The sequence below is a fragment of the Spermophilus citellus genome (assembly GCF_964194105.1).
Source record: "Spermophilus citellus genome assembly, chromosome: 2".
In the NCBI taxonomy this organism is placed as follows: Eukaryota; Metazoa; Chordata; class Mammalia; order Rodentia; family Sciuridae; genus Spermophilus; species Spermophilus citellus.
Genome location: NC_138183.1, coordinates 95,336,058 through 95,480,236, shown reverse-complemented (window position 1 = coordinate 95,480,236; position 144,179 = coordinate 95,336,058). Strand labels below are relative to the sequence as shown.

Genomic DNA, 144,179 nt, shown 5'->3' with positions numbered 1-144,179 from the left:
AGAGGATTTGTGATTTCTATACTGAGGTAGAGAAGGACAGTACCAAGAACAAGAGAATGCTCCCAGCATCACATACTGGTTTGTCCTGCCCTTCTTTAATTAGCAACTATACAGGCTATCAGCTAGAGACTCCAGGGCTGACTTGCTGGGTAACTGTATGTGACACAATCTGGAAAGGAAAAACCATTATTGAATAAAATCTCAAGATCAATTTAAAAAACAATTAGCAGAGAAAAAAGGAAGAAAGGGAAAGTACTATTGTGATGAAGATTTTATATGCATTTGTAGGAATATAGTTCATTTTTGCTTTGCCTAATTTGTCCATAGTAAATATTATTCACTTTTATAATGAGAAAAAATATTAATGAATAAACTACAAGCTACACATAGATATGCCTACAAAGAATTATGCTAATGTAAAATTGTGGTTGCTTTCAAGAGTGAACCTCATATTCTTGTCTAACTCCATCCTGAATGTTGACCTCAGTCTCTCCTACTTCAAGGAGCCTTCTCACATCACAGGGGCATAACAGAAGACAGAAAACCAGAGGCAAAGCCTCCTATAACATCAGTGTGCAACATTCCAGGCTGATTGGATCAGATTGGGTCACATAGCCATCCCTGTGAGAATCACAGTGGTTGGACACATACTGCCTATGCAAGCCCTGATCCCCTGCCCTGAGCCAAAGATGTGGAGAGGCAGATCTCCACAATAAGGTGCACAGTTAACATAAGTAGGGGGAGGGGAGGATGCTGGGCAGACAAATGAAAGGGATTGCTAGATTATTTATATGTTTCTGTACAAGTCCCAGGACAGGCACTTACTTATCTGGTTCTGAGTCTTCCAGTCTCCTGAAATGTTGAAACCGCACTCATTCATTTTTATAATATAGAGCTTAAGGCTGAGTTCACTGCACAAACTTAGGACCTAACACAAGAGACATTCCAGGTGTTGGAATAACTACAGCCATTTTCCTTTCCCCATCCCCACTTTATGAATACGGTCCTTATTCTTTTTTAAATATTTTTGTAGTTGTTGATAGACCTTTATTTTATTTATTCTTATGTGGTGCTGAGAATCAAACCTAGTGCCTCACACATGCCTGGCAAGTGTGCTACTGCTGAACCCCAGCCTCAGCCCCACAGTCCTTATTCTTAATAAATAATTTGCCCATCCCTGAGTAGTAAAACCTTGCCTGTCTCTATACTTAAGAAATAAAAACTTGTATTTCAGAAAATCAGGTGATGGTTGCTATGCCAACTGCAAGGGTTAACCCCTCCCCTAACCTATAGCCATAATTTTGCATATAAAAAGTAACTTTTGAGAGAAAGGCAAGAGTCTCTCTCTCTCTCTCTCTCTCTCTCTCTCTCTCTCTCTCATCTTTGTCCTTGATGTATTTGTGTGATCAGTTCTGGACCAATTTCCTTTCAATACCAGGAATTCTGGTCTTCTTGAAACTGTCTGTCAAACTCTCACAATGTAGTGCCAGCTAGACCCTCTCCAGAGGATGAAAGCAGACTATGACCATGCCTCCTAAGGGCATAGTCAGTGCAAATGCTTAAGGACAAGAAAGAAAAGCCAACAGCCTGCCAATCCCATGGAGATCAGGCAGGCCCAGGATAGCCCCACTTACCCCCACGGAGTCCAGGCCCAGGACCACACTGCCAACCTGCAAGTAGCCCAGGCCCAGGCCAAGCACAAGACTGCCCACCATGCTGAGGACCACGCCTGCACACCACAGTGTGGCATCTCCATATAGGCTACTCAAGCCATTGTTGGGCCTGCTCTTTCAACCCCATCTCAAAAAATAGTTGCTGCCTTCTTGGGACACCTCCAACACCACCTCAGGCTACCTCAACTGCTGCCACCACAATTTGTAGCTGTGACAGCTTAGATCTTGGGACACTGGTGGGGACTGGAGGTCCATCACCAAGGCACTTACAGGTTTGACACTACTTCACCACCAACTAGAAACATGGGCACTTCCATCTAGAGACAACAGCCAGGACCTGGAAGGCCATCACCAAGGTCCCTGCAGGCTTGGTTAGAGCAGAGGTATCCCTGCTAGGTGTGCTAATAGCCAACATCTTGTTACAGAGGCAGGAAAGAGCCTTGCAAGGGGTCGCTCTTTTTTCTCTTGTTAGCAGGCAACAGCTTTCAATTCATCTTTCACTCTTCCTGTGATCTAACACCTCCATATTCTTACCTCCTACCTAATAAACATCACAACACCCCCCCATTTCTCTATTTGTGCAGCATTAAAATTTGTAGACCCTTTTGCAAACCTACTGTTTTTATTGCAGATTATAATTGAACACATCATTTCTGTTTATTGTGACAAAACTGCAATCATCTCAACAGGAACATTTTATTTTAAGGCTGTATATCATTAGCATTAGGTGCTGTTACTATTGATCTTCCCCTTAAAGTTAAGATATCAGTAACCTGCAGGGACACTCTAAGATGTGAAGAAACTGTAATACCATGGATCTGCACTGCTAGAGGGGAAGACACATGGAAAACATGAAAAGACAAGGGAAGAAAATGCCCCAAACAAACCAATAAGATACAATAACAGAATCTATTGACAGCACAGTAGATGAAATGTCAAAGAAGGAGTTCTTAATGTATATAATAAAAATGATTTACAAATCCAACAATGACATAAGAGAGCAAAATTAGGCAATAATTGCTCACTCCAACAAGGAGATAAGAGAACAAATATAGCCAACAACTGATAACTCCAACAAAGAGACAAAAGAGAAAATACGGGCATAAAGAGATAGAGATACTTAGAAATAAAAACAGAAACCCTTGAAATGAAGGAAACAATAAACCAAATAAACAAATGGAATAGAAAGCATCACCAACAGACTAGATCACTTGGAACAAAAACTCAAACAATGAAGACAAATATACAATCTTAAAAATAAAGTTGACCACACAGTGAACATGGTAAGAAACCATGAACAGAACATCCAAGAATTATGTGATAACATCAAAATATCAAATCTAAGATTTGTTGGGCTAGAGGAAACCAGAGAGATACAAACCAAAGGAATGCACAATTTCTTCAATAAAACAATATCAGAAAATTTCCCAAACATGAATAATGAACTGGAAAAACAAATACAAGAGGTTTACAGGGCACAAAATATACAAAATTACAACAGATCTACACCAAGTCACATTATAAAGACAATGCCTAGCACACAGAAAAAGGATAGAATTTTCAAAGCTACAAGAGAAAAGTTTCAGATGACATATGGGGAAAACCAATTCAGATCTCAGCAGATTTCTCTACCAAGACCCTCAAAGATCCTCCTAGAACATCACATACTTAACTCTGAAAGAAAATGGATGACAACCAAGAATCTTATATCCAGAAAAATTAAGCTAGAGATTTGATGACAAAATAAAAACCTTCCATGATAAACAAAAGTTAAAGAATTTATAGTAAGAAAGCCTGCACTACATAACATTCTCAGCAAAATATTCCATGAGGAGGGCATAAAAAGCAATAATAAAAATCAGTAAAAGGGGGAATTACACTAAAGGAAAAAACCAATCAAAGGAGAAACTAAGCCAAGTAACAAAAACAGAAACCAAGCAAAATGACTGGGAATACAAACCATTTTTCAATAATAACCCTTAATGTTAATGGCTTAAACACATCAATTAAAAGACATAGACTGATAAATTGAATTTTTTAAAAAGACCCCACAATATGCTGCTTTAAGGAGAATCATAGTATTGAAAAGACATCCACAGACTGAAGGTGAAAAGATGGGAATAAACATACCACTCACTTGGACCACATAAACAAGTAGGGATTTCCATCTTCATATTAGATAAAGTAGACTTCAAAGCAAAGTCAGTCAGAAGGAATAAAGAAGGACATTTTACACTGTTAAGGGAATCATACATCAACAATAAATAAAAATCATGAACATTTATGCCACAAACAATGGAGCATCAATGTATATCAAACAAATCCTTCTCAATTTCAAGAATCAAATAGATCACAACACAATAATACTAGATGACTTTAACACATCTCTCTCACCACTGGATAGATCTTCCAAACAAAAACTAAATGAAGAAACTATAGAACTCAATAATACAATCAGAAATTTAGACTTAATAGACATATATAGACTATTTCAGCCATCAATGAGTGAATACACTTTTTTTTCTCAACAGCACATCTAAAATAGACTATATCTTATGCCATAAAGCAATTCTTAACAAATACCAAAAAGGGAGATACTACCCTACGTTCTGTCAGATCATAATGGAGTGAAATTAGAAATAAATGATAAAGTAAAAAAGAGAAGCTACTCATATACTTGGAGACTACATAATATACTATTGAATGATGCATGGATAGCCAAAGAAATCAGGGAGGAGATAAAAAAAATCTTAGAGGTAAAAGATAATTCCGATACAACATAAAAAATCTCTGAGATGTTATGAATGCAGTGCTAAGCGGAAAGTTCATTGCATTAAGCTTCTTCATTGAAATGATGAAAAGTCAATAAATAAACAACTGACATTACATCTCAAAGCTATAAAAAAAGAAGAAGAAATCAACACCAAAAGCAATCAAAGACAGGATATAATTAAAATTAAGTGTGAAATCAATGAAATTGAAACAAAAGAAACAATTGAAAAAAAATGACCAAACAGCTAGTTCTTTGAAAAAACAAAAATGTTGATAATCCCTTTGCCACCCTAACCAAAAAAAAGGAGACAGAAAATTTAAATTACTAAAATTTGTGATGAAAAAGAAAATATCACAACAGATACTACTGAAATACAGAAGATAATTAGAAACTATTTTGAAAATTTATACTCCAATAAAATAGAAAATCTTAATGTCACCAACAAATTTCTAAAGAAATATGATCTGCTCAAACTAAATCAGGAGGACATACACAATTTAAACACATAAATTTTGAGCAAAGAAATAGAAGACACCATCAAAAGCCTACTAACCAAGAAAAGCCCAGGACCAGACAAATTCTCAGCCAAGTTCTACAAGACCCTCAATAAAGAATAAGTGCCAATACTACTCAAATTTGTCCATTAAATAAAAGAAGGGAACCCTATGAAACTCATTCTATGAGGCTAATATCACCCTTATATCAAATCCAGACAAAGACACATCAAGGAAAATAAACTTCAGACCAATATCCCTGATGAATATAGGTGCAGAAATACTCAATAAAATTCTGGAAAATTGCATACAAAAACATATCAAAAGATATTGCATTGAATTAATATTGTCAAAATGCCAAAACTACCAAAAGCACTATACAGATTCAATGCAATTCCAATCAAAATCCCAATGACATTCCTCATAGAAATAGAAAAAGCAATCATGAAATTCATCTGAAAAAAAAAAAAAGAGAGCCAGAATAGCCAAAGAAATCCTTAGTGAGACGAGAGAACCTGGTGGCATTACTATCCCAGGCCTAAAACTATACTACAGAGTAATAGTAACAAAAACAGCATGGTATTGGCACCAAAATAGACCTGTAGACAAATGATACATAATAGAGGACACAGAGTCTAACCCACATAACTTCAGTCATCTTATATTACATAAAGCTGCCAAAAATGTACTTTGGAGAAAAGATAGCCTCTTCAACAAATGGTGCTGGAAAAACTGGAAATTCACATGTAACAAAATGAAATTAAACCTCTATCTCTCACCATGCACAAAACTCAACTCAAAGTGGATCAAGGACCTAGCAGTTAAACCAGAGACCATGCACTTAATGGAAGAAAAAGTAGGCAAAATCTCCATAATGTCAGATTAGGCCCCAACTTTCTTAATAAAACTCCTGTAGCACAAGAATTAAAACCAAGAGTCAATAATTGGAATGTGCCACAGTCTGGCTGGGCACAAATCACGAGCCACTGAAGCAGGAACACACTTTATTTCTGAACTCCACCAGCACATTCCACACACGCTCCCTGGGAACTCTCCCCAACGCCACACACGCAGCTCCTCCAGGAACCACGAACTGGAAATCCCTCCCCCAGCACTTCCCCAACCAATGCAAACTCTCCAGGAATCCCCGCAGGAACTCCAAAGTAGCAGGCCGAGGCAGACAGTAAAGGTGTAATATACAATTGAATCAATCTAGCATCATCTTAATGGCTCACCTCTCAACCAATACTATTGGCAAAATGCCAGGGGCCATTAAGACTCGGCTGTGGCTCTCAGCAGGAATGGATTCAAACTAAAAAGCTGCTTCTCAGCAAAAGAAACAATCAATGAGGTAAACAGAGAGCCTACAGAATGGGAGCAAATATTTACCACAAGAACATCAGATAGAGCATTAATCTCTAGGATATATAAAACACTCAAAAACTTAAACACCAAATAAATACATAAATAAATAAATAAATAAATAACCCAATCAATAAATGAGCCAAGAAACTCAACAAACTCTTCTTGGAAGAGGATATCTAATCAATCAAAAACATATAAAAATATTCAACATCTCTAGCAATTAGATAAATTCAAATCAAAACTACTCTAAGATTTCATCTCACCCCAGTCAGAATAGCAGGTATTATGAAGATATTTCATACTGCTTAAGGGAATCATACATCAACAGTAAGTGTTGGCAAGAATGTGGGGGGAAAGGCACACTCATACATTGCTGGTGGGACTGTAAATTGGTGCAGCCAATCTGGAAAGCAGTATGGAGATTCCTTGGAACAGTTGGAATGGAACCACCATTTGACCCAGCTATCCCTTCCTCAGCTTATACCCAAAGGACTTAAAAACAGCATACTACGAGGACATGGCCATATCAATGTTTATAGTAGCACAATTCACAATAGCTAAATTATGGAAGCAACCTAGATGTCATTCAGTAGATGAATGGAAAGGGAAACTTTGGTATATATACACAATGGAACATTACTCAGCTTTAAAAGAGAATAAAATCATGGCATTTGCAGGTAAATGAATGAAGTTGGATAATATAATGCTAAGTGAAGCAAGCCAATCCCCAAAACCAAAGGCCAAATACTTTCTTTGATATGAGGATTCTAACACATAATGGCAATTGGGAGAGGGGGAGCATGAGAGGAATAAAGGAACTTTAGATAGGGCAAAGGGGAGGGAGGGGAAAGGAGGGGGCAAAGAGGTAGGAATGATGGTGGAATGAGTTAGACATCATTACCCTAAGTATAAGTGTTAGACACGAATGGTGTAAAAATACTTTGTGTACAATCAATGTCTTAAAAAATTGTGCTCTATATGTATAATATGAATTAAATCACACTCTGCCATCATGTATAACAAATTAGAATAAATTAAAAAATTAAAAAGTGAACATGTATAATAAAGTTTATATATGTATAAAGTGAATAAACTTTTGTAATTTCAAGAAAGAAAGAAAGAAAGAGAGAGAGAGAGAGAGAGAGAGAGAGAGAGAGAGAGAGAGAGAAAGAGAGAAAGAAAGAAAAGATAGTGCATCATGATCAAGTGGGGTTCATCCCAGTGATGAAAGTTTGGTTCAACACACGGAAATCAATAAACATAATTCATCACATCAATGGCATTAAAGATAAAAATTATATAATTATTTTAATATACAGAGAAAAAGCATTTGACAAAATACAGCACTTTCATTTTCAGACTCGAGAAAAACTAGGGACAGTAACAACATACTTCAACATTGTAAAAGCTATCTATGCTAAGCCTAAGGCCAACATCATTCTAAATGGAGAATAATTGGAAGCATTCCCTCTAAAAACTGGAACAAGTCAGGGACGCCCTCTGTCACACTTCTATTCAACATAATCCTAGAAAATATAGACAGTATTAATTCTGCCTATCCAAGATTTTTTTAAAATTTCTTTCAAAAAAATTAAATTAAAAGAAATTAAAGAGATATGAATACAAAAAGAAGAGCTCAAACTATCACTATTTGCAGATGACATGATTCTATACTTACAGGACTCAAAAAATTCCACCAGAAAATTTCGAGAATTAAATGAATTCATCAAAATAGCAGGATATAAAATTAACACCCATGAATCAAATGCATTTCTATACATCAGTGTGAACCCTCAGAAAGAGAAATTAGAAAAACTCTCTCATTCACAATAACTTCAAAAGAAATAAAATATTTGGGAATCAATCTAACAAAAGAGATGAAAGACTATACAATGAAAACTATAGAACACTAAAGAAAGATATTGAAGAAGACCTTAGAAGGTAGAAAAACCTCCCATTTTCTTGGATAGGCAGAATCAATACTGTCAAAATGGCCATACTACAGTTTTGAGTTCAGTTTTGTGTATGGTGAGAGATAGTGGTTTAATTTCATTTTGCTACATATTGATTTCCTGTTGTTCCAGCACCATTTGTTAAAGAGGTTATCTTTTTGTCAATGTATGGTTTTGGCGCCTTTGTCTATTATGAGATTACTGTATTTACATGGTACCAAAAGAAACAAGAGAGAAATAAAACATGTAATATTATGTACCCAGATTTAGTTATTCCACAATGTAGATATATTTCAAAACATCATGTTGTTCATGGTAAATGCATACAATTTTATCTTTCAATTTAATATAAAGAAAAAGATGTTAAGCCACAAACTAAAAATAAAAATACTATCTGCAAAAGAAATTGTATCTAAAACAGATTTTAAAATTTAAAATAAGATCAGCAAGTTGAGGAGACATCTGTACCCACATGTTTTTTGCAATACTCTTCACAATAGCCAAGGTATAGTTCAACCTGCCCATCAATAAATGAATAGGTATATCTGCATACTTAACCTGTAAAAAGAATATGATCATTCATGTCAAAGTAAATAAAACTGGAGGACATTATCCTAATTAAAATAATCCAGGAATATAAAGATAAATACCACAGATTATCACCTACATGTAGAATCGAAGAAAATTGAATTTATGTAAGCAGACAGTACAATCATGGTTACCAGAAAGTGTTGGGGGTGGGGTAGGATACTCAGCATGTTGGTCATATCATATAAAACCTCAGATGGACAGAAAGAATAATGCATGTACCAAATATTATTGAAATATGATATGAAAATTATAAAATATAAAAGAAACACTCATGACAATTATAATCCTCATTTCTGTAAGTGGATACATGACTATATTTGGAATTTGTAAGTACCTTCTTTTACTACCCATTCTGTATTCTCTCTGTTGTTAGGAAGCACTATTGCAGGTCTTAGTTCTTTACCTAGAGGGATGACCCACACATTTGTCTTGAAGGGTCTGAGACATTTGTCTTCCTGCCTGAATCGAGTCATTGTACTTTTCCATTTACCTTATAAACAGAACACAGTAATACCAAGAGACACCCTAAGGGTCTCCAGCACTCCAGGCATACTCTTCCTTACCCACATTATGGACTAATAATCCAATTTCCTCTTGGTAATCTGGATCAGCCACTCCCATAATATCATTACTCTCTGCTTAGCCTGAGGACTCAAAGGCATGAGGGGCCCAAAGTAGCCAGGGAGATGTCCTAACTTCTAGTTTAATAATATCATTGTTGTATCTTCTAGGAGAAGCAGTTTCCTCTCTGTAACTAAGACTTCTAGGCCAGAAGAACATAAGGTTACAGGAACAGGGTACTAGTAGTTCACCAGGGGAAATGATGAGAGATATGTACCATTCTTATTCTCACCCCTTGATTCTTGGACCCATGAATCCTCACTATAGGAGAGGCAGTACCATCTACTGGACACTGATTTAGAACATATATATCCTTCTGGAGAACCTTGCTCCAACCCTACAAAGTAATGTCAACTAAATGGTGGTGTAACTGCATCTTCAGAAGACCATTCCATTGTTTTTTCAAACAAGCTTCTACAGAATGGCTGGGAACATGGTAAGATCAGCAAATCCTATGAGCATGAGCCCAGTGCTACATTTTTTAACTGTAAAATGAGTTCCTTGGCCAGAAGCAAAGCTGGGTGAAATAACATGACAGTGGGTTGGCCATTCAGTAAGTCCAAGGATAGTGATTTTGGCTAAAGCATTACATGCAGAGAAGGCAAATCCATATATAGAATGAGTATCTATGCCAATAAGAACAAACCAGTTGCCCCTTCCATCATGGAAGTGATTCGGTATAATCAACCTGCCACCAGGTTGCTGGGGAATGGTTCCACCTTGGGAAATGAGTTCATATCAGGGACTTAGTATTGGTCTCAGCTGCTGGAAAATTGAACCCTCAGCAGTGGCTATAGGTAGATCAAATTTGGTGAGTAGGAGTTCATGTTGCTGAGCCCATGCAAAACCACCATCCTAGCCAACATGACTACTTTGTTCATGAACCCATTGGCAATGACAGGGTTTGGGGGGAAAGAAGTTGACTGTTATCCACAGACAGGGTCACCCTATCCACTGGTTATTAAAGTCCTCCTCTGCTAAGGTCACCTTTGTGAACTTTTATGTGGGGCACAAATATCTTCATGTCCAAGAAACAGTATACAGTTGTAAATCTGGCCATTTCTTCTTTCAAGAAAAATGTACAAAAAGGTATACTGCCCAAATTTCTACCCACCAGAAAGACATCCCTTCAACATTGTACTTTGTGAATGCCCAAGAAAAGGGCTGTAGTGCTGCAGCTCTCCACTTGGTGTGGTACCCACATACTGTGCAGAAACATCCTTAAACAAAGCCCTGATCTTTTCTTCTGTCAATTGGTCATAAGATACACCCCATGAGGCTACAGGTTAACACTTGGGGACAGAAAGTATTGTAAAATTAGTAATCATGTGGATTTGGGTCATATGTTCATTCAACTTACTTATGCCTTCAGGACCTGCCTGATCTTTTTTTTTTAATTTTTTTATTAGTTGTTCAAAACATTACAAAGCTCTTGACATATCATATTTCATACATTTGATTCAAACGGATTATGAACTCCCATTTTTACCCCACATACATATTGCAGATTCACATCGGTTACACATCCACTTTTTTACATGTTGCCATACTAGTGTATGTTGTATTCTGCTGCCTTTCCTATCTTCTACTATCCCCCCCCTCCCCTCCCTTCCTCTTCACTCCCATCTTCTCTCTCTACCCCATCTACTGTAATTCATTTCTCTCCATTGTTTTTTCCCCTTTCCCCTCACTTCCTCTTATATGTAATTTTTGTATAACAATGAGGGTCTCCTTCTTTTACCATGCAATTTCCCTTCTCTCTCTCTTTCCCTCCCCCCTCTCGTTCCTGTTTAATGGTGATCTTCTTCTCATGCTTTTCCTCCCTACTCTGTTCTTAGTTGCTCTCCTTATATAAAAGATGACATTTGGCATTTGTTTTTTAGGGATTGGCTAGCTTCACTTAGCATAATCTGTTCTAGTGCCATCCATTTCCCTACAAATTCCATGATTTTGTCATTTTTTATTGCAGATTAATACTCCATTGTGTATAAATGCCACATTTTTTATCCATTCATCTATTGAAGGGCATCTGGGTTGGTTCCACAGTCTAGCTATTGTGAATTGTGCTGCTATGAACATCATTGTAGCAGTATCCCTATAATATGCTCTTTTAAGGTTTTTAGGGAATAGTCCAAGAAGGGGAATAGCTGGGTCAAATGGTGGTTCCATTCCCAGCTTTCCAAGGAATCTCCATACTGCTTTCCAAATTGGCAGCACCAATTTGCAGCCCCACCAGCAATGTACAAGTGTACCCTTTTCCCCACATCCTCGCCAGCACTTGTTGTTGTTTGACTTCATAATGGCTGCCAATCTTACTGGAGTGAGATGGTATCTTAGGGTGGTTTTGATTTGCATTTCTCTGACTGCTAGAGATGGTGAGCATTTTTTCATGTACTTGTTGATTGATTGTATGTCCTCCTCTGAGAAGTGTCTGTTCAGGTCCTTGGCCCATTTGTTGATTGGGTTATTTGTTATATTATTGTTTAACTTTTTGAGTTCTTTGTATACTCTGGATATTAGGGCTCTATCTGAAGTGTAAGGAGTAAAAATTTGTTCCCATGATGTAGGCTCCCTATTTACCTCTCTTATTGTTTCTCTTTCTGAGAAAAAAACTTTTTAGTTTAAGTAAGTCCCATTTGTTGATTCTTGTTGTTATCTCTTGTACTATGGGTGTCCTATTAAGGAATTTGGAGCCCGACCCCACAATATGTAGATCGGAGCCAACTTTTTCATCTATCAGATGCAGTGTCTCTGATTTGATATCAAGCTCCTTGATCCATTTTTAGTTAACTTTTGTGCATGGTGAGAGAAGGGGATTCAGTTTCATTTTGTTGCATATGGATTTCCAGTTTTCCCAGCACCATTTGTTGAAGATGCTATCCTTCCTCCATTGCATGCTTTTAGCCCCTTTATCAAATATAAGATAGTTGCAACTTTGTGGATTAGTCTCTGTGTTCTCTATTCTGTACCATTGGTCCACCCACCTGTTTTGGTACCAGTACCATGCTGTTTTTGTTACTATTGCTCTGTAGTATAGTTTGAAATCTGGTATCGCTATACCGCCTGATTCACACTTCCTGCTTAGAGTTTCTTTTGCTTTTCTGGGTCTTTTATTTTTCCATATGAATTTCATGATTGCTTTATCTATTTCTACAAGAAATGCCATAGGGATTTTGATTGGCATTGCATTAAACCTACAGAGAACTTTTGGTAATATCACCATTTTAATGATGTTAGTTCTGCCTATCCATGAACAGGGTATATTTTTCCATCTTCTAAGATCTTCTTCTATTTCTCTCTTTAGGGTTCTGTAGTTTTCATTGTATAAATCTTTCACCTCTTTTGTTAGGTTGATTTCCAAGTATTTTAATTTTTTTTGAGGACATTGTGAATAGAGTGTTTTTCCTCATTTCCATTTCAGAAGTTTTGTCGCTGATATACAGGAATGCCTTTGATTTATGCGTGTTGATTTTATATCCTGCCACTTTGCTGAATTCATTTATTAGTTCTAGTAGTTTCTTTGTAGACCCTTTTGGGTCTTCTAGCTATAGAATCATGTCTTCCACAAATAGTGATAATTTAAGTTCTTCTTTTCCTATCGTTATGCCTTTAATTTCTTTCATCTGTCTAATTGCTCTGGCCAGTGTTTTGAGAACTATATTGAATAGAAGTGGTGATAGAGGGCATCCCTGTCTTGATCCAGATGTTAGAGGGAATGCCTTCAATTTTTCTCCATTCAGAATGATGCTAGCCTGAGGCTTAGCATAGATAGCTTTTACAATGTTAAGGTAAGTTCCTGTTATCCCTAGTTTTTCTAGTGTTTTGAACATAAAAGGATGATGTACTTTGTTGAATGCTTTTTCTGCGTCTATCAAGATGATCATATAGTTCTTATCTTTAAGTCTATTGATGTGGTGAATAACATTTATTGATTTCCGTATATTGAACCATCCTTGCATCCCAGGAATGAATCCTACTTTATCATGGTGCACAATTTTTTTGATGTGTTTTTGTATCCGATTCGCCAGAATTTTTTGAGGATTTTTGCATCTAGGTTCATTAAATATATTGGTCTGTAGTTTTCTTTCTTTGAAGTGTCTTTGTCTTGTTTCAGAATCAGGGTGATGTTGGCCTCATAGAATGAATTTGGAAGAGCTCCCTCTTTTTCTATTTCCTGAAATAACTTGAAAAGTATTGGTATTAATTCTTTTTTAAAGGTTTTGTAAAACTCCGCTGTATATCCATCCAGTCCTGGGCTTTTCTTGGTTGGTAATCTTTTGATTGCTTCTTCTATATCATCCATTGATATTGGTCTGTTCAAATTGTGTGTATCCTCCTGACTCCGTCTGGGCAAATCATATGACTTAAGAAATTTATCGATGTCTTTACTATCTTCTATTTTATTGGAATATAGGGTTTCAAAATAATTTCTAATTGTCTTCTGTATTTCTGTAGCATCTGTTGTGCTATGGCCTTTTTCATCCTGTATGTTAGTAATTTGACTTCTCTCTCTTCTTCTCTTCATTAGCATGGCTAAGGGTCTGTCGATCTTATTTATTTTTTCAAAGAACCAACTTTTAGTTTTGTCAATTTTTTTAAATAGTTTGTTTCAATTTCGTTAATTTCTGCTCTGATTTTAATTATTTCTTGCCTTCTGCTACATTTGCTGTTGTTTTGCTCATCCTTTTCTAGGGCTTTGAGATGAAGTATGAGCTCATTTATTTGTTGTTTTTTTTTTTTTTTTTTTTTTGAGCAATGACCTCCAGCTAATGAATTTCCCTCTTAAAACTGCTTTCATTGTGTCCCATAGATTCTGATATGTTGTGTCTGTATTTTCATTTATCTCTAAGAATTTTTTGATTTCCTCCTTTATGTCTTCTGTAACCCATTGATCATTCAGTAACATATTGTTTATTTTCCATGAGATGTAGGATTTTTCCTTCCTTCTTTTATCATTGATTTCCAGTTTCATTCCATTATGATCTGATAAAGTGCATGGTATTATCTCTACCCCTTTATATTTACTGAGGGTTGCCCTATGGCATAATATATGGTCTATTTTTGAGAAGGATCCATGTGCTGCTGAGAAAAAAATATATCCACTTGATGATGGTTGATATATTCTATATATGTCAGTTAAGTCTAGGTTATTGATTGTGTTATTGAGTTCTATAGTTTCTTTATTCAACTTTTGTTTGGAGGATCTGTCCAATGGTGAGAGAGGTGTGTTGAAGTCACCCATAATTATTGTGTTGTGGTCTATTTGATTCTTGAACTTGAGGATAATTTGTTTTATGAAAGTCGCAGCACCATTATTTGGTGCATAAATATTGATAATTGTTATGTCTTGTTGGTTAATGGTTCCTTTTAACAGTAAATAATGTCCTTCCTTATCCCTTTTGATTAACTTAGTCTTGAAGTCGATTTTATTCAATATGAGGATGGCCACCCCTGCTTGCTTACGAGGACCGTGTACGTGGTATGTTTTTTCCCAACCTTTCACCTTCAGCCTGTGTATGTCTTTTCCAATCAGATGTGTCTCCTGGAGGCAGCATATTGTTGGATTTGTTTTTTTAATCCATGTTACCAGCCTATGTCGCTTTATTGAGTTTAAGCCATTAATGTTTAGAGTTACTATTGATATATGGTTTGTACTTCCAGCCATGTTTGATTATTTATCTTTTTTATTTTAATTTGGTTTGTTTCTCCATGATTAGCTTTCCCCCCACACTCTCGCTTTACTGAGGTACTTCCCACTGTTGGTTTTGGTTGTTGTTTTTCATTTCTTCCTTGTGTAGTGTTTTGCTCAAGATTCTTTGCAATGCTGGTTTTCTGGCTGCAAATTCTTTTAACTTTTGTTTATCCTGAGAGATTTTTATTTCATTGTTGTATCTGAAGCTTAATTTTGCTGGATACAAAATTCTTGGTTGGCATCCATTGTCTTTCAGTGTTTGAAATACGTTGTTCCAGGATCTTCTTGCTTTCAGCATCTGTGATGAAAAATCCATTGTTAACCTTATTGGTTTACCCCTGAAAGTAATCTGTCTCCTTTCTCTTGTAGCTTTTAATATTTTCTCTTTGTTCTGTATATTGGATATCTTCATAACAATGTGTCTTGGTGTTGTTCTACTATGATTTTGTATTCTCGGTGTCCTGTATGCATCTACAATTTGTACATCCATTTCCTTTTTTATATCTGGAAAGTTTTCTATACTTATTTCATTCAACAGGTTGCTTATTCCCTTGGTTTGAACCTCTATAACTTCCTCTATCCCGATGACTCTTAAGTTTGGTTTTTTTATGTTATCCCATATCTCTCGTATGTTTTTCTCGTGATTTTTTTACCAGCCTTTCTGAGTTGGCTAGACTCTTTTCAAGATGATATATTTTGTCTTCATTATCTGACGTTCTGGCTTCTACTTGCTCCACTCTGTTAGTAATACTCTCATTTGAGTTTTTAATTTGGTTTATATTTTCCTTCATTTCTAGAATTATTGATTGATTTTTAAATAATCTCTATCTCCTGATAAAGATGCTTATTTGCTTCTTTCATCTGTTTATGTAATTCATTTTCAATGTGTTCTTTCATTGTTTGAATTTGCTATCTCATGTCCTCTTTAAGATTCCATTCCATCTGTCTAAGGTATTCCTTGAGTTCTTTATTTGACCATTTTTCTGATGCCTCTAGGTCCTCCTGTATATTCAGGCTGTCCTGCATTGTTTGTACTCCTTTTCTTCCTTGCTTTTTCATGCTGCTCATGTTACTTCTTGTTCTGTTTGACTGCTGAGTTACTATTTACTCTTATAAATTTATTTGGTTTTGTGTGTCTCTGGAGTCTCTCTTTTGTGAGGGGAGACTATGACTAGAGATGATGAGTTTTTTTGCACTATAATGCAGATTCATTCGTTTCCTAAACTGTGTACGGATTCTGATGACATATAGTGGTCTGCGATTTGGTCTTGGGACTTATATTTAGGTTGAATTATGTGATGGTATTGTGGTTGGTATCTCTTGGCAACCTTGGAAGGTTGCTCTACTGATGAGGGATATTAACAGGAGAATGGTCTGGAGTATTTGGGGGTAGCTAGGGACTTGGTAGCACTATATAATGCCTCAGAACATTTACCTATATATTTTTAGTAAATTACACATAAACAGCGTCGTGATGCTTGGGAGGAAAGATATTAGAAGGGAAGGGAAGAAGTCACTAAAGAGAATGAGAGTAAACAGGTAGAATTCAAGGAAAGGGGAATACAGAAATTGAAAAGAAATGAAAAGACAAAATAAAAATAGAAAATAAAAAAGAAAAAAATTTTATAAATAATCAGAAAAATAAAAATAAAAAATAAAAAATAATTTAAAAAAATAAAAAAATAAAAAACAATTAAAAAAACAAATAATTTAAAAAAATTAAAAAGTGCAGTCTTAGAGTTCAATTAATTTTTCTTCCAGTAGGTGGCGCTGTGCCCACTGAGCCAAGCTTCTCCTCTCAATATGTGGGAACCAATCACTGTGCAGCAGCTCCTCCTCCCCCCCACCCCGACTGGGCGGGTCTCCAATCCTGAGTGCCTAGGGCCTTATCTTATGTCTAGTCACTTCCCCACTTTTCCTCCAGCCAGGCCCCGCTCACTGGTGACGCTCACCACAATACTGGCTACACGCCAGGTCTGCTGCTCCCGGGAGCCCTATTTTCTTGAATGACTGGGCACACTCTCCCTGTTTGCCATTCCCTCAGACCCTAAGGTTGTGGAGCTTGGGGCTGAGAACCCTCAGTGTATTTTGCTTTCCCTCTGGTTACCACGCCCCTGGTAGCTGGTGCAAGAGACCTCAGTTGTCAGCGCTGGTGGGAGCAGTAGCTGGGGATCCTGCGCTGTGAGTCCAGCGCCACTGTTCCCTGGGTCTGACTATTGAGCTCATGGGAGAACTGGGAGGGGCCCTTGAGGTTTTCCTGATGTGTGGAGGGGGGGCTAGGTGGTTACACCTGCTGCCGCTGGTTTCAATGAAGTTATCTCCTCTGCCGCATTCTGGTGATGTCAGTTCTCTGCCATGGTGATATCCCATGGGAATGGAGACAGTTCGTTCTCTTTGTCGGGTGACCAATGCAATGGATGGGTCCTGACTGGCTCTCCCAAGCCCTGTCTCAATCCTGTGGCCACTACCTATGGAGGCTCAGTTGATATTACCCTCCGCAGGATCAGGAAAAACCCACAAGTTGTTTCAGCAGGATTGGGATCGTTTAGTGCTGAGTCACAGCGGTTTGTCTGCAAGACAAAGGTGAACTGGAGCCTGAATTCAGCCGCTCCAGGCTCAGTTTGTGTTCTGAGAGGCGTAGATTTTTCGCCCCCGATCCATGTCAGCTCAGCATTGCCTAGTGCTCCTGAACAAACAGCATTTTGATGGTTTAAGACTCCCTATGCCTGTGCAGCTGAAGAGGTCAGAGACTTGATCTCTCCGTGCCCGCCGCCATATTGGATCTTCCTGATCTTGATTATATACATACCACTTCCTCTTGATGATGGAGTACAGCTGTGTATGTACAACTTTATGACTTGGTGGGTCAGATAAAACCCAATTCATGTGGGCATCTCAGGTTACATAGTAATTTAGTGGCCCATGGTTAAGGATTCAATTTCCACTAAGGCCTGGTTACAGGCAGAAGCTATTTCTCAAAGGGAGAGTACCTGTCTGCAGATGATGGGAGGATCTTGCTCCAAAGTTCCAATGGCCTCCTCTGTGATTCACCTATGCGGACCAAAGACTTAAAATAGCACCTGCTACTTACACCTTAAGTACTATCTGGATCATATGGCCCAAGGGGCAGAGCAGCCTGTCCCTGTTGCAGAGCCGTCTCCAGTTCTTGGGCCTGCTCAAAATGAGCAGCTTTTCAAGTCACTCAGTAGATGGGCCAGAGTAACACACCCAAGTGAAAAATGTGCTGTCTCCAGAATCCAAATAGTTCCACCAGGCATTGTTCTCCTTCCTTGTTTATTACAAGGACTAGATGCAACAACTTATTCATCACCTTAGAAGAACTATCTCAGAGAGCCCCCATACCACTGGACTCCTTCACTTTTACCCTTGATGATAGGCCTTAGGTCCTTTTGATGAGGGATGGAGAAAGATTAATGGTAAAACTTTCTGATACTATTTCAGGGTCCTTCCTCAAGGAGAACTTCCCCTCCCCATTTAAGGGGTTCTGGTTCCATAAACTGACTCAAATTGAGAATTGGTTGAAAGACCATGATTCTTTGCTGTTATGATCTAAGGCAAACTTTTGTACATTTGTCCTGGAATTTTTCTGCTTATATAAATCGAGTAAGAATTTTGTGGATTTCCCATTCTTTTGGCTTCTGGAAATACCATGATTGATTAACTAATTCCACAAATATTCTAAAGAATACATCTCTGGACCCTTCCAGTGTGGAGAGAAGGTCATATATGGCAGATAAATTCCAGCATTCCAAAGCCAAGGGATGTCAGGCATTTTCAACTTATTCACAGTTGGCCATCTTTTGATTCATATGTCAACCATCCAAACTATTAGTATTTTTTAGCACTTCAAGCTGCTATATTAAATTCAGAACCTCTGCTTAATGGCCTCATATCAATAAATTCATTATCGTCTAATTCTATACTCCTTGTACCATTCTCAAAACCTTTCAAATCCATTCCCATACATATTCCCCAGACCTCTACTTGTAAGAATTAGAAAACTCAAGATGTTCCCATGGAGTTTAATGCAACTTTTTGTGGGTCACACTGTGTGCCTTACCTTTCAAGACCTACTTAAACTCAGATCTATTTATATGCCTAGAGACAAAAGTGGGTGGTGAGATTCCATCCCAAATAGTATCAGCATTTTCAGGCTCATCAAATGCATCACCAAAGGTCATTATTGTTTTCAAAAGCAATGAGGATAAATTACTTCTGGAGGAGGTGATTATGAAGGGTGGGGATGGGGATGCTGCCTCAACCACTAAGGGTGGGGAAGCAACTACTTCTGTCAAATATATTCATCAAAATGGAAGAGTTTGATGTCTCTATCCTCTTTGGGGTCCTCCCATACATCTCCATCCCAATTTACTAGACCTCATTCTTTTCCAAGTCATACCTTTGCATTAACTGCAGACTCGCTTTGAGACTGAGAATTAAACTTGCATCTCAATTCAGCCAATTACAAGATGAGAATATGTGTCTGGTTTTATTCAACCTGAGCCCTATGATTACAAAGAGATGATTCTCCAGAATACTGAGCAGTTTTAAATTGGTTATGCTCATCTGCAGCTCTTCATTCTCTTTTGTCACTTTGTCCGGTGAAGCCAGAGGCAACAGCAACATCATTATATCCCTTAGTTTTCCAGAAGTGTGCAAGGTAAAAGTCACTAAGCTACTTGCTTCTTACAAGTGGTAAATTACGGAATTTTTTAGATTGGCTTATAGGACCAGAAGCTGGATAGTTCCACAATGGTTATCTATGGCTGGAGAAATGAAGGAACCAGTAGCTGGTCAGTCCAAGAAACCATAGCCTCAGAATAATCAGGACCAATGATGCAGCCCAGTTCAGGACTCAAGACCTGGAAACTCCTTGGAGAATCATGGTCACAGTCCTCTTTGGAAGAGTGAAAGAGCTGGATTCTGATGTCCTCAGGCAATTCAGCAGCAATCTAAGCCCCCAGTCACAAAGAATACAGCTTGCACAATAGCTAAACTATGGAAGCAACCTAGGTGTTCTTCAACAGATGAATGAATAAAGAATAGTGGTATATGTACACAATGGAATATTACTCAGCCTTAAAGAAGAATGAAATTATGGCATATGCCAGTAAATGAATCATGTTAAGCAAAATAAGCCAATCCTAAAGAACCAAAGGCCAAATGTTTTCTCTCATATGCAGATGCTAATTCACATTAAGGGAGGTGTTGGCTAGGGAAGAACAGAAGTACTTTGGATTAGACAGAGGGGAGTGAAGGGAGGGGAGCAGGTATAGGGGTGGGAAGGTAGTAGAATGAATAAGTCATTATTAACCTATGTGCATATATTATTACACAACTGATGTGATTCTTCATCATGTACAACCTGAAGAATGAGAAGTTATACTCCATCTATGTATGATATGTCAAGATGCATTCTTCTGTCCTGTATAAATAATTATGATGACAACGATGACAACAACAACGAAGAAGAAAAAGAAGAGGAGGAGGAGCAAGAGGAGGAGGAGGAGGAGGAGGAGGAGGAGGAGGAGGAGGAGGAGAGAGCTTGCTTCTGCTTTCTTATTTGTTCCATCCAGGTGCCCAACCTATTGTTCTGTGCAGCCCATATTTAAGATGGGCCTCCCCCTGAGTTTGCTGTAGGCTGATTGACACACTCTGATTGCTCTTAATATTAGGCATATTTGACTTTGATTAAGTTGATGATTCAGATTAACTGTCACATCATGTAAAATTTGTTTAAGCAATGAAAATGTAATTAAGTATATTTTTTAATGGGAGAAAGTAAAGTAGTAAGCAGGATATAATGTGCTACTATTTGTGGATAATCAGAGAATAAGAATATATTTGTTCTTAAATGCATGAACAGTTCTAGAAGGATACATGAGAAACTGACAATAGACATTAAATGGGATAAAATGAGGAGGAAAGATTTTGCTGTGCAACTTTCTGTTCTGGGGGCAGTGGTGTGACTTTGTTTCTTATTATAAAATTTTCCATTAAACTATTTTAAATTAAACAATACTGAAAAGCAAAATGTAGCATAAAATAAAATATTAGTGCCTTTGATGCATCCTTCACTCATACCAATGCCAAATATAACTGCTAACACTTTGATACATATTCTTGTAGGCTTTCTTTTTAAATAAAACTTTGTTTATAAAAACACACAGATGTGCTAGCATCTACATATCAGAGAGAACATTCACACTTTGGTTTTTTGGTGGGATTGGCTTATTTTCTTTAGTATAATAGTCTCCAGATCCATCCACTTTTTGGAAAATGTCATAAAGTCATTCTTTTTTATGGCTGAGTAATATTCCATTATGTATATGTAGATGTTAACACAAAACAAAAGGGGAGGGGAAGAGTAGACGTTCAGTAGATTAGACAAAGGGGAATGAAAGGAAGGGAGGGGGACAGAAATAGGAAAGACAGTGGAATGATTCTGATATAACTTTCCTATGTACATATATGAACACAACACAGTGAATTTTTACATGATGTACAATCACAAGACTGAGATCCTAATTAGAATAAGATGTACTCCATGTTTGTATAAATACATCATATTATACTATACTGTCATATATAATTAAAAAGAACAATAAAAGAAAACATAATAAAAATAATAAAGTAAAAAAAAAACACAGATGTAACTTCTAAATTTATTTTTGACCTTTAATGAGATCATACTATGACACTGTTCTGGAATTTACTTTTTGCACTCACTGGAATGTTCTGGACCCATAGACACGTTTATACACATGAAATCATATTTAAATGTTCCCCTATTGAGAAACATTTAGACTTAAAGTTTTTTTAATATAGTGGGCATATAATATTCATGTTTATGAGACTATTTTTATAGAATAAAAGTGAATTTACTTGGACCAAGAATATGAACATTCAAAAAGTGTTGAACATTTCCCAGTTACTGGACCAAAAAAATTGCATTAATTTCAAGAGCAGTCATGAGGCCTCATATCACCCTCTCATCAGGCATAAATATTATCAGACTTTTTTAACTTGACCATCTTAGACTATGGGAGGGGCTGCGTATCTTCTGGGTTTTGTCTCCTGCTCACAGTCTGAGAACAGAAAAAATCATGAGAGAAAATGTAAAGAGGGAGTAGGCTTCCTCTCTCACCCCTTGACCAGAATGTTGTCTCCACTTGGAAGAGGAGCCATGAAGTACTGAGATCCAAGACAGAGTTTGGGAACTGAAATTCTTTGGAGGGTCCTGCAGGAAAGTGCAAATAAATGCTGAATGGAAGCTATATAGAGTGGCAAGGAATCTGAACTGGTGATTGAACATTATACAAAGGCATTCACGTTTTATAAAGTATTCAACATTATGCAGATTGTCACTGGATTAAAGTTGACCAAAAGTTGCCATTACTAATCTACAAGAGTCTTCTTTTTTCAATTTCCTTTTTAACATATATATTATTTTACTTGATACATAATGCTTGTATATATTTGTGGGATAATATACTGACATTTCTATATATGAGTACAATATGAAATTATTAAATCCCAAACATATAGCTCCAATAACAGTCTTATTGTCCAGAAAAATACATTGAAATATTAAATCTAGACTTCTGTTGGGGAAAAAATACCTTATGTTCAATATTCTAATTTTGAACAAAATTTTAAAGTTTCTTAATTTAAAAATTTTTAAAGGTAAAAATCTAATTTTTTAGAAAACATTTAAAGTGGGTTGTTTTTCTCTTCACCAAAACCTAAAACAGAAGATCAAGTAAAAGTATTCATGAATTTGCCAGGGAGCAAGCATTAGGAATTTCCCTCTTTACCATATCATTTGTTGTCATTATAATTATTTTTAATTTTTTATTCAGTTCAACACCCAAAAATTGTCATTTTGAAGGCCAAAAAAAAAAAAATCAAGTGTAAATAGTCTCATATGTGTCTATTCCACAGCCAATGTATTTTAACATGTCTGGACCTTTTCACAGGGAAAGGAACTTGGAAACAATACCACTAACATGTTAAGTCTCTTATCAGTGAGTTTGTCTGATTTTATTTGAATGTCAGTTGCAATGGTAAATCGATAGTGATGTTCATGGCATGAACCAAAGATATACCTGTGTCTCACATGGAGGATCTGTCTACAGGATCAGTGGTTTGCAGATCTCTCATTGAAGAAGACTTTTTTGTTCTGACCAGAAATAGTAACAAAGCACTGACAAGCAGAATGTTCTACATCACTCTAAGGTATGAAATGTTACTGGTTTGGTGAAGCAACATCCATAACTGCTATATCTGGGCCTCTTCAATTGAATGATTCATCACTATCCTGGTCACTACCAATTACAGGTTTCAAGAGAATATGCAGGAGAGGACACTATAGTCCATGGTTGACATAATACAATAAAAATAAAGAGAACAACTGTTGGAAATAAATATTTTAAAATAAAACATATAATACATATGCCTGTAAACCCATGCCTACCCAAGTCACGTGTGGTACTGAAACTCAACATGGGCCTTCACAATGGTCATTTATGTTGAAATAAATATAGGATGAAGCAGATGGTTTTTCCACATAACAGATGTGGAGAAAGGTTCACAGTTTCACTAGGGACCTTAGAGCCAGACTAAGGATTTGGAAGGGCCACTGAGTAAATTCTCCAGAACTGTTTATAATGTTTCTGACCAGTATAAAGTCTAGAACAATTTGGGGGATTTTTAGATTCCAAAGAGAAGAATTTTGGAGAGTTCTATAAAGAAATTCTGGGACAATTTAACAAATTTAAAATTATCAAAGGAAGACTATTATGCAATCGTTTTCCAGTTGATAACTCTTGATGAAGAAGACTTTATGCAGGCTTTAGAGATGAACAAAGACCATTTTCTTCCATTGTTATCATCCTAACTTCAAATTGTTCATTGCTGCTTTATATATTTTCAATTTCATCCTCACAGAAAGAGGGAAAATAGAACTAAACAAGAGAACCCATTTGTGCACACTTGAAAGACCAAAACTTGTCTTAAATAATTTAATTTAATTTACTCCTCTACCAACCATATGAACTAGGAGTTCCTGATTCATTGCATAATAGAAAAAAAAAACAAAATGCTTGAATCTCCTTGGCAAGTAATTTGGGTACTCTGTGCTTCCAGTCTTCTAGTATAAAACTTTAAATAATAATATTTTCTTTATGTGCTAGCTAAGTAGATGATCCCAATTCTAAGAGTTCATCTGTATATTATTTGGAATGGCACATGAGGGGGTAGTTTATCTTTGTGTTATATTATTGCTAGAGCTATGAATTTCTGAATATGATAGCTCATTGAGATAATAAAATTTCATTACTTAAAAGTCAAAATAATATAGCACAGGAGAAACTACCCCTTTATATCTCATCCCAGAGAATATACACATGAATTCTTGAAATTGAGATCAGATGTCACTTGCTCAGGATTTACTTGAACCCTAGAGGGCAGCTTGTTGCAGACACATGTTCTGATTGTGCTCTGTCCCAAGAGCCCAGGCTACATGCACTTGCACATAGATTCCTGCCATGGTATGGTATACTGGTTCTCCTGTAGAATGTAGACTTCAGAGAGAGAAACAGGGATTATTTGCTTCACTTTTGTGTCCCCTAGTCCAACACACCAATACCTTCTAAAAGGTGGCCAGTAAATAATTGTCAAAAGCATAAATATTTTAAAAAATAGCACTGAAATACATAAATTATGAAACTTTTAAATGTAGTACTAAAGAGACCATGTCTTTTTTGTTGTTGTTTTAATTAGTTATACATGACAGTAGAATGCATCTTGACATATCATGCATAGATGGAGTATAACTTCTCATTCTTCTGGTTGTACATGATGTAGAATCACACCAGTTGTGTAATCATAGGCTATTAATGTCTGATTCCTTCTACTATCCTTCCTACCCCTACACCCCCTCCCCTCCCTTCATTCCCCTCTAATCTAAAGTTCCTCTATTTTTCCCTAGCACCTACTTATTGTGAATTATCATCCACATATCAGAGAAAATATTCAGCCTTTGTTTTTTTTTTGTTTTGTTTTGTTTTTTGTTTTTGTAATTGGCTCATTTTGCTTAGCTCCATCTATATGGAAAATGCCATAATTTCGTTCTTCCTTAAGGCTGAGTAATATTCTATTGTGTGTGTGTGTGTGTGTGTGTGTGTGTGTGAGTGTATATATATATATATATATATATATATATATATATATATATATATATATATATATATATCACATTTTCTTTATCCATTCATCTGTTGAGGGGCACCTAGGTTGGTTCCATAGTTTAGCTCTTGTGAGTTGAGCTGCTATAAACATTGATGTGTCTGCATCACTGTGGTATGCTGATTTTAAGTCCTTTGGAAATCAAAACTACTCTTAAGATTTCATCTCACTCCAGTCTCAATGGCAATTATCAAGAATAAAAGTGACAATAAATGCTGATGAGGATGTGGGTTTTGAAAAAAAGTATACTCAAACATTGCTGATGGAACTGTAAATTGGTTAAAACATTAAGGAGAGCAGTATAGAGATTCCTCAGAAAACTTGGAATGGAGCCACCATTTGACCCAGCTATTCCAATCCTCAGTTTATGCCCCCAAAGCCATGTCTTTTAATAGTACTTTATTAACTTACTTTGGAGTGATTGTGAATGTTTGTAAAATTTACTGGTCAAAGTTTAACTATGTATATATGGTTCCCAAAATTTCTTGCTTTGGGAGCCCCAAGCCATGGAGAAACCCTGTATATGCGCTCTGGTCCTCAGTCCAAGGTAACTGTCTAGCCAGAATCAGCATCTCTAACCAGTCACTGAGAGAGCCCTGTGGATGTCCAGCCCAGACAAACCTATACATATTCACAGCCGGGAAACAATTTCAAATGACAAGCTGAGTCCAGCCAGGAAGTGTGAAAGTTTTGTCTCAAGCTTCTGGGTTTCCTGATGTTTTATTTTTACAATAAGAGATGACCAGGACAGTTTTTTTCCCTCTGTATTCTTTTAATTTTTCATTTCTTTTCTTTCTTTTTTCATGGAGTTGTTATGTTACCCAGGATAACCTGAATTGAATTCCTTGGTGCTCAAGTGATCCTTATGTCACAGGACTATAGATACATGCCACCAACCCTGATTCAGAATACCCTTTTCACTTCCCTTATCAGTTATTTCCTAGAATCCTAAAAACCAATTCTGTAGCAGCCTTGTCTCTCAACACCTCAACACAATCACTTCATAGAGTCTCTAACCACAGTCTGTGTTCTCAGGAGTGTTGACCATTAGTCTACTCAGATGCTTACGCTTTCGTCTTTTCTCATTTTCTGGGTGCTCTGGCTAATGTCTATAGTCCCTTCCTCATCAAAGTCCTTCCTGAACACCTCACTTTCCGTAACAGCACCTGCTCCTTGAGGTCAGGAAAGACTCTTCCACAGTGGTGATGACTGCCACAGAGTGAGTGCTACATAAAGTCTAGTGGGTGCTACATAAAGTCTTGGGTCCCAACCTGCAGAAGGGATTTGGCTTCAGAATCTCACAAATATTTCCCTCTCTCTCTTTCTGCATTTACATAAAACCAGAGGAATTTTACTCTGATGTAACACCTACCAATTTAAATCAAAAAGTTAGAAATTTTGTCAAATATTAAGGAAGACCAGAGGAGACATCATGACACCTGGTTCAATCCAGATGGACTTGGGCACAGATTACTAGAGGCTCTGTGGACTAAGACCCTGGCTAAGCATCCCATTCCCTTCTCAAGGATGATAGATACTATCACTAAATACTTCCATCACCATCCCTCCTTTCTATTTTCTTGAAGGGGAACATGAGACATTTGAAAACCACAGTTGATGGAACTCTGTGTTCTCTATTAACACAATATTGTAAGAAATTTATTTCTATTTTTTTTTTATTTTTAATAGTTCATATATCATGTAGCTTTGTCTATATGACACCTTAGGCCCTCACTTCTGATCCTTTTACCTGTCTTTTGTCTTCCAAGACCATGTTACCATTCTTAAAGACCAGTTTCAAACCTGGGAATTTATCCCTTATCCCTTGTGAACCCAGAGATTAAATGATATGGGCAATCCCCTGGGGTCCTATCCTTCCTCAACTGCAACATGATCATATAAATCTTCAAGGAATCATGCTCAGCATTTCTAAAATGACAAATTTCATCACCAGCAGTTCTGAAAGATGCTGACTCTGAGACATTTGTTCCATAATTCAACTGGATTGCAATAATCTTGGGTGACATGAATATCACCTCTCAGGCCCTTTCCTAGCAGTGAAATCATATATATGTCAGCTCACTTTTCAAAACAGTTATTTTTTTATCAAGCAATTATTTTTGTCCTTTTAGATCATACCTCAAATTTTGTTCCAATCAAGGACTGGGAAAGACACAGTCACTGGCATAGGATCTGCATATGTGTAACTGGAAAATCCATCAGGCTACTTATCTTAGTGTATCATTGGCAAATTCAGTTATATATTTAGGCCCTAATCACAGGTTTTGACTACAGACACACACAAAAAAGAAAATCAGAAAAATCAGTGTAATAAAACCAGAAAGATGGTCAACCTTTGCAAAAAAAATAAAATTTATTAATCAAATAAATTGATAAATTATTTAGATGACTCAATAATACAAATCTATCTATGGCAGTAGAGTAGTGATAAAATTTTATCAATATAAAGTGTCACAGAATTCATAGCAATACTGAGTTTTGAATGACTCAAATGTTGGATCCAAGATAATAGTGGCTGATCAGTTTGAAATGGAAATCCCTCTTGTATACATGTTGCCACCACTATAGGCATTTGTTATCACTGCCCATGACTTCACACCAGGGGGTAGCTGGCATCTGAGGCAATTCCACAGTGGTTGTTCTTGTTTCTGGCAATCTTCATATAACCATTCATGCCCCATTTTTCACCCCAGCTGAAAGAAGAGCAAGTTTTCCATCTTAGAGAATAAAGCTCATTGGATTTGTTAACAGTGACACTAGATTTAAGCACTGTGCCAGAGGCCACAGACTTCACAGAAGGAATCAGAAGAGACAAATGTTCTTGTTCACACAGTATAAACTTTTGAGTCTAAATCTGCACATAACCTCTATTCTTGACTCAAAAATAATTGCAATACCAATGACACAAGACTGAGAAATCAAGAGTAAAATATTTTTTCCAGTAAGATGTATTATAGATATATAAAAAATTCAGAATTTAGAAATACAGTGTTACATACCATGTTAATAATACCCCAATACCCCCAGGAAGCTTGTGATCACATCTTAATGTTATAATCACACATTAGTAGTTCTATGTCCAACCAGATTAAATAAAGATTTCTGGGACCTGTATCTAAATGCTGAGTGGAAACCAGAATACCCTTTTGAATTTCAAATATAAATATGTTTGCATATTTGTATCTCACTGGCAACTTATACCTGTTCTTGATGAGCCAGTATTTTTTGTTGTCCGATTCTGCTCCTTCAAAGCCATAGCCAACCACCAGAACAGCATGAGACAGCGAAGTGTTGCTGCAGTGTGGATTATAATAAATTCCTGGAGAATAAAATCAATGCTGGGGTGAGAGACACCAGCAATCTGACACAGACCCACCCTGTCACCCATCTCAATCCTCTGAAATGACAAATTCCAGATCAGACTTAAAAATAGGATCTATTGTTTTTAAGTCTAAGAATCTCAGATAAAACTGACAGAAATACAAATTGACTTCTATCCCTTAGTAAAACGTGTATCTAGAGACATGAAAAGTCACTCTTGAAAATAATTCTACTGCTAGGATGTCAATCTTAGGGAATAGCATAGAATGCAAAAACACTTGAATTGAGATACTCTTTTCAGATTTAATAACAGAAATAAAAATGTTGGAAAATTTTTTATTACCCAATAATTAAAAAAATCAATTTAAGTAAACTAAACATTTAATGACATAGCTATTTAAAAATGTTGTGAGGCACTAATATTCATGGGGATATACTTCAAGTAATGTCAAAGGGGAACATCAGACACAAATTTGTCACATATAAAATGAACATGAATATGTAAAATTCATGCACCAAAAATTTTACATTAACTTTTGCATGCCAAAGGGTCAATCATATTTGTGTGTTATGGTGCTTTTATAATTTTTATGCATCAATTTCTATAAAAAATACTTACCTCCTTTATAAAACTTGAAGGAATCATGCTCTGCATCAATAGCAACTGAAATAGGCCCCACAGTTGCCACAGCCTTCATAAGGGCCTCCTCATCCTCTGGGATGTCAATAAAGCCTTTGTCATTAGCAACGGAGTTCTGAGGACTGTACCTGCAGGGGCTGTTCTTTTAATGATAACAGGGAAGAGAGTTGATTATTGCCATCACCTCCTGGGGAACATGAGTTAGAACCACAACCCTTAACAGTTTGCAGCAGGATTTCTAAGTCAACACTTATAAATCATCTGAAGAAGTAAAATCCTATCAGTTGATGTAAAACTGAAAATTAGCTCATATATTTTTAATGGGACCCCCTAGGTCTACCTGTTCATAAAAAGTTTTTCACATTAGAACTCTATTCACATGCTCCATGTTACATGCAAGTAAGATATGTTAACCATCTCATCAGAGAATTATGCAAAGGCTAACAATGTATTGTGATAACACTAAGAGTTTGCAGAGATTGATTCTAACATATGGCAAGTAAATTCTGAAAAGGCATCTTATCTCTGAAAGTGTTTCATTTTCCAAAACCCAAGCTGAAATGACAACACAAGATGATCCATTTACTTGTGCTTCATATGGATAGGATGCCTCTGAGTCCAGGCCTCCATTGTCCTTAATATACTGGAAGGCATGATCCATTCGGCCACCATAACATCCATAATTGCCTTGAGGCAGAGAACAGTCGATAAGGTTCTGCACGCTCAATGGGACCAGTTTTTTAGTTTTCTGGAACATCTGTCCTTCAAGGGCACCAGTTGCACTAAAAGCCCAACATGAATTACAATTACCCTGAAAGGAGAATACAAAAAGCAAATAGCAAGACTTTGACAACAGCTTATCTATTTGAATATTCTCTTCTTAAGGAAAAAAATGTTAACTGTATGTCCCTCCAAAATCTACCAAAGTAAAGATGTCAATTACTCTTTGTTTTCCAGTAGGAAGAAGGTCTGAATTAAACAGTATCATACCTGATGTTTCACAGCAGTCACATAGCCTTTCTTTCTCCAATCCACAGATTTGGGTACATCACCAAAGAGAGGTTTCTGAAACACTTTCCCTTTCTTGTGCTTCTGGTTTTGAAAGCCATTCACCATATTACTGAATTCTGCTCTGGTCTTCAAGGAAAAGTAAATAAAATGTTGGAAAGGAAGATATGTTTTTTTAAAGAACTGAGTAGAGGAAGCACAGAGTTAACCAATCCCCCTGCTCCACTCACCATGTCACCAAAGACATTCATTGCCATGATGAAGCTGTGTTTCCCTTGGTTATATTCTCCATTGTGCAGTTCAATCATTTTCATATTCTTCTCCCACTCTGCTTTCCTTTGTCCTTCTTCATTCTAGAAGTACATATCATTAATGATCTTTCTTTATACTTACAACCCAATCTATGCTCACCCAGTGGATTTGTTGCCAGATATGAAAAGAAACCATGACCAAGCATGACTCTACATTTCTGGAAGTATTTCTCCAAGCTCAGACACAATAAGGGAGTGTTTTCTCTCACTGGGCTCACAATAAGTGCCATTAGGTGAATGCCTCATAAGAGGTATTTTCTAGAAGCTACTGTGGCTATACTCCTACAACAGACACCATTCTCTCCCAGGTCCCTCTGGACAGTTTTAGTGCTACCAACCATGTCATATGTTTTCCTGTGCTTTGCCTTCCACTCTTGCCACTGTGCTTCTAAACTGTGATCAAGTTTTGGAGCAGGTGAAGCCATTCCAAAACAAAGGATGGCCAGGAAGAGAGAGGGATTCATGTTTCAACAACCTAGAAAGGGAAAAGAAATGAGGGTCTGATTATATTTATCCTTCTGAAAAGTCATCTTAATTTCACCTGAAAAATAAAGGCTGCCATGGTAGAATAAAGATATTTCAATTATTATCCCCAAAATTTATCCAAAGACTGTGAAAGAAGCTCACAGTATTGTTTGTCAATTAACTTTTGTCACTGTGACAAATACCTGAGTAAATTTCACTAAGGAGAAAAAATTTATTTGGGCTTACATTGAAACCCTATTGCTCTGGGCCTGAGTTGAGGCATAACTTCATAGCAGAAGGGTATGGTGAAGGAAAACTGTTCAGCTCATGGTAGCCATGGAGAGAGGAGGTTGTGGGAAGAGACAAGTTAAACACTTCTAGAGCATGCGCCTAGTGACCCACTTCCTCCAACAAAGTCCTCTCTCTCCTTCAGTTTTCACAACCTCCCCTTAGTTCATTCAGCCATGGTGGGTTAATCCTTTGATAAAGTCAGAACCCTCATGATCTAATCACCTCTTAAAAACCCCACTTATGAGCACTGCTGTACTGGGGACCAAGCCCTTAACACATGAATCTTTAGGAGACACTTCATATCCAAACCATGACAGTTTTGGTTGGATTAAAGCAACCACGCCAAATTCCATCAAACTACCAAAATTAAAATCAGCATTCCCAGAGCTTGAGGAATTGTGTCAGTGTATGAAATGGTAATTAAGCATATAAGGGTGTGAAGATTGCTATTCAGTCAAAAGTTTAAGTCAACAACTAGAAAGCCATTGGTCCAGGTCTTGTATCAATTAATGAGATCACCTGGGAAAAATTGTATTAATGAGGCAGCTGAGGCCAAGTAGAGGTAAAGGTCCCCAAAATTTTCCAGGCTATCTCACGTTTTATTCTTGACTAATATAGAGAGGAGACGATACACATCTTAGAACCTCCCCTTCCTGAATGAAAGCTTTATGTAATGCCCTTCCTCGGGAAACTGAGAAGGACAGCACCCAACACTCCAGCAGTTCCACACTTGAGAGTGTGCCTTCCACACCCATACTCACTACCCAACTAAGGACTGGAAAAGTGGCCAAGTAACCACAAGCCAGAACTACAGGTGAATACCTGGGCAGGGGCGGGTAATTCCTAGGGCTGTGGGGTATGGTATCGGGTCAGGCCTCCCAGGCTCACTTCTGTAATTCCTGGCCAAGGGCTGTCATCTGCTTCAGCCCTTGCACATGCTCACTGAGGCCAGAGGATATTACATCACTGCAGGCTGTGACAAGATGGAACTGCACTGTCCTACCTGACCAGACCTGCATGACTTGCACTACTTGGGGCCACCTGAGTGGTCTCAGTGCCTCCTTGCATTCCGCAAACACCTTATTCTGCTTCCCCACCTCAAGCCTGACTGTGCAGATGCTCTTGTTCCTGGGGGTTGCACTTGTCTTCTAGACCTTGTCCTTACAGAGTTCCCCTCTTCTTAGTCCTTGTTCCTGCCATACCTCAGTGAGGCTGGTGGCACTCACCTGGTGTGGCCAAACCTTCTGAAGGTGCTCTCTGAAGACTTCTTGGGTCCTCAAAGGTCACTAAGCTTCAAGCATCTGGTTTTGCAACACCTGGACTCAAGCTTTAAAGCCATCAGTCTGCTAGAGGCCGCCCCCACCTCCACTATCTCCCACACTGCAATTGGCTGCCCCAGCTGCTGGGAGGACCTTGTGTGAGCTCTGTCTCCCATGGAAGTGATGAAAATCTGTTCAACCTGTAACAGATAGTGGATTTCTTATCAGAGGAGTAGTTCTTAATGAGGGCAATTTTGGCCGTCTTTCTGCCTCTGGTGACTGCCCTTTTTGCCCTCCCATCATGTGATACTCTCTACCATGTTATGAGTCAGCAGGAAGGCCATTTCCACATGTGATAGATTGATATTAGACTTTTCAGCCTCCATAACTGTGGTCTCTGGTTTTAAGGTGCTGTTACAGCAGTACAAAACAGACCATGATACCTTCTCTAGGTACTTCATATGAGTGGAATCACACACAATATTTGTGCTTTGTCTAGACATTTTATTTAGTTTCATTCATCATGTAGCATGTGTCATAATTTCCTTCCTTTTTAAGTTTAGATAATATTTCATTGTATTGTAGATTTTGTAGTACTGACTTTTATTTTTCTAATTGCTATGTAGAACATTTTTGCATGCTTATTTGCCACTGGTATATATTTTTTGGAAGAATATCTAGTCAAGTCCTTACCCATTATTTAATTGGTATTTATTGTTGTTGTTTTAGTAGTTCTTTACATTTTCTTATACTAATTTCTCAATAGATATATGATTTGTAGACATTTTCTCCCATTCTGTGGACTGTGTTTTCATTATGATTATAGAGCTGTTTTATGATGAAAAGTTTTTACTTTTGAAAAAATCCTATTAATTCATTTTCTTTTACTGCCTGTTTTTCCATGTTATTTTGAAAATTCTTACCAAATCCCATGTCACAAAAGGTTTTCTCCTGTTGCCTTCTAAGTGTTTTTATAGTTTCAGCACTTATATTCAGGTACTTTATCTACTTAAGCTAATTTTTGTATACAATGTAAGGGAGAGGTCCAACTTCTTTCTTTTGCATATGGATTTCCAGTTTAACTACAACCATTTGTTGAAAATGTTCTTTCCCTCTTGAATAATCTTGGCATTCCACATGAATTTTTAAATATTTTTAGATGTTGATGAACCTTTATTTTATTCATGTATCTATATGCAGTCATGAGAATTGAATCCAGTGCCTCACATATGCTAAGCAAGTGTTCTACCACTGAGCCACAACCCCAGCCTTCCACACGAAATTTTTAAAAGCAATTTATTAAAAATTTTATTTTAAGGCCTTTAAGGAATAGAATAAATATACCAATGAATTTGACACAATAAATGAGTCAGTGGTACCAACTAGTTTGGGGGAGGTATTGGGGATTGAACCCAGGGGCCCTTAAACACTGACCCACATCCCCACTTCTTTCTGTTTTGAGACAGAGTCTCACTAAGTTACTTAGGGACATTCTAGGTTACTGAGACTGACTTTGAACTTGTGATTCTCCTGTCTCAGCCTCCCAAGATGCTGGGATTACAGGCATGTGACACTGTGCCCAGCCCAACTAATTTTAATGAATAGGTTTTACAGTCACATTTAGGCCACAACACCATAAGATGCATAGGGTGGAAATATCTACAACTGCACTAGGACCTGCCCTTAGAATCTGTCAGAGGCTATGAGTCAGGTTCTTCTGTGAACAACAGCTTCCTTTTTTGTATCTTGGGGTGTGATATAAATGCCTGGAAAAAAACATGCATTTTTAATACCAAACATGGCTGAATCTACAATTAATCAAAAAATATTTAACTACAAGATAAATAGGGGAGAAGTCTATTTAAACAACAACAACAAAAAGATATAATTATTTCAAGTCATTGAAGTGCCTATTTTTAAAAAATCTCTAAAATAATTCATAATAGAAAGGTGCTAATGCTAACCATTTGCTTCTTCTTTCTACTTCTCTAAACTTGTCATAACAAAAAAAACTTCAATGACTTCTAATTACTGAAATAGTCACATTTTGGACCAAGCTTTAGTTGGACTTTAATAAAATGCAATTGGCAGAACTTCCTGAGTCTTATTTAAAATGCAGTACTATGAAACATATTCTCTTCTGTATAGATTTCTTTTTCTCATAAAACCAGATATAGTTCTTTACATAGAATCACCAAGTTTTAAGCTGCTGGGAAACCAAAATTAGAGTGGTGGTATGCAGGACACTGACATCACCTCTCCCCACCGTATCAACATCTCCAATTTGTTTAAGTTGCCTAAATTACTTTTAAAAGGCACTATCCAGCAGACTGCAACTGAAAAAAATAGTTTATTTTTTATATACCGTATAGAAAACAGTTTGCTGATGAACACATGTTTATATAAAACCATTTGTGAAATAAATCTCTGGGGTCTTTGTTTTTCCTGAAGAGGTAAACCATCAGCCACTTCATTGAGAAGGTAAATGAATCAATCACCAAAATTTTATGAGCATAAAAGCTTTCACTTTATGCTCATTGTCCTTTGCATGGTACACTTGCACTCTGCTTAGAACTCACCTACATGTCCCTTCTATAATGGCTTCTCTAAGGCTCAGCCTTTCCACTAGAAATCTGAGATTAACCACAGTAATCTTGCTTTGACAGAAAACTGGCAAAGAATGTGATAGATATGTTTCAGTGAAATAATGGTCAAGACTTCTGGTGCAGGACGTAACAGGGAGCTGACCTTGGAGAGCTCATCTCCTTATCCTCATCCCCAGATCTATAGTCTGTAACTCTCTGGAGGCCAGAGATTCTCTTCCATAGATATGACTGTGCCTCTGCCATCACCTGATTCTTCCTCCTACAGTAGAAAAACACCATCCCAGCAGATGGGACCCCATGCATAGAAAAATGCACTTAAAGAATCAATTCTTGCTTCCTCATGTTAGAACAAATGTACTCCATACTTAACTGTAAAGTGTTATTTTGACAACCTCACAATGACCTTGTGAGGACAAGCTTCCTTACTCAAGAGTGTGGGTTAATTCTCCAGAGTAGAAGCTGAGTTTCTCAGTGGATGGACCATTTGGCTTTGAGGATAATGCTTGGGATCACAGCTAGAGGTCCAGTTGGAGGATAATTTCACCAAGATATGGAGGCAGCAACCATGGAGAAGAGGAGGGTGAAGTGGAGACAAGACCCAAGAAAACAAACTTCAACCATAGAGTGGAGTCAGTGATTTAGCAGAATGTTCAAAGTATATTTTGAGATTTCTTTTTTTTTTTTGAGGGCTTGGAGGAATTGTTAAGTCTTGATTATCTGCTCCTGTTTCCTTTCTGTGTTTTGTTTTGTTATGTTTTTTAAGATTGTTTTCTGTGTATTTTTAGAATTGTTGAATAAATGAATCTCATTATTTTAATACCTGAGATTGTCCCTGTAGCATTTTCACTGATTTAAGCTTCAAAGTCTGACAATGAATTGATTCATGGGGAATACAAAGGGCTTTTGTCTACTAGAAATGATCAAGGAGGACAGGCTCATGAGGCATAGGGAAAATTACCTTCCTGGATGCTGATGGGGCAGGAAGATGAGGAGCCCCAGTCAGGTGCAGGCAGCACATATTCTTCATGGTCAAAAAGATTCCCTGCTTGACCAAACTTGGGTCAGGTTCTGAAACTTCTGCAAACCATATATGTACACTTTTTAAAATAAAATCTAATTTTAGTAAAGAATAATGCTAAGTTTATCAAGAACACCAATGTTTGATATCTGATCATTCTCCATATCTTAGTTTTCTCTTTATCTTTCTTCTCCCAGATGCCGTCTGATCTCCCTGTCCTGTGTTCATCAAGGATCCTGTTAGGTCCATTCAGGTGGATCCCCCTTATCCTTGATGTTTCTTGTTAATTGTCTGTCCATTGGCCCTAATCCTGCTCCTTGGCCATCAATTTCCATTTCATATTTGAATTTGAACCCAATATCTCTCCTTCACATAATGCCCATTGCTGTGGTTTCTATACCTATCTTAATGACCCTGAATAAAGTCTTCATAACTGTGCTTAAACTAGTGTCATATAATAATTTTTCTTTTACAGTGGCTCCCCTGTCTTCCTCCTACCAGCATAACACAAAGTGAGTCAGCACATATATCCTATACAGACAATAGCCTCAGGAATCACATTCCACTTCTCTTGATGCCCTCTGGCTCCAGAGTTGAGTGTGCTAAGCAAATGATAAGGAACAAGCCTCAAAGCTCAGCTTCCTTTTCTAAGCCCTGCTGGCCTGACTTGCAATGAAGTTATTTCTTTTCTTTAGAAAAAGACCCTTTACTTGTCACTTACGATTCTGCATTCCCCACCACTGTGATGACCCTCACTTATAAAATGGGGTATAAAGGAGTAGTCTGGAGAGCAGGCTGTGCTCTATACTCCATGATGTATAGAACAAGAGTTTTCAGGGTATTCCTAACCCGGAGTTACTCCATTTTATAAAGCAATAGTTTGCCATAAGCTATTTTATTTTGAGTATAAGTGCAAAAGTAGAATGTCTCTAAACCTTGTTTACACAGGCAAACAACCACCATCTGCCTGGTACCATAAGGTAGAAATTGATCAATAACTCATACATGCCAACATATCAAATTAAATTGGATTTTCTGGACATGTGGCCATCCCAAATCATATCATGAACACCAGACACAGGCATTTATCAACCTCACCAGACATAATGCCCTTACCTAAGACCCATAAAGGAAGAGCCCCACCGATATCAGGCATGATAGCACTGCACCCTGATCTTGTCACCTATTCATTTGATGAACCTTGCCCAAGAAAATCACCAGAGCAATGAAACTGATTTCCTGTTCCATCAGACTTCATTATAGCACAGTTTCTCCTGCCCATGACAATGACACACAGCCCACTCCAAGCTGGTACCTCCAGCTGACACTTCAAGCTGACACTCTGAAACTGATGGAAAGGAAGATAATTGGAGATTTTCCTGGATCTTCATTTCTATTGTATCTTTTTTGATTTTCCTTCTGTGTTGTAGAAGTAGTGAAAATTATCTGTATGTTGTCTCCTTTCTGTTTATTATTTTGATTGAGTGAAGAAAATTCCATAAATAAGAATATTTTTCTAAAAATAGTAAACTTTGATAACTAAGGAGGTGAAAGTCTCTTCAGTGGAATTTACAAAACATTGAAGAAAAATGAAGAAGCCAGAAGATTGAAAGACCTCCCATGTTCTTGGACTGGGAGAATCAATATTGTTAAACTGGCCATACCAGTGTAAGTGTCAATGCAATCCCCATCAAAACACAGAAAATATACTTAACAGAACCAGAAAAAAAATCCTAAAATTCATATAGAAACATGAAAGATCCTGAAGAGCCAAAGCAGTTTTGAGCAAAAAGAACAATTCTGAAACATCACAATATTTGATTTCAAAACACATTACATTATACTATGCATTGAACCTATAGATTGCTTTCAGTGGTACAGTCATTTAGTCTCTCAATCCAAGAACATGGGAGTTCTTTCCATCTTCTAGTGTCTGATTTCTTTCTTCATAACAAAACAGTATGGTATTAGCATAAAAATAATCACACAGATTAATGAGATCAAATAGAGTGCCAAAAATAAACTCATGCATCTACGGCCATCTGATTCTTGACAAATCACCAAAAGCATATGTTAAAGAAAAAAGAGGCTCTTCAACAAGTAGAGCTGGGAAAACTGGATATCTACTAATAGAAAATTAAAACTAGATGCCTATCTCTCCCCCTATACAAAATGAATTCAAAATAGATCAAAAACCTTAATGTAAAATCTGAAATTTTGAAAATAGAGGGGAAAACATAAAGAAACACTCCAAGACATAAATATAGACAACAACTCCTGACTAGGACTTTAGTAGCTCAGGAAATAATAGCAAGAATTACAAATTATCAAATTAAAAATCTTCTGCACAGCAAAGGAAATGATCAACAGAGTGAAGAGACAGTCTACAGAGTGGAAAAAAAAACTTTACCAACTATTTATCTGACAGATTATTAACATTCAAAATATATAAATAACTAAAATAATTTTAACACCAAAAGAACAAATAATTCAATCAATAAATGAACAAATGAGCTAATTAGACACCACTCAAATGAATAAGTAGAGAAGACAAATAGTTATATGAAAAATGCTCCATGTCTTTAACCATCAGGGGAATGCAAATCAAAACTATATTGAGATTCCATCTCACCTCAGTCAGAATGATTATTATCAAGAAAACAAAAAATAACAAATAAAGGCAATGATGGGTTGGGGGAGGAACATTTATACACTGTTGGTGGGAATGTATACTACTACAGCCATTATGGAAAACATCATAGAGGTTCCTCAAATAAATGAAAAATAGCTCTATTATATGATATAATTAAACAACTCCTGGGTATATACCCAAGGAAATCAAATCATACAATAGAGATACCTGCATACTCTTATTTTATGGTGGCATTACTCATGATAGCCAAGTTATGGAATCATTCTAGATGCTCATCAATGGATTAATAAAGAAAGAAATTGTAATACACACACACACACAAAATGGGGTATTATTATTCACTCATAAAGAAAAATGAAACTGTCATTTGCAAGAAAATGAATGGAATTAAATATCATCATGTTAAATGAAATAAGCTAGACTCAGAAAGACAATTATTATGTGTTTTCTTTCATATGTGGAATCTAGGGGTGGGGACAGATAACATGAAGTAGAAGGGGGCTATTAGGAAAGGCAAAGTGTGCCAAGGGGACAGGAGATAAGATAGGGTAATAGAGAGGGTGGATGTGATCCATCAGTATATTATGAAAATGTTACCAGATACCTGTTGAGAGCCACAGCCAAGTTGGAATGGCCCCTGGCATTTTGCCAGAAGTAATGGTTGAGAGGTGAGCCATTAAGATGACTATAATTAAGGTAAACTGTGTATAATTGCTGTGACTGGGTGATCCTGGATTGAAACAGGCTGTGTATTCAATTGTATATAGACCCCTGCTGTCCGCTTTGGGCGCCTGCTACTTTGGAGTTCTCCCGGGATTCCTGGGGAGTTTGGGATTCCTGGGGAGTTCGCGTTGGTTGGTGAAGTTCCAGTGGAGGGAGTTCCAGTTGGTGTGTGGTGTTCCTGGAAGGGCCGCGTGGGTGCATTCAGGGGAGTTCGGAAATAAAGTTTGTTCCTGCTTGAGTGGCTCATGATTTGTGCCCAGCCAGACTGCGGCAGATACCCACAGTTTTTATACAATGTGGGCTACTAAATATAATAAATATTTTTTTTAAAAAATCAATGATTGTACTCAGAATATGTCTAAATGCTAAAGTAAAGATAAACAAATTCCTAATATTTGCTTCCTGGAAGATTTATGATTGCTCTTACTTGAACTTTCTTTTTAGGTCTAGTTAAGAACAAAAGCACTTTACATGTTTTCTAAATTTTGTATTAAATCTTAAAAGTAAAGGAAAAGACAAAACAAAAGTTGAAAATTAGAAATTTGAACATAAGGCTTTTTTCCCTAAATCAGCAAAAATGTGATACCTTGATGTATATTTTGGTCAATAAGTCTCTATTATTTTAGATCAGGGGTAGCAACTTTGTGCCACCTCTCATGTACCAAAAAGTCCTTTTCAGTCTGCATAGGTTAAATACTTTATAGAATGTGAATTTCTTTACATACTTTACTATTCTCTACAAATCTCCTTGTGCATGCATTTATACTTCCCTGCAAAGCATTTCAGCTCTCAACCTCTATCTCAGTGGTTACTGATGTCTCTTGTATCTCCTTCTCCTTCAACCTGTAAACACTTGTGAATCAAACAGCCAACAAGGAAGCTAACCTCTCTCCATAGATCCCCCCTCATGAATTTGTTCCCCTCATGACTTTGTTCTAAGAATGTGAGCAGAAGGAGAGGATACTCAGCTCATCCATAATCCAGTAGAGGCAAGTTAAATAAGATACATTTTTTTTTTCATTTTAACTATGTCATTTGTCAAAGTGTGAAGAATTGATGATATTTATGGCTGGTGAGAATTGAGAAATGGACCTTTTGTTTGCCTTGAATTTTATACAATTTTTTGGTCTAGTATTTGGGAAATGTTCATTGTTTTTTAGAATTATGATATTCTTGAACCCAGCAAATCTACTTTCGTGCTACAAAAGTAGTAACATAAGCCTAAATAGTATATGCTACACATATTTAAAAGTTTTTAAATAATCCTAAATATTTATTAGTAGGGAAAGATTTAAACAGGTTACCTATGTAAAAATTGAGAGGGGCCCAGCGTATACCATTCTTATTACAAAAAGTAAATTCTAGATCAAGGAGCATAGCATGATCCTATTAAAAATCAAGTATGGGCTGAGGCTTCAGATCAGCAGTAGAGTACTTGCCTAGCATGCATGTGACCCTGGGTTCACTCCACAGTACTGAAAAAAAAAAAAGAGGGACAGAATAAATTAGCTATGTCCATGTATTTTGACAAATAAACATATGTTTTATATAGAGAAAGATTAGGAGAACTTGTAGCCAACTCTTAATAGCTTCATTTGACAATGGAAAGGAGTGACAGTTTTGTTGGAGGAAGTCACTTTTTACTTTTACTTTATGTTATTTTTGTTATTCAGTATTTTTTATTTAAACAAATTTTTATAATAGTGAATGAATTTCATCCACAAATACAGGAAGATCCACACAACTAAACACTTTTTTTATCCTAGTCCTCAGTCTATTCATACATCTATTGTTAGTTTCTTACTCATCCTAGAATTTATGCATGCATCTAAGAGCAAATTTATAGAAAGATTCTTATTTTTTACTTTTCCATAAAGGCACTACATTATATCCTTATTTGCACCTTATTTTCCTACCTTTCGGCAATATACTCCACACTTTTTTTATTATTTGAAAAAAGCATTTTACAATGATATAGACTCCTTATGAATTTCATTCAGTGAGTAATGTTGGATCTCAGGTGGGTTGTTGCAACTGCAGAAGGATTATTCAACTGTCACAAAATTGGTGGCACTTAATGTTTGGCAGGTAGGGAGCTAAGCAATAGTTACAACTTAAGGCAAAAATAGCTACTTAAGCAACAAATTTTATCTCAATAGATAATGAATTTTTCCTTTGCTTCCTGATTTTGTTCCACTTAGAAACATTATTCAGCATCTCTAGACAGTTACTTATCTCCTTGTCCTGAAATATCTTTGTTGAAATATGCCAGCATTCTTTCCTCAGGTGTGCCCCTAAGCACTTGTTCCACACTTAGAAAGCAGTGAACAGGGAAGTTTAGAAAGTGCTGGGAGAGTGAAGCCCTTCTGTGACTTTCCAGCAGTGGAACTTGGGAGGGTAGTAGGACCTCCTGGGTTTCAGTTTCATCATTTCAGAATTGGGAATAAAATCATCCTTTCCTTATAGATTGTTGAGAGTAATTAAATTAAATAGATAAAACATAAGTTTATCATAAAGCTAATTTAAAATTGCTTTATTGTGGGGTCAAAGGTAAAATCCTTCCAGAAGTCTTGATTAATTAAGAAAATATTTATTAAAGGATTTGATGCACATGTAACCCTTACTTCTTTCCTTACTCTCTGAGCCAGGTTATAAAATTAATCATGAAATCATTATGGTTAGTAAGCAGACATGTAGAAAACAAAGATAGAGTTAACATGAGTAAATTATGTTCCCAAATTGATCAAATTAGCTATATGTATGCCAGGAATATACTCATACAACTTCAAATAAATTCAGATAAATCTTCTTGCCTTGTTAGGATTTAGGAGGCCCTGGGTTCACTTCTCATCGTTTGAAGGATGTTCAAGTTTTCTTAAAAACTGTTCAAGATTGCAATGAGACAACATTCTATTTCCAACAGAGTAGATAAAATTTAAAACCAAAGGTTGAATGTTTTCACTGATATGTGGAAGTTTAACCCACAATAAGTGGGGCAAGGGGAAGAATACAAGTTCAATCAATTCAACATAGGGGAATGGAGGGAAGAGAAAGAGGATAAGAAAAGGGAAGACAGTAAAATAAATTTGACATAATTTTCCTATGTATATATATGAAAACACCACAGTGAATTCCACCATCATGTGCAACCACAAGAATGGATTTTAATTAGAATAAGACATAAGATTTTAATTAGAATAAGATATAATTGTATAATTATATCAAAATGGATTTTACTGTCATATATAACTAAAAAGAACAAAAAACAAAACAAACAAAAAAAAAGAAAACCTGTGGCAAAACTAAGCATTGACCAGGTTGCTGAGAACAACTAAAACTCACACACTACTGGTCAAAGTGTTAAATATAAGGCAACCCTGGAGAGACATTTGCCAATTTCTTATAAACTAAATCAGATGTCTACCCAGTGCCTCACAATACTAATCTTAGATATATACCCAATGGTGGAGGTTCATTGCAGTCTTATTCACAACAATTTCAATGAAAATAGATGGACAGGTGTCCATCCACAGGAGAATGGATGAGCACACTGCAGTGTATTCCTATTCAGCAAATTTTTAAAAACCAACTATTTCTATTGACAATAATATTAATGAATCTCAAAAACTTTGTGAAACAAAAGCAGTCAGGTAAATTATGATAATTATTAGATTTGAATATAATTATCAGATAATTATATCCAAGAATAGACAAATCCTATAATACACATTAATTAGCTTGATTTGGTCATTTTACAATGTAGATATAATACAGAACATTCCCGTTCAAGCCAGGTTTGGTGGTGCACGACTGCAATCCCAACAGCTCAGGAGGCTGAGATAAGAGGATCACAAGTTTGAGGGCAAGCTCAACAACTTAGGAAGGCCCTAAGCAACTTAGTGTATCAAACAAAATAATAATAATAAGAAGAATTTGGGTAAAGCACACTTGGGTTCAATTCCTAGTACCCACCTCCCCAAAACAAACATGTATGCAATAGATACATAAAATTTTATCTGTAAATTTAAAATAAATAAAAGAAAATAGAAAAATATCCATCCATTAACAAGCAGAGAAATGCCTATTTGATAAAGGAATTTTATCCAGAATATGTAATGGCTATGTCAAAGAAATATCTGCACCACAATTTCAAAATTGCATTATTATAATAGGCAAAATGTTGACTGATTCTAAATGCCCATCAGTGGATAAATGGACAAAGAAAATGTGGCATATCTACATACTGGAATATGTAACCTTTTTAAGTGTATGTGTGGTACTGGGGATTGAACCCAGGTGCACTCTCCACTGAGCTGTATCCCAGTCTCTCTATTTTCAATTTAAAGACAAGATTTTACTAAGTTGCCAGGCTAGCCTTGTACTTGCCATTCTCCTGTCTAGGCCTCACAAGTCAGTGGTATTATAGACATGCACCATTGCACTTAGCTGAATACTGTCTTAATAAAGAAGTAAATCTGGTCATCTGACACAGCATAGATGAACATGGAGAACATTATGCTAAGTGAAATAAGCTGCACCCACAAAGATAAACACTAGAAGATCTCAATTATGAGTGGATTCCAAGAAAGTTGAATTCATAGAAGTAGAAAGTAGAATGGTGTAACCAAGCACTGATAGAGGGTGGGGTAGATTCCAGAGATGTTGGTCAAAGAGTACAAAATCTCAGACAGAGAGAATGAGGAAGAAGGAGGTAGAGAATTTGTTTACAGACCGTTTCTTCAATGAATGGCATATGGAGATCATTTTGTTAAAAGGTCCTTGGAATTAGAGATATGTAATTTTATCTCTAGAAGAAGCAATCTTTCCAGGAACAATAAAGTACATTTCTGTTGAAGTTGCTCTTAGCAGTTTTGTTTTTGGAGCTGCAGTATCTGCTCGGACTCCTGGTGGTAGTGGGTTCCATTTAGGATCCTCAAAAAATTATTTCCTCCAAGAGAAATTATACTTTCCAGAGTCCAAATCATTTCTTGAACACTGGGATATGTACTAGTAACTAAGTGAGAAAATGTCTTTCTGGAAACCACTGACTCACTGGGTACCATGTAGTGGTCAGAGTGTCCTGTAGGTCAGCACAGAATCCACCTGTACTGCACACATTTATTCCCAAGAAGGTGAGAGAGTCTGACCTTCTTGGGAATAAGGTTCTAGGGAACCTTATTCTAAATGCCTGATTCTAAATGTCCATTAGTGGATAAATAGACAAAGAAAATGTGGCATATCTACATACTGGAATAGTAACCTTTTAACAGGTTCTAGGGAAGACAGCCTCCTTGTCAGTGTGTGGAGCTAGGGCATGCCTTTGACCTCTCTAAGTTCCAGTTTTCTTATTCTGTAAAGCAAGAGTGAGAAGAAATCAAAGCATCAGTTCTGGCATTGGTGAGGTCTCAACAAATTCACACTAACATGAAAAGGGGTAGTGACTGATACTGCTTTGTGTTGGATGAAGAGCAGGAAATCACCTGGGACCCATGTCTGGTTAACCACTGACTATAATATCCCTCATTGATGCAAAGTTCTGCAAGATGCAGGACAAAGAACACATCTCTCATAGTTTCATTTTTTAGCCCAGAGAGGATTAGAGGATTATTTTGTGAAGGAGTGAGGATAACTGCTATCCTCCATCTAACAAGGATAGAAGCTGAGGGTGGTTGAAATGATTCCAAAATGTGAAAACTTCATTTGGAGTAACAGAGAAATCATTAAATCCAAAAATGAATGGACTTCACAATGTTACCCAGATTTCTTATAGTATACCTAGTTGTCTAAAGAAAGAATAAGTTCATCTGTGTGATTTTTGTCTTTTTTTCATTTATGTTAGATAGAATTTTCTGTGGCACCTATTTTCACTGAATCATAGATCGCATTAATCCTTTTATAATAGATCACATAGATCTATGCTTTTTTATTAAAATTTTATATGTCTATTTATCTAACACAAAAAATTATACATATTTATGATGCACAACATGATGCTTCCAGATACACACACACACACACACACACACACACACACACACATACATACATATCTATTTGGAATGGCCAAATCAAGCTATTTAATACATGCATTACCTCATATGCTTATAATTTTGTTGTGATAACACTTAAAATCAATTATCTTAACAAATTTCAAATATATAATATATGATTTTTAATGACTATAATCACCATGATTTACAGTAAACCTCTTGAACTTCTTTCTCCCCTCTGTAATGACTACATAGATTTCCACCATGTGGATACACCTATTGGTAAAAAACACTTGGCTGTCTCCATATTGTTTTATTTTTTTGTTTTTGTTTTTTACTTTTGTTTTTTGAAGGGGTGCTGATACTGACAACCTAGCATAGGAACCCTTCCTGGATCCTGGCTGACTGGAATTCAATTACTCACCTTATAAGAAATAGACAAAAGATGGGAAAAGTACTATTGAACTTGATGCAGTTTGACCCAACTGGGGAGAAATATATTGCTTCTTACCACCAGCCCAACATAAACATTTATAATTTATAGAAACAAAATCAGGAGATGTGTGTGTGTGTGTGTGTGTGTGTGTGTGTGTATGTGTGTGTGTGTGTGTGTGTGTGTGTGTTGTTAGTTAGCCAGCCTGTGTTAGACCTGAGTGATCAATTTTCACTCCCATCTTCTTCAACACTTATCCAGGTCAGGGGTCTCAGGCCCTCCAGCTTCTTTTTCTCAGTAGAAATGAGTTCTCAATTCAGAGAAGGGGTAGCCTCCAAATTCAGTCTGTTTGGGAGAGTTGTTTTTGTAGTTTTGTTATTATAAATGTAGACAATGTTGTACGTATATTCTTCCACATCACCCTTATTCATGGAAGATTAGCCTGTCTGTACAGATATTACTTCAGATTCTTGGGAGACTTGCTACATAAATTTGTATTCCTGTCAAGACTTTTGTAGATATTTCCAAATTGCACCCCCCCAAAAAAAAAGGCTGAACTCATTTACACTCTCATGGACTCTACCCATCAGGACCACCCTGGATGAACATGTTGAATATCTGTAGATTCACATTCTAGTGGGAAATTATATAAAGTAGGAGTTCAATTCATGAGAAGAGTTGTTGTTTTTGTCTTTAATGTGAAAAATAGTTTAGCATCTTGGGCTGTGTGTCCAATTTATAAAAATAAAACCATGTGGCACTATTTTTTTTTCTTGTGGGTAGTCACATACACATCAAATATTATGAATTAAAGCAAATTTTTTCCCCATCCCTTTTTTCTCTTTTATTCTATATGCAAATTCAATGAGAACATTCTCGAACTATGTCAAGAAAATATTTAATTGTTCTCCTGCACATCCCAATGACATTATTTTTTAAACACCAATTTAATAAGTTAGTTATTTCTTTTTATATTTCAAGATTTCAAATTTTTTTGTTTTTTGTTTTATTTGGCAGTTCTTGGAATTGAACCTAGGGCCTTGTCTATGCTAGGCAGCTGCTAACTCAAGTTTGGGAAAAGACTGTAGTTTACTGAAAAGAATTGGTGGGGGTGCGGTGGGGGGTGAGTTGGGTCAGTAGGGAGGTTGCCATGGCTGCAGCATAAGGTAAAGTGGTCACCAACGCCAGTCTTTTGCAGGTTTATAGCATTGTAAGAATATATTCGCTCAGCATGAGACCCTATGAGGCCATGTAACCCTGAGTCAAAACTATGCACTGGGACAAGAGGAGGATAATGCAAGAGGGTTAAAAATGCAAAGACTATAAGTATTATACAGCTAAACAAAGTAAAGCAAAATAAAATTGAATCCCTGAAGACTTGAGACCAGATTTGTCCCATATATTCCCTGTTTTGTGGGTGAATCTTGAGCACTAAAATATTTCTAGGGCTGATTCTTCTGATGCCTCCAGATCTCATGGGTCTATGGATTGATTACAAGGAGCTTGTATTAAGCAAGTTTTCTAAAGAAAGAGAACCAATAAGATGTAGATAAAGAGATGGTAGATGGTAGGTAGAATCAAAAGACTTGTTAAAAGGAATTGGCTTATGTGATGATGGAAGTGGAGACATCCAAGATCTACGGTTGGCCAGCTGGTGACAAGGAGAGCTGATGTATAGCTGTAGTCGTGAGTCTAAAATTATAAGAATCAGAATAGCAATAGTGTTAACTTCCATTCTGATAACTTTGTGGCTCAAGATGCAAGAACAGATGATGTTTCAGTTTAGTTTGAAGAGAGGGGAAAAAAAAAAAACAATGACCCAGCTTATTCACTAAGAAAATGAGGAGCTCACCCTTATTCATGGAAGATTAGCCTGTCTTGTCTATTGAGGCCTTCAAATACAGATTGAATGACTGCTTTTCTCAGCCTACAGATCCAATGTTAATCTCATCCCAAAACATACACCCCAGAGTGAAGTTCAACCAAATATCTTGAAATGGTCCAGTCAAATTAGTGTATAAAATACACCATCACAAGCCACCCCTTCTTGTCCCCCTGGCTCCAATATGCTTTTTCTTAAACCATCCTTAATTTCTAAATAAGAGATCATAATTCTGCCTAACTTTATACAACTATTTATCTTCCCTGAAAGAGAAAATGAATCCCTGAGTAATATTTACTTTTATAAAAAATTTTTATTTTATAAAAGCTTTATGTTAAAATAATAATACTTAAATGCCTTGAAATACTCAGTAATCTTATGCTTCATGATAAGGAAATGAAACAGGAGAAAAATGAAAATATTACATATACACATGCACATACAAACAAATCATCATTCAGTGCCTGTGAGGGATTGATTCCAGGACTCACATTCCCCATGGATACAAAGTTTGTCACTGCTCAATTTCTTATATAAAATTGTAGAGTACTTGTCTGCAATCAAAACACCTCTCCCCACATACTTTAAAGCATCTCTAGATTACTTACAATATCTAATACAGTCATGCCTTATTGCATTGTACTTTGCTTTATTGTGCTTTACAGATATTATAGATTTTACAAATGGGATGCATGTGGCAACCCATTATGCAGCAAGTATATTGGCACCGTTTTTCCAAAAGTGTGTGCTCACTCCAAATCTTTGTGTCACATTTTGGTAATTCTTAAAATATATCATATTTTCATCACCAGTGTCAGATCTGTAATCAGTGAAATTTGATGTTAATATTGTAATTGTTTTGGGGTCTCATGAACAGGATCTCCAGCATAGCAATACAACAAACCTACAAAAGTGTTTGTTTGGCTGTTGAACCACTCTGTCATTCCCCCATCAGTCTCTCCATCCTGGGGCCTCCCTATTCCCTGAGACACAACAATATTGAAGTTAGGATAATTAATGACCCTACAGTATCCTCGAAATATTCAAATTAAAGGGAGAGTTGCAACAGCTAGAAATGATTAGCTTACTGAGGAAAGCATGTTGAAAATTAAAGTAGGCTGAAAGTTAGCACTCAATACCAAACAGTTCATGAGGCTATGAATGAACAGAAAAACAATTTAAGGAAATTGAAAGGTAAGTGGTGAGTGCAATGATTGACAGGCAAAGATACAATAAGAAATCAACAAATAAATCATGATGAAGGCCATTGTTTTGGGAATCAGATAGTACTGGGTATACTTAAACTGGTAGAGCCCCCAATTCCTCACTCTTACCAGGGATATTAAAAATATGTAGCTCAGTGGCTACTGAAAGCATTAGATGGGATGGTTCATCGTGTGCAGCATGCAGCCTCCAACATAGAGCTGCCATTGTTCTCCTTAGACCTGTTTTGGATGAAGAGTGCCTTTGTATCATTGAAATGCCTTTGCTGGCACCACACTTTAAGATAGATCACTGTAGCTTTTAGATAGAGTTTTCAAGAAACACAGGAAAATTAAAGGACACATGACAAGAGCTTAAAAAATGTTGGGTATTTGAGGTTTTAGGACCCAGCAGAGATGGCCAGTTAGAGACACCAGGCTATCAGTAATGTCCTGGAGCCATTTCAACATGTCACCTTTAGTGTACTTTTAAAGACCTCAGGTGCTCTTGGAGTTTCTCAACCAAGCAAGATTTAATCATCAGTGCCTTCCTCAAGTTTTCCTTGACAGTTGAGCCCCTACCTACATGTGATGTGTCAAAATGCTTTACAGTGGGCAGAACCTATGACTAAATGAAGTGATTAGCCAATGATCCAATGGAAAGCTTGCTTCCTTCCTTTTATCTTTTGCATATTCTCAGATAAATAGTAAGCAAATAAAAAAAGGTGTACTTTTATAGCAAGAAAAAATGACTCTCTTAACTTTCAGTGGACCCACTGTCTGTTCTATTTGTTTTGACTGAAATTGAAGAAGACCTGAGTGAACACTTGCCTTACAATTTCTATCTTTAGGGCTTGACCTGTGCATGATCTAATGAAAAAGGCATTGGTTTTTTATAAACAAGTGGAGTATATAAAAGTTTAATTATCAAGTACAGAAATTAATCACCTAGTTAGCTGGCTCAGGAGCAACACTGTCACACATTCGCTACAACTTTTTTCTGGAGATGGGACAGTAGGCACAAACAGATCTGGCTTGGTTTTCTTCCCTTGGTGCTTCCAGTGAATGACTTGGTGGTAACAGTTTTCAAGGATTCTCAGAACTATCTTAGCAATGTTTTTCTATCAGTTTATTCCACTGTTCAGATTTTTTAGTTAAAAAACAAAACAAGTAATTATTATGAAAAACTTAGAAAACAGAGTAAAGCTAAAACAACAAAATAAGAGCAACAAAAACTCACCCATGATCTCAAAATTCTTCTATTAGACTCATGAAATTCCTAATCAAATTGGAATGTGTTGTTCACTTACACGTCAAACATGGCATGCACTGTCTCTTGTACTACTGCATTCATCATACAAATTCTTCATCATTTTCAAACCACACTTAACTTCTTAAGACTTGTACTCTTTTAAGAAGAGTATAATAAACCTGGTTTGTATCATATCCATGACAAAAATCTAATATTTTTCCCTTCAAGAAGCTTTCCTTCCCCCATCAGTTATGAAATAAATATGGGATCAGTAAAACCCTGTATTCCTCATGGAATTTTACTATTCTATTAAATTTCTAAGCTGGGGGATCACTGGCACACACAGGGTCTAAAAATCAGTAAAATGGGAAGCTGCTCTTTATTGGAAATCAGCTTTCAGGGATAGAGAAAAATAAAATTCATTTTTATTTTTATTTTTAAGGACAGCACTCTTGTCAAAATAATTATCAAGTTAGCAATCAAGCCTATAGTCTACCTCTGTTCCCAGAGGACAAGTAAAGATAATGGGAGAAAAAAAATCTGATAAATCCACAACTTGGAACATTCTATATAGTAACTGGTTCTGCATTTTTGCTCTATGGCAGGGTGTTCTCTATGTGAAGGCCTGTAGTGGGGTTTTCACCATTTGCAACTTGTGCTGACTCAAGTTCTCTGGTAGTATGTATCCATATCCAAAACAGAAGCAAAGTTTGAAGTCCTTGGTGCCCTGGGTGGGATGGAGCTGCTCAAAGAGAATGGACCAGAACCCGGATGAAGCTCTTCCCAGTGGAAGAAGTCTGCCCAGAAACTCAGGCCATGAAAGCATACAGAAGGAAATCCATGACAAATTGAGTATAAGTAGAAAGTTCAATATACATTTAAAGTAAGTCACTAGACAAGAAAATTTGAAATGTCAGTAACTTCTACAGCTTGTACATGAAAAAACAAAACAAAGCAAGCAAACAAAACACTCAAAGCTTTGCAGTGGTGCCCCAGATTTGACAGCAATGCAACATTAATATAGCATGAGCAGTAGTGGGTTTTGAAACTGAAAGTTTTTGAAACTAATAATAATGATAATTGTTGAAGATAACCTTATTCTGTCACTGTGGTAGAAAGATTGATTTATCTTTCCATTGTTACTAAAAGAGTAATATTACAAAACCTGTTATATGTAGCAAAAATGTGATAAGAAACACCGTACATGTTATCAGTTAATTAATAAAGCAATGTTTGTCTGGGAGGGGGAACAGATGGAGCAAACAGAAATGGAATTTTTTGCTTAGCACTATATGCTTTCTCTTCTTGTATATTAATTATCAGGTGTCAAAAGTAAAATGGTAAATATATTATGTCCAGTTCAAAATACAGAAGAAATGTGCATGGAGACATTTACCTAGCACTCTTTATAATAGGGAAATTCACCCGTGTGCTTCATAATTAGGAAAATTAGGATGTGACACATTATTATAGCATGCTATAGCAATTAAAGCTAACTTTTTAAAAAGTTTCTAAAAATAGCTCTGTTGTAATGATAGGTTAAAAAAAGCAGAGCACAAGATACTATGTGATTTCAGCAAAGTGTGAATATGTACAGGAAAAAAATCATCTGACTGGGAAAACAAACTTTATTGCATGAAATTACACAAAAGCCTAAGGTCACTGCCTCTGGCTGAAGCAGGGCATGACCAGAGTGATTTGTCCGTGCATGGACCCAAAATCAATAACTGTTTTTCTCTTTCCACAGACATGTAGATCACAGAATATCATGATTTGGAAGCAGCAGCCCTCACTAGCTTGGGATAACTGACCTTACATTTTGGAAGACAGAATGATTGTCATTGATGCTGGCTGTGATGAAAACTGAGGGCTTTTCAGGGCTCCAGCGGGGCTCATTCGAGTACAGAAGCCTCAGAATCAATCAAGGCTCTTGCCCAGAAGACCAAGTCTTTATAGTCAGAGAATCCCTTTCCACACACATAAACAAGATGCACATGTCCATATATGTATATATACACAACACACCTACATTTACACTTACAAATTTATGCATGCTTTGATCATACTTGAGACCTCAGGTACTATAGGGCACCACAAAATGCACAGTACACTCATAAACACACATGCACACACTTTAACACACTCATACACCTAAATACATATACACAATGTGGGAACATATACAATAACTCAGTTACACATATGCACAAATATGCACATAACATGTGTGTGTACACATATATACATATAAATGAAGACTCACATGCATACACTTGTCCAATATGCATGTACACTCATGAGAAACACATATTCATACATATGTCATACATACACAGATATATATATATGAGATTATAAATATATATATAAATATAAACACATATTTGTACATATGTCATACATACACAGATATATATATATATATATATATATATATATATATATACACACACAAGATTATAAAATAAGCATGTTAGCATAGCAGTATAAATCGCCCTCAGATGGCCCAACACATAGTCTGAATTGGGAATAATTAACTGTGCAACTTGATCTTAATCTTTCATCTTTTTTCTTCTAGTCCCTAAAGATAGTATTGTCAAATCAAATAATTTCTAAGATTTCTTGTACTTGTAAATTTATGTGATTTCAATGGGACAAGATGAGCAGTCATCCATCACAGACTGGTTCAAGTACATCCTTGTTCTTGACAAGGATCCAAATGGGTTAGAGTCATAGCCTTGGACACCTGGTGAAACTATCAGTTTAGTCCTCAAGGTGACACAATGTGAACAGCTCAAGGTCCAAGAGACTCTACTGCAGGCATTTGTGTGAGTCCTCTTCTGTCCTCCCTCACCTGCCATACACAAGCAACTCCTTTCTGAAGAAAAATTGGCCTAGGGAACATGTGGTTACCAGCCAGCAATCATTGGGGTGGGTGGTTCCAAGGAAATATGAGCATCTCTCAGTCCTGGTGGTAAACACCTGTACCAGACAAACCCCAGGGTATCTTTTCTGTCAGGGAAGGAGAAAGTGGGCTAACTACTCTTTAATGTCCACTTGTGGAGGCTTCTCCTTGGCCAACTCTCTGGCCAGGGCATTCACCTGAGATAGAGGAGTCTATCCCTCTCCTGGTTCCATATGTGGAAGCTGCTGATTTCTGGGACTGAAGGCTTTGGAGGCACAAGTGTCTCATTAGTACTTGACTTCTGGCAACAATGATGGAGTCAGACTTCAATCTCAGTTGCTGCCCAGAGCCCAGCTACCATCTCTGAAACCAGGCCCTGAGAACAAATTCCTGATGCAACTGTGGAATTGAGGCCTGATGCTCTCTCAGTGAACTGCACTCCCATGGGAAGCATGGAGCTGGGACCACAACAGGTGCTCCACATTTGTCTTGGAATGATGAATTGGAGAATACTGCTCCTCATAAAGAGTCTGGCCTGGTAAATCTCCAAGAATTCAGTATTGCAAACAGAATGGTGCCAACTCAGTAAGTAAAAAAAATTCATTGCAAACCAACAGGAAAGAAGCCAAAGAAAACTCTGACTTCTCACTTCTGGTTAAAAAAAAACATATATATATCACTTTTCCTATATTCTGCTTTACTGGGCTGCTCTAAATGCAATGGGTAATTTTGTGCATTACTCTTTATTGCTACTGGGGCACTTTTTGGTTCTAGTTAATCTATTTTTTAAAGTAGTAAAATATTTATGAGTAAAATTTACCACTTTAATCATGTGTAACTGCAAAGATCATAGGCAATACATTCAAATTGTTCTCCAACCAAAACCTCCAGCCAACCCCAGAACTTTTTCATCTTACAAAATTAAAACTGTCCTCTTGCTCTTAATGAGGGCCTTTCATTTATAAATTCCCATCTCTCTCGTGCCCTCAAGGTTTTACAACTGGATGGCTCTGGTAGCTCTTTATCCAGGAAAATCTAGTCACACCCTCACATTGGCATGGCTTTTCTGAGGTCACACCATCAGGGGTAAGACCTAAATGGACTCTGATGGGACTCAATTTAGATTTAGAATTCTGTGAATTCTGAAGTTGTAATTGTAAACTCTTTTCTATAAACCCATCATCAGAATTCCCACCCAGAGTTCTGATTGCTTTCAGGCATATGGAGATCCAGATTTTGGAACCAATTTGAATTCACAGGAATGCCCAAAAACCCACATTACATCTAGTCCCTGGGATGCTTTTGTCCATACTTAAGACCTCAGGTACCATAGGGCACCACAACTGAGAGATAACAAGGAACATGCTTCCCCAGTGAATTTCCTAGCTATGTTAAAGAAAAGGCCCCATGAATGGCTTTTCTTTCTGGATCATAACAACTTGCATATCATAGTTTTTACTATATCCACAGGAGATGAATTATAGTCTGGTTTCTTCCTCGTCCAAAGGCTTTCCCAATTGATCACAGTTCCTGGTACTCAAGTCCCCACCCTGCCTCCTGTAATTCCTCCATGACAGGTCACAGAATTGTGCAGTGAGCTCAGTAAGCCTTAAGCTCTTGATTATAAAGATTCTGGAGTGTGACTTCAATATTTCAGGAGCCTGGAGATCCAAGAACCAGATGAGCAGGTACCTGTCCCGAGACCTGCACACAACAAAAGTTAAATAGTAAATAATCTAGCAATCCCTTTATTTGTTTGCCCAGCATCCTCCCCTTCTGCAATCTGTATTTGGGGTAAAAATGGGAGTTCATAACCCACTTGATTCTAATGTATGAAATATGATTTGTCAAGAGCTTTGTAATGTTGTGAACAACCAATAAAAAAAACTATTAAAAGTAAAATGACAGCTGGGAAAAAAAAAACAACTGAACACCTTTTTGTGGCAATTTGCTCCTCCCCATCATCAGTCCAGGGAAGAGGAACAGGGGCACTATCATATAGGCACTGTCTCTCTAAACATTGTGATTCTCACAGGGATGGCCACATGACCCAGTATGATCTAGTCAAAGGCCTTCTCTGGAATGTTGCACACAGATGCTGCAGGAGGTCATCCCTGGCCTCTGGTTTTCTGTCTGCTGTTATGCCCCAGTGATGTAAGGTTCCTTGAGGTAGGAGAGACTGAGGCTAACATTCAGGATGGGGCTGGTAAGAATGTGAGGTTCACTCTTGAAAGCAACCATAATTTTGATACTAGTGTATTCCTTAATATATCTTTTATTTAGTTTATTCCTTAATATATCTTTTATTCCTTAATATATCAGTTTATTTCTTAATATATCTTTATATTTATATATATTCCTTAATATATCTTTTCTCATTATAAAAGAGAACTGTATTCCTATAAGCACAATCATCATTACCATTTTAGTATTTTTCCTTCTTTCCTTTTTACTTCTCTGCACATTGTTCTTTAACTCAATCTTGAGATTTTTATTCAATTATGGTTTTGTCACCTCTAGCATTTGTCACATCTAGGTACTAGAGGTTGATCAGTTGTAAAATTCCTAGCCGATGCCCTGGACAAATGTAATATTTAGTTAAAGAACAGCAGGAAAACAGGTATTTCCTGCTAGAAGCCTTCTCTTGTTCCTGGTGCTACCCACTGTTTCTCGGTATAAATGCCACAAACTTTCTTCTGTTCCTGTTGTCAGGATTAAAAGATGTCACTTGGTTCCATAGTTTAGCTATTGTGAATTGAGCTGCTATAAATATTGCATGGCTGCATTATAGGAGATGGCTGCTTTTAATTCCTTTAGGTATAAACCAAGGAGTGGAATAGCTGGGTCAAATGGTGGTTCCATTCCAAGTTTTCTGGGAATCTCCATACTGATTTCCATAGTGGTTTTACCAATTTTCAATGTATGAGTGGATCTTTATTCCCCACATCCTTGCCAACATTTATTGTTGCCTGTATTCTTGATGATTGCCATTCTGACAGAAGTGGGATGGACTCTTAGTGTAGTTTTGATTTGCATTTCTCTAATTGCTAGAGATGTTGAACATTTTTTCATATATTTGTTGATTGATTGTATTTCTCCTATGAAATGTCTGTTGAGTTCCTTAGCCCATTTATTGATTGAGTTATTTGGTTTTTTGAGTTCTAAAGATTAATGCTTTATTGGAGGTGAATGTGGTAAAGATTTTCTCCCAATCTGTAGGCTCTTTCCTCACAAGATTGTTTCCTTAGCTGAGAAGAAGTTTTTAATTTGAATCTATTGCATTAGTTGATTCTTGATTTTACTTCTTGCACTTTAAGCATCTTATTAAGGGAGTCAGATCCTAGGCTGACATGCTGAAGATTTGGACCTACTTTTTCTTCTATTAGGCACAGGGTCTCTCTGTTCTTGTGCTTACGTCTTTGATCTACTTTGAGTTGATTTTTGTGCAGGGTAAGAAATAGAGGCTTAATTTCATTTTTCTAAAGAGGGATTTTCAGTTTTCCCAGCACCATTTGTTGAATAGGCTATTTTTTTCTCCAGTGAATGTTTTTGGCACCTTTGTCTAGTATGATGGTTTAACCATATTTATGTGGGTTTGTCTCTGTGTCTCCTATTGTGTACCATTGGTCTACAAGTCTATTTTGGTGCCAGTACCATGCCATTTTTGGTACTATAGCTCTGCAGTATTGTTTAAGGTCTGGTATTGTGATGCCTCCTGCTTCACATCTCTTGCTAAGGATTGCTCTGGATATTCTGGGTCTTTTATTTTTCTAAATAAATTTTATGATTACTTCTTCTATTTCTATGAAGAATGTCATTGGGATTTTAATAGAAATTGCATTAAATCTGTATAGCGCTTTTGGTGTCCTCCAATAGATGAATGGATAAAGAAAATGTGGTATAGATATTCAGTTGAATATTACTCAGTTTTTAAAAATGAAATTATTGCATTCACCAGTAAATGTATGGAGTTGGAGAATATCATACTAAGTAAATAAGCCAATCCCCCAAAACCAAAGGCCAAATGTTTTCTCTAATATGCAGATGCTAATTCACAATAAGGTGTGGGGCACTAGAGAAGAACAGCATTAACTTAGATTAGACAAAGAGAAGTGAAGGGAAGGGAGGAGAGGAGATATGAGGATAGGAAGAATAGTAAAACACAACAGAAATTATTACTTTCTGTATATATGTGACTGCATGACCAATGTGATTCTACAACATGTACAACTCAGAAAAATGAGAAATTATATCGGATCTATTTATTATACATCAAAGTGCATTAATGCATTCTACTGTCATGTATAACTAAAACAAATTAAAAAAAGATAAATAGGAACACAAAAAGTGAGAAAAAATGTTAAAATTATCTGGGCTGTTTTTACTTTCCCATGCTACAGTAAGCATCAATAATAAGTAAGCACCTAAGAAAATTTGATTGTTTTCCAACCTCTGGGGCTTTAGGTTTAATGGCTTTCTGGGTTTACGATTGGTTTGTAAGGTGTTGGTAGGGAAAACCCAACAAAGAGAGAGAACTGTTTTTGAATTAATGAACAACAAATCCAATGCAATAAGCAAGTTTATTTATTTAAAAAAAAGAGAAAAAAGAAAAGCAAACGTTTCTTTTATGACATATTATAGATTAAGTAAAAATACCAGTATTAATATATAGGTATATACATAGTGTGTGTGTGTGTGTGTATGTGTAAAAATACACACAGATGATATTACATTAACACTACATGCTTCTCAGGACAGAAGAATTAGGACATGTTTCCCTCATCAACTTAAAATTCTATCACAATGTCAAATCACTGCAAGAAAGCCTGTTCCTGTATTTTCTTTTTGACTTCAAATACAAGAAATTATCAAATCAGGATCTAAATGTGGAAACCATCTTCTATACACCAACCACAACAGACTTCCACAAATCATGAGCCAGGGATCTTCTGAATTCTTACACAGGTCTTCACAACCCTACAACTGTGTCAACCTTCTACCTGAGATGAGAGAGGATGATGAAGCGTGACAGTTTGTAGGTTTCATGTGCACATTCACATGGACATTGCAACAAAAGCCAAGTGGAAAATGTTTTTGTAGAACAACACTGGCTATGAAATCACCCTGGAGGAAGATTTCGTTGTCCCCTTTCCTTGCTGAATGAAACAGACGTCCCCACCCCAAACACCAAGAAAATAAAAACAAAAACAAAAACTCAGAGTGAAGCACCTCTGGCGATGATCAGCATACAGCAAGGGACAGAGAGGTAGCATTTCCTTGGTGACAGCGCCTGGCTGACTTAGATGATTTCAGACATACCCTCTTCTGCAAAAGGCACTCACATATTGTCTGTTTATAAATCATACAGTGGGGGTCCAAGCATGGGAATCTCTTCTACAAATATAAAAGATAAGTTGAGGAGCTGGTATAACAAAGAAAAGAGTGTAAGAAATATACATTGTGGATAAATGTGCGCTTTCTCAATAAAGTAGTTTAAAAAAATTTCATTGAAAAGTTATGAATTCCAATAAAATTACTGGCAAGAAGCAAGGTACTGTAGGACAAGAGATGGAGTCCAAAACACTGATAGGACAGACATTAGTTTTTCAAGTGGCCAAAATGAAGGGTATTGTCTACCCTCTTGACTAGAAAGACCATCCTTAGACAAAGGATAGGTGTGAGGGAGGGAGGTGGTGGCAGGGAAACAGGCAAAGCAGGAGGGAGGGAAGCTAGCATCTTCAGAATGTGGGCGCAGGAAGGAAAGTCCCAAGATCTCCACTAGAAAGGATGAACTGCATCCCTTGCTTCTGCAGTTGGAAGAAACCCTGTCCAAGTCCAGGCTACCTTCACCGGGACACCACAGAGCTAATGGAATTGTAAGACGTGCCACTATTGCAGCTTGATGCATAGGCTTCCTGGCCATTGCCATCCAGGTTAATTTTGAACACAGAGGATGCCTTCAGTAAAAAGTCTGCGGCATCCCTGCGACCCAGCTCCCTCAGTTTGGACATGAGGACGCCCACTGTGCTCTCAGGGTAGGAGGTCCATTCCCGTAGCAGGGCATGAACTGGGCTTGGGAGGAAATCCCTAGGGGCCCCAGTATTGGTGTTGTATTTAGCCACAAGGTCCGGGAGGCCCAAGTTCATGGCCAGAAGGCACCAGTCCTTCCCCATAGGGTCAGGTGGATCCAGTAGGCGACTCAGTTTCCTTCGGGTCAGGAGGTTCAAATCCGATGCATGGATTTCCATGCCAAGACTAGCCTGTGAGTATACATCATGACACCCAAAGCAGGTGATGCTGCTGAAGCTCTCCTTGTACCCACCCATGGTATTCGTCAGGGAACTCTCCTTCAGGGTCTGTGCTCGGAAGAAATCTCGTGGCTGGTAGATCATAACGGGCTCATGGTGCTCTCGCAGCTGCTGAGGGCTCAGGTAGTGCTTCACTGTCAACAGCCCCGGCAATGTGGTGGCCATGACATTCTCAATAGTACTGCACACCGAGTCCAGCAGCAGGCAGCACTTGATCTTCTCAGTCTCTAGCCCACGTACCTGTACTTCGATGCCCTGGCCATGGTTGACCAGCAGCACCAGTAGCTCTGCCCCACGGTTGGCAATCTTGCAGCCGCTTACCCACAGGCGAATGTCTGCATCACCCTCTGTGCTCTGCTGGTGAATCCACCGACACAGGTTCACCTGAACTTTATGAAAGATGCCACACGGGAAGGGAGTAAGATGCTCCACAGGAACAATGCGCACACCACCGTACACCATCACCTCGTCCTCTTCGTCTGTCCAGGAGCGCTGCAGGTTATCTGTCTTGATCAATGCAGGGACATCCACCATGGTCCCGCTGCTCAGGTCACGGGCACAGATGTCCATGGCATCCAGGATCTGCAGCAGTTCTTCCACGTCACTATCAGGTACCAAGCGCTGGATGTCCTCCATGGTGTAGCGGCCCCTGTAATGGTGCAGGGCCCTGGGAGTTTCCACCGAAAGCAGTTTCACCAGGACATTGGTGCAGAGCCAGCGGGGATCCAGGAGCAGCACATCCTGCACAGTTTCACTTTGTATTATGTTGATCTGTCAGAGGGGATGATACAAAGTCACTAGTAGGAATGGAACCCAAGGCAAAGGCACCCATCACTAAGAGCACAGAGAAGCCTAATCCCAGTGAGAGAACCTGAGCAGACCTTCTAAGAAACCACACAGGGCAGTTCCGTGGATTCGTCTCTAAAATAATGATTCCACCCAAACTAACTTGAGAACAAAAGAGAGATTCTGAGAAGCAACTACATATGACTCTCAAAAAAAAAAAAAGGTCCAATATGTAATGAAAGAAAAAAAAAAGACAATGAGAAAAGGGGGAAGAATAAGAGGAGATATGGTAATCAAACACTGCAAATACTGCAATGGGTAATTTTCAACTTGATTCTGAATCCCAAAATAAATATGTAAATGAATAAAAACATCCATAAGAGAAGTTGTTGGGAAAAATAAAGAACCTTTGTATAAAGATGACATAGCCATAGTCCTATATCAATGTTATGTTTCTGGAATATAATCATCGATTGTATCAGATTATGTGGGCAAACATCCATCTCTTTGGAGATATAGATCAAATTATTTAGAAGTACAATGTATTGACACTTTAAAATAAATATGTAAATGAATAGAAGAGAAACCCAGAAAATATAGCAAAAGGTAAATTTAGGTGTAGAGTATATAAGGATTCATGGCAGTGTTCTTACAACTTCTCTCAACTTTTTGAACTTTTTCAAAAAAGAATGCAGTATGTGGTATTAATATGCCATTATGTAAATTTTAAACATACTTCATAAAAAGGGTCTGGAAAAATATGCCATCATGATAACAGTTCTCCCCAAGAAAGAAGAGGAATGAGACCAGAGATAGTGAACAAAGGAGACTTCAGCTCTTTGGATCATGTTTATTTCTTCAAGAAACCAAGTGGGGCTAGGTGTGGTGGTACATGCCTGTAATAACAGGCATTAGAGGGGCTAAGGCAAAAGGATCACAAGTTTAAGGTCAGCCTACAAGACTCTTACCAACTTAGTAAGACCTTGTGTCAAAATAATCAAAAAGGGCTTGGATGTAGCTCAGTGATAAAGCACCCCTGGGTTCGATCCCCAGTACCAAATACCAAACTAACAAAAACCAAAAGTTGGAAAAGAAAAAAATATAACAAAAACCAGAAGTCACTTTTTGTTTTAGAGAACAGCTACCTTTCCTCTATTTCTTCTCCATTCTAGAATAGTGCTATGAATAACAGTGATCAGAATAGGCTTCTTCCTCATAGGGATTTCAGACTGTACCTGTTGGCAACAAGTGAACTCTTCTTCCCTATTTTGGCTTAGGCCTTTGGATGCCTTCCCTATATGGTTCTGTTCAAAATTGAGCCTTAGACTGAAAATTCATGACATGACCCTGATATGGCTCCCAAGATTAGAGAGTCAAGCTTCTGGTTTTTAATATTCTCAGAACTGCTTCTAGCTGTTAATATTCAGAATGGCTACTCTTGGCCCAGAATAGCTCATGCTGTCTCCTGAATTTCATAGGATGGATTTCTTTCCTGGAAATGGGCATACATAGAATTATAACAATATTTCCAAACTGCATCGCAGTGCTGAATGTCACACAACCAAAAGTTAAGATTTCCACTTTTCTGTCATTTCTAGCAGGCATCAGTTGCTGGGATTTTTGTGTACTCCAATTATGATACTACTTATCTGTCTTAGCATATCCAGTCATCCTCTCAGTTAGGACACCTCACTATCTTTTCTCAATTGTTTGTCAACCTAGGATGTCTGTTTGGAGCTGGCACCTCCCGACACCAGGAGCAGCTATCCTGAAGAGTGCCAGGAAGACTAAGGAAGAACCAGGTGCCCAATGAGGGGGAAGTAGACCTAATCACCTAGGGCAGAAGTCCTGTACCCATGATCTAACAGGATTTGGAAGATAAAATAAACCAAAGAAAACTCAACAGCAGCTGCTAAGGTAAAGCAGATGCAGAGAACTGCAGTTCTAAGAATCAGTTGATGCTGTAAAAGCAACACAACTAAAGATATTGTGGGTAACTGGGCCATTTCCACTCTGTTACCCCATGCTCATCCATACTTCAGGAGCTGGATCGTGGGACAGAAATGGGTCCCTGGAATCCCTTGAGGACATTCCTGGCTCCGGGTAGCCCTTACCTCGCCTGTGCTGTGGAGCTGTTGTGCGATGCGCCTGAGGTCCTCCTCACTGGCCAAGGGGTTCAACTGGTCCTGCACATCATACATGAACTGCTGCAGTGACATCAGTTGATTGGGCCCATTGAGCTTCCTCCAAGAAGGCAGCGTGGAGATGATTTTCTCACAGAGGTGTGTCATGGGAGGGCAGCCCTACAGGGACAGGGCAAGGCAAGTTAGCAGAGGGTGTTAGGAGGTGGAGCCCAGTGAAGAGGATGCCATTTATTCCTGCATGCTGTGCATAACCCTGGTGAATGAGTTAACACTTTGCTTGTGGAGTACTGGGGTAGTTAGTGTTTTAGTGCACCTGTATGTAAGCAAAATCTATCAAATATACAGTTGTGTAGAGGCACTGTCAATCATGTTAAATAGATGGTGAGTCTTCACATTTGTTTGGGAATTGTGGACTCAATCCATCAACTAAAGTTCATCAACTCTTCATGTTTTACTCATTTTTTTCCCTCCCTCCTTCTTTTCTTCATTCACTTTCTTATTCCCTCATTCAATGGTTAGTGACTATTTCAGTAGAGCAGTGGTCATGCAGTGAGCACAGAGAAGTAAAGAGCATGGGTATCATTATCAACATGAGAACATTCATGGGAACTATTGTCGAAATACTATTTCAGATTAGATTCATTATTGGTAATTGGCTTGAAATTGGTTTTTAACCTTTGAAGTTGGTTAAACAAACACACCATCCTAATTAGACACCACACAAGCTACAAACCGCACTGCATCCTTAATTTGACATCTGTCTCCAAATCGCATTTTTTTTTGTATCAGCTAATTCTATTTCCTAATTAAAAAAAAAATTCTCAGGGATAAAGGCAGTTTATTTGAGGGGTTCTACCTGCCTGTCCTTAGAAGTTTGGGGGCATCAGTCTGTCCAGCAGCTGATGTACCACATTTCAGCTCAAAATCTTCAAGATCCCTGGGAATAGAGGCCCTGATCCTGACCTGGGGGAGCACCTGGCTCTTCACAGGCTACTGTTTGTTCCAAGTTCACTGCCCACTGGCTTCTGGTACCATGTTCCCAGAAGCCTGCCATCTGCCAACTGTGCCATGGGACTTTGACAGGAAATTGAGGATATCTGAGGTGTGAGGTCAGGGTCTTCATGAAAGGAGAGGGTTTCCTGAGAATTCTGAAAGCCTGTCTGGAATGAGAGCCTGTTGCTGGATGTTCAAGGTTTGGGAAGGGGAGATAAATCATGAGGTGGCCCCACTGGGTAGGAGAGGGAGAGTCTAGACTCAAGCTTGGGCAGCAGGGACATGCCTGAGAACAGATTATTATTTTTCCATTTTAGCATGTTTTCCATTTAGCAGGTTTTTCCATTTCTTACCAGCTTAGGAGAGCTGTTTGTACATTTTAGATAAATAATATTTTATCTGTCAAGTGCACTGAGAATGTTTTTCCCAGTTCAGTATTTCATTTTTTTAATTTTTAATCATCTATATATATTTTTTAATCTTTATTTTGCCAAATAAGTATACATTATTAGAAAATTTCTAGGGTTGTTTTTACCTTGCTTACTCAGTCCCAAGTTATTTTAAAACCACATTCTCCAAAATTTCCATTTGGGATATTTACTGCTTTGTATTTGCGTACTTAAACATTTTAATCCATTAATTTGGGGTATCTATCTTGTAGGATAGTTCAACTTTACACTCTGGGCAACTAACCAATGAAATAGGATTTTTATTAAGTAAAAGTTTTCCCCACTAAATGAAAATAATGTATTTGTTTTCTGTTAAATTTCTATAGATATTATGATTTATGTAGACATTCTCTGAGCTGTTGCTATTTAATTAATTATAGGGCCTTTATACTATGTTCTACTTATTCTTTCAAGAAACTCTACCTGCTTCATCCCACATAGATACTAACTGGAATTGTATTAAATTTATACAACTTCACAAAAAGTGAAAAATTTACTTATATTTTACCTACAGCAAGAACACAATCTCATTCTTCTTGTTCTCATATAATATCATGTCCTTCAATAAAATTGTAAGTAACTGTTTTTCTACTTCTCTGAATTTTCTAAACATGTTCTCCAGTAAATTTTGCTAGTGAATGTTTTTCTACCTTTCAAGAGTTTTCCTAAACATTCCAAAATAAAGCACTTCAGAATTGCTTTTATAGTTTGTAAAAAGAAATTCTATATTTAAGCAAAACATGAAAACTTTAAGAATTTCATGCACCAAATGGCTCCCTTTTGCCTATTACAACCCTCCATCTCCTACCATTTCCTGTTTCTCTCTCTTCCTGCCTTACCACAGAGAAATAGGACAGCATTCCCCACCCCTCACCACCCAGTTCTGGGAAAGTGAAGCCATCCCCTGAAAACTAAAGCAACCAAGAGAGAGAAGCACCCTCCTCCCTGCTGGTAACAGCAAAAATTGGGTCCAGACCCCTCCAGGGTATACTCACCAAAACAATCTGACTCCGAATTTCTTGCAGGTGATTCCGAAGAACTTTTATGTCCTTAGACCCAGAAGCTCCAGCATCCAGCACAAACAGCTTATTTGAAATATGAAGATCATTCCCAAACCTATGGCGAGAATAGGTGCCTGAATCTCTCTAGGTCTTTTCATGGAGCGGACAGGTTCATACTTGCCTCAGTGGCTTATAGGAGGCATGAAAAGTCCTGGTAACCTTGCAAAGGCCTCTCTGTCCCTGCCTGGTCACACTAAGTGCAGAGGTCTGGGGGAAATAACATGCACTCCTAGAAACACAAAAAGGAGCATGGGGTTTCCACACATCAACAGGAACACAGTGTGAAAATATGTCACCTCCACCTGAGGCAGGAAAGGGATGGTCGGTGTGCTCACTTTTCAATTGAGAAGAAGCGATGTTCCTGAAAGCGAAGGGACTAGTAATAAAGATATAATTTTGTATTATTACCTGAAATTGATAATACAATATTTGAGTTACTAGTATTTATATAGAGCTGCAGATTCAAACTTTCTTTGATGTAACCCTTGGTGGTTCATGGGTTAATGCTTTTGAGGCTTGGTCCCTAGTGTGTTGATGCAGTGATGAAAACTTTAAAAGCTGGGACTTAATTGGAAATAATTAAGGTTATTGGGGTGTTACTCTACAAAAGGACTAACATAGTTCTCATAGAATTCCAGTTAATTTTCATGAGAGGATTGTTATAAAATATGGAGCTTGATTCTGGCTACTTGTTCCAGCAGATGACTTCTCCTTATCCTAGGTGACCCCTCTAGGTTGCCATCTGTTGTGATGGGACACAGCAAAGGAGGGCTTATCCAGATCTAGCTACCTAACAAACTATGAGCTAAATAAACTTTTTTCTTTGTAAGTTACCTTCCTCATGTATTTCATCACAATAATAGAAAAAGGCAAATATAGATTGTGCATATCCATATATTATAAATAAAACAAAAGGTGTACAAAGTAATACTTCACAGGAAAAGCACTCTGATCTATTCTATTGTGTTCCACTCTTCTCATTCTATCTCATTATAGAGAGTGTTGGTCATGACCCCCTGCATAATTTCATAATCCATTAATGATCTGTAATACGTTCAGAAATACTGATTAGTGCTATAGTGATAATCATGGAGGGGGGACTCTGAAAACTACAAGAACCAACAAAAGTTATCTCTAGTCAGTGGTGCTGGAACATAGGGAAGGAAGTGACATGCTTTTTATCAGGTACTCTATTGGATTTGTTATATGTGTATTCATTACTTTGTTAAAAGTTAAAATACAACAGAAAGATCAACCAAGAAGGAAAGGCCTTTGATTCCTCCATTTGGGTCCCATGACTTCTGTTTTGCTTCCACAACAATGATTGAATTCCTGAGGTAGGAGGTCCCCAACTCCCTGGATGGAGACCCAGTGCCATCCCTCACCTGTTCTTGATCTCTTTCAGCAAGGAAGTGTCTTTGTCATATCCAAACTCGCCTCCAGCTGGACGAGGGACATTCATGATGTCAGCATGAGTGGCCACCAGGACAACTCGGAGTGGGTTCTTCAGCTTGCCGCCAAAGGCTAGGGGCAGACAATGAGTCCTGTCAGGAAGCTGACTCTCCTGTCCAGGTGAGGGGCCACATTGGCCTCAGGTCAAGCTACCTCTCCAGGTGATGTGCAAGCTGCCCGCTGACTAGAGGGCCCCATGCCATCTGTGCAATGCAAACCCTACAAGGCCCCAGGCCCAGCCAGCAACAGACAAGCACACTCCCAGGCCTCCAAGAGAATTCTCAGCAGTAGACAAGGCCCCACATCAACCCAAAAGCCACATTTTCAGGGCTCCCTTCAAATAGCCCTTACTGTGTGGGGGAGAAGACTTTACCTCCAACAAGGGGGATGCCCTTCACAGAACCAAGAAAAGTTCTGAATGCAGCCACACCACAGATGGCCCAGGAGAAACTACATGACATACAGGAAGTGCCTCTCACTTGCAGGAGTGTTTAAAAAGAAAACAAGACAAAGTGGCAGCACCCTGAGGGGGATTAAGCCCAATTCATTTTATCATTCTATGCTTTTCTGGAAAAAGACACTGACTTCTTTCCCCCAGAAAAAGATGCCTCTCCTACTGTCTGAAAAGAAGTTCATCCCATGTTATCTTCTCTTAAGAATAACGTCAGGCCAGCTGGTGCTCTTTTTCCAAGGCTCGATGGATCTGCAGGATGAAGCAATTCATTCTGCTGATGAATTAGGGACCCTTTAGGAAAGGAATAGAAGCCATGGAAGGAGGATTCAACTTTGCACTCAGCAAAAAATGACTGTGGTTCTTAGGTGTAGAATAAGTTAGAAATGGCCCTGAAGGAGTGGCTCCAATTGGGCCTTTGAACAGAAATTTGTGATCATGAGACAAAAACTCCCTGCAAAACCCAACAACCAGCTAGACCCCAGGAAGCTTCCCAGTGTGGATGTCTCCTAATGAAAGGGTCGAAGAAAGGGAGTCACAGTGGTGGGCCACATGCAGGGCCGGACCTCTGTTCCTTCCCTAGGGGCAAGGCCAGAGCACAGGCAGGAGCAGAGCAGGAAGTATGCTCTCCCTGGTGGCTCAGCTCACCTATGGGTTCTTCAACTGGGACCAGAGACTTCAGGAAACTGAGCCAGAAAATCACTTGGTTCAGCTGGATCTCATAGGGTTCTTCTAGACTAAAAACGATGACATGGATGGACGTGGGATCATTTGCAGCAAAATAGTCATAGCAGCAGAAATATACGGGATTTCCAGAGAATTCCCACACGCTGAAATCCCCGACTCCTACAGAAAAAGAAAAATAAGGAATACTATCCCGAAATACCACCAACTTCAATCATAATATTTCTAAGCACTCGGGGAAGGGCTGATGATATCTGTGGCATTCACACGTACACACCCACCTAGTTACAGATCCACACATGAATCCTTATACACATACATCATGTGGACCCATGTCTGTTTCCCTAGTTCTCTCTGTATCTGCTGTCCTGTTTCTTCCTAAATACCTTCAATATGGCATCTATAGCTATACCTACATCATAATTACTCATGATACCCTGGAGAGGTATGGGTGAGTGTTTGTGTGTGTGCACCTAGATTCATGCATGGCATTGTGTGTGTGTGCATATATAGGCACAAACACACACATACGTTTGTTTTTTCTCTTAAAATATTGGTGTATAAAAATAGGAAAGACACCAAAAGGTTCCTCCTGTCAGCTTACACAGAAGCATGTACAATGCATCCATAATGACACAGCTTGATACATGTTCACACACATATTCCATCTTTAGATAGAAAGCTGATTCCTGACAAAGAAGGAGCCAGAAAGCAAACTGCCCTCCTTTGTCCTAAAATTCAGAAGATTAATTGAGCCAATATGAAAAAAGGTTCTGTGTCAATGAGAGAACATGTGAGAAAAGATTCTGTGTCCTGAAACAAGTTAGGATTCCAAAATAAGTCACATTTGGCACATGACAGAATACAAAATATTATGGGGGTGCTATCCTTGGAAGAGAGTAATACTTAATCTCTTGGGACGTTAGTTTCCATGAAAGGGAGTTGTTATAAAAGGTCAAGACTGGCTTCTCCCTAGGATCTGGCTCACCATGCAATTGCTCTGTTTTGCATAAACTCCCATCATGAAGCCAATGCCATGAAGTGACCCAGTGAAGGGGCCTTCGACAGAGGTCAAACCCATGGGGCCACCCAAATATGGACTTCCAGAACTGTGAATTAAATAAACCATTTTTCTTTATAAAATACCCAATGTAGGGTATTTCAATAGCACAGAAAGTGGACTAATATAGCCCAATTTTTCAGTTGCACACATAGTCTCGGGAAAATTTAGTAGGCTGTCCTAGGCCACAGAATGGGTTAGAAGCTGTTTCAGGTTAGAATCTGGGTATTTAACTCTAAAACCTCAAGCTCTCATCCTTGGCTTTAAACTGCCTCTGACAAAGCAGGGGACTCCTGTCTAAATGACCCAGGACCATCTAGGAGCCTGGCAAGTGATTTGCTGGTTGAAGGAAATCATTTCAGGAAAGACTTAAAGCCTCTCCCCTTGGAAAAGCTTGAAAGAACACATTTTAAATTTTGTTGATGGAAAATCTTAGCATTAGCTAAACTCTAGAGAGCATTAGCTTCAGCTTTAGATAAATATAAAAATAATCATTCTCTTACTTGGATCAACAGACTACTAGTGGGTGTGTTTTATGTTTTACATATTAGTCATTTATTAAGCATCTGCTGTGTGCAGGTGCTTCGCTAAGTGCTAATGATACTCTTGTGTGTAGTTTTAATCTTGAGCTGTGTTAGCCAATAGTGTTTCAGTTTGGATCTCTCCCAGCTGAACTTCTGTTGGATTTTATTATATTCATGATAGATACTGTCTCGGACAAATCCTATTTGAGGAATAACTTAAAATCCCATCAAGGGGAAAACAGACATTCGTTTCTGGGGCCAGGTGAGGTATACCATTCAAATAGGCATTCTGGATGTCGATGGCCTTGGTGGACTGGTCATCGGTGGAGCAGTGCGGGTGGTGGGATGGGGCCACGAACACCTCCAACATTCCTTTAGTGAGGCCCGGCTCAAACATCATGCTTCGGCTCCTCACACTCACGTTCTCACAGCCAGGGTACAAGTTGTTGATGCTCACAGAGACTGCAGGTCAGAAAGAAAGGAAGTAAGACCTTGTATAAGGCAACGTGTATGTTTGCTCTTCCCTCCCAGCTTCGCTGTGTGTTTTCCTTTTCTGAAACATTTCCCAATCCCCATCTCCCACTAGGCCTCAGGCTGATCTGGGTATGTGCTCTGTGGTGCTCTCTGTCTACCCACCTCCCAGACTTCTCTTCTGACTTGTTCTGTGAACTGAGAGGTTGACCTTATAGACTGCATCTTTCAGGCTTGTTTGCCATTTGATTTCTGGGGAGGAATAGCCAATGGGAGGCACAGGAGAGGGCAGAAAAGCCTGGGCATCTCCTCCCCTCTCACTTCCTGATGCTTCTCTGATACTGGTTGTGTCTCATTCTGTGACTCTAAGCAGAGCTCCAACATTGAAAGTCCCTCTTAGGTTCCTGTCTCTTGTATGTTCAGCCCTACAGTGGTAACAGCCTCCCTTTCTTGCCAGTCTCTAAGTCTTCCATGTTTCCTGGGGTTTGGACCATGACTCCTTCTTCTTAAATTTTTGCAGGTGTATTCTCCTCCAGGACCATGGTGGACACAGATGAGCACTACTCTTATACATGAAATTATTTTAGGTTGCATACAAAATTATTTTAGACAATGGTAAGCCACAGCATTAAATAACAGTAATCACACAGCAAGAAAGTTTTGAAAATCCTTTTCAAAACACACAGCAAGTTTTAAGATCCTTTTGGTTGCTCTAGCATTAAGTCATAATCTATGCCATTAAGATTTTAGCATTGGGCTGGGAATGTGGCTCAAGCGGTAGCGCGCTCGTCTGGCATGCGTGCGGCCCGGGTTCGATCCTCAGCACCACATACTAACAAAGATGTTGTGTCCGCCGAGAACTAAGAAATAAATATTAAAAATTCTCTCTCTCTCTCTCTTAAAAAAAAAGAAGAATCTTTAAAAAAAAAAAAAGATTTTAGCATGGGCTGGGGATGTGGTTCAAGCGGTAACATGCTTGCCTGGCATGCGCGGGGCGCTAGGTTCGATCCTCAGCACCACATAAAAATAAAATAAAGATGTTGTGTCCTCTGAAAAATAAATATTAAAATAAAATTTCTCTCTCTTCTTTCTCTCTATCTTTAAAAAAAAAAAGGTTTTAGCATCTTTTTAGCAAATGCTGATCTTCTCTTTCAAAGTAAGGGAGCAGGCAACAACACACTGTTCAACCTCACTGCATTTATTTTTACCAGTGGTGGTGGTTTTCCATTTATGGCAAGGAAATTAAACTGTTTCGTTTTCAAATTTTAATGTACTTTAGTAAGTAAAAAGTGAGTTTTAAAATAATTTACATAAAAACAATGGTAGCAAGCAGGTGTGCATGTGTGCGGGTTGAGTAACAAAATCTGTGTTCTCTTTGTATGGGTTTACAGCCTGTGCTTCCTAACTATCTCCACTGCTTGCTGGTCTACCCATCACTCTGTAAGGTAGGTAAGAGGGAAAAGGGCAATGAAGGACAGGCATCAGGTTTATGCACCAAGAAAAATTCAGGAGTCATAAACCTGAGACAGTGGGGAATCTTATCTAAACAGGCAAACAGATCTGGAATGCCTAACCTTCCCCAAGCTGTAAAGAACTGTAATTCCTTGAGGGAATTATTACTTAAAATTCTGGGACCTAACTACAACAGATACACATCAGAAAAGTGAGGATCACCCCCAGCTACAGCTAATTATAACCCCTCAAGGAGATATGGTTTCCAAAAAAATTTTCCATCATTATCTCTTGCAACTAGCCTTCCCTTATTACCAAAACTATGTCAGAACCATCCTGTCAGCTAGAACATCAAGACCCTCACAAAGAAAGCGTGCTGAGGGCCATCCAAGGGGTAATATACCAAAACCAATTAAGGGTGGACAGGAAAATGGAGGCAAGAAAAAAAGACTCAGTCCCTTGAAAAGCTCCAGCCTAGAGACCACCTCGCCATCCTCTCTGTGAGGCAGTCCGTGCAGTCCTGTGCTGTACGTTCACTCTCACTTCTCACTCTCTTTACTAAACTTTTGCTTGCTACTTTGTGTTTTTCTGGAATTCTTTCCAGTGGAGTCAAGGACTGTGGTGGCTGCCCTAGCTCAATGTGGCAGGCCCTAGCTCTATAACAACCCCAACATGTGGTGAAGCCAGAAGCTATCTGCTTTATGGCTGAAGCTCAGACCCTGGCCCGAGGTAGGTGTTCCATAAGTATTTGTACCCTTAGTTCACAACGGGTAATGAAAGACACTAAAAGTTACCCAAGAAATGACCATTTCACCGAGTAGTGTGACTTTCAAAATTGGTGAACCAAACACAAAAGCAATCCCATATTTAGAGACCAAAGAATTAGGACTCATGGGATGGGTAACGGGAATAGCTAAAGGAAAGAGCAAGAAGGAGAAAAACAGACAGATGGATGAGGCTTAAGCACAGAAAAAAGGAGGAAGGGCAGTAGGAGAGGCAGTTTAATATATATTTTATTTTGATTATAACAGAATAATGTTTGGTAAAAAGAAATGTAAGATAAAAAATGAAATGACCTAACCCCAAAGGTTAATATGGTCCACATCACAGTGTGTCCTCACAAATCATTAGTTCAAAATAATGGACTTTGGTGATTCCCAGGAATGGGTTTGTCCTTCTTCCTGTGCCCTGACACCTGTGCCTAGGACAACCATTTGTTAGGACCAGACCATGTTTAGTGGCCTCTGGGCTTGTGCTTGCTGAAAGCAGGCAACGTTTGGTAAGTGGTCATTATTCCTGCAACTCAAAGACAGTTTACATGGAGAATATAAAAGGTTAGGGCAGGGCGTGGATACAATTAAAATAATAGCTTATAAGGGAACACTGAAATCACAGAATGAAATTTTTTTTTGAATTTTTGTAACTGCTGCCCCCGAGTGATAAAAAGGGGCAGACCCCAATGGAGAACCAACCCACTTTGGCACCAGGGTCATAAGAGATTTCCTTAGCAAGCTGCTCTCTAGTGAGGATAGGAACAACCTCTCAAGTGTTCCTCCCATGAGAATGGATATTTTCCTCCGTCCTGCAGGGCCTCGACTAAACAGCCACAACCCTCAGTGGGTGATGAAGCTAAGTGAAACATGCAGTAGCAAGATGATGAGCAAGTGTAAAGTGTAAGATCTATTGGAGATTGGGTCTCCACCCCCTCCCTGTGTGTCAGACAAGTGTGTGAACTCAGAATCCTCTAATGCCACTTCCTTCATCAAGGGCGAGAATTTGTGAAATGGAAATAACATAGCCTCCCTACCTCCGCCTCTTCTCTAGTACTGCTCTGATCAAAGAGTACAATTCTGATAGTGTGACAGCTTTAACTGGAAGCCTAGCAATATTGTAAGCTGCTGTGAACAGGGCCGGCCACATTCCATCCAGGAGAATGCATACCATGTCCTGTCTCCTGCCTAGGAGCTCAGCTTTTGCCTCTAGTGTTTTTGTAGGAATGGCAACAGCAAAGAGTCAAAATTTTAAAAGCAAATAAACTTCTTGATGTCCAAGTGATGGACATATTCCCATGTGGGCATATCTCCAATAGAAAGAAATAAGGCCTGCCAATTCCAGAAGTTGTTGTGAGGAGGGACAGCAGTGCCACTGGGAGGTGACAGTGCTAATGTTTGTAGAATCAGGTGACTTCCCTGGAGGCACATACTTAGGGATAGTCTTTCCTGTGGTGTCTATAAAGCAACTCTTGCTTCTGTTCCCTAGTATGCATGGTCCACTGCCAGAGCCCAGCTCCCTACCACTTGTACTTTGGGGCCTTATACTTGTGCCAGGCTCAGCTTTTTAGAGAATGTCCTTTTCTGCTGATAAACAGCTGTGAGGGCTAGGGGTGATATGACCTATCCACCCCAGAGCTGGCAAAATCCTCTCTGGGTTCAGCCCAAACCCCAGATGTGCCTTTCTATGACATCTCCCTCAACTCAAACCTGCAAAGACATGTTAACCCCACCAGGGCAAAAGGAGGAGATACTGTGGGGCCCATGGGTACCACTCTTACCTCCCTACCAGCTGCAAGCAGGTGCTGGACTTACGGTATAGGAATATCATTACTCCTGTGACTGTTTACATAAATATTCTGCCAACCCCTCTGGAGTAGATGTGCCACTTGAGCTTTAAGGAACATGGGCAGCTATAGATGTTATATTTCTTCTGCCCTTGTCTTGACCCTCCCTCTAAGAGGCTACCTAACCTGGAAGAACCTACCTGGGTCCAATTCAGCTCTCACATTGACCAGGTGTGACCTTAGCTCAGGGATCCCACACTCCATAGCATTCCTGTTCAGATATTCACTGATCTGAAATATCATTGTGCAGGGTAGAATCTCATACATGGGATCCGATGTCTGTATTTGCCTTCTTTCTCTCCTGTTCTACTAGACTCCTGAAGTTGAGGGGAGATGGGGACCATGTGAGCCTATATCCTCAATTGGAAGCTGTCCTCCTCCTCCCTATAATCACTGCTAGGCAGGAAGGTTGAACCAGAGAGGCCAATTCTTCCAATTTTCCACAAGAAGTCAAATATTCAGGTTTTTAGATGAGATCTCTTGATTTAAACGCTATCAACTAATTCAATTTATCTTTTCTCCTGCCTAACTCTAAAGAGAACATGGCAACTTGTCAGGCCAGGCCTACTGGTAGCTGGTGTTCACCATAACTAGGCAGCCACACCTTGTATCTCTAGGCCTTGGGTTACTTCTCTATGAAATGCATTTAATCTACCTCTGAGTCATGGAAATCAAATGAGATGATCCACATGCAGCACCTGGAACCCAGGTTAGCATGACCTTTGATTTTTGTGTCCCCAAGGAGCAGCCACCTCACAAGCTGGACAGACTCTTGGGCTTCTCTGGTTTCTTTCTGGCATACATTACATTATTAAGACTTGAATATCTCCAGGTGGACTTCCTCAGAGCTGTGCTTCCTGAGTGAATGATGTTAACTCCCAGGGGGCGAAAGTATGAGGAAGGTTTTCTTCCTTCAGCATCCTCTGAGATGACAGGATGCAGGAAAGAATAAAAAGAGAGTCACATGGGATTGATTGACTTAAGCACAGCATTTATTCTCCTAATTGTCCTCTTGGAGAAGCAGGGCTGCCTATTGGATGTGAGGTAGGGGAAATGGAATGATTCATCTGGAGTAGGCACCTCTGCTCAGGGTAGCCAAAATAACAGGAGAAGCTGCCTCCTCACTAGACCTGCCATGGCTCTGCTGAGAGCAACTGAATAGTTCATCTGCTCCAGCCACAGATGGTCCTCCAGGAGATCTTCTTTCCCAGCACCCATGACCCAACTGTCTCCAAGCACTGACTTGGATGTGGTTGCTTGCAGCAAGGTTTGTTGACTACAACCATCCTGAATGGTATTTTGCCAACAGCCCACTTCAGAAACTAGATATGGAAAACTGACCAAAAGGAAGAGAAATGGAGACATTGTTTCTGAGGAGTTGAATAGCAAGTATGTATTCCCTCCCAGGGAACTCATGCCACTAGATCTGGGCTCCTGGAATACAATCTTCACATCAAATTAGGACTCAGAAATTCAAGACCAGTGTCTGGTGTTTGTGCAGTAGAGCACTCATTTACTGCCTGTCTCCCCCACAGAAGTTCAGACCAGTGATATTAACCCTCAGTGAGAGAGAGCCAAATCCCTCTAGCACCAGGAACTGCTGGAGAAGCAGCAGTCACAAAGGCTGGCCCTAATAATCAAACTTGGAAATAAATCCATTGTAAGAAGATATAACCAATCTCAAATAAAGCCAAAATGACAAGAAAAAATGGAAAATAAGTACATAGAAAGGCACTTGCACAGAGCATTCAGGCACCAGATGCTCCATGAATTGGCAGCTAGGACTCCACAGCCTACTGTCCTATCAAAGTTTCTGTGATACCGGTAGAAACATCCCATAAGACTGTTGTGTGGAATATATGAGGCACCTTACATATCATATTTTGCCTAGTTCTTGGCACAGCTGGTGCTCAATAAATATTAGCAGTCTGTATTAACAATATTATCACTATAGTAATTACAATTCCATTTCAGTTATTTCTTCCCCAGGTTCCCAACTGTATAGCTATAGTTAGGGACAAGAAGTTGAAAGGGGAAAGTGAATCTCAGCTGATTGCCCCTGACTACTGCACTCCTCAGACATCCTTCCTCACTGAGAGAGGAATGCAACAGAAACACAAACTTCAAAGTATTTGTTTTAACTTACAGAACAGCTATAACACCTCTGTAATATCATTTACAGAAAGTGAATCTGAGGTACACAACTTCAAAATTCACATTGTTTACAAACTCATGGAAGGACTCTATTCTTACCTTCACAAGCATTCATTCTCTCCCTCTACAGTGGGACTCTGGAGACACGATACCCACGATTGCATAGTTTTCTCTTGCTCACTGTGGGTATTTTTCCCCTCAGGAAGGGGTGTTTTCTCCTGCAGTTCTGGGTGTGATTCCTTACAGCCACTTTCAATGAAATGACAGATGTACCCACAGAAGGTAGGGAGGACAGCAGAGGCTACTTATCAAGAATGGTTGATGTGACCACATAAATCAACTGTAAAACCATTCAAGAGAATTGGAAACCACTAACCAACTTTGAGCTAAGCAGAAACATGCTTCTTCAGGAACCCAATTTTGTTATTCTGGGCTCTCATATGACTGAGTGTACCCACAGTGCTCCAGCAAGAAAGGAGAAGCAAGTCCCCTCCTGGGGCTGCTACTGGATTTGGGCTGTGCTTGGACCTGCATTATTCCAAGAGCAGAGTACTACGCTAGAACAAACTCAAGTTCTACAATGTGCAGTTATTACTCTGGACCTTTGTGATTGATTTCAGTGAGGCCCCTCCTCTACTATGGCTCAGTAGATATGAGTCTGGATGATATGCCATCGCTGGATGAGAGAGGGTAGACACAAAGTCAACAGCCAGCCAGAACCACATGTGAAAGCCAGCAAGGAAATGGAATCTGGTCATCCACAAGCCAAACGACCAAACCAGAAGAACCTCTCATCCTCAGACCTTGAGCCAGAGAGAATGCAGAGCCACAGCTACTCAAGACCCAGCAGCCACACCGAAGCGCCTACCTGTCGGCTTAGCAGTTAGGGGAGATGGTGGGAATCTGGTGGAGTTGGTGGAGGAGAGTCTGGGCCGGCGCCTTCTGAAAAAGCTCCTCAGCAGACCGCACTTGAGAGATTCCACCAGGGTGGTTTTCCCAGAACCTGAGTGGCCAAATAGCTTGAGTTTGATTCTTGGCTGAAGATTCTGTGTGGGTCGGAGCTGCTGGATGAAGAGCCCTCTGTGAGTATCCTGAATAGAGAGGGAAAAGAGCCTGTTAGTCAGAGGCGGGGGTAGGGGGAGAGTAGCCCTGAGCATACTTCAAGTGATGATTTCCACCTAGTCACCAGTCTGCACTTGACACTTGTAGTACAGATTTTGTTCTGTATCCACCAAATTTCTTAACAATTCAGGCAAATTTCACACACCATGCAAATCACCATTTAAAGTATCCCATTAACAGGATTTCAGTACATCTCTAATGCTCTACAACCATCACTGCTCCCTGGTACCAGTGCACTTTCCTCATCCCAAAGGAAATTACCTATTAGCATTCTTTTGCGCCCCCCCCCCCATCTGCTCAGCTTCTGGCAATCACTGCTCTGTTTCTCTCTCTCTCTGGATTTGCCTATTTCCATGGCATTTTTGATGCATAACAAATAGGTGGAACACTTGTGAAGCCATCAATTTAACATGAAATAGGATGAGCCCTCTTTGACCAGCTGGGAGCCCACTTCTCACTTGTGTGGAGGAACTGTTTCCTTAACTGCACCACCAAGGAACAAGAGGGCACACCTTTTCCTGTCTATGCAGGGTCCGGCTCCTTCATGGCACTGTCAAAGCACAAATGAAAAGAGCATGTCCTATTTTTGTGGAGGGTCTACTTACTTGATGGTGGTACAAAAGGATGGAGCCTATCCCTCTGTGTGGAATCTCATTCCTTAATGGGACTGTCAGGGGATAAGGCCATTACTCTCTGTGGAGAGTTGGTTGTTAGATGGCATAATTGTGGCACAAGAGGGAGCCCTGTTCCTATCTGTGTGGAGTGTCTTGTTACTTGACAACACAAGGGAATGGAGAAAAGGGGAATCACAGGACCCAAGGAGGACACTTCATCCCTCTTACTTCATTCTTTCCTGCTCCTCCAAGAAGACACAGAAATCTCCCCAAGACAGAATCCCCATGGATTCACTCACTCATTCATTCACTCACTCACAAACATGAGGTTTCATATACTAAGCCCAGTGCTAAGAACTGGAAAGAAGAGTTAGTCTCAGCCCAGATCTATATCCTTGGGGAGATACAGAAGTGAGAACAATTTGATATCAGATATACTGTAAGTGCTATTAATGTAATGGTGTTATCAAGGTGTTCAAGGGCATCCACCCAGCTCAAGTACAGTGGGGCATCCCTCATGACACCCAGGGTTTTATCCTGCCTTCACATGCCATCCTTATTTCTATCACCTCCTGCTCTGCTCTCTAGCAAGGACCTGTTTGGAGTTGTTGCATGCTGCCTCAGGTCTCTTCCTTTACTGGATTTAGTTTGGCTCCTATGCATCTCACAAAACAAGTCTTGCCTGTCATTTTTCCTACAAGCCTCCTCCCCAGGTATGCTCAGGCTATGCATGGCCTCATCAAACTATAGAGTTATATGAAGCTCTGGCTCTAGACCAGGAGCCAACTCAAGGGTAGAGATGGTGTCCTTAGCCCTGGCACATGCAGTACACTCATTAACAGGTGTTACATAACTGACTTCACTCAGAGGGGTCCCAATCAAGAGCATCTCAGTGAGATCTCACGACTAACTGAACTCATTTCTTCAGTTCTAAATTCTGAGAAATGATCATTTTTTTTGTTAATCTATTCCAGTTGAGCCACTGTTATTTTTTTCTTTAACTGTGTGTTTATAAATACATATAACCCTGTAGAAGAGTTACATGTTTCCTAAACAGTTTCCAATTTCTATTCTGGGATCAGTTGTTTTCAGCCTGGGTAACGCTTCCCCCTAGTGTGCACTGTGGAAAACTGCAGTGGTATTCTTGTTCTCAAAATGTTGGGGAGATGCTACTGATGCTGGAAGTTAAGTGTCCCCACAACATTGCACAAAATAGCTCATACAGTGAATACTCCTGTGTCCCCATAACTTTTGAGCATCTGTTAAGCATTAATATGGAAGGAAAACTTGTTTATTGTCATCTGAGCTTAGGACATTACTGCATATTACATGTAGCATAAGGAACTTTGGAAAGGCATGTTTTAATATGCCCCAAGTATTCCCAGATTGTGGTTATTTAAATTGATGTTTGGACTTTGGTTTTAATTCTTTGGACTACTTGTACTCCCTGCTTTTGAAAACCCTTTTAATATGTTGTGTGGCATCTGAGCTACCATAGCAAGTCAACCAGTTAGTACCTGTGGGAACTGCTTTCAATAATTTTGGGGATTGGAGCAGTATCTGCCTATCTCACTAGTCTCAAGCTCCATGTCCCAGCATCTGCAAATGGAGACATGAATACAATTACCATATTTTACTACAAGCACTTCCCTTTGAAGTTTGTTATTTTCTATCTAGGGCTCACAGATGATTATCTGTGTAGATGTGTTCTTATGTATGGATTTTATTTCAGGACAGTCCAAGATGCATCACAAAAGATATGCTGTGAAATGTTGGGACATCAAGGGTTGGAAATCATGGCTCTGGAAAGTGATTATAGAACATTCTTATTTCTTCTAACCTAAAGTCTCAACAAAGTGCCATAGAGGAAGGAAAGGGCTGGGTGTTCCACCATTATTTCTCCTGGTTTATCACCCAAGTAAAAAAAAAAAAAAAGGCTGACAAGGTACTATTGTGAAAGTAGTACCACCAGGGTGGTCACTCAATCGGCTGGAATACATAAGGACTGGGGTTCTCCCCAGTGCCATCTATAGATGTTGATAAGCCCATGTGGCTGAGGAGCCACTGACCCACTGCAGAAATCCTACCTTCTTTCATTCTAGTTTAGCCTTCAGAATCAGCCCTTCATCTTCCTTTTGGACAGCAGCCAGCCCGCACCTCCATCAAATGGAAGCACCTGAGCTGCAGCCACTTTGTACAGATTGTGAGCACTTTGTACACCTTCCATTGTGAGCAGAGCAGCAAGCAGAAGGAAACACTCTATCTAGTCCAAGACACGCAACTCAGTCATGCTGAAATCCCTTGTACCAACTGGTGTCTACTTGACCTGCGACAGAGGGGAAGGCAGAAACCCTGCTTTCAGCTTAAACTCCATGAGGCACTTGTCACAGGTAAAGAACCTGTGTCATGATTCAGCTCCTTTCTGCCTCTTTTGTGCTCCAAGGATATTGACACATGGCACCTTGGCAAACACTCCCATCCGTGTGAAGGAATGAGGCAGCTCATCCATTCTTCAGGAGCATATTCTTCCACTCTCAGAAGACTTGAATCACAGTAATCGACACACACTGCTGGCCCTGTGTAGCTTCAAAAAGTGGTTCCAATACTACAGATTGACTTATAGGCTGAGGGCAAGTTACGTCTATGCCTTGCAAATTCTGAGAATACAGCTTACTATTTCAGATTCCATGAGGGATAGTGGTGGGTTCACAACTATTGGCAATTTTGTGTGCCCATGTCCTGAGTAAAAACAGAGGAGTTCCAGTGGCTGAAAACAATTGAGACATTTGCACTTCCAGTCTGCAGCCGTAACTTCCATGTGCTTGACATCTTCTAGCTCATGTGCTTTTGCTCACATCTCTTATATAACGCTCCAAGAAATGCTTTTGAATAATATCATCATTTTCCTTTTCAGATAAGGAGATAAAATTCAAAGGGCCAAAGCACTTGCCCCAGCTATAGGGAAAAGCAGGATTTACCACAAGTTCTTTTATCCTTCTTATCCCCTTCAGTAGCAGGGGGAGAAAGGAGCAAATAAGGATGTACAAATTAAAGGCAGAATCTCAAAGCTGTGTGCTGGAGATAGAAGCACTAAAGACCTTCCAAGCAGTACATGCACAGTTCATGCCCTGGGAAGACACCACCTCATTTGTATATTGTCTCAAGGACCACATGACTCTGGGGACACCTTGATTTTAAGTAGACTTATAAGTGATGACAATAAAAGAAGCAGGTAAAATGAGAAAGATCCTCTCTGCCTGGATTTTCATAGACAGAAAGCATATATCATTTTAGCACCTCATTCCATTTTCTGGCCTCAGTGTGAGTAATCTTCTGCATCCCAGGAAGCTATGTGGGCTTCTGTTCTTTCTCAGAGATGCTGTTTATTTGAAAAATGAGCCATAACCTGAAGAGGGATGCACCATCTCAGAATCAGTCACAAGCTCACATGCTGTTTCCCAAAAAGTAACTGTCCTCACAAAAATCTTATTTTACCCCAGAAATAAGCCTGGCTTTTATGATGTCCTCAATTCTAGGTGATCATACAATCAAACACACATTCTAACTTTTCAAATGGGGACCAATGGATAGCATGCAGATAAAGGCTTTCAAAAGGCTGACAAATCCTCAGAAAGGAAAACTACCCCAACTACAATAACCTCAAAAAAAAAATAAATAAAATACTTGGGAATCAACTTAACAAAAGAGGTAAAAGATCTATACAATGAAAACTACAGAACACTAAAAAAAGAAATCAAAGAAGAACTTAGAAGATGGAAAGATCTACCTTGCTCTTGGATAGGCAGAATTAATATTATCAAAAGGCTGAGAACATGAAAGGGGCCACTGTGCCACTTTCCCTCCTGTCCTGTGCCCAGTACCATCTAATATCTGCCTGGTGCATCCTGCCCTTTCCACCAAGAGCTATTGGCCTGGGATGAGATGGACCCATTTGCCATTAACCTCGGCTCTGAGAAGACAGAGGTTAAGAAAAGGTTAAGAAAAGCAAGGAAAAGCAAAATATCCTTGGGTATTTTCACTTCTAAAGAAATCCAAGACCTCTTATCCTTTTCACTGAGAACCCTGGAGAATCTAAACACAACTCAATTTGACTTAACCTTCCATGATAGGTTTCTGAAATCTCAAGGGCTGAGGGTGAACTTTCACATATTGCCACAAGATGGCGCAGCAAGGACAGGAAGGTCCAGAGTCCTCTCCCTAGGAAGGTGGTTTTCATCAATTCAGAGTCTCCAACTCAACAGGAAAAACTCTAGGGTAGTTCTAGAAGGTGCTATAAATATTAATTTGTTTGGAAGGGTGCACAAAATTCCACGCATGGTCAAACTTTATTAAGGAGCCACAATACCACCTTGAGACCTGGGTTGGTTTGGTCCTCAATGGATGGTCCAGGTAGGAGCTTATCCTACAAATACCCCTGGGAGAGTGAACAGATGGGAATTTTGTGTTATCTAAATTTGGCCTTGAAATATTCTGCTGTGTGTGTCCCCTGAAGTCTTTGTGACTGGAACACACATGAGGCCTGGGGTGTCCAAGAGTGAGTGAGCACTCCCCTCACTGCATATCAAAAAACTGGGTTGGGAAGAAAATATAGTCCCTAACTATTAGTAGTGCAGAATTCTGAGCTAGAATTTTCCAGGTGGTCATAAAGGTGTACTTTTAGGACATGTAATATTTACCTATTTCTTAGCTTTAATCATTCCCTTTGAGAATATATACAGGAATGTGAGCTTCCACTTGTATTTATATCCAAGGTTTTATAATAATAGAGCCCTGACAATCCCCAACCAAGTATCAACACATCTCACCTGGTTTCCAAGATCACCTCCTACCAGGGTCCTTTGCTCCTCCTCCTACCGACCCTGACACTGCAGCCTGAACAGCTAGGAGATTTCCAAACCAATCAGGTCCAACACCAGCTTGTTTCACAATGCTGGGCCAAACCAGTCTTCTCATCAAGGTTCATAGGCTGTGCTTCCTCTCCAGTCCTATCAGGCATCACTCACTGACTGCACCACAGTGCTCAAGCTTTAGCCCTGGCCCAGTCAGCCTCCTTTCCTGTTTGTTCCTTTGAAAAAACTTAACTCTTACTTTCTCAGGCCCCAGGCCCTTTGCACCCACTATTCTCTCTCTGCTTTCTCCAACCCTTCCTCTGGCTGGCTTCTCCCAGGTTTGCTGATCAACCAGGGAACAACAGCTCCCTGCCCCCTCAGAACACAGAATCAATTCATTCATCTATTTAATCCCTTGCAAAGCACATACACTAGGGGGCAGCAAATCATTTTGTAAAGGACCACATGGTCCTGGTTGCAGCTCTGTCCTGTATGCAAACAAGCCACTGAAAAGAGTAAACGAAGAGTTAAGGCTAGGTTCTAATAAAACTTTACTTACAAAAATAGGTGGTGGACTGGCTTTGGATTCTAGGCCACTATTTGCCAACCCCCGATCTATCTCATACTGTCTATAGTTTTCTTATTTGTTCACTGACTGGATCTTTTCCCTTCTGTTTTGTGTTCACTGTGTTCTCTGAGTTCATTGGAGAAATCTCCAGTGCTGGGTCCTGGGGAGATCTGGCTGGCATACCACAGACACTGGGCTATCTTTTAAATGCATGCATACATGGATATTATTAGGTAACTGCACTGCTCTTTGCATCCTGGTGAATTTTTGGGTTTCCAGTGTCCTTTTTTCCAGCACATTTTTCTTCTGGCAATTTAGCTTTCATGTTCTCATCAGAAGAGATGACTAAACCTCTGCAGGGTGACAGGGAAAACCATTCACAATCTGAGAAACCCAGATAAGAGCACCAAGAGGTGATATGGCTTCCACATGTGACAGAATGCAATTAGAACAGATGGAAGAGAGCAGCAACTCCTAGTTATGCAAATGCAGTTTACTCATGGTGAATTTTTAATTCTGGGCAACTCCCAATATAGTCCTATTTTCCAAACTATTCCTGGACACCTCTCCACTGTCTAGGCTTAGGCTTAGCAAAAGTAAACTACATTAATATCAGCTTATGGAAAATCTGATTAGAACAAAAATTAAACTAAAATAAGCAAACTCACCAAAACCCTGAAACTATTATTTTAACATCAGATAAGAATGGGACTTGCAGGGACAGATTTAGTAAAAATGGAGTCCAATGCAAGCTCTAAATGCAGCCCTCTCCTTGCCTATGGTGACAAGAATCCCATCTTTTTCTAGAAGAACTGGGTTAGGCTAAGCAATCACAATTTTGAATAGGTTCACAGGGCTGAAAGGGCAGGAGCTGCACAGGATACAGTAGAAGGGGGAACATCCTTTTTGTTATAAGGTGGCAACTGCCAGTCACAGTAAAACTGTGGGGGCTTCCAGAAACACCCAAAGGAAGAGTGTCCTGGTAAGCTAGCTCAATGAGAAAGTGGAAACCTGATTTGAAGGATTTCTGATTTCTGGGGTGTAAATGCTCCACCAGGGCTGACTTCAAGACCCTACTGTCATGTCACCAAGTTAGGACAAAACCACAGGTTCCAGCACCCACTGCCCCAATTCACTCCATGTTGAATTGAACCAGAGTAAACTACACAGATCAGCCCTTCCCCATATTCTTCCTTCTTCACGGCCTGGCCATCCCTCAGACCCCACACCACCCAGAGTTGGGTGGGGGGCTCACTTGGGTCCCTTGAATACACTAACTACAAACTCTATGACCCCATGAGTCAACCCTTGCATTATCTAATAAAGCAAAACACCTCTCCTGCTCTTCTGCCTTCTTCTGCTGGCAGATAAAAAAGGGGATCTGTTTATCATTTTCAAAAGCCAAACCTAGCAAATGTGCAAAAATCCATTCCTAGGCAATGTCAACTGATGAGAGGTGAAAACATAGGAGGCATTGGTTTTGCTAATTGGCCCCCATGGAAACTAAATAGAATGGTGACAACCTGGCTTTCCCAGATAATGATTTCTCCCATGAATGTGTTCTGGATCAATCTATGGTGACTTACAGAAGGTGGTACCAGCAGAGGGGTTTCAGGGAGTGTGTGGAGGCAGGATTTTTTTGTTTATTTGTTTATTTTGTTTTGTTTTTGCTTATTCATTTTCATAATGAAGGTGGAGAAAGAATGCTATGATGTTAGATGCTTGGAGGCCAAGGACCAGAAACATCCTGAAAAGGCAGGACATCCCTGCCACCAAAAATACACCAATGGCACACATATAAGAGACACTGGAAAATATTGAGGAAAAATATCATTGACAGAAAAATGATATTAAATGATCCGAAGTGTAATATATTCTCTTCTCTCTGGAACCCCATTGTATCCTGGTTGTGAACAGTCTCTTCCACCAGGTGACACAAATTATAACTGCAAATTATATATTGCCTTGGCTTTCTCAGCAGGTATTGGCTGCTCCCACTGCAACCTACAACCCTCATCCCCATAAAGTCTCCAAGGATGCTGTTTTCACAGCTTGATCATTTCCAATATTCAAATTCTAGAATCCAGGTGTACCTAAGTGTCAATTAGTTATTTATTTTGGGACTTATTCTAAAAATATTCAAATAACAAAAGCCAAAATAAGATAGAATGCAATTAGAAATTCTCAGCAGATCACTCCTCCTCTTTTGGCTCATCAGGAATCTGAAGTCAAGTGATTTGAAGGAAGGCGAAGGCAAATAAATACAAAAGAACAGGAATTCTAGAAGAAGAAGATGCTGCTGAAGGGAACAGAAGCCTGGCCCACTCCACTGGGAGACAATGTGTGATCTGATTCAAGGCAGGGCTGCTCTGTACAGGCTCAGCAAGGTATCTAGAAAGACCATTGTGCTCAGTGGTAAGGCATCTACACCACAGCAGCCCTGTGCTGGCTGAAAGGCACTAAAAGCAGAGACTGCTACCTCAGGTCTCAGTTGCAGTTCTGCACTTATTAGCATGTTGCTCACCCTCTTGGATGCCAGACTTCCCTCAGGAACATCCTCCTCTGTGAACCATGGGACTATTGTAAAATTACAGTGCTGGCCAAACATACTGAGAGTTAAAAATGATTGTTATCACAGATGAATCTGCTGGGTCCCCACCACAATTGCCACACCTTAACACCTACTCCAAGAGTGCTTTTACAGGGGCTTGACTACAGTGCTCTACAGTCTATCATGACTGCAAACACATGGCAATTATGTGTGCAGGTACTGTTCTCAGGACATCACTTATAGCAACCCATCTGACCCTTACTGGGAGATGGCACCACACTTACTCCACTGGACAAAAGGGGACACAGAGACAAAGAGCTTCTAAGCTCTTGGGTTGCCCAGCAAGACTCTCGAAAGGAGGGAATGGGAACCCAGGCTGTTGTACACCCAAGTCTCCACTCTTTCGCTGCGAGCCTGTATTGTGCCTCTCAAAGAGAAAAGGAAGGGGGGACTTTTTCCTTGGGTTCTAAGTGCAAGAAAGATAATGTCTTTCAATCAGGAGCATTAAAATTAATGTTCTTTGTGTTGATTTTCCTTTGGAGAAAAATCATAGGATAATGGTAAAATACTAAATATTGTAATATTCCCCCTCCCAGCATTCTTTTTAAAACTCAGATATCAAAAGCACAATGGTGACAATCAATAGGAGAAACTGAGACAGTGCAGGAACGCACATCATATTAAATTCAAAATTCTAAGCTGGAAAACAGCCACCCTTTCCTAAAACACATGGATGGAGCACTCCACAGGCTTCTTTTATTTTAATTATAGAAATAATCTAAGAATGGTGCAGAAAATTTGGTAATAGATTAAGGGAGAAAGACTTTTTACTGTACCAATCCCAGTCCAAACCTGGCATTATTTTGATGCTCTCCTTTTATGTCTTTTTTTGATTTTTTTCCCCCTGAGCAATTTACTCATTTTTTTCAAGTCTGTTTTTGCCATGAACATCTGGGTTTGCATGCAGCCTGGCAATCTATTTTTAAATAAAAGAAAAGACCATTCCTAGAAGGAGATGGCAGCAAAACACAGCAGAGTGCTATAAAATATCTCTCTCTCTCCCAAAGGAAGTTGTCTCCTGTGATGGATTATTGGAAGCCATGATTTTTCAGCTAATTTTTGCTTAAAAGATAAGCTGACTGCCCATTCCCGTGGGAGTTTCTGAGATGGTGATCAGCACTCGAGGCCAAGTATGAACAAAGCCACTGCATTTTCCAGACTGTCTGAGTGTAACAAGTGCTGCCCTCTGTGGGAGCTGAGCAAGGGCCAGCAAACATCTGGGAAGGAACAACAGTGATCTTCAGAAATCCTAGCTAGACCAGGGGCTGTAGGGGAGCTGAAATCTCTCTGTGGTGTTTTGGAAATCTAAGAATACCTTACCATGCATATTTACATATGTAATGAAAGTGGTATGCCTATTCCCAAAACCCTTTCTAGTCTTAGCAAAGTGTGCTTTCTACCAGTGGACACTAGAGAGACCCAGTAGTGAGAGACCCAGTAGTGAGCGACCAATAATCTGTGCTTATCCACCCTGTGGAAAACCCAGCATAACTTTCGTGGGTTTTTGTTTTGTTTGTTTGTTTGTTTGTTTTTACCAGGGATTGAAGCCAGGGGCACTTTATCACTGAATTACATCCCCAGTCTTTTTTGAGACAGGGTGTCACAAAGTTGCTGAGACTGGCCTTGAATTTTTCGATCCTCCTTCCTCAGCCTCCTGAGTCTCGGAGATTATAGGTGTGTGGGTGGCGCCTGGCACCAGTCTACTATTGGTAGATGGTGGGTAACCAATTGAAAATAGTCCTTTTATCTGAACAGTCTGTCGATAAACATAAGATTCTACACCCAATATAAGGTTACCAACTATATAATCCAGCAAAAAACAGAAATTGCAAACAGGGACCGTGGCTATGTTCTGTTAGGCTGCTGACATTGCTTCAATAAGATGAATTTAAAAATTAGGAAATTTCATGTTAAAAGTTCATTATCTACCTTATTTTGCTTGTAAACAAAAAGTTTTCTGTCTTTCTAGTCCAAATTGTCACTCACAGAAGGACAGTCCACAGTGCACAAGCAAGAAAACACTTAGCTGACAATGACTTTACTTGTGTCCTGTATGAACAGGTGAGTTAGGCTGGGTAAGTTTTTCTAGACTTCTCTCTTGAATCTTGAGAAAAGAGGGGAAATGGAGTTACTCCAGTGGCCCAGGAGTTGACCCAACATCTACCTGGTGCCTTTGTGGCCCCTCACAGCACCAAAAGCAGAAAGGTGTGAAAATAACGATCCATGACATTCTCTCTCCATCAGGTGAACTTCAAAGGGTTTTATATATATATATATATATATATATATATATATATACACACACACACACACACACACACACACACACACACACACTTTAAACAGTTGGTTATTTCCAAATCTAAATTCCATACAAAGAAAGAAACTACTACAATCTATAACATCCCTCCAAGACCATGGGACAACTATGAAACTTCAATCTTCTAGTGGACATCAAAGGTATGACAACAAACTTTCTGTGGCAGGTACTCTTTGGGCTATATGTCAGGAACATTGTGGGGTATCCAGAGCATGTCTTGGACAATCAACTAATTTATCTATTTATTTCTGTAGAAAATTTGTTTTGTGAAAATTATTTTCATGATCATTAGAGGAAACTTGGAGCTATACAGTAGTGTTTTTAAAAAATGTTAACTCACAATAGCAAAAATAAAAGATACGACTGTTATTTTCTTTGTAAGCATTTTAACATAGTAGGAATTATAATGTGCATAGAATTTATCTTTTACTTTGAAGCCCAGGAATTCTCTATGCATTTTACTCTTCCAACTAAGACCTATTCGATTTAAATAACACCAAAGTGAACATTTTGTGCATACAACAAGGTTCCTAGCTTAAAGGGTCTATTTTGAAGACTCTTGATGAAATTGCTATGTATGAGGTAGGCTGCAAAGGGTACATCTGCATTTACTTATTTTTTTGTCATGTTTCTATAAACCTCAGAGTAACAATGTTTGATAAACAGGAGCATAAGTGATTCCTGGAAACTCAAAACACAAAAGAAAAAAGCAGTCATCTTTCTCATTTCCACTCTACTTTATGGAAATGGTTAGTACAGGATAAAGACCATACACAGCAATGGTTAAAAAGTCAAATTATTTTTCAAGTCTACCTCTGGATGAAGAAATCAAATGGGGAGCTTATGTACTTATACCAAATTGATGTGCAAACCATAGGACAGGGACAGGTGCTCTTGCTAAAACCTATGTCCAAAGCTTCCTTCTGTTCAATAATAATTAACGTGGGGAAGTCTGAGAATTTTTAAAATAAGAACAGGTAGAGAGCTGGGGAGGTAGTTCAATGGTTGGACTCTTACCTATCACGTGCAAGCCCCTAGGTTCAATCCCCAGCACCACAGAAAATAAACAAACAAACAAACGGAATTTCTTATAGATGAACAGAATTTCTCACCTTTCGGAGTCTGGCAAGTAGACCAGCCACGTGCTCATGCTGTTCTGATTTAGCAAGATCCTCTGCCGTCTTTCCATCCTGTTGGTGAAAAATTACAAGTTTTTTTTTTTTTTTTGTGCAAAACACAGCTGTATGTGTCTTCCACACACCTAATCTGTGGGTCTGAGGTAGAAAAGTAACAGACATCAGCAGCAAATCAGGTAAACAAAAAGTATGTCCTATAGTGTTTCTTTATCTGGAGAATCCTTATTTGGTTGCCCAGGAAAAGACAAGACAGAGGAACAATCACTGTGTGATGTCTTGGGGTATAACAAAGAGATGTCTCAACCCCCATGGGTGTTAATCAAAATGCATTAGTTGGCTGATTATTCCATCCTGAGCCCCTCTCTTCAATCAGGAAGACGACCAAGAATATCATTAGGTGCTAAATTCTAGTTAGTGCAAGCTAATGTCTTAACAGTCCTCATACAGACAAACTGAGCCCTCAAATGATGCCAGCTCCTGGTAATCACTGTGCATACCAAAGAAAAGGCTTAATCAAACAATTTTGATTTAAAAATTTTTAGAGACTTCATAAGACCTCAGTTTCATACTGAATGAATTTATTTGTTTTCATACCATGAGTATGCATAAGGGCTAACATTAATTAAGAACCTTCTGGTAAGCTATGCCAGACCCAGTTCTTGGTGCTTTGCATGCATGAACCCTTGGCATCATCCGTGGAAGGCGGGAGCTGTCACTGTGCCCATATCACCAAGAGGGATATAACTGCTTAGTGGGTTATTCTGTTGCAGTTTTGTAGATCATTCAAAATTCAAAAGTTTAAATGATGGAAGCAATTTTCAAACAAATCAAGTTCACCTTGCTTTTTCTTTATCAATATTTATCAACAACGAACAGTTAAAATTTCCATCCCTGTATAACCACAGGAACACCCAAAATCTGTCTACCTGGAAACCTCCCAATTCCTCAACTCCGCTTACTCTCTGAGACATGCAAAGGGTCCCATTAGCCCAACATTTCTCAATCTCAGCACTGTAACATTTGGACTAGAAATTTTTCTGTTGTCAGGGGTGTCCAACACCTTATTGAATGTTTAGTAGCACCCCTGGCTCTACCCACAAGGTACCAGTAGCATCCCCTAATTCTGATTTTGTTTTTTTTTTTTTTTTAAAGAAAGAGTGAGAGAGGAGAGAGAGAGAGAGAGAGAGAGAGAGAGAGAGAGAGAGAGAGAGAGAGAATTTTTTAATATTTATTTATTTAGTTCTCGGCAGACACAACATCTTTGTTGGTATGTGGTGCTCAGGATCGAACCCGGGCCGCACACATCCCAGGCGAGCGCGCTACTGCTTGAGCCACATCCCCAGCCCCTGATTTTGTTTACAACCAAAAATGTCTCCAGATAGTTGCAAGTTTCCAGTGGGGGTCAAAGTTGCCAGGCTGAGGACCCCTATCTCAGGCTGAGGATGGAGCTCAGATGGATGCTCCAGAGGAAGGATGCTTCCAAAGCAGGACTACCCAGCTCTCTTTGCTTCTTTAAAGTTCTGAAATGTGTCAAGTTCCTTCCTTAAAGTTCTGAAATGGGCAGGTGAAGACTTCTCATTTGTTCTGGGGTGAATCAGGTGCCTTAGGGGACACCACATCCCCAGAAAGTGGTTCATGCCAAATCATCTGGTTCCTTTACTGATATGTGAAAGCCTTCACAGAGACTGAACTCTGAGGAAGAAAAAGAACAGGCCTGGCGGGAAAGTATGGGCACAGGTGATTGGGGCCTTCAGAAGATGGTCTAAGACTAGTGCTGTCCAGGTCAGCGGGGATCAAAGACAAGACTTGGAAGGTTTTATTCTCTTGGTGATGTACTTTGCATGAAAGTCCCATCTAAATGATCATACCCCTCCCTGTTCAAAATAGTAACAGGCTATCCCCTGGCCTGTAACAGGAAGAGTCCCACCTTTCCCTGGCCAGAAGAGCAGGGCACACTCCAGCCCTGCTCACTCCTCCACCTGCCTGGAGATTCTTCATGCTGTGTTTCCCCAGTTATTCACAGCACCCAGTGCTTTCCACATTTCTCTGCCCACTTCCTGCCCCTCAGTCTTCACACTCCAGGTAATGATTCCTTCAGGAAGAGGCTCTGACCCTCTCAATTCCCTTGGGACCCTACTTTCCTGTCACAATATTAGCTATTGGGATTCTTTGGTGGAGACTCTCCCCCATTTTCCAGAAGTTTCTGAGGGAACACACATATCTTATTGCTATTATAATCCTGTTAGCAGTACCTGGTAGAGTATATGCTAGGTGTTTGTAGAATGAATAACTTAGAGGCACTGAGTAAGGTTTTATGAGCACCTGGAACCAGTGGGAACAGCAGTGGAAGCTGGAGGTGAGCTCCTCTAGAGGTTGGGGCTGCTGATAGCCCACACTGCTGGATTTTGCAGAGGTCATCTGCTGGCAACTTCAAAGCTAGTAATGAGGTAACATCAAGACTTTTTAAAATATTTTTCTTTCCCCATAAAAATGCTTTATTATGAAGTAAGTAGACAATATTCCAAGATTATGGTTGGGCGGGGGTTGGGTGGAGTTGATAATGGAGCATCAGACCCTGGTCCATGCACAGCAGGAAATGTATTTTGCATCATGTGTGATTTTCAGTGGGTTAGGAAGTGCCCTTAGAAGGGGACCAATCCCATGTAGAGTACTGATAATAACTAGGCCTGCAGAGAAAGCACAACTCAGAGCCAACACTGCACACAACAGATTCATTACTTTTGGAAAGAGAATGACATCGTAAAAAACATGAACACGGTCAGGGAGGCAATATCCTACAGAGGTCAGCAAACATTTCCTATAAAACACATCATACATGTTTTGGGGTCTCTGTTGCAACTCCTCATCTCTAATATTGTATGTAGCACGTATAATCAGAGATAATACTTAGATGAATGGGAATGGCAGTGTTTCAATAAAATGTATTTACAAAAACAGGCAGTGGGCTGGATAATGATGAATGGGAATGGCAGTGTTTCAATAAAATGTATTTACAAAAACAGGCAGTGGGCTGGATAATGGTTTGCTAATCCTCTGATGAATTCCAAGATATGAAGCTCTACTTCCAGCCTCAGGGACCTGAAAGGGGCCACTATATTAAAAAATAGCACTTGGCCTTAGAGAATTACCTTATGTCATCAGTGCTTCAATCTGTGAGTTTCAGGATTCTCCCAAGCAAAAGACAGTTGACCCACTGCTCAGCCACCACCAACTCAAATGATATTTCACAGCAGTAAGAAGACATTATCTTATTGTCCTAACTATTGTCCCTCTTTGGTAGTTCATGAAATGTGAATCAAAGAATTTCTTCTGCTTAGGAGGTACTAGATCTGAACTGGGGAGTGAGAAAACTGAGTAAGTCTTATTTAAAACTATTTTGGAGACCTAGCAGCAGAGGTGAGCTCTTTAAGCAATAAAGAGCCGCTCCTTGCCTCAAGGCAGTCTGGCCTCAGGTGGCAAACAGTAGAACCCTGTTCATTAGGATGGCTGCTTTTTCCTCTAGCTCCTTCTAAAGGACCAGGAGGCTCCAGTGCCCTGGGGTAGAGGGTGAGCATTTAGAAAAGGGAAACACATACATGTAATCAAAATTACAGCGGCACTGTTGTGTAACAGAGAAAACAAATGGCCAGTGAGAACCAGCGGGAATTTCTGGCAGAGTGGGGCCTGTTGAAATGAGAATAGGATGAAACATTAACCAGATATTAAACTGAGTTTGTGTGGGCAAATGTTTATGTAACTGCAGCGGAGGAGTTAAAGCTTAATAGCAGCTTGTCTGCTCTAGAATGCAGTTGCCAAGCAATACCTTTCCCCTCATGCCCTTGAGGCACAAGAAGTTTCCAACAGCTCTTTCCTGCCAAAAGCTGCAGTACTCACCGAGGTCAACGCCTCCACATTGGCTCCCATCAGGCAGAGGTACCTGACTACGTCCAGGATCCCGTTGTTGGCTGCAAGGTGTAGAGGCGTTCGCCCATACTGGAAAGAGAAAAAAATATCAAAACAGATCTCAGGGTTATTGCTCATGAGACCCTTTGGTTCATACTTTGTAATTATTGAGGAAAATATCTAGGGAATGTATTCCAGGAGACCATATTAGGTAGAGGAACCCTGGGACGAGGAGGAATCATCTCCCACAGAGGCAAGCCAGCCAGGCAGACCATTTTCAAGTACTTTACTGTTTAAAGAGTAATTTCAAAATACAACTACAAAGGATAAAAGAGAAAGCTAAAATTAAGTTTCCTATTGTGATGACAGGATGTGACAGACTCAAAGTCCCAGCAATATCTGCATCACAGTTCTAATTTAGACACAGCAAGGGAAGAGGAGATGGAAGGACAGTTATTGAAGACAATCTACTGAGGTGAAACATGAAGGGCATGCTCACTGTTGATAGGCGTGTGGTTCCCAAACTGCATGCCATAGGACCTCAGGGCATAGCGGTAAATTCACAGGAGTGCTGAGAAATATCTTAGGTTTCTGCTGTAGCCACCAGGCTCAGATACCAAGTGAACTACTAGTTTTGAGGTAGTTAGGAGTCTACACCTTAGATTCTATTGCTTTGCTTTCAATGCCATCATATCTTTGCAAGAGGTTAGTGGTTGGTGGGGTAAGAAACCGGTATCCTGAGAAAATCCTTGTGGATCAGGGAATGAGACAGCTGGTGCCAAAAGGCACAAACATCCTTTGACTACTTGTCGTTAAGTGAGAATGAAATAAAAATATTAATTTTCTTTCAATTTATGTTTTATTTTTCTCAATGGCTGCCAAGTTGTTCGGGCTAAACTACTTAATCAGTAGAAAGTATTTCTTTTGCCCTAGGGGAAGGGGAAATAGAAATTACTGAGATGCTAAAAGTGGTGTGATTTGATGAAGTTTGGGAATCTCTGTTTTATGCTGCTTATTTGTACATCTGTTTTTGTTATGAAGTTAAAACATGCTCATTTAAAATATACAAACAAGTTCTGATGGGCATGCTACCTACTGATGAACTGATATTTCAGGTAGGAGGGGAAGAAGTTGCTCCCCCACCAGCTCTAACAGAGGTGTGGTTGCTGGAGAGAGGACCTCACATCAATTGCCTTACACCTTGCTGTTTCAAGCAGGCATGATGGATCCAGCCGGCTGCACCTAACCTCATCCAAGACTGCACCTAACCCCAGGAGATTTTTCAGCTTTGGGGGATGCGGGAGTGGGTGGCAAGGCCAAGAGCCAACCACAGAATTTCAAGGGCTGCCTAGGAAGGGCCAGCAGTTTGGGGCTATTTTTACCAAAAAAGGAAGTTAGTTTTATAAAGATAAATGTACCTAAATGATATTGTACTTAATAAAATATTAGTTTGAAGAAAAAAATAAAATATCCTAACAATATAGAAATGAATCCTTGGCATTACTCACCTTTCCTCCACAGGTTCCCCTGCTCAGAGCCCTCCCTACTGAACATTTTGGTGCATTTCCTTCCAAGCTCTTATCTATGAATCTTTAATATAGGGTACACAATTTTGAAAGCCAAGATGTGGTCATATTCTACATCACTTGCGTTATTCACCTAACAATAGATTGTAGATGCTTTTTCATATCTTTAACTAAAATCTATTACATGTTTTTGAATATCTGAATAATACTCAGTGCAGGACTACATAATGATTGATTTATCCAGCCCACAGAGGACAGACACTTCAGGGAATTCCAGCTTCTTGCCATTTTAAATGATACTGCATTATGTACACACATTCATCCTTTGTTTACCATCATCTCTAAAGTCATTTAGAAAGCATATATTAAGCTTTCAAATATCCTGGAGTAAGTGTGAGAAAGAAAACAAGTTTGGAAGATAAAATGTAAAGAAGATGTAATTTTGCTTATGAAAAAAATACACACACACATATATAGTTTTATAGAAAAGAGATAATGAAGAGAAGTCTAATAATGAGACAAACAATGACTGACAGTTTCAAAGCCCCCCAACTTTAGATGGAACAGAACTTGTACTTCTTAGCACTATATTCTGGGCCTTTTGCTATCTGGATCCAGCATCTCTTTCTAGTATCAGCATGTTCCTTTTCCCCATTGCCTTCTCTCTAAAGAGCCGCACCATGTCCCCTATTGTCATGTTACCTACAGTCACCAACATATACACGATTTCCTCTGTCTGAAATTGGCTCTCTTGACCTCTTCACCTGTCAAAGCCCTAGCCATTTTAAGTCACTACCTTTGTAAAACTTTCTATGATTTCTTTGGTTTTCAAAGTATTGCTTCTGGGTTTCCATAGAACCTTGAGAACCCTGTCCCAGCATGACGACAATGTGAGGGACTGCTACTTTTGAGTGTGTACTTGTCTGCCTAAAAGCAGCAGGGGGGGCAGAATCATCCACACTCCTATCCACAAGGTCCTGAGTGCTGGCACCTTACTAACCAAAAAAGTGTATAATTAATCAGTGCTTATCAGCCATGGAGTACTCACTCTCCCAGTTCTGTGTGTGTGTGTGTGTGTGTGTGTGTGTGTGTGTGTGTGTGTGTGTGTTGTCTCTGTCTGTGCATGCAACTTGCTTTCTCTGTTGTTGCTTATGAAAAGAGCCAAAAGATATAAACAGTAAGGACGACACATCCATGACGATGCATTCTATGTGGTCCCTTCCTTTTCTCTTGTGTGATCTTCAACACAGCTGTGTTAAACAGTCACTGTTCTGACCTTCATATGAGAAGAATGAAGCATGAAATAATGTCTTTCACTACAGTGAGCATCAAAGGTAGTGACAAGGTACTGTCACTTGCTGGTGATGGGTAGAATCTGTCTCTAGGGAAATGTGATCTAGCAGGAAGGAGGCAAGAAAACAACACCCTGAGGAAAGAGTGACAATCTGCTTGAGAACGTGGATACCACCATGCCATATCCACACTAACAATCCCGTATTTGAACAAACATGCATAAAGGTGGATTAGCTATGCTTTAGTGAAGAAATAATGTCTTTCCTTTATTTTCCTGCACACCATTCTATAGAGTCTCTATTACCTTTCTTTATTTAAAAAAAAAAAAAGAGTAGGGGAGAAAAAATAGAAAAACAAGAGTACTAAGGTTCAGATATAGTTTTGTCTCTCTAAGTTTCATGTAATGGAGTTCTGCTGTCCACTGTAAAGTACTAAGAGATGGCAGAAACTTTCAGGAGTGAGGTCTACTGGAGGTGGTTAGGTCACTGGGGCTCCACCCTCAGAAGGGATTAATGTCTGTGACTGGAAAGAAGGTTTCTAGTCATAGGCATTAATCTCTGTTAATTTCTCAAAGGACTAGATTGGTTACAATAATGGGTTGTTATAAAGCAGTCAGCTTCTCTCTTGTCTCCTCTCTACCATGTGGTCTCTCTCTCTCTCTCTCCCTCTCTCTCTCTCTTCCTCCCACCCCACCACATGATGATATCCACCATGTTATGATCCGGCCAGAAGACTCTCACCAGAAGCAGGTCAGATGGTTCCCTGTTCTTGGACTTTCAGCCTGCAAAACTGTGAGATAAATAAACCTTTTCTACACAAAGTCATGGTGTGCTAAGGATCTGAGCATCAAAGCCCAACTGTAGAGTCTGTCTGAAGTGTAACACAATGAAAAGCTATGGATAACCAGCATTTCTGCTCCAAATAGGTTTGGCATTAAGTGTCTGAACTTTGCCACTGATTCCAAGAGGCTAATAATATGGAATTAATAATTTTCAGTCTGGCCGAGCCTAATTCAATGACAAAATCATCTATTGAATGCCTCTGTATACCACTGCTTTGCCATATATAGTAAAAAACACAAACTGTGTCAACATTTATTTTTTACTACCATAGCCATCTGCAATACTAAAAATATAGAAACATTTCCACCAAATGCCCTAGGATTTTTGTTTGTTTAATGCTGGGGATCAAATCCAGGGCATGCTGCATGCTAGTCATGCTCTACCACTGAGCTACATTCCCAGATAGTGTACACACAGAAGGCCCACTATGCATATAATGGCCAAATCTAAAGGTAGTCTAATAAGTATATCATGTTCCATGAAGCTGCTTTTGATTCACATAAGCAATCCTAGAAGGAAAGCCAGGGTCTTGACACTACTTGATACTACATTCACCTGTCCCAGTAAGCCACTTACATAACCACTTAGCAAGACTAGAATGGGATAAACCAAGAAATCAACCAACAGCAAATGGCTGAAACCTAGAATATTGCCTTTCCACATCCTCAGAATATGAAGATTAGTAACTTCAGTTTTCATTACAAGTACTCATGTAACATGCAGGAGGAATGATTTTCCCATAGAAATATAATTTTCCAGCTGTTTCAGATATTAATTCTTTTATCTTAACAAATCAAACAAAATCCTGCTGGCACTGTATATACCATTTGTAAACAAACATGTTCCACAATTAAAAAATCAATTCCACATGGACTTTGTTTTTAGCATAATCATAACAAAACAGTGCTTGCCTTTCATAAAGTTACAGGGCTAAAGTAATATGAATATCCAAATGTTCTATCTAATTTGGTAATGAAAGTTGAGATGGGATTCAGGGGAAAGGAAAGGCAGCAACCTACTCTAGAAATTCGCATATGGGATTTTTTTATGAATATAGATGTACACAATTTATTGTTTTCATTTCTTTATTACTGATGAGATGATAAAATCCCCTCAGTCTTTCCAAATTTATTTAGCACAAAGAAAGGTGTTACGAAATTTTAACCATAGAACTCTAAATGGAGAAAGATCAGAAGAGATGTAAGGTCCTAGGAACCAAAGCATCTTATCAGGCATTTCCTGAAGACTTAGTGCCCTAGAAAAGATGCCTTTCTTTGTACCATATTCTCTGATTGCTCTCTAGGAGCCTGCAAGACACACACACACACACACACACACACACACACACACACACACACTCATTCAAGATGACCACCAATGGGAATCCAAGCAAAACAGGAAGTACTCATTAATGCAACAACTTTCTGCTCTTCTAGGAGATTATTCAAATGTCACATGTAAAACAGCTTAAAATGGAACCGTCTTGGAAAAAATAACAAATGGCACATGAGAGACATTCACTTAAACAATGAAGAGTATAAACAGAAACATGGCCCACATCCTGAAGCAGGAGGATGGGTGGACACAGTTGGAAGGCAGGGCTCTTCTCCTCATGCTTACCTTGTTTGAGAGGTCCAAATTACAATTTGCTTCACAGAGGGCCACCACGATAGGCACATTGCCATCCTTGCAGGCCACATGGAGAGGCGTGTTGCCATGTCTGTCTTGAAAATCCACAAAACACCCCTGGCTAATGAGAGTCTTAATGACCTCCATCTGGCAGCGTCGTACAGCAAGATGAAGGGCAATGTGTCCATCCTGGAACAGACCATGAGAGCTTTCATTTAGGAGGGCAGCACTGAGGTACACCTTCCCTGCCAGCCTGGGTAGGGCTCAACAGGCAACAGGATCACTAATACAAAGCCTAAAGGAGGAATTAAAATGTCATAAACTTAGCTCTAGAAGGGCGGGAGAGGCTTTTCTGCATCATCATCACAGCCTAAGGTGACAACCTGCTTGATTAATTTAGGTTTGTGCAGTTCAATTAATAGAAAGAACCTATATTTCTTTGTCTCTGCACTTACAAGACATAAACAATTGTTGGTATTCCAAAGGCCTGTTAAATCAAAACATTTTCAAAAACATTTACCTAGAAATACTTGCTAACTTCCGAAGTAGAGAGCTTATTGTTTTATTTTACACTAGGGGAAACTAACAAAGCAACAAGAAATTATTTGCTCAACAGCTGTCATACATATGAGAACCAGATGTAATGTGCTTACCCTCCACATCCCATGAAACCCAGCCTGGGAATTCATTCTACCTGCTAGAATGGATGTGCTGAGTTTCAAGAGTTGTTAGGGAGTTCAAAAATATTCCTATTACTCTTCTGTACTAGAATTTCTGCACCTCAGTGCTAATGTTGTTTTGGGCAGGATAATTCCACTGCAGAGGCTCCTCTGAGATGTAGGATGCTTAACAGAACAAGATTGGTCTAGGTCTACTATATGCCAGTAGCAAGCCCCAACCCTAGCTGACACCCAGAATATGTCTTCAGATTTTATCAAAAGTCCCCTAGGAGCAAAACTGCCTCAGCTGAGAACCACTACTCTGTATCATGACAATATTTCACAACTAGAAGTTATTAAATGAACTACTAGGGCTGGGGTTGTGGCTCAGTGGTAGAGTGCTTGCCTAGCCATGTGTGAGGCACTGGATTTGATTCTCAACCCCACAAATAAATAAATAGAATAAAATAAAGGTTCATCAACATCTAAAAAATAATATTAATAAATAAATAAATGAACTACCACATCCCAAATCCAACAGAAATATCCAAATACACAGAAATATCCTAGGCTCATTTTAAATATAAGTTCATAATAAAAACAGATTATATTGAATTTGCTTAGTTAAAGGGAACACCTGGTCTAGAATTGAAATTGCTAGACAAAAAAGACTGGTTCATTGTCCTTTTACAATGAACTGGTGGTAGAAGTAAATAAACTATCTCTTTCTTTGTTTATCTAAAACTTAATAGTGTGTTGCCAGCTTTAGCACTCAATGAGAATTGTCTGGGATTCAGTGATCAACACTGTACTTTTTCCACAGCTAAAAAGTTTAAAGTTAAAAATAGACACCAAAATGGTTTTACCAATTTATAAAATGTCATATGCCACAAGTGACTTTGATTATTATTAAAAAGAATCTAGAAAAGTAAAGTTCACAAAATCTTTGGAACAGAGAAAAGATAATTACAATTGGTTGCATTCAAGAGCTTGGTTTTCAGAAGGGGAAGTTATACTCCATGTATATATAATATGTCAAAATACAGTCTATTATTATGCATAACTAAAAAGAACAAATAATTTTTAAAAAGGGCTTGTTTTCTTAGAGAAACAAATTGAGTCATTTCTCTTGCTCTACAGATCACTTCTCAGTGAGTGCAATACATGCCCCCATGAAGCACCTTGTCAGAGGCATTAAGGTCAGCTCCATGTTCAGCCAGACACTCCACAATGTCATGGTAGCCCCTGGCAGAGGCTGTCAGAAGGGGCGTCTCTCCTTCTCTGTTCTTAATGTTCACATTACAGCCGGCTTCACAAAGGGCTCTGGCAACAGGGTAATACCCATGCCAGGCAGCACAGTGCAGAGGGGTTTCTTCTTCCTGGCCAAGGAGACAAGTCACAAAGGAGAGGAATGTAATAAAGTCAAAGCAAACATGAAGCATGGTGAGAGCCCCATTTGAATCCAAAAGCAAAGTCAAGTTAAGGAGGTAGAGGGATAGAGCTCAAACTATAGGAACAAAATATTCATCTGAAATAGCAATACGGTGTGAGTTGCTACCATCAAGAAGCAGATCCAATATTTCTCCTTAGTTAATTTTCTCTCCTCAACATCTGTGTGTTGGATATATTTGACTTTCTCAGCATATCACTGATAACCGACTTTCAGGGGCCCACTGAAACCACTGTTTCAGCTTTTCTGAACTACAGAGCTTTCATATGTGTAGATTTATAGAACCTTCCTTATAAAATTGCCATTATTCCCTTCATCTGAAACTATTAATAGGAAACAGCACTTTTCTGAGCATAAATTTTCTTAATAATTTTCATGCTTGACTGTTTCTGTTATGTATATAACACAAAGACAAGTCATAACAGTGTGATCACTTTGTCAAGATAGCAATCAAGATAATGATGCTTTAACTAGTCAAGAAAAGGTCCTGGAGACCAGGACCGCAAGGTCTGTACCTTCATGATCAACATCATTAGACACGTATCTATCTATAAGAGTCTATTACAGTACAGTAGTTATAAATGTGAATACTGAAACTAGACCATGTGGGTTCGAGCCCTGGCTCTCACTTAGAAAGGCTTGGGCAAGTCATGGGACTTCTCTCTCCTTCAGTTTCACCTGTACAGAGAGGATGATAATCATGGAAATCCACTTCACAGGGTTGTCCAGAGGATTAAATACATGAATGAAGAGGTCAGAACCTAAGCTGGCATGGACCCCTGTGTTACAGAATGCTTCTAATGATGGCCTGTGCTCTATAATGGAAATAAGAAGAAAACTAATTGAATAAAACTAGGGCAGACTCCACTGTCTCATTTGGCTGCCTGTACATGAATGCAGAGAGCAGAATGAAGTGAGCACATCTGCAACCATGACCTACCTTGTCCTGGAAATTGGGATTAGAGCCAAAGCAGCACAATAAGTGAACCACATCAGCATGGCCATAGCGGGATGCCACATGAAGGGCTGTCTCTCCAGACTGCAAAAGAAAGGGGGCCCATGAGTCAGAGCTACCTATGTGTGCAAGCTGTGGGGACTGAATACAAGGCCCCTCCAAAGCATACCTGGTCTAAACCCTCCCCTTGAGTGGAATCCCCTCTCTCAGGTCAGAGGCCCCTTAGGAGACCAGGTCAGGGAGGGGATGGGGCTGCCACCAGGCAGCTAGCATCAAACCCACACATCTAGCCCATCCTGTTAGAATAAATCCCCCAGTTGGCCAGCTCAGTGTGAACATGTTCTTTATCCATGAGTTGCTTATACTCTTTTATCTGTGGACGCTTCTAGCTGTTTGATCTTCTTAAAAACACGAAATTCCTTTTTCAATATTAGATTCCTCATACAACAATTATTTAAAAATACAGTTCTTTTCATAACAAGTTTCTTATCTCTTTGTCTGTCTATGCTTAGCAACTTATATTTTACAGTCTTGGAGACTTTAAAGAACATCCATATTTGTTCATATGACAACATTCTATGAATTAATAAGAAGTACACTTCTTTGAGATACTATACTTATATCTGCCCACCAAAAATGTCAGAATAAACTAACTAAAGACAAAATAAGATATTTTATTGCCAACTGACAAAACTGCAGTCATCAATTTGTGTGTTATGGTTTGAATCTTAAATGTCCCCCAAAAGGGTATATATTAAAAGGTTTGGTCTCCAGCATGTGGGCGCTATGGTAGAAATTTTAGAAGGTGGGGCTTAGTAGAATGAAGTCAAGCCATTGGAATTCTGCCCTTGAAGAGAATTTGGAGACCCCAGACCCTTTATCTCTCTCTCTCTTCCTCCTTCCCTTTCTCTCTCCCTCCCTCCCTTTCTCTCTGCCCCCCCTCCTCTTCCTAAGCACAATAAAATGAGAATGTTTCTCCCTCATGTACCCATGATGTTTTTTCTTGACACAGCTCAAAAGCTATGAAGCCAACTGACCATGAACTGAAATCTCTGAATCCATAAGCCAAAATAAACTTTTCTTCCCTTTAGGTTGATTTTATCAAATATTTTGTCACAGAAAGCTAAGAGTGTCTTTGATATAAATGTCATCCCTTGTGTATGGGGCAGTGCGCAACCCAAACAGTGTGTGGTAGCCTTAACTAAATGACAAATTAGTCTACGATTATTGGAAGCAGAGAGGTATTGTATAGTAGAATAAGTAATGAAGGAGAAGGTAGGAATCCTAGGTTCAGGCCAGTTCCAATTAATTCACAGGATTGTTATATGGACTGAATGAAAACATGCATTAAAGGACCTTAGTAAATCACAAGCCTTAGTAACATCTTTGCCCCCCAAAGTCTTACTTTGCTGAGGGCCATTGCCAAATAGGAATGACGCATCGAAATTTCCTTGCCAGCGTACCCCATGTTGCTTAGAGGACATTCGCTGGGACATTGCATGTATGCTTTAGTAAGGTGACCTTGCTCAAGGACCAGGGCTGATCCGGGTTTAGAGCTGATCAGGTTTTAGGGAGTATCCCGTCCTTGGGTTTAGGGAAGTTCCAGGTTTAAGGTGTACCCTGCGGGGGAATAGGGCGTATCCTGCTGCCTCAGCCCGATCCTTGAGTTCCCGTTGAGATTCAGAAAGTATTTGGAAAAAAGCCTCGTGCAGTAGGTGAATTGGGCGGCGGCAGAACTTGGATTTCCCCAGAACGTGTGTAGAGGCCGGTGTGAGTTCGGGAATAAAGATTGCTGTTTGAATCTACAAGGTGTGTGGTGGCTCGTGATTCTGTGCCCAGCCAAGACTGCGGCATTACTTTATATATATTATATCCTTAATCTTCTTGTGCCAGTATGTGTAAGGTCAACATTGTCAGCCACTTCAAAGGAAAGAAAAAGGTAGAGATTTGCTAAAGAGTATAAGAAGAGTCAGAAAATCAGGACTTAGGTCTCTATCTGGTTGTCTCCCTACTAGAACTCTGACTGTCCATGCCATAAGGAAGATGATCCACTGCTTGCACATTCTTACAACAACCTCCGAGATTTCAGTCTAAGTCAGATTTTAATATTAGACCATGGCACAAGCACAAAGGAACATCCACCTGAAGTCATCTGCAGAAGGACGGCAGCCCTGAATCCTTACACTTTGGGTTCTAATGGATATGGCATGCCAGCCTTCAAATGCATTCTTTAATTACTTCCTTCTCTTCCTCCTAAGAAGAGTGGCCTTACCTTGTCTTTAACATCCAAAGGGCATTTGTTCTCATTGAGAAATTTCAAAGTGTCCACGTGACCATGACGAGAGGCCCAGTAGATGGCATTTGATCCACCCTGCATGAAAACCAATGCAGACTCACATTTCTAAAGAGCCAACAGATTCAAAATATGCATCCCCAGAATCACTCTGTTTCCCTTCCTATGTGATGACAAATCCCAAAGGAATGAACCACTTCCAAGAAAAACAAAGCCCCCATTCAATTTTAGAGTTTTGACAACTGTACCATGGTGACTTGAGACAGTAACATTAGAGGTAGCAGGGTAAAGGGCAAAAGGGAACTCTCCACACTATCTACAACATTTTCCATAAATCTAAAATTGTCTCAAAGTTAAAAAAAAAATTGGTTTTCTTTTTTAAAAACCCTTATTTCAACCCCTGGTTAGAATTTCTTGTACAGTAAGATCTCTGTATCTGAGTAAGATTTTATCTAGGATTCTGGTCCCACACCAAAATCCATGGATGGTCAAATTGTTTACATAAAATGGTGTGGTATTCACGTAGAATCTGTGTACATCCTCCCATATATTTTAAATCATCTCTAGATCACATTTATAATAACAGAATATAAATACCAAGAAAAAGTTTTACACTGTATTGTTTGGAGAATAAAGACAAGAAAAACTTTCTGAAAAATTTTTAACAAATATTTTTGATCCATAGTTGGTTGAATCTGTGGAATATGACTATACTGTAAAGGGTCAAATTTAATCCAATTATATATAGTTCTTTTGAATGTGTAAGAATGCTAATGACAGATCAACAGTAATGATGATCACCTGTTACTCAACTGTGTCTGCACTTCTAATGCAATGTATACCTCAAAGTGTATCATTCTTATTTGGTTGCCTTAATAAATATGCAAGCAAGTGCATTTCTAATTAGATTAACTAGAAAATAAATTGTTTTCCAAAGGTGAGATCTAACACTGTTAAATAAATTTGATCAGTAAGGAGTGAAATCTGAGGAAGGTACAAAGAAATGCTGATGCTAGCACAGAACAAAGGGGAGATAAATGTGTGATATTACACAGGCAGCTTAAGCAGTTCAGCTTCCTTGATAGAAAACTAAGAAATAGGGGCTGGGGATGTGGCTCAAGCGGTAGTGCGCTCGCCTGGCATGCGTGCGGCCCGGGTTCGATCCTCAGCACCACATACCAACAAAGATGTTGTGTCCGCCGAGAACTAAAAAATAAATATTAAAAAAAATTCTCTCTCACTCTCTCTCCTCTCTCAATCTCTCTTTAAAAAAAAAAAAAGAAATAGGCATACATTTTTTTTCTCTATTACCCCTACAATTAGGAGACAATTTTAAATACTTAATAAATGAATCCATTTTCAATAAAACAAAATTATGACCTTATCTTGGACATCAATTCTTGAGCCTCGTTTGATAAGTAACTGTAGTATTTGAATATTCCCACAGCCAGCAGCAATGAGCAATGGAGGTGTCCCATGCTGAAATACATGAAAAAAAATATATATATATATACACATACACATACACACACACACACACACACACACACACACACACACACACACAAGATTTTCAGGTTTAGTAAAAAAGGAAAAGCCCTATCCTATCACTGTTGTCCCCACACCCTATTCCAGACCTCAAGAACACAGAGCTACTATTGCTGAAGAGAAGGGAAGAGGGTCAGGAGGACAAGATGCCCTTCCTCTTTTGGATTCACAATCAAAGGTGACATTGCCATGTGCCAGATGAGAAGGTACAAGATTTCATGGGTGGGGTTGCAGTAGGGGAATGGAAGCAGATCCTCAATGCAAGAAGACTTCATTTGCAACTCATAAAGTGAGTTTTCCAACAGTATAGAGTTTCCAATTATAAGGGAGAATGGAGAAGCTGCTGGGGCTTTCCAAACTTAATTGGAGTCTACTGCTCCACCACGCAGGCAGAAGATAATCAGACCTTGTTGGGTTGGTTAACATCATAGTTGGACAATGATCCCAGTAGGTGCTGCAGGCCTGGGACATTGTCGTCATTGATGGCATGGATGATGGCTTTCATTACAAAGGAGTCCTCCTCATCCTAGGAAAGACATCAAGGATGGAGAGTTAGCTTTCTGGTTATGTACCATGGTGACTTGAGACAATAACATTAGAGGCCTCAATTTCTTCTGGATGAACCTTCTATCAGCATAAAAGGTTCATCCAAAGAAATTGAGGCTTTTCATTCTCTAATCTACATGGTCATGAAGGGACCTGAGAAGTGACTTTTTGCTCTTTCTGTGTTGCAAGTTAATCCCATCTACTTTTGACTGGAGCCTAATGCCACCTGCATTGTAACCTAGGGAGCAAAACAGCTTTTAAAGATTCAGATTTCCAAAAATGATTATGACAAAAAAACCCTTTGTTTTTATCCTGAAGAATCTATCAAAATAGAGAACCAGAAAGTGTCATGGAGAACTAAGGGTATAATATAAACTTTCTTCCTGGATATGAAAAAAGAAAAACTATAGAACAAACAAAATAGTATCTTAGCATAAAATAAGTCTTCAATTTGTAATTATAGACATCATTTTTTGATCACTCAAATGTCTTCCTTCTCTAGTTCTAAAATAACATATCAAAATTCTCTGATAGATGGTCACAATTTTACAAAAAAAAATGTTAGCTCTAATGGGGAGAAACATTAAAAAAAAAAAGGGACCAGAAAACAGTTAATGGCCACATTCCTAATTACAAAGGAAAAATAACTACAGAATGTTGAATGACAAATTTGCTCAATTCTTCTTTGTTAATTTTTTTACCAGAAATTTTCTTTCCAAAACGTGGTACATTAAAACCAAGGAATAAGCTAGAAAAATCCCGAATAACTATCTGGACTATTAATATTTAGGTGTGGCTACTGAAATTTCAAATCTGGAGAAGTCTATCCACAGAAGCTAAGTCTCTGCTTGTGAGGGCAAAATGAAAGCAGTTCTCTGAACTCACTCTCTTTTCTTTGGATCTGAAACCAAACAAACTCTGAAGGGTTTTAGTAATATTTGTATAGAAAACATATCTAAGGATGCCATTGGTTTTGCTTTTCTATCACATTCCAAATTCATAACCAAGATTCACCTGCATGGGGTTGAAAATCAAGAGAAATGGGGGTATTAAAGGAGTAAGAGAGTTTTATACCTTTCCCCATGATTAGCAAAATATGGAAATGACAGAGAATCTGGATTCTAGAAAGGGATCTCCCTAACATGGTCCCTCTCCTACGCTAAACTTTTCACATGTATTTTCTCCTCACTGGTTATTCAGGGTCATTAAAATTTGCAATCTTTATTCATTCCCTTTAACTTACTTATATTCATAGTTGTCCGTTCATAGTTAAATTCACAGTTGGGAATGTCTTCTGAATATTCCCAAGGAAACCTTCCTCTTCTTCTCCCTTCTCCCTCTTCCTAACTTACCTTTCTCCTACTTCCTTTTATTTTTTTAACATCCCCTATCTCTTTTTACTCCTTATAAAACTAGACCTGTAGCCCCCAGTGAACCTACCACCTTCAGGGGAAAAGAAAAGAGTTAGTATGTGCTAATATGTGATGCATGCCTTTGGTGTACAGATTTCCACCCTGGAAATGCTGACTATTTAGTTACAGAGCACGGGAGTTCCCACCAAACTGTCTGCCTTTCCTGGAGTCCCCTTTACCTCCAGAGTTAACAAAGCCCTGTTGTTTAACTATCAGGGAAAGTCTTGCTGAATTCAGATGTGTCTAGTCATATCTGAAGAGCTCATGAGTGGTTAGGTTTCAGTTTTGATTGGAAAAAAGAAGTGAGTTGCCTTTCTCAAGGGCCTCAGTGCAGTACCAAAAAATCAAGACCTTCTGGTCTACCCTGGCATGTCAGCAAGCAGCACTGTATCCTAGGCTTGCTGAGGGAAGATGGTCTGCCCTATCTGTACCACTATGATCCCAAGTTCTCCAGGTCAGTGGCAGCTGAGGGCCTTCATTTTAGTTCATGAAAATCAGAATAAGCTCTTTCCTCTTCTACTTATTAGAGTGTGTGTCTCTTTAAGTGTGTGCATGTGTGTATGTCATGTGCGCGGGTATGTAACGTGCAAGTGTTGTGTGGGGAGTAGTGTTATAAAGGGAGCAGAAGTGAAAGTGAGGATAGTGCCAACCAAATCCAAGTGAAAAGAGGAAGAAAGAAGCCACAAGGGGCCAAAATCATCCATCTTGAGAGGAATAAGAACAGACCTGGCAATTCCATGATTTCTTGTCTTCTAAGCTGCTAAACAAACAGAACAATCTAAACATTCTAAATACACAGAACTAAAAAACAAGTTCACCAGGGCAAACAGGTTTGCTTACCAGAGTATCATCGCTTCTGGCAACACTCATGTTACTTCTGGACAAGAATGATCTGGATAATCTTTGGCACAGTGATATCAAGCGAACAGATTGCTTTAAAAAAAAAGAAAGAAAGAAGGAAAGAAAGAAAGAAAAATATCAGGAGGAGAGGAGAAAAAATAACTTATGTAACAATGCTCAAATTAGTGCAAATGACAAAGTCATTGAGATAGTGTTCACTGCTGACAGCACACATTCTCCAGGTGGGTGATCCCACAGTTAGTTAGACTGTAATCTGCCTGAAGAATAATCTGAAGTTCTTATAAATCAAGACAACAGAATAGAGTGATTCTCCTTTTGAATTTCATTATTAAGCTTCAGAATTGGATATTCCACATCTCTTTTCTTTCCTCACTTAATTCTCTATTCTTTAAGGAATACGATTGAACCCTGAAAAAACCCTGGATGTCCCCACTCAGAGAAGTGTAGTATGTGATGGCCTTGCTCTGAGCCTGTCAGCCCATATGAGTAATAATGGTAGATAATGTCTTAGTCTCTAAGACAAAGATCTCTATATTTATTCTCAAAGAACAAGTAAGAATGAGAGGTGGGGGTAGGGGGAGGGAGAGAATGAAACTTAAGGTGGTTCTCTTTACATTGTAAGTCTCACTCTTCATTCAGAATTTAGTGCTGTGGTTCTCATCCCTATTGAAGCACCCAAAATTCAGTAGGTGTGAACATGAGATATACTGATGGCCCAGGGCTGGCAAGACACAGCAATCCTTGCTTCCTCTGGTATTGACATCACCCTGGGCACAGAAACCCATCCTATCACTTTCTGAAACTTGAACTTTGATTGTTTTAAGGATTTCTGAACCAGTGTCTCATACACATTGAAGAAGTGGAAGAGGCCACACTGCAAATTCTCCTGGCCCCACCCTACGCCACCCAACCACTTACAGTCGAAGGCGGGATTTAGAGAACCATTTGCACATGTGCTGCTATAAACGCAATGCCATTGTGCTAAAGAATACATTTATTTAAAATATGCCTTGGTGTATCTATCTTATTTAGAAAAAGACGTCACTAATTTTTATAGTAATAATATGAAAATGTCTTAGGAATGATTTTGATAAAAGAAAATGCAAAATTGCATTTGAAAAAATTAAACAGGACTAAACTATGAATTTTTCTTGCCTTTGAAAATAGTATAATGGAGTTGAATATTACAGATTAAATTTTTTTAAAAAAATGGATGTATGTTCCAGTTGCTGGTTATGGAAGAAATGAGACCTGACAAAACAGAGCTATGCTGAAGAAACAGAATTTATTAATCCCCCAGACAATCTTACTTTCCATTTTTTTCGGGCTGCAAACTTCTTAAACTTCTCCATATTTACTGCAGATGCTTTTCTACTAAGTGCCTGTTGCGTATCTTTAGGCTAAAAAGAAAGTTCAAAAAAAAATTAGAGCTCTCTAATTACAGAAATGGGTTATATGACAACTTTTTAAAACCTCTCACTTTTCCAAACAGGCTTACACATTCACCTTCCTAAAATAGCACAACAAGCTGGGAAAACATGCAAGATCTAGGAACCTCATCTCAGCAGGCTAATTATATGACTGAAAGTTTTATATATGAGCCATAAAACTGAATCATGGTGAGAAATTGAGTTTGGAGCCAAGTTAAATTACAACTTTCCACAATGACAGTTTGGGAATGGCAAGAGTCAAGCAGTGGCTAATATTATGAAGTGTTTAAACCTGAGTATCATCAAGTAACTGTGAACTAGGAGCAACTTCCAAAGTGTGCAAATTTGGCTTTTCCTATAGCATTTGAATTCTTTCTGCTGCACCTTGTTCAACAGGAGTATTTGGTAGGAGACTCTACCTCTGAGAGGCAATCCAGAAAACTGTTGGGAACACAAAAAGGCAAAAAAGTTTTCTAATGGCCCCAAACTTCTACAAATGCTCACTTATTGGTTCTATGATTTTATTAGGTAACTATCATATCCCCCCATTATGATTCAGATCTTAAATGCCTCCAAAGATTCATATGCTAAAGGCTTGATCACCAACTTGTGGAACTGTTGGGAAGTAGTGAAATTTTTAGGAGGTAGGACCTTGTTATAGGACATTAGATCATTGGGAGCGTGCCCTTGGAGAAGATATTGAAGCCCTGCCATTTCTTTCCCTCTCTCTGCATTTCAGCCCCTATGAGGTGAATAGCTTTGCTCTGCCACCCATCTATACACAATGGAATCAACTAACCATGGACTGAAACCATGAGCCAAAATAAAATTTTTCTCCTTATAAGTCCATTTTCTCAGGGATTTCATCACAGTATTGGAAAGCTGACAAACATCCCCAAACCTTAGTCCTTTCTGTCTTAGTTTGAAGCAAATTCAGTTCCTTTAACCCAAACGCCAAGGAGGTAGGTAATGCAAAGGCGTCATATGCCAACAGGTAACCACATGCACTGGCAAAAGGCAGCAGTGTCATTTCCATGGCCATGTAGAAAGAGGGCTCATTGTTGGTAAATCTTCAGACTTTTCAGGAGAAGCTAGAAATACAGATCTTATACGATATTTATATGCTAGAAATTAATGCAAATTTTTTAAATCACCCACCAAAATTAAATGTGACTATTGAGTGGACTTGACCTTTTCCAATCCTAATGTATAATAGCTCATTTCTCTAATCAGTAGTCTTAAAATATGGCACCATAGCACACCTAACACTGCAGGTATGATCTGCAGTTGGTGACACTGTAGGTCAACTGAATTCTAGAATGCCTAAACCAAATTGCTTTAAAAATTATTAAAACAGCAACATAATATGCAACTTGCCTTGATCCAAGGATGCTGCAAACTATCTTGAATTGTCATTCTCTTCCTTTGAGGGAGGGCGAGAGAGGAAGAAAAAAAAATTCTGTGACCATAACAACAAACACTAAGGTTATTTCCAAGCTGACTCGGCCTAGCAAGCAGATAGACATTCTTAAAAAATGCAGTTTAGGGCCTGCTTCATAGAAAATGCCAAAAATAATAGTTGCCTTATTCCGATTATTTCATTGTACCTTTTAGGCCAAATAAGCAGGTGGGCCCTGATTTTACTTTCTGAAGCATTTCACATGTCATACTTCCCTTCAGCAGGTAGAACAACCAGGGTCTGATAAAAAGTGGCTATGTGCATGGGACAGATGCTGCCCTTGGCTAGCAGAGCCTGGAGCCAAGCGCCTTACAGGAATTGTAGACACTCACTTTGGATCCTTGACCAGAAGTCTTCTGATGAAATCTTTGGCTAGGGCACTGGTGTTACTAAAGTACTCATCCTCAAATTCATAGTTGACAGCAGATACATTTGCTAATGTTTCTTGCTTAGTGTCTCCAAGAAATGGGGAGGCTCCACTTAGGCTGTTAAAAATGAAGTGAAACACAGATCAATGATTGCTTCTTGTGTTGTTATTTTTGCTCCTACAACAGCTGATTAGGGGAGCATGAGGTACAATTAGAATCTGGTGCTTGGGAGTGACTTTAGAATAATATTCCATGCTGGGCATGGTGGCACACATCTGTAATCCAGAGGCTGACAGAGGAGGATTGCAAGTTGGAGGCCAACGTCAGTAATTTAATGAGGCACTAAGCAACTTAACAGGACCCTGTCTCAAAATAAAAAATAAAGGCTGGGGGTGTGGTTTAATAATTAAGTACCTCTAGTTTCAATCTCTAGTACCAAAAAAAAAAAATTACATTCCATGAGGCATTCAACTGTCATGAACAAAGCTCCAGTTTAAGGCAAAGAATTCATTGAAAAAGTTAATTTAAAACAGCATCTAGTAGTTTTTAAAACAACTCTTCTATTTTCTCAGCAGTGATGGACAGCCATGCTTTTTTTACAGTGATTATGCTGCCATTTCTGATGATTCATTCCAAATCAGGAGAAAATGTTTAATTAGTATAAACTAAACATGTTTAGGGGGTATAAAATGAATATGTTTACATAAAGAGCATGTACAAGCTGAAGAGATCAACATGGCACATTTAATGGTTAATTAAACATATGGTCTCAAAGAAAAGAATTCAAGTTGTGAATTCTGGTACTTACAGAATATAAGTTATTACCCCAATACTCCTAGACACAAAAGCAAAACAAAAAAACATGTCAGAAAAACAGTAAAATAAATCAGAAAGATAATAGCAGCAAGGATATGTTCCTTACCACATATCCGCCTCAAGACCAAGAGGTTCATAGTTGACTATCTCAGGAGCTAAGAGGAAATAAACATTCATTTAGATTGGAAAGACAGCAAACCAGGAGATTCTATCTTCATGTGACAACCAAAGATATGATGGACCAGGGAAATAATCTTAGAGCTGGGGAAATTCTGCCAGCATCATGTTCATGAGACAAAAATAACCAAAGGAACAAGGAAATTTACCAACAAACTCTGGTGTCCCAAATATGTTCTTGAATTCATTTCCAAAGTCAATTTTATGGGCCAAGCCAAAGTCGATAATCTTGATCCGAGGTTTAGGGACGTTTCTATCCAAAAGCATTATGTTCTCAGGCTTTAAAAAAAAGAGGGGAAAAAAGCTATTACATGTTATGATGCTAAAGATAAGAAGGCAAAACAGTTCTTACTCCTTAAAAAAATAAAAAAATAAAAAAAATGAGCAGAGAAGGGGAGTTGAAGGAGAATTTCTGGAAAAACAAGATATTTTGGTTTGGGTTCTTCCAGAAGCAAGCCTCAGACAAGGATTTGGGTATAAGTGGTATTGTGGGGACGAGGAGGCAGGAAACAGAAGGAAGCAGTACAAGGTGTCTTATCAAGGTGGGGATGACAAGAGCATAATCCTTCTGGGCAACAAGGGAGAAAAAGTAGAAGTCAGGGTCATGCCGACTGAAGAAGGAAGGTGTTGGGGTCTTTACCCACTATCTCCCATTCTCTACTGCTGCTCTGTGGGATTTACTCTGTGACATTTCCAGCTCCCAGAGCAAAAAACAAGACATCAAGCAGAGAAACACAGGTGTTTGCGACAAGCCACCTTTGGGGAGTATATCAGTGAGTATTGGGAGTGGGGGATACAGATAGGTCCTTGATAGCTCTGCTATCATAAATATGGAGAAAAATCCTCCCTCCTCTTAAAGTTTAATCCTAGCTCCAAGGATCTGAATTATACTTTGCCACGTCTCTTCTCACTTCTTGAGCCAGAACTTGAATCTAACAGTGTTACTTTCCATGGCCTCTGTGTGTCTTCTTTTTTCAAAGGAAGCAAGCCTCTAAGAAAGACATATGTTTTTTAATCTCCCATAATAGCTTGTCTCCAGGTAGCTAAAGACCCTAATTGGCTAATCTCAGAATTGGGTTTAGATTGGTAACCAGTGACAGGTTCAGGCCACAACTTTACATCAAAAGGAAAGTAGAGCTCAGGACAACTTCTTTATGCTCACAGCCGCAGGAGGATTAAAACTGTGCCAACCACTGGCCCTCCAGACTTCAATAACCTGGTCACCAAGAGCACCCCCCTTGCTTAAAGGCCTGGCTGGTAAGAACTCTCAAGTCTTTCCCAAGGATTCTTGAATGTAATTATTTACCTTAAGCCTCTATCCCACTAAAAAGTTAGGCATCCCACAGTAGCTTGCTGATTTATATTAATAACTTCACTTGTTAAACCCATACAGGAAAAAAAAAATATACTCTTTCAGATGCCTCAATTTTTCTTGGCAAACAATGCCTCCACGTCCCCCACCCCCACCCCAGCCTCTGCCCCTGCCAGCTAAAGCTTCCATCTGGCCTATATGCTCAGGAAACATACCTTAAGATCAAAGTGGGCAATCTGGAGGGAGTGCAGGTAGCAAACACCATTGAGAATTTGTTTGAGAAATTCAGTTGCTTCCTCTTCAGTCAAAGATTCTTTTTCAGCTAAGAAGTCAAAGAGTTCGCCACCTGCAACACTGAGAACCCAGAAGTAGAGGCTGGAGATGACAGTTCTGTTTCACAGTGACACATTCTCTCATAGACTATCAGCATACTCAAATTTTAAACAAGATAGCATGAAAATGTGCTGAAATCATATCTTGCTGTGAAACCACAAATTCTCGGAATGTTCTGTGGGAATTCTGCATTCATATAGTGCTTATAAGCACTTGAGAACCACTTTCCTAATGTGCCGTGTTTTACAAATGAAGGGACAAAGCAGAGACAAAAGATTGTTAGCTGGGGGATCAAAATATCTTTTAAACATCTTAATTAAACATACTTAGAGGTCTTAACTCACTAATGGAAAAAGGCCACATGCCACCTTTGAACAGGATATCCTATCTCAATTAGTACCTAGCAGGTATATAATCTGTATGTTAATCCTTTTTTTTTTTCCCAACCCAACCAGAATATGTGATCTCACAAGAATATTTTTGTTTAGTATTTGTTTATATGTAAATAATGCGTTTATAAATGTGATTTTTCAATGAATAAGATGACTTCACTTAATAAAAATAAACTTAGACAAAACTAAAATGTGTGTAATTGGTTGAGAGGATTGATTTAGTCTATCTCCTTGGCCAGACTGTATGTCTGTGAAGGAAAGTTGTCAGTCCTACCAGCTGCTGAACACTATTTTACCTTCCCCTGCACACTACCAGGCAGAAAGCAAAAACTCAAAACTTTTCTATTCAGTAAATAAAAAAGCAAACTTCCTTTAAAAATTCACAGTGGTGATTAATGGCAAATAACAAAGAACTTTTAATAAGAGTTTATATAATTTAATCTTTATCAAGTTTACCCATATATTCACAACACAATAATTAAGTGTAATTATGCACATAACTGCTGTTTTCTTTATCTTTCTTTCAGCAAGACAGCTCCATAAACATTATACCTACTGCTTCTACATCCAGAGTAAGAAAATGGGTGTTCATGAGATGAAGCGATAATTACAAAAGTGTGGTTTCTTAAAAAAAAAGTGTCATATACCACCCTTGCACCCTCCAAGTCAGTGTCTGTCTTAGCATGTATGTATAGCCCAGGGTCCACTGGTATCAAACCTATACAGGGATGCCTTGAGAAATGTAGGTTTTGGGCTTCCCTTCCAACCTCCTGCATGAAGATTTCCAAGAGTGGGAACCAGGAAGAGGTGGGGAGGCAGCTCAGTGGCAAAGCACTTGCCTAGCATGGGTGACAGGGTTCAATCCCAAGTAACATCCCCTCGCCCCAAAAAAGTAGCACCAAGAAACAGCATTTTTAATAAATGCCCCAAAACTGAGAACCATTTTTCCATGGTTAATTCCATACTCCTTCTGCAAAGCATTCCTATGATTTACCCACAGGGTGAGGTGACTCTATGAACCATGGAACTCTACCCTCAATGGCCTGGCAAAAGCAGGAAGCCCTCCTGCAGACCACAGGCCTCCTTCCCAAAGGACACCCCAGGGCCTGAGCCCAGCCAGGATATCCAGGAGCTCATGTGGGCAGCAGAGGCCTGCAGAGAGTATGGACCCTGATCATGGGGTGGCCTACCTCTCCTCCTTGCACCCTCCACCCTGCCTTCTCCTTTCTGCTACATCTTTGGCCACATCCCCTATACTGTCTCCCAGCTCAACAATGCAAAACCCTTTTTGTATCTTTTTTATTACTGTTAAACAATAGGAGGAGAGGGAATCCTTCCATCTGTTGGGGGTAGGGGGTTGGGTAGAAAGAAAAGATGAGAAAATACAAACTAAACTACCCCATGAATGAAGTCCCATTGCCCCTTTGCTTGTCCAGCCCTCTCCGGTGTTCTCTGTGCCCCTCAACCATTCAGATTGAGGGTAGTGTGGTGTGGGTGGTCCAGAATCAGCACATTCCTGTTCAAATCTTAATTCTGCTACAGCTAGCTCTATAACCTGAAAAGTATCCCATCACGCTGAGCCTCATTTTCCCACCAAAGAGGAATCACAAGACCTATTTGAGTATTATAAGGATTAAAGATAAAACACTGCCAAGTCTGACACAAGTCCAAAAACTGGGAACGATAAAGAAAGGAGATTATCATCCATGTAGGACACTGGTACATCCTCAGACGGGCTCCTAAAAAGTCTTTTTTCCTCTCCTCTTCTAGCTAGCCCAGTGGTCTGGCCTGACCACTGAGCTTCCCTGGGGCAGAAGGAAGGAGAAGGAGAGCGGGGAGGGAAGAACAGGAGAAGGGGAGATTTCCCTTCGCAGAGAAGCTCAAATGCAGGCCCCACTGTCCAGTCCTTCCCACCTGCCCAGACTGCCCCACTGTCCTCTGACCCCAGGTCTCAGGCTCTACCCAGCTTTTTTAGCTGCCTTTTGTCCCTCACTGCTATTCTTTTTTCAGAGCAGTGCTCTCATTCTCTTCCTGGCTCCTGCCTCTGTGAGGCAAGGTAGCAAGAATAAAGAGACCCCAATTCAAATCCTACTAAGTTGCTCAATTTCACCAAGACTCAGGCTCCTGTTCTCTAAAACAAAGGGAACCAGTCACACCTCATAGAGTTATACTGAGATTCCAGGACACATAGACACTCTTGGTGCTCAATAAATGCTGCTGTCCCCATGTGAATTTCAAACTAAAAATTCTCCCATAGCAACAGTGGTGTGCTGGAATGTTTCGCAATAGAGTCTATGTGGTTGGTGCTGGGCAAAGTCCATTCTCAAGGTGTCCTATTCACACATGGTCACTTCAAGCTACCCATGTGATGGCAGTGACTCCAGAGTTGGGAAGGAATTGCCCAGTTAGCCGCCCCATGTCCTGGGAGACCTGGCTTTGGTCCAGCTTTGCCCACTGTAGTGTTCTGTGCCATGTAAAGATGGTGTTAACAGGATCTCATTTGCATGCCCATGCCATGATTTTGCCATGCTCCCTTAAAAGGTGGCACCTATGGCTCCACCTCTCAAATCTGGGCAGGTCCATGACCACTTTGGCCAATACAATTCTGCACAAGTGTCTCTGTACCAACTCTGGGGTGGTCCTTCACAGGACAAGCGACCTCAAAATCCCAGCTTGTGAAGCCCTCATGTAAGACATAATAAGTGTGATTATCCCACTACATAGAGAAACCCTGAAAGAAGAGATGCCCAGAAAAAGAGGCCTAGGATTACTTTACAAGAAAGTCATCTTACAAGTGGATTTTCCATCCCAGCAGAGGCCACAGAGGTCAGACACTGTCCATCTGAGGTCTTCCTCACCCATAAAATTGTAAGCAAAGTGGAGAAGTTATTCTAGGCCACTGTGGTGGCCACCATGAGCCCTACCCAGGTTCCCCTTCACTGAATAACTGCTGTCTCCCCTGCTGTGAGTGGTTCATGAGACAGCCCTCAGCCCTTACCCATCCAGAATTTGCCTCAGCTGCAGAGAGCCATGGGGCTCAAAGTCACACCCCTTCTCAGGAAGCCCATGCCTAGTGGCTGATGAACATGGGAACACAAAGCAGGGACTAGCAAGTGTCTTCTATAAAGGGCTAGATAGTAAATATTAGAGGCTTTATGGGTCACAACTATTTAGCTGTGCCAATGTAGTGTGAAAACAGCTGTAGACAATAAATAAATTATTGATGTAGCTGTGTTCCAATAAAACTTTGTTAACAAAACAGGTGGCTACTGCCCTGTATATCTGAAATGAACAAATAAAAAAATTAAAATAAAAAAAATACAGGTGGCAACCTGCATTTGGCTGACAGGCAGAAATTTGCCAACATTTGATATAAAAACCAAGTAATTTCAGCCCAATCTGCAACAGCTTTCAACAGTCATTCTGGCTCCAGAAATCCTTGCTGACTAGCTGGGGGCTGTCATTAAGGCTGAAAGACAGTTCCACCTGTCTTGCCATTCCTGTTCCCTTCTCCTTCCCATGCCTGTTTACTAAATTGGTGCCTCAGTCTGGCTGGGCAAAAATCAGGAGCCACTCAAGAAGGGACAAACTTTATTTCCGAACTCCTGAGAATGCCATGCATGCGGCCTTCTCCCAGGACACACCACACACCAACTGGAAATCCCTCCTCCAGCACTTCCCCAACCAACTCAAACTCCAAAGTAGCCGGCACCTGAGGTGGACATCAGGGGTCTAATATACAATTGAATACACAGCTTAACATAACCATCATCATCTCAATGGCTTGCTGGCGTCACCTCTCAACTGCTCTGTTCTGGCAAAAATGCCAGGCATCATTCCAACTCGGCTATGGCTCTCAGCAAACTGGGGTTTCAATAAACACCTGCACACACTTCTTCCATCCTAGCTTCTGTTGCCTAGTGAACTCAACATGGACCCCACCGAATTTGGGGTGGACGACTGGAACATCTACCAAACTGAATGGGGGTCTGTCAATAGGCTCAGTCAACAGGGATCGGGTTTGCCCTTCTCTGGGCCTGATCACCTCTGCTATTCGGTCTTCATATGTGAGCAACTCAACTCTATCACTTCCTCACCACAAGAGCAATGCTGGAGCCCCTAGAGTCAGGGATCAGGACTTCAATGAGGCAGTGCCTCATCAAGACTGGGGGAAAAGGACATTAGTTGGTCCTCTTATTTTCTTAACCGACCTTCTCCCAAAGCCCTGTTTCAAATCTCATGCTCATGTCACAGTTTGACAGGGAGCCAAACTAGACATCAGGATTAGAAGAGTACTCATCCCACTGGAGCAGGACCTATCCTTGGTGCTCTGAAGGATATATACATATCCTCCTCCTCCATCCCTACATATATACTCATTCCCTTTCATATATTTATATGTTCATTTGCCTTCATTCCTACTTACATATTCATCCTACTTCACTCCTACTTATATACTCATCTTTCTTCAATTTTGAAGTTCCTTCAATGCAGAAAGGTGGATGTTTTGAGCATGAACCTCTGATTATAAAGTCTTTAGTCATTAATCTAAAATACTGAAAGTTAAATAATTTCAGCAAAGGCTTGGGAACATGGTAAGCAATGTTTAAGAATTTACCTCCTGTTTAGTCCCTCAAATCTCAGGTTGAAAGTGACTTGATTTTTTTTTTCATTTCCCACAAAGACCCTTTCACATATATGCTTAGAACTAGAACTCAAATGTGCAAAATGTTTTGTTGAACAATAAAGTAATGTTAACAAGGAAATCAGCCAGGCTGCGTGGCTCTTCTTCGTGCAGTAACTTAGATGTCTCTGCATCAAATTCTACATTTTGCTTAAGAGAAGGGAGATTGATGGAAGGAAAGATGAGCAATCTGTGCAGCAAATTTAGAAAGTAAATTTAACCTCCTTTATTAGGTCTTTGAGTCAGAGTTTTAAATTCTTACATTCACATGGACATTGTGTGAAATGCATGCTAATAAGCATTTGCTGCTTTCACCAAGACAGCTAGAAAATACAAAGGCTCTCTCTCCTCCTCATGTCATTTACTACCAGCAAATTTCCCCTCAAGATTAGTATAACAGAACCTCCTTAGGACACCTTACAACTTTAAAAACAAAATGGGCCTTTCAGATAATATACATAGAAAGTGGGACCTAGGAAGCTGCATTTTAAAAATTCCTCCAATTATTGTGATTGTAGGATTCCAATTTCCAAATTAAAACACTAAGAAGAGACTGTGATTTCTGTTAGGAACTCTAACCTTACTGTATCTAGTAGTAACTGGGGAATTTTTAAATGCAATTTCACAGAACATACTTCCTGAATTTGCATTTAATAAGTCTTCCTGGTGATCCTGATGCAGATGGACCACACTCTGACATGCTGGTCTTTCAGGTCCCTTCCAGCTCTTATATTTTAAAACTCCATGATCCTCCTGTGTGCAAATATGGCAGCACTACTGCTTTGTTCACACCCTAATTAGATCTCCTCATGGTGCACAGCTAGCATGTTCATTTCCCATATCCTTTGAATCCAGGACTAGCTCTAGCTAATGGAATATGGACCAAAATGATGTGTCCTTCTTTAGGTTGGCCCCTAACACACCCCACATGGTCCTCCACTCATAGTCTCACCTTTCTCTTTACACCAAAACATAAATGATCTGGCAGAAGAATCCAAAGAAGGATAGGAACAGCAGAGACATCTAAGTTACTGCATGAAGAAGAGCCACCCAGCCTGTCACATTCACATGGGAATTTGACTGAATGGAAAATAAATGTTTTTAGGTTGATCCACTGAGATTTTATGATTGTGTTCTGTTTGTTCTAAATATACCCAGAAATATATACTAAGACAATCCATTTTAAAAATTAAGTGTAAGCAATGCAAAGCACAACGCACATTCACAGTCACAGTTAATGATATTGCTGTGTGACAAACCTCCCCTGAATGTTAGTGTCTTTAAACCTATCAAGTGGCTCTTTTTGTAACTGCATGTCTCTGATTGGGACTCTCAAACTGGCTTAGTCAGGCTTCTGCCTAGCATGGAAGACTGTTCACAGGGCAGTTCAGCACTTTAGGACAAGTGATCCAGAAAGTAGGGCAGAAGCTCCTCAGAAGTCACCCAGCATTGGAACTAGTCACAAGCCCATCAAGATTCAAGGGAAGAGAATTTAGACTTAATGTCTAGATGGGGAAACTAAAATTTTCAATATTATTTCATTCCAAATTATACCTTTAAAGGGTTAAGTATAAGTAGTATGCTAGGTTGCAAAGGTTGTACTAACAGATACCACAGATCAGATGGTTTAAAACAGTTGAAATTCATTGTATCACAATTCTAGACACTGTAAGTCTAAAACCAAGGTTTCAGCAGGGCCATCTCCCTTTGAAAACTGTCAGGGAATCCTTTCTTGCCTCTTTGTAGCATCTAGGGGGTTACCATAATGCCCTCAACTTGTAGTGATCGTGCCAATCCTCTGCCTGCACTCAGCATCCTCCCCATGTCTCCTCGTGTGGGCTGCCTCTGTGCATGTCTATATCTGTATCCAAATATTTCACCTTTTTAAGGACACCAGTCATATTAGATCAGGGTCTATCTCAGTGATCTCGCTTTAAACTATTTCCATATAAGATCACATTCTGAGGTCCTAGGGATTAGGACCTCAATTATGTTTATTTGGGAGTTGGTTCCAATCCAACTAGTAACAGTAGTAACTAACTGTTCATGAGCTTCAAACAGAATACTACAGATAGTTAAAGCAACTCAGAAAAAAGGAGAGTAAGCAATGAAAGAGAGGATAATTAGAATCCTCTAAAGGTTTCTCTTAAGTCTTTCCTTTGGATTTTTCTGTGAAGGAAAGTTTCACTGATGTACTGTTAAAAAACATTTTAAATTCAGGTCAGAAAAATGTACATCCTTGGAGCTTAAATACTTTCCCCAAACAATTTGAAATGATTCTTCCTGTACACATAATTATCCTAGTATCCATATGTGAAGGAGTGAGGTGGTACTTAACTACCTCTTGGCCTTGCCTCTAAATAAACCAAAAATTAAAACTCAGTGCTCCCTTACTATTCCTGTGTGCTGAATGTTCTTTCTTGTCAATCTAGAAGGAGTCTCAAAGGGTTTTCACATCCTCAATCAACATAAACTAATTTAAATTCCTCCAGTCACCACAGAATTTGCTAAGTGCAAAATTAAAGCTGGGACATACAAAAGTAAAGACGGAATACAATATGCTCCTTTTTTGATTTGTGAAACAGTTACAAATTTAAGATTGGAAATAGATTGTGGAAGTTTGTGAATGCCATGCTCTGCTTATATCCTGGGTCACTCCCAAATAAATGAATATCATCAAAAAAGTTCCTAACCTTAAAGCCTGCTCTGAATGAGCCCTACCTCCTTTGAATCCAAAATTCAAGCATTATCTGAAAAAAACATTTCCTATCTGTGTTCATCTCAAATTCAAGTAAAAACCTAAAAGTAGTTCCAGAGATTTTCTTGGAAAGAAGTATGCCTGGCACTCCAAACTTATGGGGGGGGGGTGGGATGTATTAATCGTTCATTTTATCCAGGGGGTTTACACAAAAAGCAGGAAAGAATATCTAAAGGTCCCTAATGAGAGAATATCACTCTTCTGTAAGACCCTGGAGGCCCGCATCTTGTTTAAATCTGGGCTCCATGAACTTAGATAGGTCATTTCTTGAGATGTAGTTTCTTAGTCTATAAAATAGAGATATTAATGCCCACTGTTCATTATACTGGTGGGGATTAATAGGGATATTATGACTTAGGATTTGCATGTCTGGAACATGGTAAAAATATCAATACACCAAGTGGCAATCTTTGGCATTGATTCCTCTTAGTCACAGGTCTCGGTGTGAGAAAACCTTTGCAACTCTTGTGTACCACTAGTCCAGATGCTAGACTTGTGATATGAGATTCTGATGTCATCATCACAATAACTCAAAATAAAACTACCCACATTCTGTGGCTGAAGTGTAGAATTTACCTAAAATACATGGACATTTCTAGGGCCAAAAATCTTAGGAAGTGATTTATTTTTTAGACAGGAAATAGGTAAGCTGGAAGGTGGGCTTTGGGTATCAAAAAGACAGAATAGCACTCTCTGGGTTTTTCTCTTGGGTTTGGACTCAAACAGCTTTGAATATTCCTGAGAGCAACCATGGGGCAACTGGAGAAGGAACAGCCAGACTGGGAGGTTGCCAGGACTGAACAAGAAGGAAGTGTTGCAAGCCCAAGCCCAATAAAAGAACCCTGTACTGTACAGCCACGACCATCTATTTAATGTGATTTTCTATATCCCTCCACTCAAGATAACTTTATTTTAAAAGTCTTGGTCTTACCAACTGCAAATAAGAAATGATGCACAAAAGCACTTTGTTACTTAGGCATGAGTGTTAGGGGAAATCTAAGACCAGTATGAAGGTGGTAAAGGTGACTAGAGTATAGAAGAGAACTTGTGGTCAAGCTGACCACACTTGGACAGTCTTGTCCAGCCTGATGAATCTAGGCTCACTAGAGGGAGCACCTTTACAACAGTCATTCGATTGAAAAGAACAGAATCTTAGCTTAGTCTTATAACATTAAAACATCCATCTATAAAACTAAAGGCTTCTGATCATCTGCCCTCCTTCCAATCCTGGTCTTCCTCCTTTGTATCTGCCCAAAGCAAGTACTACATGATATATAGCCCTCTGGAACTTTTTGTATGTAGTCTGTGAACTATACATTGTTTCATGTACATTTTAAGAACATAAGTGGAGCTGCACCATGGTGCGTACCTGCAATTCCAGTGGCTCAAGAGGCTGAGGCAGAGGATTGTAAGTACAAAGCCAGCCTTAGCAACTGAGTGAGGACTTAAGCAACTTGGTGAAACCCTGTCTCGAAAATAAAATATAAAAAGAAAGGCTGGGGGCTGGGGATGTGGCTCAAGTGGTAGCACGCTCGCCTTGCATGCCTGAGGCACTAGGTTCGATTCTCAGCACCACATAAAAATAAAATAAAGATATTGTGTCCACCTAAAACTAAAAAATAAATATTTAAAAAAAAAAGAAAAAAAGAAAAAAGAAAGGTTGGGGATGTAGCTCAGTGGCTAGATAAGTGCTCCTGGGTTCAATCTCAGGTGCCAAAAAAAAAAAGAGAGAGCAAACATAAGTGGTAGCAGACTACCTTTTTTTTTTTTTTTTTTTTTAGAGTGAGAGAGGAGAGCAGACTACCTTTTTTTGATCTGCAATTTACTATTTTAGTCTAGAAATGCCCATTGTTGTAGGCTCTCTTTTTCAATGCTACCTAATGTGTATGTAGATATACAGTTCAAACTATATTTAGCCATTCCCTGACTGATGGTCTTTATGTTGTTTCCAATATTTGCTATTACAAACTACAAGGCAATGATTGTTTCTGCACCTGCTGCTCTTAAGAATGTGATAGCTTTTCTAGATCCACTGTGGAATTTTGGGATCACATGTTAGACAGTTATAGATTATGCTATATCAACTTAAACTCTTCATCATTAACTTATAAACATTGCTTTTGCTTCACAGCATCACTCGTTTGGTACTATTACTTTTGGCCAATCTAAGGAATGAAAAAGAAAATGAATGAATGTTTTATCAGATATCTCCCTGTTTATAGACAGATAGTCCTTCATGATTACTGGCATTTGTATTTGAATGAGTGTAAACTGTCTACACCCATTGTCCATTTTTCTATTGGATTTTTGATGTTTTTTAATTTTAATTGATTGTGTTCCTTACATATTCTGGATAGTAAAGTTTAATCTCTTGTATATTCCAAAGGTTTTCTCCCAATTTGTCATTTTCCTTTCAACTTTGCTTAAAGTGACATTTTGTTAAAAATGAAGTTTTAAATTTGAGTATACTCAAACTTATCAATCTTTTTGTGAAATCAAGATTGAATGAAATAATAGGTGGTTTTAGTAACTGTGGGGTCTAGGGTAAGATATTTAATCTGTTTGTGACTATTAACAATGGCTTCCCATGAGTGCAGGAGATGGAATATCTCAAGTTTGTCCCTACCCCCATACAATCCCCCAACCCGAAAAGCTCTTGTGTGAAACAATCCAAGAAAGTTAAGAGATGAAATGACTGGGTTATAAGCATTAACCTAATCAGGGCATTAATCCCCTGATACAGGGTAACTAGGTAGTAACTGTAGGTAGTAGCTAGGATGTGGCTGGAGGAGGTAGGTCCCTGGGAGGGTTCCTGTGGGGTATACATTTTGTGCTTGTTGAGCACAGCTCTTGATCTGCTTCCTAAACCATGTTCTGAGCTGCTTTCCTCTACCACACTTCTGCCTCACCACAAGTCCCAACAAATGGAGCTGGCCTTCTATGGACTGAGACCTCTGAAACCATGAGCCCCAAATAAACTTTTCTTCCTTTAAAAAAAGGTCTTTTGGTCAGAGCAGTAAAAAAAAAAAAAAAAAAAAAAAAAAAAAAAAAAAAAGCTGTCTGTTGGGCTGGGGTTGTGGCTCAGTGGTACAGCGCTTGCCTGGCATGGGTGAGGCCCTGGGTTCGATCCCCAACACCACATATAAATAAATAAATAAATAAATAAATAAATAAATGGAGATATTGTATCCAACTACAACTAAAAAATAAATATTTAAAAAAAAAAAAACCTGACTGTTAAGAACTGACTCCTATATTGGGAGATATCTGAGGGCAGCATTACATACACTGGGATGCTGAAACTCTGGACAGCTGATTCCATGCCTCTTCCTTCCCAACTCTACATTTAGTGACATCACATTAGTAGAGGGAAATTGGCCATGGGGGAGCATTTATGCTATAGAAATAGGCAAACATTGCAAACCATGGCCTATCTCCTTTGGAGAGCCAGTTCTTAGCTATTTATCAATACAACACTGACCTACAGTGGCACAGCCATATGCCAACAGAGCCTTCAGCTGAGAGCTGCTGCTTATGCTGAGACAGATCTAGTTAGAAAATTCTTGTGCCGACCTGAAATCTGCCTCTGATAAGGTAGGTCCTGATCTTCCTTCTAGAACTGAAGTTAACAAACTTTGTCTGAGAGGCTTTTGCTGAGTGAGACAACTATTTGACTCCATTACATATTCCTCTTAGTTTTTTTCCAACCATTTAAAAGTGGAAAAACATTTTTTTTTTAATTTCTCAAGGACTACACAAAAACAGGTGGCAGGCTTTGGCCCACCAACTGTCCCACATCATCTGTTCAAGAACAACATGTTCAAAGAGCATGAGCCCTCTGTGACCTACACAACCACCCTTCCCAAATCTAAAGATGGTCTTCAAACATCCCTGGGACTTTCCTTCCCAAGACTAGGATCCTGCCAAGGTTACGCTTAAAATCAAATTCAAATACAGGGTAGAAGGATTTAGGAATGTTTATAGAATCTACTTCATTGGACACCTGAAGCTGTGATGGGCTTTGATGCTATAGGCCCAGTTAATTGCAGCAAAAGGCAAAGAAATCTGTAAGGAGGCCAGTCAGGTACTCTGGCTAACTCAGGTATATCACAGGACCTAGAAAAATGAGAACACAGAGAATTATCTACTTGATGGCTGTGTGATCCCTGACAAGGCACTTAACCTTTCTGAGCCTCTAACAGAATAAAGACAGACACAATTCTTTAAAATTACCCATTGAGAGTTGTAGTCTCTTTCTCCTCCACCTTGAATCTGGTCATTCTCTGGGTCTACTTAATAGAACATGAAAAAACTGATGCTGAGTCAGTTTCCAAGCCCAGCTTTTAAGAAACCAGCAGCTTCCATGACTTGTTTTGGAATATTTGCCACTGGAACTCAGCTGCCATGCTGGGGGAGAGCTCAAGCAGCACTGTGGAGCAGAATCAAGGAGTACATTTGTAGTGGATTCAATGTCTCACTCAACTCAGCTGACAGGCAGTGCTATTGTGCCAGCCATGTGACAGGCCACCTTAGGAGGGGATCCCCCTGACTGAACTTCTTTCATACCAGCACCACCATGCCCTGCCAGTCATGTGAGGGACCATCTTTTAAAAGTATCCTTCAGCCTGAGAGAGTTGTCCCTGCTGGTGTTGCAAGGGGGCAAGGAGAGCTGTCCCTGCTGAGCCCTATCAAAACTAGGTTTGAGGTCAAATGGCTACTGCCATTTTCAGTCACAAAATCTTGGATAGTTTCTTCTTATGCACCAAGAGAAGCTCAGACTACTACCTCCTTGGGCTTTGTGAGGATTAAACAACACAGTGTATACAATTTGTTTACTTCAATGCATGACAAATAAAAAGAACTCAATACTGGCAATTATTATTGTTCAGAAAAAAATTAAGCTGCTTGAGCTCCCCTCCACAGGGAAAAATATTACCTCCTATCCTAGGGTTTTACCACCTCATGCTCAGCTTTCTAAAAAGGTTGAAATTTTTCTTTCATGACTTCTTCATTAAACGAGAAGAAATATTAGCTCACTCATCTTCAAAAATCCTTCCTTTATGGCACCTATCTGGCACATGGGAGGCACTGGGTTTGATCCTCAGCACCTCACAAAAATAAATAAATAAAATATTGTGTCCATTTACAACTTAAAAAAAATTTAAATGTTTCCTCTTTGACACTCAATTTTCATACAAACTCTTAACTAGTCTCATACTTCCATTCCTAAACCTCCCTACTGCCCAACACGTGACCATGCCACCTCTCCAAAAATTAAAAGAATCTGTCTCAGTTCATTGCATTCAAGTTGACCTAGGCCTCCAATGATTTGAGGGAGACACTGTTATTGGTGTTACAGAAAATCTTATGTTTTTAGAGTATATGTGCCACATGCATGGGTGGACCAAACCTGTTCAGCCAAGTGTGAAAAGAAAAGGATGGCCCTAGTCTTATTTTATTAAAACAGAAAGAAAGGAAGGAAGGAAGGAAGGAAGGAAGGAAGGAAGGAAGGAAGGAAGGATGAATTTGTGATCCCTAAAAAGTTCTTGACCTCAAGAACTGGGTCCTCATAGTCCTGGAGGACATACCTGTAAAGCTGGATTAAAGAATAGCCTCTATGGAAAAATGAATATTTTTAAAGCAATTACTTTCATTCACAAACAAAAATGCAGAATTATGACTTTCTTTCAGCATCCAAGATGAGGACAGGATGCCAGAATGGTAAAAAGAAAATGTATCATGATTTATCAATACCAGCAGGCACCATATGACAGCCAACCCCCTCACTGAATGTTTAAGAAGTGGGAGTAGTTGCCAACATAGCACAACCAACTATTGTGCTTTCAAGTCTTGATAAGATCATCCAGACCCCTGACTTAAAGGATGACAAACTCAAGTTCAAGGCAAAATGATCAAGTGGCAGTTTGCTGAGGCAGACTCTCAGACAGAAGGCTATGGTTTTCAGCTAAACATGGTACCAAAAAAAAAAAAAGGAAAAAAATTAATTTTTTTCAAATTGAGGAAGCATGTGCAACATAATGAGACATTTATAAAATAAGCCAACAACTAAAAATAGTTTTTATTTCTCTCTTCTTCTTTCAGGGAACAGAATCCCTTTCCCTCTACCCATTGAATAGATCAAAATAATTGTCAATCTTGAGAATATGCTCTAGGTTTCATATGCTCTGGGTTTCAAGAAGGGGTTTGTAATAGACAAATCTCTAGAGGAGAAAACACTGATCATCATTTTTTATGAGTTATCAGGGCCTAGTGGAATGACACATTAACCCCCTGCAGGATGTTTTGCATAGACTATTGTCACACCTACAATAGATTCACATAAACCACTGGCCCTCCCTCCCCTTACTCCTGGAACTTGCTCATTTTCTAATTCTCTCCTTGCATTTCTATTTCTATAGGGGATAGGTCAAACAAAAGAGGAACAAATGGGGGAGATAACACAAAAAATTTCAAACAAATGAAGCCAGAATCTCTTTAAAGCTCCCAGAAATGAAAATTATGGAGCCAATTAGTTCAGGAAAGAAATAATTTTTAAAAAGCACATGGTAGCAAGAAGTCTTTGGAGAACATTGGCTCAATGCATTTTTCAAGTAATCCCATGAGACTAAAGGATGCCCTTGAGAGAGGTAACAATGTTGGAGAAAGGGTCCTGATGTAGCTAAGGCTTTAGGGAGTCTTGTGGATGTGGGCAACCTTATGTTTCTGATTAGAATGATGAAAAGTCTTGGACCTGGAGTCATTCAGATCTCAATTAATGGAGACAAGAGTTGAGAGAGAATCCAAAACATCCATTTCAGGTGAAAATAGAAACAAATTCAAAAACCAGATGTTAGTATGCTAGAAAGGAACCCTGAAATCAGGGTGGATCCTTAGCTACCTGAATGGGAGATGCAGTGTGGATTTAAGACCTGAGGCATGAGACTGGGCCACCCATCTGTCAACATCCAAAAGTCTAAAGACAGTCTTGGGTTCTACATTTTAAGAGAGATGAAGTCTGGAGAATATTCAAGGTTGGGGGTGTGGTTCAGTGGTAGATAAAGTGCTTAACATACTTGAAATCCTAGGTTCAATGCCCAGCATGGAAAGGAAAGAGAAAATACTACAGTGAGGGTGATACATACTCAAGAAGGACAATAAAGCTATCCCCACTCTGGGAAGTTTAGGGAGGACAACAGATGTAGATACTTCCGTTGGCTCCAGGAATGGAGGAAGCATTGGCTAGCTTGGTTCAGGCAGGAAATTCACTAGAAAACATTTGGACCTCTAGGCACAGCATCCTAGAATTCAGTGGCTGAGTCTGCCAACTGGGTCACCATAAATGATGTACATGTATGCAGAGCTACAAATGTGCAGCCCTCAAATTGTGTACATGGGGCCTGGGGTGCCAAGCTGGACCTTGAAGGTAGTCCTCTCCAGTCACAAAGAGCTTTATTATTTCAGTGATCCAAACCAATGGCCACGTTCAAAGCATACTGGACCAAGGTAAGAAAGGGAGAAGGAAGCATTGCTTTAGGCAATGTAGTGGGGGAAAGAGGGTAGATAAAAGGCTGAGAGACAAGCTACTGAACCTCTTTCCAATTTGTTGCAAGCAGATTTCTGAACAACAGAAAGTACTCATGCAAAGGAAAATAAGGAAGTCAATAGGCAGAAAGACCACAACATATGCCAAACCTCTTTTTACTTAATGGCTTCAGCCCAAGCTTTGGAGACCCACAGAAATAATTAGGCCAATTGAAAGTGGGGCAAACGGAAAAGCTGGGGCAGCCAGACATCTCTTCAGCCAGGGCAATTATAACTGGCGCTAGAACAAAAGGCCAGTGGGAAGTAAACCAAGCTGGGACGGCCATAGATGGAGGTTTACTCCAAAATCAATCTGTCTTAGTTTAGCTGAAAACAAAGGAAGACTATTATCCAGCAGAAGCTCTGAGGTGCAGCTCCTCCTACTTTTCGACTGGGTTTAGTTCATGAAAGCTGCTGATTGCTGTTAATGATCTGGAAATCCCAGGATGAAAGACCACTAGCCCATCAGATGAGGGTACGGCCAATGCAAAGACAGGTGTTGCCTGTCCTTTAGCCACCCCTGAGTTGTGAAGAGCTGAGCTTTTAATGGGCACAGAGCAGAAGGGTCCTTTGATTCCGTTTGAGGATGTATTTGAGGTGGAGGAAGAAGACCTGGAAGAGGAGGAAGAGATGGAAAAGATATTGAAATTCACTCGCAGTTGATGAGGCTGCCGTATCACTTCCCCTCTCATTTCCCCCCTTTTAAGGATAAGGGACCTGGCTCTAATAGAAGAGGGGACACAGAGCTGCTGACAACCTAAGTGAAAAGGAAAGGGAGGGAGTAACTTGAAACCCTGCTCTTCTGGAAGAGGGGGCTGAGCACACAGCCATCCCCATCAGAGGCCTCTGGGAAGATGGAGACAAGATTTCAATCTTCACTTCAACAGCATAAGTCTGAGGCTATGACAGGATATGGGCTGATGCCATGAAGAATACTGTAATGGGCACAGAGGACTCTTAATTGTCTGAATAGCTCATCTTCTTTCTTTCTTTCCTTCTGCACATAAACACTTAAGTACCTGCTATGTGATGGGTATTATACTACATGCCAATGCCAACTGGCAGCTCTAATTTCGGCCACCCACTTCTGATTGCCATCTGATTGGCATCTAGCATGATAACGCCACTTTCAATAGGTTCTCAACTCCTGTCCCTTGAAATCCCATCAACTGTCCTTCCAGTCCACATTTTCCATCCCATGCACCCAACTTGAACATAGGGTCCCAACACTTTTCAGCTCTGCTTTAATGACAGAGGACTACTAGAAGCACAGCAGGTCACAAATGATGCAGAGTCTTTTAGAAGCAATATCTCTGTCTTCAGTTCCTCTCTTCATTCCCCCATCCTTAGCTAGAAAGGTCCTTCAATGCTGTTAATGAGAATCATCATAGGCCTCCCGTAGCTAGTCACCTGGACTGAACTTGACTTCAGCCACTTATACTGAGAAAACTGTGGGCTAACATTCATGTCCTCTCCTGGATGCTTGGCATATTATAAATGCCATAACCAACACAATTCTAAAAGGTGATTAAAAACACACATATAAGATCAATTAAATCTAACTTGGGTAGGCAGAAAAACAGTTGAGGGTATAAGAAGTGAGCTAGTCTTTCATGGATGAGTAAGAATTCTTCAGGGGGAAAAAGTACGACCTGGTCATGGCAAGAGATTTTCTATGGATAAAGCATAAGTGACAGAGAGGAAGTGGGTGGAGGGGAAGTGAATGATATAATAAGGGGCCTTGGCAAAAATCAAGGAGTCTACACCATTCTATGAATCATGGACTTCATTCAGGAGGAGGATGGAAGCCCTCAGTGATGCTTTTAAAAGTTTTATAAGATATAATTCACATACCATAGAATTCATTATTTTTAAGTATACAAATCAATGGGTTTTAGTATTTCACAGTTATTCAATAATCACCACAATCTAATTTTAGAATATTTTCATCACCCCCCAAAAGAATCCCCTTTGCCCACTAGCAGTCACTCATCTTCTATCTCTACAGATTTGCCTATTCTGGACAGTTCATATAAATTAAATCATACTAACATATGGCCTTTTAAACCAGCTTCTTTCATTTGGCATACTTTCAAGGTTCATCCATGTCATGGTAAGTATTAGTACCTTATATTTAATGGTCAAATCGCAGTCTGTTATATGAATGTACCATATTTTGTTCATTGGTTGATGGATATTTGGTTTGTTTCCACTTTTTGACCACTATAAATAATACTACTACAAATATTCACATGTAATTTTTGTGTGGAGATACATTTTCATTTCTCCTGGGGACAGTCTGAGAAGTGGAAATGCTAAGTCATATAGTAACTCTTACACATATTGAAGAATGACGAACTATTTTCCAAAGTAGCCTGCCATTTTACATTCTCACCAGCAATGTATGAGGGTTCCAGCTTCTCCACATACTTTCCAACACTTGATATCATTTATCTTTTTAATTAGAGGCATCCTAGTTGGATATAAAGTTTTATCTTGGGGCTCTAATTATGTATCCCTACTGACAAATGATACTGATCATCTTTTCATGCCCTTATTCACTGAAGGTTTTTCAGTAAGATAAGTTGTTAATTTATAATAAATCTGGAAGTAAATATAACAGTACAGAATAAGAGAATGCCTTAAAAACTCAGGGAAGAGTTCATGAGATTATGAACCAGAGCAAAAGTGGGAGAGTGGTAATGAAAACAGGAATCCAAAAGTTCTTTGAGTGGCAGAACCCAAAGGATTACTTAGCCACAGCATCAGGATTCAAGTATCAAGGGAACTAGAGAACCAAGAGAAATCTTTTTGAACCCAGAGCAAGATTATTTTCTACCTATTTTCCAGATCCATGTTCTACTTTTCTACATCTAGTTCTGGGTCCAGGGAGGCTGTTCATAGAGACTGAGTCAGAAGTTTCCCTTATCAGTAGGTTTTTAGTTTGGTTTGGCCAAAATATATCACCAACAGGAAAAGAGAGTGAAGTCAACCCTGCTTCCTTCCTAACAGGTAGCCATGGGATGGCTGAGTCCCATTTTCTAGGGCTCAGTTCATGTCAGACAGTTCTCTCCAGGAAGTTATCCTTTCCAAGGTCTTCAAACCACTCCCCTTCCTTACTCTTCCCCTCCAAGGGTGGTTATAGCTCTGTGACTCAGTTCCAAAAGGATGCTTCCCCATCATTTGTCCTTTCCCTGAACCTTGCATACTCCTTTGTGAACAGTCTCAAATTTCTCTGTGTGTGCCATCTGCTTCCTAGAAGAATCCGTATTGACTCAAACCCTGATGTTGTAGAATAAAAAACTTCTACTCCTCAGGAACCAGTCAAGAGTGTGTTTACTAAAGCTAAAATCAGTAGATCATCATTTTACAAGGAAAGATGCCCTCAACAGTGGTCAGCATCCTGGTTTTTAAGCCAAATATGACCCTTTTAATCATATCAAGTTGTTCTTCTCACTGTATTTGAACTTGGCATGTATTTGTTAGTTCAATGACAGTATTAAGTACCGTGGGTGCTGAAGTAGGATACCATCTTGCCCTCTAAGAAAACATATTGAGGGAGGCAAACATGTATATGCAGCTGCAACACCAGAGCCCCCACAAACTCATCTATCTGCTGGGATCCATCACTCTGACAGGGAAAAAGAAGGACATTTTTCTGCCTCCAACCAATTTCACAGAAATGCTAAGAAATAAGGATCAAAGACTGCTTCCAGAGAAGCAGTATTAGAGAAAGAAATGGAAAAGTCAGAGGCCCTCCAAGTAAAGACTGGCTTTCAATAACTTCTAAGTCACTCTTTGAAATGCATTGAGTGGGGTTAGTGGGGCTCAAGGACAGACGGCACATATGAATCAATAACAGAGGAGGGAAAAAGCAAGGGTGACTCAACAGCTCATTGACAGTGGGGTTTGAAGGTTAAGTCGCACAGAAATTTAGGGCTTAGAAAATTCAACCAAAAAAAATCCCTCCCTAAGAGGCTACCGTCTACAATTCCATCTCCCCCTGCACCCTCCCAACAGCATCTGGAAGTAAGTATATGCAACTTTCTTTATCATGAGGTGGTGATACTGCCACTCTCCAAGAGTTGTACACAAGGATTAAGTGAGATAAGTTAAGGGAGGAACCCACAGTGGCTAGTCTAAACAGGCACAAAAGAAGCCTGGCTTCCCTCTCCAGGAAGAGCTACCCTCATCATTTAACTATATCATCTCTCTTAATGCAGTTTGTGAAGATCCCACCTGATGGGGACCATCTGGATGGTGTACTCTACATTTCTTCAAACGCTGCAGAAAAAGATCACTAGAACTTCTGTAGTCTAGGGAAGAAGACATAAGTGAAGCTTGTGGCTCATGACTCAATTATATCTCATTTTGTCATTCATCTCTCAGTGGCCATACATGGGAACTGCCTTAGTTCAGAGCCTAGAAAGGGAGCTGACATGTCCTTATAGAATGTTTACTACTGTTTACTACTGTTACACTGTGTCCTGTTTACTACTGTTACACTGTGGTCCTAATGGTCCTCATTTACATCATTATAATGACAACAATATTAAAAACATGTTTGGGGGTGGGGGTGGGGGGAAGAGGTTAAACAGAGGTGAGGTAATACTTAGTTACTTGGAAATACAAATTAAGAGGGAAAAGGCAATACAAGGTTATTTCTAAAAGTATTTTTGTTTGCTTAAAAAAAAAAAAAAACCTTACAAGGATATGAGGCAGAAGGGGAAGGCCTGAGGGGCTAATGGGTGGTTCTGGAAAGATTGTTGTTGGTCTGTTTTCGATAGTAGTCCAATATGATGACACTTCCAGTGATTTGTGGTCTACAGACTCTTTCTTCTGAAGCAGCAGCTGTAGGTGAATGATCCCCAGCTTCCTGTCTCCAATCACCCATCCAGAATTCTGGACACAGCAGAACCTGGAGAAGGTACCATCTGACCAGTGTGGAGGAAAGCCAGGTAGAATACTTGAGCTGAGCCTGGATCTCCCACGTGGCAGCCCTTGGGGCCTGAGAGGGAGGTGGGCTCTGTACATGAAAAGGAAGCTGCAGAGGTAGCCAATGATAAGGATGCAAAAGACACGGGAACAGCAAGGCAAGGGGACAAACAAGAGGTAAAACCAGCATTCCTGAGGGGTCGGTTGAGCCAAAATTCCAGAGTCCCTTTCTACCCTGATCTCTTGGTATGCTGGCTCCAGGAGTGGTTGGCCAAGACAGGAAGAGAAACAAGATTTATGACATGGCTGTGAGTTTCAGACAGGAATTGTAAACACTTCACAGAGAGGCCTGGATATAGAGTCTGTGGCCCCTTGGAAGAAGTCTAAGCAAAGCCAAGTACCTGGGGCTACAAAAGTCCACATGGTGGACAGCCATGTGGTTGGTTCCTCCCCCTCACCCCGTTTCCAAAATTACAGGTCTTTTTTGGAGCTAAGCAGAGATTCGAAATACTCATGTATACAGTGAAGAGACCCTCATGCCAGATACTAAAATTATAAAAATGTCCTAAAATCTATAGACCAATAAGCTTACAGATGCCACATGTGGTTTGTTTTTCAGATTTCCATTGTCCTGAATTTCTCAAGACTGTCCAGAAACCAAATGATCCACTTAAGTAAGTATAAATACCAATTTAATAACATGAAGGAAGGAAACACTTTTCGACTGATCTGGCAAATAGAACATGCATAGGGGAAGACACACACTGGGCTTTATTTCTCAAGAGAATGCCTGAGTGGAAAATAACCTATTTTCTGTGATTTAATTCTATTGTGAAAGGTTGAGGCTGTTGCCAAAGGCACTTTACTTCTCTGCTCTTGCTTAATAAGAGATATTTGAGGAGCAGGCTGCCAAAAGTGTAAGCCACAATAGCTCTTGAAATTACCTTTGTGAATAAAAACAAAAGTTCAAAAAGTCAAAAGAGCTGAGTGGAGAGAACAAATGTGCCAGCAAAGAAGCACTGAAGAAGCCCCCAGATGCTTTTGTGTTTTGTGGGCACCACAAGAGAAGTGGAGAACTACGTGACTAGAAGGCCTGGGCCTCAGATACCCCTCATTATTGGCTTCACTTAGGTCCCTGCCACCACGCTCTGCTTTTTACAACTTGTGCCACTTCTACCATGTTTAGGAACCATCATTTTAATCACTACATTTGTCTCCTAAAAGGCTCCTGTAGTTCTCAATTTGCTGACCAGGTCACCACATATTCCTTTACATCATGCACCATGCTGATATACAATGAACAGAATTCATGATCACATTCTGATTATTCTGCATCTCAGTTTGGCTAAGAAACACAAAATGAGCCAACTGAATAATGATCCTGCATGAAGCGATCTAGCATTCACAAATAAGTAAGAGTACAACTTAGCAGTTATTTGTGATGAAGAAATTGAATCCTAGAAATTATTAACTTAGCTGGAGTCAGAAAGAGAACTAAAAAAGAAGAATTGTTATTCAATAGGGATAGCATTTAAGTTTGTCAAGATGAAAAAGTTTAGAAATCTGTTGCACAACTGAGTACATACAGCTAACATTGCTACATTGCACACTTAAACATGATTAAGATGGTAGAATTTATGTGGGGCATTCTTTTCCACAATAAAAAAAATTAATAAAATTTACCTTTATAAATTTAAAAAAAAAATGATGCAATGGCCTGAAGTTGACTACAACCATACCAGAATACATTAAGTGGAAACTCCTGGAAAGGAAGGTAGAGAGACATGGAGAAAGGGAGGGAAAGTCCTAAACAGGGTTACTTTGTTGTAAAAATGTGCCTTAACATTGAAAAAAGAACCAATAAGGGGAAAATTAAGAATTAGAGAACCAAACTGTCTTGATTTCTTGTAATGGACCATCGTGTCAATTATTATTAGGCATTTTGCCACTTTTGCTTTCTAAATCTTTACCTGGTAAACTTTCAGGCAGGTGATTCAAAGCTAGTAAGGTAACCATCCCAAAAGAGGCCATGATTGTGTCTTGTCCCTTTCTTCCTTATGCTAGGTCCTGAACCTCCTGCCCCTCTCCAATCGTTCTCTGCCCAGCTTCCTGCCTGAGCAAGATTTATTTGCAGTGACCTACTGATGGTGTTATCACCTACTGATGGTGTTTTGTTTTTAAGTAGCTGTTATAGTTTGGATATGAGGTGTCCCCCAAAAGCTCCTAAGTTAATGCAGGAATGTTCAGAGGTGAAATATTTGGATTGTGAGAGCTGTAACCTAATCAGTTCATCCTAGTTTAAGTGGACTGACTGGGTGGTAAATGTGAGCAGATAGAAAATGACTGGAGATGGGTCATCGGGGATGTGCCCTGGAAAAGTACATCTTCTCTATGTACTCTTCCCCTGCTCCCCAACTCTGCTTCCCAGCTATGTTGAGTTGAGCACCTTTCCTCCACCACACCCTTCCACCGTGATGTTCCTCCTCTCCTTGGGCCCAGAGCAATGAAGTTGGCCCTCCATAGATTTGAGATCTGTGAAACCATGAACCAAAATAAACTTTTCATCCCTAAGTTGTTATTGTCAGGTATTTTGGTCACAACAACCATACGTTGACTAACACATTAACTTACAGAAGACCAGATTAACATGTAAGTAGGCCCCTGCTCTAGTAACCGTTAGAAACAGTTCAACCAGTACTTCTGTTCAGTTTCCTGGGCCTGCTGTAACAAAGTACCACAAACAAGATGGCTTAAAACAACAATTATTATGTCATACTCTGAAGACCAGAAGTACAAAATTAAGGTGTTGAGGGATCTGAGGGGGAATCTAATTCCTATAGACTCAGGTATTCCTTTGCTGGTTGATGCCTCACTTCAGTCTCCTGTCTGCCAGAGGCATTCCCCTGTATCTGTTTCACAGGGTCTTTTTATAAGGACACCAGTCGGACTAGACTAGGGTCCTGCTCTACTCCAGTATGATCTCATCGTAACTAGTCTCATTTGCAACAACTATGTTTCCAACTAAGGTCACATTCCGAGATAGGAGAAGACAGACTTCAACATAGTTCAGAGGGACACAATCAACATTTAACAGCATATCAAAAAGTGAACCCCAGACCAGCAGCAATAGCAGCAGCACCTAGGAATCTGTTAAAAAAAAAAAACACAAATTTGTGGGTCCTACCTTGAAACTCTGAGAAGATAGCTTAAAAAAAAATTTAAGAAGCCCTCCAGGAGGGCTTTTTGCTAATATTTGAGAACCACCATTTTAAAACATTCTGGATATTTTTAAAATTCATTTTATAATGCTAAGTGTGCATCATGCCCTTCCAACTGAATCACTAGCCCTTTGGGACCATCTCTGACGGCACTTGCCTCTTGTTGTTTCTCCTAGGATGACGATGAACTAATTATATTATCACTTATATGAAACAGGCTGACTCTGAAAGTTGCAGGCTCACATGGCCTTCAGATAACATTTTATTTTGTTCTCTTTTAAATACCATAAGCTGATTGCCATCATTGAAAACCTAAATTACAGGATTCTCTTGAAAAAAAAATGCAAGATTTGGCAATACTGGATCTAAAATTCCACAATCAACTAATTGTTGGCTGTCCCTTTGAGATTGGGCATGAGGATTACATTCAGCCATCTCTACAATTCCCTGATGTCTCCCTGACACTGAGGTGCTATGGAGACCAACCATGGTCATTTTACATTGCCACCCTGGTCCCTAAAGGCTATTGGGTTTGAACAGTAGCTGGATAGGGAAACAGCTAAAAGAAAAGTACAACGCCATCCATGGAACAAAATGCACAGCTACTTCTGAGCAGCAAGGTTAGGAAAAGAATACTAGAAGCTTAGAGAACATTGCCCCACACTTAAAAAAGAAATAACATTGACTTTAAGTTCTTTAAGTTTGTCTTCTCTTTGCCAGGTGACAAGGCAATTATGAAATGACTCAAGCTCTGAAGATCAAAGTTTGGTAGTGGCTTACCCGCACAATGACATGTGGGCAGGCAGCAACACAAGAAGGTGAGATTTTTATATCTGCACGACTTCATTAGGGAACAATAGAATGTGGAGGAGATGAAATTGTGATGTTGAGACACCGTGTATGCCTCCTTCATGTTTATGCCATGCTGAGCTGCAACAGCAAATCCACTGAGAACAACTGACTTTCCAGTGAAGCAAGTAGGGAGAAAACTTATTGCTTTGAAGGCAGATTCAGGCTTACAATAATTTTAAAGGGCCTAGAATCCTGGCCTCTAGTATTTGACAACTATGCCTTAAAAACAAACAAGAAATAGTATCTGCACATGGGACCACAAATATATATTTTCAGGTCCAGGAAGTAGTTCAGGAAACAGTGGAATGGTAGTCTGAGATCTTTGTCTCAGTGGCAAAGATATGCTTGGGATTCAAGGAGAGAACTCATCACATACAGGAGGAGGCAGGAACACGGTCTCAATGAGGGAACACACTTCATTAATAAGCCTCAAAGAAGCTGGACTTGCCATGGAGTTCATACCAAAGCAATAAATCCAAAATAAAGACCCATTTAAAGATTACTGATCAGGCATAGTGGTGCATACCTATAATGCTAATGATTCAGGAGGCTGAGGCAGGAGGATCACAATTTCAAGGCCAGCCTCAGCAACTTATCTGGACTTCATATCAAAATAAAAAATAAAATAAATAAAATAAAAAGATATAAAAAATAGAATAAAAATAAATAAATAAGTGATAAAACAAAAAAGAATAAAAAAATAAAAAATAAAAAGATGTAGCTCAGTGACAAAGCACCCCTGTGTTCAATTCCCAGTACCATGGGGGACAAAATGATATTGATGTAAAGGGTGCTGATAAATGGCTATTTAAGTCACAGGGTTACTTTCTGACAAATTCTTAATTTTTATTCTCTTCTTAACCAACCATATTTCAGAATTCTTAAGAAATAAAAGAACAGATGGCACCTATCAATGAAGACCAAAAGCTTCCTTTAAAGCTATTAAAATTTTAGAACAATGATAATTTTCTCAAAGATAATCACTTCTTTCGGACAGACTTCATAGTTTGAATTGTCTATTAAAAACTTTTTAAAACACCTCTTCATGGCAATGTGAATGGACAAGATTCTGAGATAATAAAAAGGGTACATTACCTCTTCGATATTTAGCACCACTGTATTAGAATTCTCCAAAGAAACAGGAACAATTTAAGATATAAATATAGACACATACATAATGCATATATTATTATATAATGTATAAACAATATATTAAATATTATGTTCCACATTATGTATATTATGTATACACATACATATAAATCATGTGTCTATAAGTTATGTACATAACTATGTTTATGCACAAAATTTTATGTATATGAATACTAGAACTGTATGGCATAATTATTTATCTATGAATTATATTATTATAAACAATATATATTCATAAAAGATAATATGTTATTTTTACATATTTACTCAGTCTATTAATTTAAATGTTCCTCATTCAGAAATACCCTCTTGCGAACACTCAGAATAATGTTTGGCCAATACCTCAGCAGTCCATGGCCCAGACAAGATGACACATAAGAGTAACCATCTCAGCCCTGTGCATGCCTGGCGGGTAAAGAGAAAAGACAATCAACTCACAAGAGTTGCTGGGATTTACAGAGAACAAGTAATCAAGAATGTGCTGAATTCTGTGAGGAAGACCTCTTCTGCCCACTCCCAAACTACTGTTGCTCCTGGTGAGCTCCCACAACCTTTATTCAAGGTCATCACAGTGAGCAGGTAAACTTGTACACAGTCATACAGCTGTTAGAATCCCTATAACTAGATAGACAGATAGATAGATAGATAGATAGATAGATATAAAGAAAGAATATATAGATAAAAAGATGTAACTCAGATATAAATCATATTTTTTTGACACTGTCAAGGGCTATCAGAGCAACAAGTACTCTTATCCATTGCTGAAGGGATTGTAGAATGATACGGTCACTTTTGAAAACAGTTTGCTGGTTTCTTACAATATTAATATATACTTTTCATGGCATCTAGCAATCCTACCTCTAAATATTTACCCAAGAGAAATAAAATCATATGTTCACAACACAGATCTATGAGAATGGTTCTAATAGTTTTATTCATAATCACCAAATACTAGAAACAACCCAAATAGCTGTTAATGTAGATAGGCAAAGAGGCATCCATATCATAGAATACTATTCAACAATAAAAAGGAATGAGATACATACAGATTTCAAAGCATTATGCTGAATCAACTGGGTGTGGCAGTGTACATGTCTGTAATCCCAGTGGCTCCAGAGGCGAAGGCAGGAGAATTGCAAGTTGAAGGCCAGCCTCAGCAACTTAGCAAAAAACCCTGCTCAAAATAACTTTATTTTTTAAAAAAGGATAGGGATGTAGCTCAGAGGTAGAATGCCTCTATTCCTCTGGGTTCAATCCTCAATGCCATCAAAAAATAAAAATAAAAATTATGCTGAGTCCAAGGAGCCAGTCTCAAATGTTATATACTAAATGGTTCTATTACTTGACATTTTCAAAACATAACAAAACAAAAAGACGCTAGTGATGAAGACCAGCTTAGTGGTTGCTGGGGCTAGGAAGTACAAGATTTAGAAGTGACTAAAATAGCACAAGGGATGCTGGAGCAATTAGGGTGAGGAAAAGTGCTTTATCCTCATTTGAGTGGTGATTATATGACCTACATTTGTTAACTTGCATAGAATTATACAACCTTTCTCCAATATCATACATTACATGATAAATTTTAAAAAATTATATCAAATGGTAAAAAAGAGAATCCTATGTCATCCAATTTATGCATAGGGTAAATGTACCTAGAGGAAAATTTCCACAAAATGGGTTCAGTTAACAGAAGTGTAATTCAGAACATACACACCCCGTGGGCACAAGAAGGGCAGTGACACACAGGCATCTTTTACATATTTTAGTGTGAAAAGAAGACACAAGATATTCTGAAGCCACTGATTACAACCAGGGAATTCTTTGAAAAGGCAAAACAGTGATGAATTGTGATGCTTCTTTTTCCAGGCACTATTCATGATCTCTTTCAACAAAGCCTTAAAGAAGGGAAATTCAGCTTCAAGACACAAAAGGATTTGCCCTGATTAGCTCAGTTCTGTCTGGTCCCCAGTCCTCAAGTTTAATAAGCCCATGGCCTCCCAGAAGCCATATAAAGACACAGTGAGGATTACAACGGGATGTGTCCCTTTTCTTCTGTGTACCCAAAACAGGCCCCTAGTCTCCTGCCTCCTTCAAGCCGAGCCTTTCCTTTAAAGCTGAGGTTCTGAAAGGGGGTCTTGTTCCCAGGGGACATGTGATAATTTCTGCATACACTTTTTAATTTTTGCTTGTCACAATGGGCAAGGAGAGGAAGAGGTGCAACTGGCACCAGCACATAGAAACCACAGATGTTGCTAAATGCTGTACAATGCACAAGAATAATCCAACCCAAAATGTTAGTAGTATCAAGGTTGAGAACTTCTGGTCTAAAGGAAGTAAGAAAAGAAACAGGCATAAAACACATCTATGAATCAGCAATGTGGTTAATATTTGAAAATTCTTATCTCCAGCACAGTGCAGCAGAATCCATTTCCCATGCAGCTCCAGGGCTCCCCACTGCTGGAGCTCCCCCAGCCACACCCTCTCTCCCACCCAACATGGACAGAACTCACAGTTCCAGGATCAGAATGACATCTGTCTTGTTCTCATAGACCTCATGCAGGGTGATAACGTTGGGGTGCTGGATCTCCTTCAGGATGCTGACCTCCCGCTCAATGTCCTCGCGGCTCACGCCACGCCGGCTAGACTTGGTCCTCCTTTTCTTAATGAACTTGGCAGCATACTGCAGACCAGTGCTTTTCTCACGGCATTTCTTCACCACTGCAAACTGTCCACTGAAAAGAGAAGATAGAATGTTTTGATGGTTTACTAAAAAATGAGATTTCAGCACAGATATGGCATTGGGAGGGAACAGAAATGTGACATGGAAGGCTCAAATGATGAAAAATTAAAATAATTTCATATTGTGATTTTATTACACTTGTTTTTATGTATAATGGTACAAGGAAAAATTTATTTTCTTACAGTATATTTTATTGAATAGGTAATAATGCTGATATCTCCGTATTCTCCTCCTTCCCATCCCATATCAGACCTGATACAGTACAAAATTGCTCTCTGATCCAACCTCATTTCCAAAAAGCACTTTTCCTGTATGTCTAGTCTCAGAGCTAGGATAAAAGTCAACTGAGATGGGGGAACTGGTAGAAACAGAAGGTCCTGCCTTTGGAGATGTATTTCTAGTACCAATATTAATCACTTGAAACACCTTGAATTAAAAAAAAAAGAGTATATCATTTTATTCACAAAAAAAAGTTTTGTTGGTTATTTCTCCGATGATCTCTCAACTCTCTTCCCTTCCCAACAATATCTGTTTCTGGATCTATGTGGTTGTGGTGCAGCTGACACCCCCACCCCTCAACACACACAAGGGCGCACACATGCAACTATAGACATGGATCATGTGACCCAGACTAAGCCCTCAGTGTACTATATTCTTCTGATCCAAAGATAAGCACATGACCTAAGTAGGACCTTTCAGAGACTGGAAGACAAAAGATTTTCTGAGACTCTCCCATGAGCATGTGGACACTGAATTTATAGACATAACCCTAAAAGCTTCTGCCAGCCATTTGGGGATTATAAGGAGAGCCATTCTCGGTATGGGGAGGTGGTAGGGGAACCACTGCAGGGGCCATACCTGTAGAAGAAAAAAACCAGGTCTGTGGTCACTATGGAGTAGCTGCATCAAACCTAACTAAAGCTATATGCTTTTGGATTTTTCAGCAACATAAGCCAATAAATTCCCTTTATTACTAAAGCCAGTGTGATATGGGTTTGTTTTTTTGTTTTTCATTTTTTTTTATTTCTTGAAGAAAGAATCCTAAATGCCACACAGAGTATAAAACCAGAACCTCCTTCTCGAATATAATATAACAGAACCTGACAAAACACATTAAGGTCTGGGCAGTAAGGAGGTAAGATCATGGGAAGTAAATAGTGTCCTCCTGAAAGTAAGTGAAATACAATCAAAAGGTCCTTCTTGCATCATTGCTGACACCCTCACTTCTTCCCTTAGTGCCCAAGGAAGAGCTGATCTACCCATCACAGACTCTGTACATCTCTTGGCACCTGCTGGAAAACTGCTATGTAAAAAATTATCAGTTATTTTTAGCTGGCTTTCTTCTCTTCACATGAAGACAAAAGGGGAAAAAATCAAATAAAGGACAGTATTTTGATGTTAAAAAATGGATACTTTAAAATATTACTCATTTACTTTAGCAGCAGGAGGCCACATCATCAAAGATTACTTTTCTATCATAATCTTTGCATGACAGGTCATTAATCCCCAGGCAGGATAACAGAGAAGCTGAAGAATCACACTGGAACACTAGCATCAATTGCCCATAAATTCAGTACCTTCAAGAGTCTTGGGATCTATGGTATGACTTTATTACAACCATTTCCCAATTTCTTTGGGAAGTGAAAAACTGCTCTCTCTATGGGTGGTAGAGGGTGGCAGAGATGGAATAGAGAGAAGAGGGAAATGAGCTGATTGCAAAGCATGTTCAGCTATTGCTTCAAGGAATGCAGTGAAGAGGTGCTTCTGTCTCCCACTCCTCACAAAGATGGTATCATGCCTCACGAGCACATTCAAGGG

General features: G+C 39.3%; 2 protein-coding genes across 2 annotated transcripts; both read right to left on the bottom strand.

Annotated features, from left to right (window-relative positions):
- Window positions 1–28,044: 28,044 nt before the first annotated feature.
- LOC308641557 (procathepsin L-like) lies at window positions 28,045–31,195 on the bottom strand (the record flags this gene model as incomplete). Its single annotated transcript, XM_081280226.1, has 7 exons — window positions 28,045–28,144; window positions 28,653–28,770; window positions 29,392–29,554; window positions 29,999–30,223; window positions 30,403–30,549; window positions 30,651–30,773; window positions 31,070–31,195. The coding sequence occupies 7 exons, from the start codon at window positions 31,193–31,195 to the stop codon at window positions 28,045–28,047; spliced, it is 1,002 nt and encodes a 333-aa protein (XP_081136352.1).
- A 26,776-nt stretch (window positions 31,196–57,971) lies between these two features.
- Window positions 57,972–142,350, bottom strand: LOC308638352 (death-associated protein kinase 1-like). The gene is made up of 24 exons (XM_081275730.1): window positions 142,132–142,350; window positions 113,932–114,070; window positions 112,554–112,683; window positions 112,334–112,382; window positions 112,220–112,246; window positions 111,376–111,528; window positions 110,962–111,007; window positions 109,465–109,554; window positions 108,134–108,226; window positions 105,742–105,861; window positions 105,168–105,266; window positions 103,767–103,865; window positions 101,480–101,578; window positions 100,271–100,468; window positions 98,422–98,619; window positions 93,132–93,230; window positions 89,214–89,291; window positions 76,885–77,107; window positions 69,596–69,784; window positions 67,703–67,900; window positions 66,537–66,675; window positions 65,086–65,206; window positions 62,619–62,807; window positions 57,972–60,489 (listed from the first exon to the last, which is right to left on the bottom strand). Exons 3-24 carry the CDS (start codon window positions 112,669–112,671, stop codon window positions 59,257–59,259), a joined length of 3,858 nt encoding a protein of 1,285 aa, XP_081131856.1. The 5' UTR covers window positions 112,672–112,683; window positions 113,932–114,070; window positions 142,132–142,350; the 3' UTR covers window positions 57,972–59,256.
- Window positions 142,351–144,179: the final 1,829 nt, after the last annotated feature.

What these genes read in the sequence shown, in the direction of transcription:
- LOC308638352 (XM_081275730.1), bottom strand. Translation starts at nt 112,671, where the DNA reads ATGCTTTTGGATAGAAACGTCCCTAAACCTCGGATCAAGATTATCGAC. An exon ending in TGCAGCATCCTTGGATCAAG is followed by an intron (nt 109,555 to 110,961) that starts GCAAGTTGCATA and finishes CTTTCTTTTTAG; the next exon opens with CCTAAAGATACGCAACAGGC. An exon ending in ATGTTAACCAACCCAACAAG is followed by an intron (nt 105,267 to 105,741) that starts GTCTGATTATCT and finishes CATGTATTTCAG; the next exon opens with CATGGGACACCTCCATTGCT.